This window comes from Amphibalanus amphitrite, unplaced genomic scaffold, assembly GCF_019059575.1.
Source record: "Amphibalanus amphitrite isolate SeventyFive unplaced genomic scaffold, NRLGWU_Aamphi_draft 000924F_arrow, whole genome shotgun sequence".
In the NCBI taxonomy this organism is placed as follows: Eukaryota; Metazoa; Arthropoda; class Thecostraca; order Balanomorpha; family Balanidae; genus Amphibalanus; species Amphibalanus amphitrite.
Window position 1 is genome coordinate 5,160 of NW_024882418.1, and position 144,179 is coordinate 149,338.

A 144,179-nucleotide genomic window follows, 5' to 3' on the forward strand; every position below is an offset into this window, starting at 1 on the left:
AGAAATATGTACATTGGCGGATCCAGGGTCCAATCTTATAATATGCCGTACTATTATATTTACGGCAGTTGGTAAGATTCACAGTGATACCAGTGCTGACAAAGATTAATCTGAGTCAACGAAATGATTCTTTAGACCGTCAAATTACGCGATGAACTGAAATGCGTGAAAACCATTTTGCATTTGTAGCGGGGTTTCGCGGCGTCGCGGGGCTAACCGGGCAGTATCTTTCGGTAGTGAGATGAGAGCTCCGTCGGCGCGCTCCATGGAAGCCCTTCTCTGTATGCCAGCCCATCGCGAACTCGTTCCGACTCAGACTCTACCTCGGGGCGATCAATCATCGGAAACACATAGGCCAGGGTTAGGGAATGGGAGATAATGATAAATGTTAATCAATTACCCTCGATCATATTGGTATAGAAAATCAACTCTATTTAACAAAAAGTCCCACTCTCAAACAACAGCGCCCTTCCTAGCTTGAGGGTCATCTCCCACCAGATATATGCATCAATCATTCGTCCATTTATCCATCCCCTTACAACCATGTCATTCGTCCACTTATACCTCGTAATTTACCAGAGTTGACCATCTCCGGTCCCTCCCCTTTTTCCTATAACTTCCCCCGGTGGTGCTAGGGCGCGCGCAAAGTCGTTATCGAGTCATTGGCCTTAAATGTCATTTAACCGTTATCCCTTCATAACCACAATGTTCCGTACATCAGACAAACGCTTCATAATGCTCACGCTACACAATTAGAGATACGACCCACCACATATTTCGGCACTCGACCTTCGCGTTACGTGACTTATTGCGGTCCGTCCCATCACCATGTCGAACTACCTACACAAAAAAAAAACATAAATGTCTTCGGCCAGCGGTTCCGAGACTACGGCTCACAGGGCACTGTGTAGTCCGGTTTCCGCGGGGGACTTATTTGAAATTTGAGACCGGGGCTGGGTAACTAAGGTCCGTCCGGGCTGCCTGCGTCGTCTCCGTATAGCCGCGGTTTTCGGGCCAGCCCCCGGCGACCGAAAGGGGTTAGTCGTTCGTCGGCTTTACACGAATCCATGACTACCAGTTTATGCCAAATTGCCTATAATAAAACGAAAACTAAGCGTACCACGGCCCGCAATGGGCTTATCTAAAATTTGAAACCGGGCTGGGTAACTAGGTCCGTCCGGGCTGCCTGCATCGTCTCCGTATAGCCACGGCTTTTGGAACAGCACCGGCGACCGAACGGGTAAGCCTCCGTTGGCTTCACACAATCCACGACTACCAGCGTTATAGGTGCCCGAAGCCCTATCTATCCGTTGCTGGTAGTTAAGCTGTCGTCACAGACCTAACCGAAATGACCGCTGCACGGCCGGAGTAAATCGACTGACAGCGGGGTGGCCAGTACCGACTTACCGCGATCACCCGACTCGCATGCTTTGGTATTTAATGTTCACCCCCGTCCTGCAGCATCACACGTTTCTTCGCGGGACATTACTTAACCGGCGGCATACGTCTCCTCGCTGGGACGCCTGGGGTCCTAACCATCTCCGAAACTACCTACGTCACTTATCGAATGTCATCCTGCGCTGATCACTCAATGGACCGATAGCGGACCTAACCTATCTTTTAAAACCGGGCGGGGTCACTAGGTCCCTCCGGGCTGCCTGCATCGTCTCCGTATAGCCACGGCTTTATGGGGCCCGCGCCGGCAACCGAACGGATTAGCCTTTGTCGGCTATGCACTCATCCTCAATAATCGATCCTCAACTCGCTCTCACCCTTTCTCTTCACTTCGCGACTTATTGCACGTATCCAGGGCTTACCCAAGCGAGGCCTACTATTTAAGTGGGGTCTACCCGAGCTGAGCTTCATTCAGGAAATCCGATTCCTCTACGTGTACAGTCTTCAATTCCATTTCACTCGCTTCTTATCTCCCTCCTAACCCATGGCCGCGTCGGTGGACTTTCCACGCACAGGGGCGTGACGTGCATCATCTATCTCCCCGGTTCCGTCCCTTGCAGTGTCCCCAGTGTCCATGTGGGGTAAAGTTACAAATATTTCGTGTGCGGCAAGGTCTATGTGTGCTCCTTATATTCGGACCGCTGGATAGGGTAGAGCGCCAGGAAATCCGCTGGCGAGGGCACTTGGGAGTCAACCGGAGAAGCTCCAGTATCGGTTGGGCTAGGGGTAGGGAGGTCCCGTATGTGTTGTGTATAATCGCTATCATTTGGACCGTGGGATAATTTGGGGAGGATGGAGTGCCAGGAAATCCACTGGCAAGGGCACTTAGGAGTCAACCGGAGAAGCTCCAGTATCGGTTAGGCTAGGGAGGTCCTGTATGTGTTGTGTGTAATCGCTATTGTTTGGACCGTGGGATAATTTGGGGAGGATGGAGTGCCAGGAAATCCACTGGCAAGGGCACTTAGGAGTCAACCGGAGAAGCTCCAGTATCGGTTAGGCTAGGGAGGTCCTGTGTGTATTGTGTGTAATCGCTATTGTTTGGACCGTGGGATAATTTGGGGAGGATGGAGTGCCAGGAAATCCACTGGCAAGGGCACTTAGGAGTCAACCGGAGAAGCTCCAGTATCGGCTAGGCTAGGGAGGTCCTGTGTGTGTTGTGTATAATCGCTATTGTTGGACCGTGGGATAATTTGGGGAGGATGGAGTGCCAGGAAATCCACTGGCAAGGGCACTTAGGAGTCAACCGGAGAAGCTCCAGTATCGGCTAGGCTAGGGAGGTCCTGTGGGTGTTGTGTGTAATCGCTATTGTTTGGACCGTGGGATAATTTGGGGAGGATGGAGTGCCAGGAAATCCACTGGCAAGGGCACTTAGGAGTCAACCGGAGAAGCTCCAGTATCGGCTAGGCTAGGGAGGCCCTGCATGTGTTGTGTATAATCGCTTTGTGCACTGTGTAAACTCAACAGATAAAGAGAACTGATCGTTGTAAATTACTCTGGCCGGACACCTTGGAAACGACCTCTTTCCTGACTGTGGGTTAGCATATGGCCTTTTATGCTCCATCCTCCGATCCCTGCCCCTTCAGCACTACTCACACTCGTATTTCAATATTTACAAGTCCCATTTATTTACATACTCCGACGCAACACCTTAAATTCCCTTACAAGTCAAATTTAAAGGAAACATTCTGGGCCCAGGCCGCCCATCAACTGAGCCCCACAAGCCGCGCGGTGCGGTACACAGTCGCCCGTCCCTTTCCCGACTCCCCACGGTGCATAATCCCCTCCGTCCGCTTAAATCACAACGGGGCGCCAGACGACTGAAGAGGGCCCACGTCGGCACGCGTGTCGCACTACGCGCACAGTTACATAATTGATCGAAATCGAATTGTGAAATTAAGCTACCTAGACTGAAAGTCCCAAGAATAAATTTAAATACCTAAGCTGAATGGCCTAAAATATTGCGGACGACACCTAAAAGGGGAATATAATGTGGCTCACATAGCAGTAACGAAAGGGGGGGGGGGGGTTACTTGGAGGATTTAGGGACTAGGTGCGCACCCGTGTTCACCGCGTGACCTTACTTGAGATGGAGTCGCTGACATGATGGTCGTGACCGTCCAGCGCCCGGCCAGGCGGCCGGAGCCGCCGCCGGCGCCGTGATGCCTGCCGCTGGTCTCTCGTGGGCTGTCCACGGTGTCAGATGTGAGCCGAGAGCGAAGAGCGGCGTGGGATCCGTCGTCCGAGAGAGAGCCAGAGAGCGCGGAATGCGTCGTCCGAGAGCTTTTCAGTTCCGTTTCATCAACTTATACTTCTGATGACGTCATACTTCAGAGGGCCGGGCAGCATCACCTTGTCCAATCTCCGTCCTCCATTCTCAGAAGCTGCACTCGGCTCCGCCCTCGAAAGTTCGTGATTTGCTGACAAAGTTCGGTTCCCCTCCGGCCATGGCAGTCGCACCCTTTCACGCAGCGACCGGGTGGAATTCGCCGCCGGCGCTCACGGCGCCTGAGGCGCCAGGTGGCGGGCCTGGCCCTCTGCTCCCCTTGTTTTGAAGTCAGGTCCGGCCAGATGTCCTATATTTTGTCGTTGGCGACCGAGTTCCATTTCATCCTGTTTTCGTACAACCCGGGTCGGTCTCCGCTCCCCTTTCTTGTTTTGGTTCAAATCAGGGCCGGTCTGCACTCCCCTCTCCTTGTTCTCTGGCGGGGTGCCGAGCGTGGGACAGAGTCTTGTTTTCCAAAGGCTAAACTGATTAATGGCTCGAGGCTGGCAGAATGGCGCGTTTCGGTATGCTATTTGTTGGCTTCAGATCCGGGTTCTCATGAAGTGGGGTGGTCATCTATAGAGGACCCCTGTTTGTCAGAGCCTACTGCGCCGTCTGTGTGGACGCCAGCTGGGACGGAGAGAGGGTATCACAGCCGATTTAGCCGGCTGACCGTGTCTGTGCGGCGCTCGCAGATGGCCGTGTTTCAGCTTGTGGCACAGCTTGCAGTTCAGCATGAAAGATCTTTCATCTATGAAAAAAATGTAACGCATCTGCGTTACACATTTGATAGTCGTTTTCTGCAGCTGAACTTCAGCCAGTGCTGCCATATCCATTCCACGGCGTTTATAAGATTGAGCCCAGGTGGGGGGGGGAGGGGTGCATTTGAGGCAAATGCCCCCCCCCCCCCCACAGCGCCCGAAGTCGACATGAATTTGAGTTTTTTTTTTAGATAAAACAAAAACCAAACTTTTATAAGGAAAAGTTTGTTATAAGCTGCACAGCAGTGCGCAATAAATCAAAATCCAATGAGTTTTTGGAATTAAGTGAATTTTTTGTAGGGTATAGGTACCCCCGCAGCATCCAAGACCGCCTTTCTTTCGATAAAAGAGACTTTACAAACCAGTAATAGTGCACACGTTTCCAAAACAGTGCAATCAATTTAGAAGATAGTGTGTTGAATTTCAGTGGATTGTAGGTAAATTTCGCCATAGTGCACGGTTTTGTCATGTGGTGTGCTATTCGACGTCCCGCAAAGCAATTTAGGCGATGTTCAAGTGAATTCGCTGTTAGATTGGGAAAATATTTTTGAAAGTCCCCTATCTGTGTGTCAAGAGTACCGTGAAACTTTGTCACAGAGCTGCTCAAATGTAACTTCACCCCTCAGGAATTAACTTATCTTTAGTCTCGCTCTAAGAACTCGTTGACACGGTCACGTGGCGGTCACGTGGCATTCGGGGCTTCTGAATCGGCTGCATAACTTCGTTCCTGGCTCAAAAAGATCAGGAGTGTTACATAATGTTTGTTATCGCCTTTCAACACTAATTCGATTGAATAAAGCCGAAAAATATTACGCCGAACTTGAAAGCGCCCAACGAATAATGCGCACTACACTTTTTATGGCCAAATATAGAAATAGTGCACACAGTTCAGTAATAGCGCTACCGATTTCGACAATTCAGCTTAGTGTACTGTTAAATCGGCCGAGTGCATGTCATTCAGTAATAGTGCACTTGTTTCCAAAACAGAGCAATCAGCTTAGAACATAGTGCGTTCAAATGCAGCAGACGTATGTCAATTGCGCCATAGTGCACGGTTTTGTCATGTGGTTTGCTATTCGGTGTCCTGCAAAGCAATTTATTAGATGCAAAAATATAGCATGCATGTTTATTGTCTATGCATAACCAAATAAGTGAGTGCAAACAACAGCTTCAACGCATACAACCACATCCAAGCTGTTGTCTCCACCTAAATGCACTGCGTGGTGATCCGAAGTACCCCGCTGCTTTTACCAGGGGACATTGAAGCGGTTGTGTGTCGATGTTTCAGCTGTGCGCGCCGATGGGGCTCTTTTACCTGAACAAGAACAGCGAGCTGCTGCCGGTGGCTATCCAGCTGTTCCAGCATAAAGGCGGCGACAACCTGGTGAGGCCACCTGTCAGGAGCCCACACCTGACCACACCGATCTGGCACGCTTCAAAACATCACCAACGAATTAGTCATATACATATTGTGTCAGGGGCTCAGGCACGCTTATGCTACAAAACTGTGATATCTTTGTTCTAATTGTGCAGTTTGTGAAACCGATTCAAAATTGACTCGCTGCTACTAAAGTAGCCGCGCGGGGCCCCACACTATGAATAAGCACAAATAATTGCGTAAATTTAGGCATAAAACAACTTTTGCTAACCATCAACATGGTAGAAGACTGGTAAGTAACTCGACATGATGCAAATCTAGGGTTATAATTACGCTCGTTCTAGAGAATTTCATGTAAGTACTAAAAAATGATGCCAGTAAAAAAAGGATACCTACAGCCGTCCTGATCGACTGCCAGACCTTATTGAGACCCCTCTCAGAAATATCCCTCGGGATATCTTCTCGCTGATCGCGATGCAGCGCGGCCCAAACAGAGCGGTTCAGCTACACAGTCGACTGACCTACGACAACAACGAGCTACAATATACATACATGCAATTTTTCGCCTACTATAAAATATACACCGCGAACGACCCACCAAACCTCCAACCGGCAGGTGTTCCTGCCGAGCGACCCGCCGAACTTGTGGCTGCTGGCCAAGATGTTCTTCAATAACGCCGAGGTGCAGCACCACGAGTCGCTGACGCACCTGGGCTTCACGCACTTGATGATGGAGGGCGTGGTCATCTGCTCGCACCGCCACCTCTCCGTGTCGCACCCACTCTTCAGGCTGATGGCGCCACACTTTTTGTTCCTCATTTCCATCAACGTGGTGGCGCTGCAGGACCTGATCGCTCCTGGAAAGTGGGTAGATCGCGTGATGACGGTGCGCGCTTCTGGCCTGCAGGAGATCGTCAAACGAGGGTGAGTCGCTGCCGCGGGCAGGCTCGATGGCAAACGAGGCAGGGTCCGAATGGCAGGCTTTGCAGAGCGAGCGCCCTCAGATGGTGTGTAGATGTGCACATGGATAAAATCACCCTCTAGGTGATCTGTTTTGTAATGATCATAGCGCCGATAACGTTTCTCGATGCTTGATGGTACGCTCTCGTCACACGTGTAGCTACCGCATGGATATCTTAGCCACTGATGTGAGTGAGACACGGGGTTGGATGGGCGGGCAGCTGCTGACGGCTGACGGGTGTCGTCCAGTCTGCAGGACTGGAGGCTGGACAGGGACGGCGTCATACCGCGTCAGGTAGCGGCCAGAGGCGTGGCCGACCCCTCGGTGCTGCCCTACTATCCGTATCGGGACGACGCCTGCGCTCTCTACTCTATCATCGAGCGCTACGTGCGGGCTGTGCTGGAGGCTGCCTACAGCCAGCCCGGAAGCCTGCAGGCTGACCACGAGCTGCAGCAGTGGCGCAAAGAGCTGACGATGGCGCGCCAGCACGGCGGCGTGGGCATGTGTGGAGTCGCCGGCGACAGCGAGCAAGGTAATCTCACTGTCCCCGGCTGGTGGTGAGACGAGCGGGGTGGGCTCACTGTCCCCGGCTGGTGGTAAGACGAGCAGGGTAATCTCACTGTCCCCGACTGGTGGTAAGACGAGCGGGGTGGGCTCACTGTCCCCGGCTGGTGGTGAGACGAGCGGGGTGGGCTCACTGTCCCCGACTGGTGGTAAGACGCGCGGGGTGGGCTCACTGTCCCCGGCTGGTGGTAAGACGAGCGGGGTGGGCTCACTGTGTGCCGGTGACCGGCAGAGCCCTCTCTTCCCGCCAGGGTTCACCAGCGTCGACCAGGTGGTGGAAGTGGTCACCGCGCTGGTCTCCATATGCAGCCAGGGCCACGCCGCTGCCAACTTTGGCCAGTTCGATGAGTACGGCTTCGTGCCCAACTACCCGCCTGTGCTGTACGGTCCCGTTCCGAGCAGCAAGGACGCCGTGCCCAGCGACAGAGACCTCCTCAACTATCTGCCAGGCCGCTTCGCCACGCGCGAGATCATGGTCATCACGAAGCTGCTTAGCTTCCGCGGCACCCGCGCGCTGGGCGACTTCGAGGTGCGCTACATCTACGACCCGGTGGGCTCGGCCGCCGCCGACCGGCTGCGCGGCGAACTCCGCGAGCTGGCGCGCCAAATCGACCGGCGCAACGCCACCGCCCAGTTCCCGTACAAGTGGCAGAGCCCCTCAGTGGTGCCTAACGCCATCAGCGTGTAAAAGTGGCCGCCAGACGGCCCCCACCCCTGGGCCGTCGAGAGGCGCGGGCCGCCGCCACACACCGCTGTGAATTGTGTCGTTCCGTCGCGATTGCCACTGTTGGATTAACCGGCTCGAGCGCGGGCGCGCGACAGACTCGTGCGCGCAGCACTGGGGCAAAGTGAGTGCGTGACTGCGTCTTGTTTACCACAGAGCGAAATAAAGTTGCTAGCATAAAAAAATCAGCGTGTAAAAGCCGCGCAGCGAAGCAGGTGCCTAGCGCCCTGCACGCAAAAGGGCTCATAGCTAGAATGCTATGCAGCACGGTGCCTTTCTAAATGCCTTAAACTCTCGCTTGTTAGAGCATCAAGTTGAACGCCATTGACTGAGGGGAACGCTATTTCGACTTTTAGTATGACAAATGATACATATTTTGAAGAAAAAAATCGCAGATAAGTCCATTCGAAAGCTCTTCGAAACTGTTTCGCAAAAGGGTTAGATTTGACCCGAGATCAACGGTTTGGTCTTCAGGGGCAAAACCGTCAAAACTATCGTTTTTGTTGACAATGTTGTATTGCAATGATCTTTTTCCATACTGCACTTGTGCGACACTGATGTACCTAATTGTAGTTGTCTAATCTAGATCAAGCTTCCTGTAGTGAAAATACGCTATTACCTATAGGAAGAAGTGGCTAACCAATTATATACCAATAGAAAGAAAATATCTTGTATCTTCTGCTTATCTGAGGCCTTTTGGACCAAAATACATGCCTAGGTAGATTGCAATTTTATCTATTACTCCAAACTAAAAAAAAAAAACTACTCGAAAACCACCATGAAAACGACTACAATCGAGTATGTAGAAATGACTTTCTACAATCAATGTAGAAAGTCAATCGAGCGAAATTTTTAAGTTTACTTGGTAGGCATGTACTATGTATGTATGTTGTCGATTCCACCCAACCAGGTATTTTGGTGCAAGAGGCTTCTGCTATGCGTATGTATTATGTATCGATCGGACAATACACAATTAAAATACTATAACGCATTTTCGGATCTCGACTAGTGAAAGCACCAGGGTGGACAAACCCTAGACGTGAAAAGTGTGATACCAAGTATCCTATATGCCTTTTCTAGCGAGTTCGCCTGTTGTGCCGTTACCGTAATCGTTTCCAATGCAAAGCTCAAAGATTACTCTATTGCCTTTATCCTTTCAACAAGAGCTCTTTTATCTCCGTTACAGCCTCACCGGTTTTCTCCTCTATGAATGCTTTGAGCTTTACCATGTAACCGAAACCACAGCACTTTTTTATTTATTTATTTTATTTATTTATTCAAGTGATCACCAACAGGGCGGACCCCCACTGACAGGCGAAGTCAAACTAACACTATACATGATAAACAATGACATACGGGCAAACAATGCAGAGTAAACAGTAGGTAAATATTACGATAAATATAGCTAAAAATATAATGCACAAAAAATATGTGGGTTAAGATGAATCTAAAAAAAAAACGAGCTTGTAAAAAGACTTTAAAAAGATGATATATACTTCAAAACATGCGATTTAAAAGTCCCAGTGGCATCGGTAAAAAATCTGTCCCTGGAACACTGCATAAAAACGAATTGACTATAGTTCGTTTTTTTTTTTCAAAAGGACGCTGGCTCCAAGTATGTTTTTCGAACAAGCACGTGTTTTTGCGAGCAAAACGAGCAAAAACTGAACCTGAGAAACTCGAACGTCGCCTTATTTTAACATGTGAATTATTCCCGATAAATTCCATGCCTGCGTTTTGGAACTAGACATGAGAACAGTGGTGACGTCATGCTGTGGAACTTGCACTGCAATGCAATGCATAACTATCATGGAAAGAACCGCTTACTCGATTCGGGTCTCGGTAAGAGCAAAAAACGAAGTTTTCCCAAAATTCGTTGGTAATGAATGCTTTCGTATGGACATTGGGTGCCAGCTGCCACCAGTGACGTCATCATAGTATGCTCATTTTTGAAGTCACAATTTCCATGCATTTACCGAGCACAATTTGAAATCGATGATTTTTTCGGCAGGGAATTCTTAGCCAGACGCTGAAGTTGGCAAAACTCACGTGAGAGGTTCGATAATGAACTTTGAGCCAGCGTCCTTTTGAAAAAAAAAAACGAACATAGACATGGTACCCTGTTGAATAAACCCCGCTTCACGGTGTTGACACGTGCACGGGGCTCATAAAACAGTTTCTGTGTGCGGGTCGACCGAGTGGGTATGTGCAGTGCAAAGCTGTTTAATATGTGGCAGCAGTCGTGTCTCCCATGAAACACGTTTCTGATGAAAATCAGATCATGCTGAATTCGACGTGAAGCCAATGACTGTATCCGGAAGTGATTTAGTAAAGCACTGTAATCCAGAGAAATGGAATGTCCGGAGTGCGTGTTTGATAAAAGCCATATTAGAAATTTGTGTTGCACTCGGTCGACCCGCACTGTGTGGGTGTCAGCCGCACCCGCCCATATCACACTGCCATATTCTAAAATCGAGCGTACACTGGAGAAGTAAGCACACAAAAGTGCCTTGCGATGAAATTTGCTTCCCTTCTCACCTGTTTGAAAGGATCGAAACAACAGGCCCAGGCTTCGGTTTGCTCTGCTAACAATGCTGTTCACATGAGCAGCAAATGTAAGCTTGGTGTCTAAAATGATACCCAGGACACGTATCTCTCCAACATGCTCGAGTTTAGTGGCGTTGATAAAATACTCTGTCCGGACGGGTGCGCGCCTGAGGGTGATCGTGAACGATTTGCATTTGCTGGGGTTTAGGGTGAGTCCCCATCTGACGGACCAGGCCGCCAGACGACCAAGGTCCTGCTGGAGCAGTAGTCCGTCAGATGGCGAGACAATTTGTCGAAAAATTTTGACGTCGTCGGCGTATTCGGAGGTGAGGTCACTTGTCGTGACCTGGTGACCTGACCTAAGGCGACCTGGGTCTGAAATTTTCACAACATGTGCGGAAAAGATGCACGAACAGGTGTGCCAAAAACGGCGCGATCCGCGGCGCTGCTTTTGAGACATCTGCGAAAAACCGCAGGGAGGGGGGTGTTCAAACACCCCCGGCCCGGCGCGGGTTAAAGAATTTAAAAATAACAGCACCACGGATAGGGAGTGGACGGGCACACGACCACAGGGGCGGATCCAGGAAAACTCCAAGGGGAGGGTCATGAATCGAAGTGGTGCCCCTACCTATACCCAAAATTAAAAACTCAACGGATTTCGTCCACTTCATTTTGGTGGTGCCCCCATTTTCAGTTTTTTTTTTCTTTTCATTTTTTATTTTTAGTCAGTATCTTAATTCTTACCCACAACTACATTTACCAATTGTAAGCAAATATATATGAATGTGCTATGTGTATATATGTTGTGGACGCTGAGTAGTGAGTACTTACCAAGAACGTTATCAGGTAAGCGAATCGTTGTCAGTCCGACGAACTTGACCCTGGCGTCTAAAGGGTCTGTCCTTGACACTTCAGGCTTGTCAGGGGCACCAAAGTCCTTCCAGGGACACCACAAACCTGTCAGGGGCACCTACGGCCTTGTATGGGCGCCACAGGCCCGCCAGGGGCACCACAGGCCTGCCAGGAAGCAGGGGCAACACAGGTCTAGCAAGTATATGTTGCAGGCACTTTAGAAAATCAGTCATTTTGTAAAATGCCTAGGCATTTTACAAAAAGACGGCTGTTTGAAAAATGACTGAACGCAACCAGGCTTTTTTCAAAATGGCTAGCCATTTTACAAAATGACTAGGCATTTTGCAAAATGCCTGACCAGCATGGAACGTAGATCCCACTACAGATACTATGGCCAACAGTTTTTGGACGTCTTCCTATACCCTATAATAGGTACGTGTTCAGCCTGTAGCTGATCGATTTGAAGCTCTGTGATGACGACAATGCTGAGTAACGACCAGCTTGAGTTGCAGACTCGGCTGTAGCATAAAGCATTGTTTAGTTAACGCTGTAAAAACTCCCAAGTACACATCAACGCCGTTCATGTTCTGCCTAAAACTAGACCTAACAAAACCAGCCGGAGACCGGCCCTAGTCAATAGGCAGGCCCGGTTGATGTACAATTACATGTAAACGAATGACTGTAGTCTTTGTTTGATTGTGTCTTTGTTTGACAGCTTTGACTACCTACTTGCATGGTCCCAGTTAAAAATATCAAGCTCCACATCGGGAGAATCATCAGGTCGCTTGGCGTAGGACGACAGCGTTGGTTTCAGAAGACACTAAAGGCGGCCGCACACTAGGCCATTCGGCGGGCGACATTCCGCAAAAACGCAATTCCGTGGCGACATTACGCTTTCGTGGACGCCGAATCAGCTGCCGAAACGACAAAATTATCAGCCGACCACTGCCAGCTAGCTGTCCGCGAGTAGAGTGCGCATGCGCGCGAACAGCCGCGGAGTTGCGGAAAAAGCTGGACCGGTTCAGCTTTTTCCGCGGCGACGCCGCGGACACCCGAAATTGTGGAACTTGAAACTCACCAACCATTGATGGAGCAGCCGAGAAATAGACTTCACTTGATAAAAAATCGTAGCGGCACTTCTTTCCCCATATTAAATGGTTTTTATACACTTCATTGGCTATTCCAATAATGGGTTACTATGTGCCTCTCCACAATTGTCTTTAGGTTACTTGCATTTGTCGACAAACACGGTTGTTTACATTAATCACGAGCTTTATTTTTTGCAACTTCCTCCAGAAATTATGTCAAATTAATAGATATTCAAAACTTTATTGTACAGAAATATAGCATAATCGCATTAAACTAGATGCCGGCAGCGCTCGTGCGTTGCCTTGGGCCAGAATTGGAGGAATGGAACTGAGTATGGACTGCAAAACCAACTGAAACATCCATGAAATGCTTGAAAGCACGTGAGATTCGTGTGGAGATCTACCTACAGTAAGATATGAATTAACTGCACGTGCATAGTTCATGTCCCAGGCACCACAGTGCAGGCATTTTCATAACATCCTGTAGCGTGTGTCTATGTAGTTCTATCAGTGTACCGACTTTTGTGTCGCTAGCTCGACGTTTCCCGGGATCAGAGGATCCATCGTCAAAACCGTTATCCGCCCCCCGCACGCGCAGCTTGCACCCCTCGGATATTATCTCGCCGGAATGTCGTGATAAATGTATTCTTCTTATGACCTGCAAGTTTTGAACCAGTTAGAGCTGCCGTTTACCCTGCAGGCGTGGCAACGTACGAAGGGGTGCAATCGGCTTGCACGTGCATAGCTCATGCACCACAGAGTTTAGCTCAACCAAATGTGCATTATTTTGGAGGCCTTGCCTGGGACTACCATTGAACCGATTTTGAGGTTGATAGCTTAAAATTTCTTTGAGCCAGAGGACCTCACGTCAAAACGGGTTTCCGACCCCAGCACGTGCAGCCTGCACCCCTCGCAGACGGTGACCCCCCTGGAAACTGGTTCAAGGTGTTACCGATGTGTCCCGCCAGTATGGCTTTGCCCGTGACCTCGGGTTGACCTGTAGCCTTGACAAAAAATTTCGTGTCACCGAAACTTTGAAGCAGAATAGCATGTGCCACGAAGCACCGAGCGAACCGAGGCCAGCACCAAAAGTTTACCTCGCCGGAGACGAATTAAACGGTCCCACTTTCGTCCCGATCGGTCCATCCATTTTGACTCCAGGTCAATAAAAGCTTGGACAAACTCACATACATACTCACTCACTGACAAACAGGTTCAGCCGAACTTTTTTTCAGCGACCCACCAATGGGAATTTCCGGATGCAAAAGCATGCTATCGCATGCTTTTGATCCTCCAATTCTGGATAAGCAAATATTGTATTTGCTTAAATGTATTTAGTTTGCATTCGTTTATATTTATCATAAAATGTTTCACATAAAGTTCCTGAAAATACTAAGTAGAAAATCGCACCGCCGAATGGTCCTGTAAACTGCTGAAAACAAGCGGAAAGCCGCTGTAGGAATGTCGCCCGCGACATTCCGCTTTTGCGGAATCTCGCCCGCCGAATGGCCCAGTGTGCGGCCGCCTTAACGCCTAAGTGTGTGGGATCGAATCCTCGCGACCTCTAATGGTTTTACAGATACAGGCCGGCAATAGGGCCAGTCGTTTGTTGACGCTCCAGATCGATCATTTTAAATCCAGCAGCGTCGCTGACGTGGGGGTTGGAAATGTCGCGGGCCTGCACTTCTCAAAATAGAGAGAGGTAGGTATGGACTTCCCACTGCTGGACTCCTCTGATCATAATGCTGGACTCCTCGGTCCACCTACATGCTACCAAAACGTATATAATTAGGTACTCGTATCTACAACACGCTGCTCAGTCATTTTGTAAAATGGCTAGGTATTTTGTAAAATGCCTAGGCATTTTGCAAAATGACTGGAGAGTCAGTCATTTTGTAAAATGCCTAGGCTTTTTGCAAAAAGCCTGGAAAATCAGGCATTTTGCAAAATGCCTAGGCATTTTACAAAATGACTGATTTTCTAAAGTGCCTGCAACATATACACGACAGGCCTGTCAGGGGCACAACGGGCCTGTTGGGCCCATGAGCACCCCTAGGGGCACGGGCACCACAGTCCTTCCAGGGGCACCGCAGGCCTGTGAGGGGCACCAGCGGCCTAGCAGGGGCACCAGTCAACACAGGCCTGCCAGGGGCACCACAGACCTGCCAGGGGCACCAGAGGCCTGTCAGGAGCACCACCGACCTCGCAGGTGTAACTTGGGCCTGTCAGGGGCACCACGGGCCTGTCGAGAGGCACTTCAGGCTTTTCAGGGGCACCATAGTCCTCTCCGGGCGCAGGGGTAGCAGGGGCACCAGAGGCCTGCTGGGGGCACTACAGGCCTAGCAAGGGCACCACTGGTCTATCAGGGGCACCACGAGCCTGTCATAGCCAGGCATCTCAGGCTTGTCAAGGCCCAGGGGCACCACAGGTCTGTGAGGGGCACCAGCGACCTAGCAGGGGCATCAGTCAACACAGGTCTGCCAGGGGCGCCACAGACCTGCCAGGGGCACCACAGACCTGCCAGGGACACCAGAGGCCTGCCAGGGGCACCACAGGCCTAACAAGGGCACCACGGGCCTGTCAGGGGCACCTCAGGCTTGTCAGGGCCCAGGGACACCACAGTCCTTCCAAGGGCACCGCAAGCCTGTCAGGGGCACCAGAGGCCTGCCAGGGGCACCACAGTCCTTCCAGGGGCATTACAAGCCTGTCAGGGGCAACAGAGGCCTAGCAAGGGCACCACCACAGGCCTGCTATGGACACCACAGGCCTTGCAGGGGCGCCTCAGGCCTGTCAGGGGCACCACGTGCCTGCCGGAGACACTTCAGGCTTGTCAGGGGCGTTACAGTCCTGTCAGGGCCCAGGGGCACCAGGCCCGTGGTGTCCCTGCTAGGCCTGTGGTGCCCCTGGCGGTCCTGTGGTGCCCCTGGCGGTCCTGTGGTGCCCCTGTCAGGACTGTGATACCCCTGATAGGCCGGTGGTGCCCCTGACAGGTCTTTGGGCCCCCGGGCCTCAAGGGGGGGGCCATGACCCATGTGACCCCCCCCCCCCTTGGATCCGCCACTGCACGACCAACAGCTGTAGCAACGTAATGCATCTTTCATAATCCTACCGATTTATCGGTATATGCATACCTAACTCGGTACACTGCTCGGTATATAGCATAGTATATCGTATAATATAGAGCCTTGGAATAAAGTTACTATGCAAGCACATTTTGCATTCGAAACAAGGATCTGCATAGTTTGAACTGAACCCGGTAGCCGGTACCGCTGAGCTGCGCCGTCGGAGCTGCGGCGGACGAGGGTGAGTTTGGTCGATATGGTGACGGGCGCCGCCGACCGTCGGAGCTCCTCGAGCTGTCCAAGGAGTCTCCGTCGGCCGAGCGGGCCTTCTCCTCCGTGTGTCAAGGCTCCCGACAGTAGATAGCAGTGCCGTCTCCGTATACAGACATCTCACGTCTTTGTGTGTTGGAATCTCCCATTTCTATGTGCTGGAATCATCTCCAATATCTCTGTACTGGAATCATCGAGTCTCCGTTGCTGGGAACTCGCCTAGGTTAAGTGCGACATTTGACTCGCATAACATCGCCTGAGATCCAGTCAAGTCGGAGCCGTTAGTGAACACGTTGCGAACGACAGCTGTGTGACACAGTCTCTGTGCAACACAGTCTCTGTGAGACTGTGTCACTGCCTAGCTACGAGCGATGAGCGAGGGCGCCTTCAGCCGGACGGGTCTGCTGGCGGGCCGGCTGAGGCCACGACTCCGTCCCCCGGAGCGGCCCCCGGTGCTGGTGTGTCCGAGCGGGCCGGCGCCGGCCGCCGCGCGCCCCTTCTCGCTGCTCTACAACCCGCACCGGTGGCCGTGCAGTCTGCTGTGCCGGCACCCGGCCCAGCCGGCCGCCGTGGCAGACTCTGCCTCGGACGAGGACCGTGCCGCCGTCACCCGTCCGCCGGCGCCGGCGCCGCTGGCGTACCGCTCTGACCCGGCGGGCGGCGCCACCTCCTCCGAGCTGTGCGCGCTGCTCTCCGAGGAGGTGCTGCGCCGGTACGCCGCCTCCGAGATCTCGCTGCTGGAGACCCGTCAGCTGGCGCCGCGGCTGCGCCGACCGGGCGGTCCGGCCGCCGGCCAGCGCGCCGTGGTCGTGCTCGACCTGCGCGGTGACCTGGAGGAGCTGCTCTCGCTGCCGCAGCCGGCCGGAAGTGGCACCGGCCGGTCCCGCGGCCTGATGCGGCCGGCGGCGCAGGGCGGCGCCGGGCGGCGGCTCCCCGCTCGCGGCGCCGCCCTGCTCACAGTGAGCTCCCTGCGGCCGCTGCCGCTCCGGTCCCGCTCCACATCGTCGGGGTCGACGCGGCGCTCGGGCGCCTCGGTGCTGCCGCGCCGGCGCCGGCGGCGGCGGCGCTCGCTCAGCCCGCGGCGGGCGCCCTCGGAGGATGACACGGAGACGCTGATGGGTCGGCGGCCCGGCCACCGCTGCCTGCCCGTCCCCGACCGGCTCTGCATCGCCGTGCCGGACATGCCCACAATGTCACCCACCAGTGACCAGCCCAAAGCTAAGAAGGGAAAGAAAGGAAAACGGGGGAAGAAGGGGAAAAGAAAAGGAAAGGGCAAAAGGAGAAACAAAGTGGACCCACGCCTGCAAAAGATGGAGGCGTTTTCCACAATGATGGATGCACTCCAGAGCAGCTTTTCTGAGAGCCGGGGACGCGCGCGGGCCACCACCGAGAAGCGCTTCAACCAGCAGCTGGAGCGGGCCATGGCCGAGTACGGCGCTCCGGACGAGCCGCGCCTCTTCTGGCTGCGGCTGCCGCGCAGCTTCGCCACCGGCAGCTGCCGGTTCGAGCTGCCGCCCGACCTCAGCCTGCTGGAGACGCTGTCGCCCCTGCAGTACCTGGCCGACTACACGGTGCTCTCGCGCCCCAGAGAGTTTGTGTACGCGGCCGCGTTCGACGCCCACCGGCGCGGCGCCGGGGTGCCGGCGGAGGCCGTCTGGGAGGCGCTGGAGGCGGCCGCCGGTGGCCGGCTGGAGCGGCGCCACCGGCAGCAGCTGCTGCGGCTGCTGGCCGAGCCGCTGCCGCCGCTGCTCAGCCGGCCGCAGCTCTCCGGGCTGGCGGCGCTCTGCGAGCGGCTGTTCGCCGCCGAGCTGAGCCCGGCCGCCGCCGAGACGGGCGGCGCCGGCCGCGAGCGGCTCGAACAGGTCGACTTTCAGCGGCTGGCCGTGCTGCTCGAGGGAGTCAAACGGCCGCGCGCAGACGTCGCCGCGCTGCTGTGGACGATCAGGGATCAGGATGGGACGGACTGAATGAGTACCGCATAGGGGAAATGTCCATTTGAGACTTAGAGTGAATGCTATATGTAATGTAAACTTGGTTTACGTTTTATGTGTTGATAAGTGTAGCAATGAATATGATTTGATGTGCTTATGCCTATTGTTATGTCGGAAATTGGAATGATAAAACTTTAGGTCTTTCTTGCGACCTATTGTTGTAACGGTCCATGAGCATTCTGTCGTGCTCTTGTCAACAATAAAAACTTTGTCCTATGGCCTTTGTCCCAAAGAACTATCTCTCCCAAGCAAAACATAAAGGCGCGAAAATGTGTGTGTGTGTGTGTGTGTGTGTGTGTGTGTGTGTGTGTGTGTGTGTGTGTGTGTGTGTGTGTGTGTGTGTGTGTGTGTGTGTGTGTGTGTGTGTGTGTGTGTGTGTGTGTGTGTGTGTGTGTGTGTGTGTGTGTGTGTGTGTGTGTGTGTGTGTGTGTGTGTGTGTGTGTGTGTGTGTGTGTGTGTGTGTGTGTGTGTGTGTGTGTGTGTGTGTGTGTGTGTGTGTGTGTGTGTGTGTGTGTGTGTGTGTGTGTGTGTGTGTGTGTGTGTGTGTGTGTGTGTGTGTGTGTGTGTGTGTGTGTGTGTGTGTGTGTGTGTGTGTGTGTGTGTGTGTGTGTGTGTGTGTGTGTGTGTGTGTGTGTGTGTGTGTGTGTGTGTGTGTGTGTGTGTGTGTGTGTGTGTGTGTGTGTGTGTGTGTGTGTGTGTGTGTGTGTGTGTGTGTGTGTGTGTGTGTGTGTGTGTGTGTGTGTGTGTGTGTGTGTGTGTGTGTGTGTGTGTGTGTGTGTGTGTGTGTGTGTGTGTGTGTGTGTGTGTGTGTGTGTGTGTGTGTGTGTGTGTGTGTGTGTGTGTGTGTGTGTGTGTGTGTGTGTGTGTGTGTGTGTGTGTGTGTGTGTGTGTGTGTGTGTGTGTGTGTGTGTGTGTGTGTGTGTGTGTGTGTGTGTGTGTGTGTCCGCCCACCCCACCCAGCCGTGTTTGTCGGGTCCCCCCCCCCTCCGGTCAGGACCGGCAGTGTTTGCCGTCTCTCACCTGCAGCGCACGGGGCGGACGCTGATTGGTCGTTTCCGGCGTCCGTATGAGGGCGAGCGGTGACGTCAGGCCGACTGCGCCGTGTGCCGTGCAGTGTCCGCCGCCGGCGGCGCCGGGCCGGCCCGCGCAGTGGTCGGGGCGGTCGAACGGGGGACGGGCGGTCAGCGGCGGCGCAGCGCGACTGCAGACATGAGGGGACTCAGCGCTACAGTGGCGATCCTGGCGGTAGTCGGCGTAGTTAACTCGCAAGGTGAGCAATCTTTTGACGTCTAAGTAATGAAAGCAATATTTTTAGAAGTAAATACAGCAAAAAAAAAGTTTTTAAACACATATAAGAAATGGCTGAAATTTGCTGACATGCAAGAAGGTGTTCATGGGGAGGGGTGGCGACCTTGAAGTTGCATGCAATGCTTGCCGCCTGTCAGTCTCAGCTGTGACTGTGCTCAGTGGGGACTGTTGAGTCACGCGGGAGGCAGTGGGTGTGTTGGTGGGGATCGCCGCTGTTACCCGACACCTGTGCAATATCTAGGTAAGTGAAGGGGCGGGTAAAGGCGAGAGCAGTGCAGGAACCCAAACAAACGACAAGGGGATCTAGTGGCTTGTCCTCCGTGCCCCCATTCATAAGCAGCGGAACGCGGGGGGCATCGGGGCACCGTGCCCCCCTTTGATTTTGGCATTTTAACATTAGGATTAGCCCTATGGGCGTTGCATGGAAAGAATGGGACCAAAAGTAGACAGTGCCCCCCCCCCTTAATTGAAGGTGTTCTGCCGCCACTGACACTGGACCTTGCATGCGGGTTGCGAGTTTGCGGGTTTTGAGTTTGCGGGCATAATACTAATTCATAAAGTGATTAGACAGTATAACCCATATGGTAACTTCATGAATACAGTGAAGCCGGTAGGGGAAAGTGGGGTAAGACGGACACCTTAACTTTGGAGCCATTTTTCGGCCGGTTAGAAACATCATAGAAACGGGAAACTGAGTGAAAACCTCTTTTAGACATTTTACTTCCATTTGCCAGAAGATGAGACTTAGACCTGATTCAACAAATAAACTGCAGCTATTTTTGCAAAACCTTGCAAAAACCCGTCTTACCCCACCCCATGGGGTAAGACGGTCACATGGGTAGGGCAAGACGGCCAGCTTCTTTCACCGACCAGTACAGCTCGCAACAAATGCCCGAAATTAGCTGCATTGATACAGTCGCTCGTTGGTCTCAAGTGCCTCGGAAATGGCAGTATACAAGATTTGTGCAGAAGGCGTATGCTCGTATATAGGCCCTAGATCAGAAGTCATGTAGAACCGTTTTTCACATTCATCATTCGAGAATAAACTGTGCCGAAGGAATATTGCTAACATGTCTGTGAGTATCGGAATCGAAGATATTCTTATAAGAAATGCTTCTTTTTTTCCTACAGCAACAAAAATATTTTCACCATTACAGACCCATTGGATTCATAGTTGCCCGTCTTACCCCTAACTCAATGTAAGAAGTTCAGCACAATTTTTCTCTGTGGACAATTTGATGCAGACAAAGCAAATCCGCGGTAAATGAACACTGGTGGCATATGAGTGTACCACAAGTGATTGCGAGTTTTTAGCTGTATAGTGCTGCACACAAAAACTTGCACAATACATTATGGATGTTTTCAATGAAATTAGTGTTTTAAAGAAATCAAAATAAAAGATTATCGACTGAACACAAAATCACCAAACTTCAATGGTGGTGTGTAGTGGGAAAGACAATTCTGGTCCTAATTTTTCTCGCTCGTAGCGCTATTGGTTTGGTCTGCAGAAGGGGTGCCCGTCTTACCTACCCTGACCGTCTTACCCCACTTTCCCCTACACCTTCAGAAAGTTACATATAGTCGCAATAGCAGCGCAACGAACCAAATTCGACTCCAACGAAACACCCGCAAACCTCGCAGAAATCGCAGACCTCGCAGCGAGGAAAATCGAAAGTTGACTGATAACTTTTGGAATACGATGCAAGGTGGCTCGCAAGCTAAAACATGGGCAGACTCGCTTGTTAGTTGGTAGCGTGGGTCACTCAGCTTAGATTGTATTGTATTATAAGATTTTGAAGAAACCTAAAAACTCGCAACTCGCATGCGAGGTTCAGTGTGGGGCGGCCTAAAAACAGCATAAGTTACGAAATCTGTCCAAAACGTCAATTTTTCCGATGAAAGTGCCATTACGGGTGCACGTTGCCCATGCTATCCTTTGCATCGCACACCATTCGATAGCCCCTTCAATTCTCTTCAAGGCGATGCTTTCCCCGTGCCGATCGGGCGCACGGTTAACGAGAATAGCACAGGGACCGGACCCGTGTCGGCCAAATTTAGCCATTTTCACCCGATTTCGCATGCCGATATACATGTAAGTCTATGACGCGAATTTGCACTTTTTGGGTACGCGCCACGCGCTTACTGTCAACCTGATCGAGCTGAGACCCTTCAAAGGCACCCTGCGTATCCCTGATTTATAAAATGTGCAAATTTCAGCACGCTAGGTGCAACAGTCTGGCCTGTACCCCGCGCTAAGTAACACCATGTCGGGACCTACAGACCAACAGACTGATGGTGTCAGAGTCCAGCCCAAATCCCGATCTGCTGGGCGCGGTGGGATCCGATTTGGGTGGAGCTGGCCCGGCGCAGCACGGAGGGCACTCCATCGCATTCATCCCGCTGTGTGTGTGTGGGAGGGGGGGGGGGGGCACTGGGGTGTCGGGAACACCATGCCGGTATTCAGGTCCTTTGACCCGTCCAAGGTCAGTCAGTACCGTGATATACGCCTCGGAAACCTTACGCGCCGTGGGGTGGGGGCTCAGCGACAGGTGGAAAATCCAAACCGGCCGGCTAAAACCGGGATGTCGTGTTTCTGCGTTTAAAGTGCTCCACTCAGCGCTCCCCGCCACCCGGTCTCACTTGGTCTTCATTGCACCGCCTGGCTTCCACGCCGCTCGGTATGCATATATGCCTATGCCATAGCAAATAACACCCATGACCCAGGACACTTTTGTATAGCTCATAACTGACTGATTCAGCAGACACTTCGTACGCATAGCCTACCGATCACGGTGGGCCGAGCGAAATGTATCGACCGCTCGCCATTGAACTGTTTACCGGCCGCCTGTCATTCACAGCCGCTGCGCTGTCCTGCAGCCAATAGCCATACAAAACAAGTTTTACAGTTGGCACATTTGTATTTCTAACCTTTGGTTATGCGCTTCTGTGTGGTTTGAATTATTCTATGTATCGTTGAAAAGCACATAAACAAATAATAGACATCTAATAGAATCAGTATAATGATAACTACCTACTCGCCGATGACCACTGTACTCCGGGCGCCCCCCCCCCCCCCCCGATTACTTCAACCTTCAACTATTCATGTCTTTTTAAGTTATTGATATAAAATGGGTTACTGTATCTATAAATTGTCTCCGTAGCTTATGTGACGCAATGTCTACTACATACATGGTCATCGTCACGACGCAAAGTAGGGACGTGTCGTGATAATAATTTAAATTGTTTTCATGAAGTACGTTACCTAATGGCACTGCGTGCATTTAAGCGATATATTTACGCATAATCGAAACAAAGTCAATAAAAAACGTTTGAAATTAAATTCCTTTAGTTATACACGCTTACAAACAAAACGTTGAAGACATGAGTAGGTAAGTGAACGTCGTACGTACCTATACTTATAAATGGCTAAATCTTGAAGGGAAGCCTGGTTTGCTGATATTTCTATTGTTTTTACTTACGCATAACTTTTCATTTACCGTTTGCGCAGTTGTTTATAATTTATATTTCGCAAAATATAGATTCCCTTTGAATAAATATATGCACAAAGAGAACAATGATAATGGCCATAGTTATGTAACAAAAAAAACTTATACAGTTGACTACAGAACAATGTTCCACTTTTCACAGGCAATCAAGTGCCTGAAGTGGTTGGCTGTGCCGCACCACACGGGTTGAGTGAGATTCAATTAACCGGCGCCCTGGTGGGGGGGGGGGACTATTGTTGCCCCCCCCCTCCAGACTTTTCGATATATCTCCAGAACCGCTGCGCTGATCGTCACCAAACTTGCAGTACCCTCCCGGGCATCAATTTTACACATAGTGACCAAAAATTATAGGTACAAAAGCTATGATCGACTGGCCGCAAATGGCGTCAGAGTGACGTCATGTTCTGCAGTTTTCGACAAAAAAAGGTTTCGCGGGAAGAGCTGTCAGGCCTATGGCTTTGAAGATACAAAAAACGTTTAACCCGCGCACCGACGGGGGTCTGCGCCAACTTCGCACCGACGGGGGGCGGATGACCGCCCCCCCCCCCTGAGATCTCGAGAACGAAGCAAGATAGCGGCAAGCGGTAAACGGCATCGGATACGCACGGCCAAGATCTACAATTTTTACTAAGGTCATTTTCAGGTCAGGTCAAAGATGACGTCACAGGGGTCAAAAAAGTCAAAATGGCGGCGCTAGATATGGAGAGAGTTTTTCTCGAATAACTTTCGAATTAGTCAAGATAGGAACAAACTAAGGGCATCATCGTGATCCTCTCGTCAATCCGCATCGAATGATATATATGTTGACCTCGAAAGGTCAAGGTCAAAGGTTGACCTCAGGTCACGTGACCTCGAGGTCATCATGTATATCAATCGATGCGTCTTGACGAGCATCCACGCGTCTGTATCTTGTTCCTGTACGGAGTTATTGGCCAAAAACCTTTGGTGACCTTTGATGACGTCACATGACCTCACAGCTGCCCAACAGCAAAACAGACCTCAAGGTAGTGAAGGTTGATCGTATATGAAGTCATGTATGGTATATGGGGCCATTCCGACCCGTTTTAGTGGTAAAAACAGGGAGCTGATTTTTCCCCCATTGACTTATAATGGGGAGGTCGCGAAATTGACCTGTCCTTAGGTCACCGATATCAAAATTCCGAGATATACAAATTGTAGCTACTAATGACCTAATAATATCCTGCGACTTTCAAAGGCCTCCGACATCTACTGTAGCTCTGGCACGGTGACAAAGTTGCAAAAAAGTGACTTGAGGCTGGGTCATTCAAAGTGACCTGGTGACCTGACCTTAACCCTCGCCGGACCTATTGGTTTTCTACATACGCGCCGGCCGAGGGGGGGGGGGCGGGTACGACCCCCCCTCGCCGTTTCGCCCCTGGTGGAGCTAGCGCGTCGCGGAAAAAACGAGCGTGTGCGCCGTTACGAGACGCAGAGATTGGTACCCGATTTTAAGGTCTTAGGTCAACCGGTGACCTCTGAGGTCAGGTCAAGTGCCCCAGGGTACGGTTCAGTTTTTGGTGAATAACTTCGCCAAAAACGGCCGCAGAGCCGCGATTTTGGCAGCATCGTGTTCGCCTCGCTCAGGCGCGTCGAATGATATACTTTTTGTTCGGGTCAGGTCAACTTAGGGTGTTGACCTCAGGTCAAGGTCAGGTCAGCACCCCCAGGTCACGAAGTTGGTCGAAAGAGGTCATGTCGCATATCATTCGATCCGGCAGGTCTTTCTGAGTCCATTGGTGGCTTTCTCGACTCGCTAGCTCAATTTGATCGGGAGTTATTGACGAAAAACTAATATGACCTTGATGACGTCATAAATGACGTCACGGAAGGTCAACATTGCAAAAGTGACGCATCTAACCTTGCAAGGAGTGCATCAAATCACGATTCTGTGTGCTTGAGATAGTTGGAGATCGTTCCCGGCGCCAGAATAGCAGTTTGAATTTTTCCCCATTGACTTATAATGGTGAGGTCACGAAAATGACCTGACCTCATATGACCTTTAGGAAAAATCCGAGATATACAAGTTGTGAGACTCATAATGGATACTAGATCCTGCAAGTTTCATTTCCCTGTGACATCTCCTCTGGCAGTGAGGGCGTTGCGAGGTTGCGACATCTGAAGACCGTGCAGAGGTTCACTTATGACGTCATAGGTCAGTGACCTGACCTGACCCAAAAATGCGGTTGGTGTCAAAAGATGCGGCTTGGATCAAAGGTCAGGTATGCCAAGTTTCAGCTCTCTATCGCCAGCGTGTTCGGAGCTATCGCGAAAAAACCCTATGGGGGGGGCGGCACCCGCCCCCCCCCTCGGCCGGCGAGGGTTAAAAGGTAGGAGGTTTAAACTTGCACACCATGTGTAAAATTGATGAGGTTATAGTCATACCAAATTTCGCGGCGCTACACGCCGCGGTTTTCCCGCTATTCGCGAGAAACCTCAGGGGGGGGGGGCGGATATCCGCCCCCCCGTCGGTGCGCGGGTTAAGACATAAAAGGTGTTGAATTACCAGGGCTACAAAATGGCAATCTCGAAATTTTAAATTTTTTGAATTTGACCCCAAAATCAAAACAATTTTTTTTTTAAATATAATTGCCTAAAAATCCAAGAAGTTTTTAAATTTTCGAGAAAAAAAACAGAATATTCCTTTAGATAGCCCTTATCGACTTCTATTCACCTACCAAATTTCAGATCGCTAGGTACCTCTTTTTTGGCCAAGTTATAGCGAAACAAAAAAACTGTTCAAAATTGATGACGTCAAATTTTCAAACTCCATTTCTAGCAATTCTAGACAACGCAGCGCAAAACAAAGACCACCAGTGTCCACTAGACTCGCAGTAACGAGCTGCATTGAAACGATACCCATTTTATGCAAAAATATCAACTTTGAAATTTAGACTGGCAGTAACGAGCTGCATTGAAACGTTACCCATTTTATGCAAAAATATCAACTTTGAAATTTGATCATTTTTTACCTGACCTCCACCAGGAAGTGACCTGAATCGTTCCTTAGGGGAAGTTGGGGGAACGCCGAATACTTTTTTCTGACGCCCGTAGCACGCAAGGTAGACAACATAAGCTATTCTTGTTGGCGTCATTCGAGAGGCCAGTCTTTTGCCTTTCAAACATACCAGGCGCATTTGATGAATTCGCATACCGATAAGCGCACAAACTAAAAATATCAAAGAAGTGACTTTTTCGGCGTTGCCCCGGACTGCGGGGAAAGCCGGAAATGGGAGAAATGATCTACGGGAATGCCGAAATTGATGTTTTGCTATTTTATCTCAAATTTTATCCAGAATTCGTCAAAGCTGACACGCGTTTTAAGAGCTTGAGGACGCTTGGTGCACACTGGAAGTTATAATTGTGTGATATAATAAGAAAAGGCCAGGTAAATCATTCCTTATGGTAACAGGCCGTTGTGTCGGTGAAAAGTGTAATTTGTGTGACTAAAAATACGCGTTGCTATTCTACAGCGGTAAAGTTCACGTAGCGTGCTTTAACGCGCGTAATTGCACGTTTTCGGCATTACCCCAGCCAGCCATACTTTCATTTGCAGGCCCATAACTTTTCAACGTGCTGTATAAATTTCAAATAGGCAGCACACTTATGCAAAGACGTGCTGAAGATTACTTGACCGAATTGGCCAGACAAACGGTAGCATAATGAGTAGGAAATGCAGCTTCGAAGACGCATGTAGTACAAAGGAAACGTACCTTGAAAACGCTCTTGGCGCCCTCACAGCCGAAGTATTCCGAATGACGACTGGTAACAAACATGCGATAATTGGTAGTCACTTAAGCTTCAGAGCATCACTGACAGGTGGCATCCATGTCGTACGGTTTTCGAAATATCTCGAATTTCGGCTTTGCCCCAACTCCGGCATTGCCCCAACTTCCCCTATGGTCTTATAACTAACACCATTGGGTTTAAAATGAAAAATTGGCGATAAAACATGCATCACACAGCCCTAGTAAAATTGGGTTAATGTGCTGACCCTTGGTGACCCGAGCTTTGACCTGACCTGGTACTATCAGTGACTTCTAATAGCAACATATGTACTAGGCAACTGACGCCCTTTTGCTGATTTTCGATAAAATGCGTTTTACTCGATGTTATAGCGCATTCCCTAGAAGACCCGTGACCCGCAAAACATTTTATCTTTGACCTGACCTGTGACGTCATCGGTGACCCCGAGGTCAATAAAATAGAAATTTCCCTCGACAAATTGACAGGGCCTTCGAACGCCGTTTGAATTTTGTGGATCTGTCCAGTAATTTCGGAGATACGAGGGGGGGGGGCAAAAATAGCCCCCCCCCCCACCAGGTTGCGCTATAAACAGACCCCACCAGGGCGCGGGTTAAATTCTGTGACCCAATGCTCACCAAAGACACCCTTCATTGCGTGATAACCGGAACAGCCTATAGCATTTCGGTCAACTGATTGCTTGTGAGGAGGGGATCATCATTTTGTAGTCAGCTATACCTACAAAAAGGGAAGCATTTAAAGGGACTATCCCACCTTCTAAAATGTTGTTAAAACCAGTTAAATTGTGCCCGACTTTATAGATTGGATGACCAGGAACACGGTTCTGCCATTTATTTTTCATTAAATATCTTAGGCTTCCCATATTCCAAACACAAACTTTCAAATATGTGACGTCACAGCCCAAAAGTACCTCCTTCCCCAGGCCACATTACTGTCATAAAGCTGATTCTTTTTACTCTGTAGGCACCACAACAAAGTTCAGACCAAGTTTAAAGCGATTTTTCAACGAACAAACCCATTTAAATCAGAATGACTAAACGAGGTGACGTCACACTACACTGAAAGAAAAACTACACCTGAAATTGGAATATTATTACGGTACACAAATCCCCACCCCTTTTAACTTCATTTTATGCCAGAGTAAAAGATGTTTGCATGGACAATTGGAGATTAATTCTGCCACCCGGTAGTAAGAAATATATCCTCGTAAGCTTAGAACTACACCCGTTGCGGAATAAAAGTACGGTACACAAATCTCCACCCCAAATCAATTCATTTTACACCCCTAGGTAAAGGGTGTAAAGGGGCGTTAGGAAGAATTAAGCATGTAATTTACGATAATAATTTTACGCCACAGTGCAATTTAAGCCAAAACAATTTCTACGCCTTGCGACATGGTGTAGAAATACCAGCCCAGCCAGCCTTCCCAAATGGGGCCCATATGGGCCCCAAGTGGGCAGCAAACTGGGGCCCATCTGGGCTGCCCACTTGGGGCCCAGATGTGTTTGTCATGGGCGTCCAACTGGGTCCCATATGGGCAGCCCAGATGGCCCCATATGGGGCCCAGCCGGGGCACATATGGGTCCCACATGGGCTTTCCCAGCCGGGACCCACATGGGTATAATTGAAGAATCCCACATGGGGCCCATGTGGGTTCGAAATGGGACCCATATGGGGCCCAGCCGGGGCACATATGGGTCCCACATGGGCTTTCCCAGCCGGGACCCACATGGGTATAATTGAAAAATCCCACATGGGGCCCATGTGGGTTCGAAATGGGACCCATATGGGTCCCAGCCGGGGCACATATGAGTCCCACATGGGCTTTCCCAGCCGGGACCCACATGGGTATAAGCGAAAAATCCCACATGGGGCTCATGTGGGTTCGAGATGGGACCCATATGGGGCCCAGCCGGGGCACATATGGGTCCCACATGGGCTTTCCCAGCCGGGACCCACATGGATATAAGCGAAAAATCCCACATGGGGCCCATGTGGGTTCGAAATGGGACCCTAATGGGGCCCAGCCGGGGCACATATGGGTCCCACATGGGCTTTCCCAGCCGGGACCCACATGGGTATAAGCGAAAAATCCCACATGGGGCCCATGTGCGTTCGACATGGGACCCATATGGGGCCCAGCCGGGTCCCATATGGGCTTTCCCAGCCGGGACCCAAATGGGTATAAGCGAAAAATCCCACCTGGAGCCTATGTGGGTTCGAAATGGGACCCAGCTGGGACCCATACCCAGCCAACATTATTACCTTGGCCCCACATGGGGCCCAGGTGGGCCACTTGGTGGGACCCATGTGGGCAGCCCATGTGGGGCCCACATAAATTTGTCCCTGGGTAAATGGTGGGGCCCACCTGGGCTGGCCCACGTGGGCTCAAAGTGGGTACCATATGGGGCCCACCTGGGCTGGCCCACATGGGCCCAAGATGGGCACCATATGTGGCCCACCTGGGCTGGCCCACATGGGCTCAAGGTGGGTACCATATGGGGTCCACGTGGGCCAGCAGATGTGGGCCCTAGGTGGGCCCCATGCTGGCTCACCTCCCTAGCATCGTTTGTATTAATCAATAAATATTCACCAAAGCCCATCTTAGTTCCCACCAGAACCTACAATTAATTTCAATATGATTATAATATAATCGATGTCTGCTATTTCAATCACTCCCCCTGACCATTGCTGAACGTTCGCCACCGCAACAAAACAAACTGTCAGTGATCAATATTTATATTATCGATAAACACAAAAATGCTGTTTAAACTCTCTCCTCTCTTCTGTTCATCTCTAGACTTCTTCTCTCATCTGCTCCTCCGCTTAAACTCCAGCTGGTGTCCTCTCCTGGCGGCCTCCGTCGCGGTTCCTGGCACCCGTAAACCACTTTCGTGGCGCCACCTCCAGCTGGCCGTTGTTGGTGTCCTGGGTAAGCCCGTTCCGCCGCACGGCTCCTGTAAAATAAGCACCAGCAATGTAAAAGGTGCAGACACATAAGCGAATTGTGTATTGCCCGTGCTGTGTTCTACCATGATTCTGTATTACCTGCATTAAAAGTAACTTCATCTGATTTGACTTGAATTAATTGAGAAATGAACTTAAGATATTTTTTTTTTGCAGGAAATAATCTGATGCAGAATGAACATACAAGGTCCGATTATGATGGACACAAAGGACATTAGTGCTTTATAAGTCGGCTGCTTGGAATTCGCTAATCGGACAGTAATTGACGACACCTGAAATAACATATGAATTGGAGTGCTGCTGTTATTCTGACAACCGCTATCAGGTGTCCAAGGGAGTTGGGCAATTAAATAAAGAGATAAAACCATTACTTACTGAACACGACATCAAAAAGCCGGGTACCGCCGAAAGCCCTTTTCCCGTGCCGTCCATTTACGCTAAGTCGCGTAGCGAGTGCGCTCGTCATGACGCCTTCTATCGTCCTTCGGACCGGTGTAAGCGGGGGCGCTTACACCGAGGTCGGCGACAAACAGCCACCCGGAGTATCTGTCCACTGCCGCGAGGTACCTACTTCCTGCCGGCGTGATCGGCAAAGTCGATGTGTAGTTCGAACGGCCTTTCCGCTGGCGGTCTCCTCATCATGGTCTCTTGCTGCTGAGCGAGTAGATCTCTCTGGCAGCTGGTACAGTAGCGGGTGACATTTTCCACATCCCGGTAGATCCCGGGCCAGTAGACGATCTGTCTTGCGCGGGCCTTCGTTTTCTCCTTCCCCAGGTGGCTGGCGTGGAGGGCTTCTAGAACAGTCCTTCGTAATCGCTGTGGTATGACGAGCCTGCAGCCGATCCGGCCTGACCGACTGGACATCTCCACCGACCGCAGTGACGCCTTCTACCTCTGGAAGGAGAGATGGGACGACTACGTCCTGATGTCACAGCTGCGACTCGACCAACTAGCGATACAGCTGGCGTCGCTGCGGGCGCGCCTCTCCGAAGAGACTCGAACGCGGTCGTGGTTGCGGCGCGGCCGCCACGGCTACGCATTCCTGCTTCCTTTCACTTTCGTTAATCGCACTTTGTACTCACTATGGGCGGGTTCGAGCTAATACCGACCGCGCCATGTGTCGGTTCCGCCCGAATTAAGGCTTTATTGGACACGCACACCACTCAGAGTCTCAACGCCAACTGGCCCGCCCAGACGCCGCAGCCCCGCCAGCCGGTCGGCCGGTCACCGCCCCGGGCGGTGCAGAGGCGGCCCCAGGCCCCGTCCGGTGGGCCGAGCTCCGCCGGCGGGTCGCCCGCGCAGGGGCGGGCTCAGGCGACACAATCATACGACACAATCACAACATTGACATTTGACTGTCCAATATCAGCCGTAGCTGGTCTCACAAACATCAACTATGCGACTTCCTCACGACGTCGAAGTGTATTTTGGAGGCATGAGACTAAACAGCGAGTTCTTTTTTTTCTTGTAATATCATACACATTGGACAGTGAAAAAATAAATAATGGGCTGCCCACATCCAGCCCACCTACACCCCACTACATGGGCTGCCCACGCAGTGCCCATGTTAAGCCCACCATACAGGAACACCGCGTGAATGCCTGTGTTCACCAAAATTCCTGGATATGCCCTCGTACATGTGCAAGCAATCTCATTATCAAGCATTATACCTGTCAAAAAATATGTGGGCAGCCCATGTGGGGCCCACATGCAGCCCACATATTTGCCCATCTCTAGCCCATGGCCCACCTAGCCCACCATGCCCATCAACTGCCCATGTGGGGCCCACATGGGCATGCTGGCTGGGGTTTGCCCATTTGGGCCCCACGTGGGCCCCGGATGGGTGTGCCCAGTTTGTTGGTGCCCAGTCTGCCCACATGCTGCCCGCATCCAGCCCAGATAGGTGTCGGGTCAGTTAACAAAGTTTTGTAGTAAGGTTTGCCCATTTGGGCCCCATGTGGGCCCTGGATGGGTGTGCCCAGCTTGTTGGTGCCCAGTCTGCCCACATGCTGCCCGCATCCAGCCCAGATAGGTGTCGGGTCAGTTAACAAAGTGTAGTAAAGTTTGCCCATTTGGGCCCCATGTGGGCCCCGGATGGGTGTGCCCAGCTTGTTGGTGCCCAGTTTGCCCACATGCTGCCCGCATCCAGCCCAGATAGGTGCCGGGTCAGTTAACAAAATTTTGTAATAAAGGAAATGTTTATTGCAGATTGGTGTTGGTGTCGGGTCAGTTAACAATTATTTTTGTAGTAACTTTTGCCCATGTGGGCCCTGGATGGGTGTGCCCACCTTGTTGGTGCCCAGTCTGCCCACATGCTGCCCGCATCCAGCCCAGATAGGTGTCGGGTCAGTTAACAAAGTTTTGTAGTAAATTTTGCCCATGTGGGCGGCTGGGCCCCATGTGGGCCCCGGCTGGGTGTGCCCAGCGTGTTGGTGTCCAGTTTGCCCACATGCTGCCCGCATCCAGCCCAGATACCTAGGTGTCGGGTCGGTTAACAAAGTTTTGTAGTAAATTTTGTCCATGTGGGCGGCCGGGCCCCATGTGGGCCCCGGCTGGGTGTGCCCAGCTTGTTGATGTCCAGTTTGCCCACATGCTGCCCGCATCCAGCCCAGATAGGTGTCGGGTCAGATACCAACATTTTGTAGTAAAGGAAATGTCCATATCCCAGCAAACATGCCCACATGGTTCCCATATGGGGCCCACATGGCCCCCCACCTCTTCCATATGGGCCCCACATGGGAATAGCAGTGGGTGGCACATGGGACCCATATGGGCAAGCGCACGTAGGCCCCATATGAGACCCACGCGGCCCCCACATCAGGGACCCATATGGGCCAGCCTACATTGACCCCATATGGCATCATGTATGAACGTGATGTACTTGGAGTCCAAAATTCACATGAACAACAGTCACCTTTTTTGCTTTTATGCTCTTGGAGTAACTTAAATGGGGCCTACATGGGTGATCCATATGGGACCCACATGGGATGCCCATCTCCAGCCCACATGCGTTTGGCCCACCTGGCCCATTTTTCCCATATGGGGCCCATATGGGTAGCCCATCTGTAGCCCATGTCCCACGTGGGCCCATCTGGCCCATGTTCACCCCATATGGGACCCACATGGGATGCCCATCTCCAGCCCACATGCGTTTGGCCCACATGGCCCATTTTCCCATATGGGGCCCATATGGGTAGCCCATCTGTAGCCCATGTCCCACGTGGGCCCATCTGGCCCATGTTCACCCCATATGGGACCCACATGGGATGCCCATCTCCAGCCCACATGCGTTTGGCCCACCTGGCCCATTTTTATCCCATATGGGGCCCATATGGGTAGCCCATCTGTAGCCCATGTCCCACGTGAGCCCATTTGGCCCATGTTTACCCTATATGGGACCCACATGGGATATCCATCTCCAGCCCACATGCGATTGGCCCACCTGGCCCATTTTTATCCCGTATGGGGCCCATATCGGTAGCCCATCTGTAGCCCATGTCCCACTGGGCCCATCTGGCCCATGTTTACCCCATATGGGACCCACATGGGATGCCCATCTCCAGCCCACATGCGTTTGGCCCACCTGGCCCATTTTTATCCCATATGGGGCCCATATGGGTAGCTCATCTGTAGCCCATGTCCCACGTGAGCCCATCTGGCCCATGTTCACCCCATATGGGACCCACATGGGATGCCCATCTCCAGCCCACATGCGTTTGGCCCACCTGGCCCAGTTTTATCCCATATGGGGCCATATGGATAGCCCATCTGTAGCCCATGTCCCAACTCCCACGTGGGCCCATCTGCCCCATGTTCACCGCATATGGGACCCACATGGGATGCCCATCTCCAGCCCACATGCGTTTGGCCCACCTGGCTCATTTTTATCCCTTATGGGGCCCATATGGGTAGCCCATCTGTAGCCCATGTCCCACGTGGGCCCATCTGGGACCCACATGGGATGCCTATCTCCAGCCCACATGCGTTTGGCCCACCTGGCCCATTTTTATCTCATATGGGGCCCATATGGGTAGCCCATCTGTAGCCCATGTCCCACTGGGCCCATCTTGCCCATGTTTACCCCATATGGGACCCACATGGGATGCCCATCTCCACCCCACATGCGTTTGGCCCACCTGGCCCATTTTTATCCCATATGGTGCCCATATGGGTAGCCCATCTGTAGCCCATGTCCCACGTGAGCCCATCTGGCCCATGTTCACCCCATATGGGACCCACATGGGATGCCCATCTCCAGCCCACATGCGTTTGGCCCACCTGGCCCATTTTTATCCCATATGGGCCCATATGGGTAGCCCATCTGTAGCCCATGTCCCACGTGGGCCCATCTGGCCCATGTTCACCGCATATGGGACCCACATGGGACGCCCATCTCCAGCCCACATGCGTTTGGCCCACCTGGCTCATTTTTATCCCTTATGGGGCCCATATGGGTAGCCCATCTATAGCCCATGTCCCACGTGGGCCCATCTGGGACCCACATGGGATGCCCATCTCCAGCCCACATGCGTTTGGCCCACCTGGCCCATTTTTATCTCACATGGGGCCCATATGGGTAGCCCATCTGTAGCCCATGTCCCACTGGGCCCATCTGGCCCATGTTTACCCCATATGGGACCCACATGGGATGCCCATCTCCAGCCCACATGCGTTTGGCCCACCTGGCCCATTTTTATCCCATATGGGGCCCATATGGGTTGCCCATCTGTAGCCCATGTCCCACGTGAGCCCATCTGGCCCATGTTCACCCCATATGGGACCCACATGGGATGCCCATCTCCAGCCCACATGCGTTTGGCCCACCTGGCCCATTTTTATCCCCTATGGGGCCCATATGGGTAGCCCATCTGTAGCCCATGTCCCACGTGGGCCCATCTGGCCCATGTTCACCCCACATGGGACCCACATGGGATGCCCATCTCCAGCCCACATGCGTTTTGCCCACCTGGCCCATTTTTATCCCATATGGGGCCCACGTGGGTAGCCCATCTGTAGCCCATGTCCCACGTGGGCCCATCTGGCCCATGTTCACCCCATATGGGACCCATGTGGGCATGTTTGCTGGGGCTCAGCCCATACGGGACCCAGATTTAGCCCAGATAATAGCCCACATGTAGCCCATGCCCACTTAAGCCCAGATGCCCCACTTTCAGCCCATATGGGCCCCATTTGGGAAGGCTGGCTGGGAGCGGGGTGCGAAGCTGAATGTGTACAATTTAAGTCAAGATGTAAAAATAGCTCACGTTATAATCCGCATACAAAACAAAAGTAAACGATAATAATTGTATGTTCTTTTCCAGAGGGAGTAAAAATACGACTGGGTAAATATACATCGCCAGCCATAACTATCCCCCAGCGTGATTGTATCTACTGTCGTCTTCTGAGCACTTTCGATAAAGTCAACTATGGTGCATCTCTCCAACGCGAACGTGTTGTTTATTTAACCCGCGCCCCAGTGGCGGTCTCAGCCAACTTCGCCCTAGTGGGGGGGGGGGGGCATATGTTACCACCCACCTCTAACTCAAAAACTAAGAGGGCTAGAAAGACGCGGTAAAAAGCAGTCGATAGCTCTCAATGCGTACGTTTGAAAGTATTTCGGTCATTTTTCACCTTAGAGCAATATTGGGGTCACCAGAGGTCATCAAAGGTCAAAATTTGCCAATGGTCATTATATTTTTCAGAAAACATGCCGCTATCTCAGGAACTATGGTAGCTAGAAAAACGCATGGAAGACCAAACGATAGCTTTTGAACTCTTCTTTTGAAAAGGTCATTATCAATATTGACCTCAGGTCAACGGTGTAGCCTCCAGAGGGCAAAAACTCCAAAAATAGCTGTTTTTACGGAAAGTGTTTTTCGACAATAACTTTCGACTCCAAAAAGCCACGACATTTCTATGGCCAGAATCGTGTTTCTCTCGCCCAGACGCGTCGAATGAACTATAATTTGACCTTGAAAGGTCAACTTGAAAATTTGACCTCAGGTCAAGGTCATGACCTGACCGGAAACGGTCATGTTGCATATCAATCGATGCGTCTCAACAAGACAAACACAATGAGACCATCCCCAGCGTTCTATCTCTTTCCAATCGCGAGTTATTGGCAAAAAACTGTTTGTAGCCTCAAGTGACCTCGGATGACCTGTCTAGAGGCTATCAGCAAAAATGACACCTTGGTCATCACGAGTGGACTAAATCATTGTGATTCTGAAATATTTGGACTGTTCCGATGCGTACACACGGATCTAGAGGCATTTTCATTTTTCTCCATTGACTTGTAATGGAAAGGTCACGCCACTGACCTGACCTTAGGTCACAGATATAAAAAATCCGAGATATACAAATTGTAGGCGCCCATAACAGCATGCAATCCACCAAGTTTCAAATCTTTCTGACAAACACTGTAGGCTGGACATGATTGCAAACTTTTTTTTAGGCTTGGTCAGTTAACTTGACCTGGTGACCTGACCTGACATGACCTGGGGTCAAAAATTTCACACATTGTCCGAAATTGATGTACCAAAAGCTACCCCAAGCGGCGCGGCGCTACGCGCCGCGGTTTTTTAGTCACACGCAAAAAACGCGACAGGGTGGTAACATATGCCCCCCCCCCCCACTGGGGCGAAGGTTAAAATAACTTGAAACGACAGATCACAGGTTGCTACAGATTGGTTCCTCCCAACACTGACTTCCCTGAGGAGATCACAAGCTGCACAGATCACATTTTATTCACGGCACAGGTCATCAGGTCACTAAGTCACGTTTCATCATGTACGGTTCTCCAGGGTATTAGTCGTTGGTCGCTCGGCGAGCGGGAGGGCAACCAGTTCCGCCCCTGTATCGCGTGACCCCTTGCTCCGCCCAGTTACGCACGAGCGTACTCCACGCCGCGTAGTAGCGTGGGGAGGGGAGAGTTAGAATGGTGGCATGTGTAGAGGCTAGAACCGGTTTCCACCGCCATGCCACCGCCCAGCGACATGGAGCGGGGTCAGTGACCAGGGCGCAGGGAAAGGTCAGAGCCAGAGGTCAGCTATAACGTAGAGCTTTGTGTCTCCCTCCCCTCCGCGTGTAACGACCGCACGACAGCGGCCGGCCGCCAATCAGGCTTGACATGTCAAGGTCACCCGCAGTCAACGGGCTCAGAGGGTTGGTCGAGTGCGTGTCCGTGGCTGACGACAGTCTCGACCATGTGCTATGGTGCCGATAGACTAGCGTGGGTAATAAGTTTTTGTTCAGTGCATATGGCTGCTGGGGTGTGTCATCTTGATATGATGCTTTGTAACGCGTATGATACGCTTAAAACCTCGCTGGCAGTGGCCAAGGAGAGGGGGGCGGGGAGGGGGGTGCCGCCTCCACATGTTTATTCTTGTTGATAGCTGCGAGAGCTGAAATTTGGCAAGCCTGACCTTTGATTCAAGCTGAACTTTTATGACAGCAGCTGTATTTTCACCCTCGCCCATATTGGTGTTTTGCCAGCGTCTATCGTAAGGGGGGGGGAGGGTCCGTTGGACCCCTTTGCCGTTCAGCCCCTGATCGAGCTAGAGCTTCGCGGAAAAACAGCGTGTTGCCCGTGACGAGAGGAGGCCGATGATACCCAATTTTAAGGTCCTAGGTCATTGGTTGACAGGTCAATATAACTCAAAAGTCGGGGAATCGGGACCTGTTAGAGCTTCGTTAAAGGGAGATAATGAGCTTTCTTTTTTCTTAAATAAAAATTACTCGACATCTATACTATTTCTACTGTAGTTTCTATAAAATATGAAAATTTCCTAGCACATTTTCGTATGTGAAAAAGGTTTTATTTTTGCAAAAAAGAAGCAGTACTTGCAGTACTTGTAACACCCACCGAAATGCGTTGTCCTTCTCTATAAAAAAGTCGCAGTATATGGCGCTTTTGTTTCAAACAGCGACGCTTGGGTTTTTGTTTATGTTATCGCCTTGTCGTTGCTTGGTTGTAAGGATTCTAATTTGAATTAGAGTTAATTCGGTTTAGAATTAATTAGATTCTAATTCGGGGGTACATAGTGCCTACTCTTCTTTGTTTCCAAGTATTATTTTGCGCCACAAATGAACGGCAAGCGCCAGAAACGCAGCCAAATCTTGCGATTGCGACTACGAAATTCATTATTTAGGCCTCAGAGCCTGAAGCGAAAAATACAAGCATATTTATTTCAAAAAGACTTCAGGTTTGTCGAACGGTGTTATGAGAATTTTGATAACAGTACTGCATAAGTTTTTCAGTGATGCCGCAAAAGTGTTGTATCTATCTTCTTTTATTGTGCAGTCGGCGGGACCGATTCAAAATTGAGTCGTTGCTACTAAAATAGCAGCATATGGCGACAGATGATGAACAGGAAAAATAGTTGCGTAAATTTAGACATAAACCACCCCCAAACCATGAATATCTTTTGAAGGCACTATAGACGACCATTAACTAACTAGATGTGATGAAGATCAAATGTAATGAATACGCTCATTTTACAAAATTACATGCAAGTACCAAAAAGTGATGTAAGTACTTATTCAACGGTCATTTTCAGCGCTCCCCGCTAACGTGACTTCAAGTTGAGATATTTGCGGCAAGGTACCGAATTGAGCAAAATGGTTTTAATTTACATTATACCTTGTTGTGTTTTGTCAGAAAATGGTCCTAACTCAGATTTTGTGGAAAAAGGTCATAATCTCCCTTTAAGTGAAGCTGTTACAAGGTTTTGCGGGGTGCTGATCACGAATTTCAATTTAGTTTTGATCACAGATGATGTTTTCGTGCATTTAGGCCAGGTCAGGTCAGGTCACATGTTACGAGGGAACCACAACTACTTCTTAAATGTTCAAACGGTTTCTAAATGCGAAATCAACTCCAAAATCTACCCTAGAAACATGTAGAACTCGAAAGAGTGAACAAAGGTCATCAAAGGTCAGTGACCTGGCTGACCTTCACCGGACCTTGATACCCACTAGAATCCATGGGATCAACATCCTTTCACATGTTTGATCGCTTGAAGCCACAAAAAGACAATAGAACGCGCTCTTCTCGAAATACACCAAACCGCGATTCCGGCCAAACATGGTCTCGGAAAACAGGTCACAAGTCAAAGGTCTTTTGAGTCAGGGTCATACAAATTATAGGGTAGGCGTAATATTGATTTACTCGAGGGTAATGGAAGTTTCGTCGCAATCTGTCGCTTTTTGCGCGAGTTATTTGCGAAAAACCGAGTGTAGGAGGTCTATTCGACATCCTCCTACAAGTGCGAAGGTTAGGGTCAGGCCGTTGACCAATGACGTCAAAAGCGAACCTCTGTAAGGTCCCAAAATGTCGCGACGTCGCAGCACCCTTCGTGCCAGGGGACTTTTCAACATGGAATGAAGCTTATATGATCTAGTACTATCTTCCAGAGGCCTCACAACTTGTATGTAGCTATCCCGTATTTTTCTCAAGAGTCACCTGAAGTCAGGTCGGTCACGCAACCTCACGATTATTAATCAATTGGGAAATATGAAAGCTGTTATTTTGGCGCCGGGAGCCATCTAAAGCTGTCTCAAGCGCATTAATTCGCAATTTTATACAATCTTTGCGAGCCCCAGCGGCCAGCATTCACTTTTCCATTCTTAAAGTTAAGCGACTTTATTTATAACGTCACTAGGGTCACGGGAGTTTTCACCAAAAAGTCCCGATCAAATTGAGCTAGCGAGTCGGGAAGCCACCAGTGGACTTGTGAGGACTTACCGAATCTAAGAAGCGATATGACCTCCTTGGGCCAGCTTCGTGGCCTGAGTGGCTCTGCCCTGACCATGCCCTGATGTGAACACCTTAAATTGACCTAAAAAAAACAAAGCGTATACTAGTCGACGCGCTTGAGCATGCAAAACTCGATGGTGCCATTATCTTGGCTCTGTAACCACTTATGGTGGTTGTTTACCAAAAACCGATCCCGCGATTTGGAGCACTTATACTGACCTCAGAGTTTATCGGTTGACCTGAGACATTCAACTCGGGTACCAGTTGCTGCATCTCATACGACGCTCGCGCTCAGTTTCATCCGCAAGGCGCTAGCTCAATTAGGGGCAAAAAGACGGAGAGGGGTCGTAATCGACCCCCTCCCCTCGGCCGGGGTATATGCAGAAAACCCAAAATTCCGTTGAGGGTTAAGCACTGAAGTGATATATTATGCACTGAAAACAAATCTACTCGTATATGGAGGGTAAAGGTCATTTTACCAGTCGCTAATGAGTTTCAATCGCTGGTTTACTCGTGTATGAAGCATTCCAAGCCCTGAGTTCTGGTTTACTCATTACAAAAACTCATACAAAGAAATCAATGACCTGCCATCCATGAGTAAGGCGACCCCGAACGCATGAAATAAGAGTTCCTTGACTCATGTATTGCGCGTAATTATCGTACTCACGAATTATGCATTCACTAAATCTGTAGAAAGCGAGTTCTGGAAGTGAGTTATGAGTAAATAAAATCACAAATCGTGCGTAAAAAGCGTACTCACAGCCGACCGGTTATCAAACTCGTTTTCGACGTGTTTCTTTACCGATGGATCATAGGCCGCCTCGCCGCCATTTTCGTTCCGGCCGGATCCGTGTGTGCAGGGGGAGTCGCGTGCTGCTAATAAGGTGAGTAAAATACCAGATATTTTGCTTTATTAAGTATATTGTGCGTGGAAAATACCGGAGAATTAAACGACAGCTCTCTTTGCTAGCCTACATGCATGCCTGGGACATAAATATACAGTAAAGGGGCCAGGAAGTTCACATGTGTGACCCCGCGTCCACGTCATACTGCAGTTTAGGTATCAGACTGCCTTTCAAGCAGCGTACAATGAATTTATAGACCTCTGTACATCCAGATCCAGGGTAACAGGCAGAATAGCTGATATTTTTAATATGCACATTGCCAGGATCATGCTTGTGGCAAAATTGCATGCCAAAAGCTTTAGTGCATGTCCAGCGTAACATCACATGCGCTGAGTTCGAAAATGCATCAGGTTTTCACAGCCTTAAAGTTCAGGGTAAAAAAAAAATGTTGACCTTTTTTGCTGTGCACTGCTGAAGACAAAAAAAAAACAGTACCATCCAAAAGCTACCTGTGACATGCCTATCAGAGGAATACCAAAATGTAAATGCAAACAAATGGCAGCATATGCAAGTTCACAGGTGCCCAGCTATGATAAAAAATTGATTTAGGTCGAAGGTGGGTAGGTTGGAATGCTGTGCTTGGTGTCTGGTGAAAAATGATTTTGAAACTGCTTTGAGCTGTTCTCAGATGAAATTTTACCACAAATATTCCTTGTGCACATGACTCGCAGGCTGGCCAGGCAGTGCCCATGCCACACTGCAGTTTCCCATGACGTTATGCTGTTAAGGTGATTGTTAACCTTCGCCCCAGTGGGGGGGGGGCATATGTTACCACCCTGTCGCGTTTTTTGCGTGTGAATAAAAAACCGCGGCGCGTAGCGCCGCGCCGCTTGGGGTAGCTTTTGGTACATCAATTTTGGATAATGTGTGAAATTTTTGACCCCAGGTCATGTCAGGTCAGGTCACCAGGTCAAGTTAACTGACCAGGCCTAAAAAAAAGTTTGCAATCATGTCCAGCCTGCAGTGTTTGTCAGAAAGGTTTCAAACTTGGTGGATTGCATGCTGTTATGGGCGCCTACAATTTGTATATCTCGGATTTTTTATATCCGTGACCTAAGGTCAGGTCAGTGGCGTGACCTTTCCATTACAAGTCAATGGAGAAAAACGAAAATGCCTCTAGATCCGTGTGTACGCATCGGAACAGTCCAAATATTTCAGAATCACAATGATTTAGACCACTCGTGATGACCAAGGTGTCATTTTTGCTGATAGCCTCTAAACAGGTCATCCGAGGTCACTTAAGGCTACAAACAGTTTTTTGCCAATAACTCGCGATTGGAAAGAGATAGAACGCTGGGGATGGTCTCATTGTGTTTGTCTTGTTGAGACGCATCGACTGATATGCAACATGACCTTTTCCGGTAAGGTCATGACCTTGACCTGAGGTCAAATTTTCAAGTTGACCTTTCAAGGTCAAATTATAGTTCATTCGACGCGTCTCGGCGAGGGGAACACGATTCTGGCAATAGAAATGTCGTGGCTTTTTGTAGTCGAAAGTTATTGTCGAAAACCACTTTTCGTAAAAACGGCTATTTTTGGAGTTTTTGCCCTCTGGAGGCTAAACCGTTGACCTGAGGTCAATATTGATAATGACTTTTTCAAAAGAAGAGTTCAAAAGCTATTGATTGCTTTTCCATGCGTTTTTCTAGCTATCATAGTTCATGAGATAGCGGCATGTTTTCTGAAAAATATAATGACAATTAGCAAATTTTGACCTTTGATGACCTCTGGTGACCCCAATATTGCTCTAAGGTGAAAAATGACCGAAATACTTTCAAACGGACGCATTGAGGGCTATCGACTGCTTTTTACCGCGTCTTTCTAGCCCTCTTAGTTTTTGAGTTAGAGGTGGGTGGTAACATATGCCCCCCCCCCCCTCACTAGGGCGAAGTTGGCCGAGACCGCCACTGGGGCGCGGGTTAAGGTGTTAATAGTGAAGAACAAATAGAAATAAACATGTCATATCATACCACCCAGTGCCGTTCTGTCTAATACCACCACGTTTTCCACGCCCCCAGTCTCTGGTTTCCTACAATCCTTCTCCTCCAGATCCTACCATGCTAATCACCCAAAATCCATCATCCCTTTCCTCTGTATTTACCGAGACAGCAGTGGTGTTGAGTTGCCAAAACAGACACCCTCCTATGTGTTTCCACACCCCTTCCTGAGCTACCTGTACTTTTGAAGTTTTCACAGCTACAAGATCAGCTCCACTTTTCTCATGCATCTTACTAACTACCTGAAATCCCCACTGTTGCTGCTCATGACATTGCTCTCCCTTTGTTCACTTCCTCAGGACCAATTCCTGGTCACGAGCCACTATCTTTAGCATCCCCACAAGTTCCTATTTTAACTCCATCTACCCTTTCCCCTCTACAAGGCACTTTGACAAAAGCTCCTCCAGCTCAGCAACCCTGGCCTGCAGTAGTTGAATCCTAGTCATATTCACGTCTAGGTCAGTACCTATAACTCAGCTAAAAACCTTTTTAACGATTCCTTATAACTAGGTATAAAGATTTGTTGTTCTTTTTTCTTTTTTGAAGGTGGATAACTAGCTAGGTATTAGGCCTGAAAAACTCCCTCAAAATTAGTGCACGGACTTAAGCTAACTCAATATCTGCCCTTTATCAATAACCTAAGAAACCTGCTTTGCTCTGAAAAAATTAGCCTCAAATTCACTTAATTTTCCCATATCCAACTCAACTAACCAGCAATCTAAATGTTCCGCAGTGTCCTTTGAACGTGACACCAAGACACATATTTTTGTATGTTCGGTAGACAAACATGCTTTAAATTTTAATGCCCGATTTTCAAACAAACTAGTTTAGAACGTATTGCAGCAAAACTAAACATTAAAAGTTACAAAATCAGATGACGTTTTCTCCCAGCACCGGTGCATTAGTTTTCTCTCAGGAAACTCTGTTCAAAAAAGACTGGCTGACCGTAACTGTGTATTGTTGTGGCGTACATTAATAACATCCATTGGTTTGTTATTCAGGGTCCCAGCACCTCTGTCGATGCGGAGGTCACGGCCGCCACCGCCGACCCCGGCGAGGGCACCAGCGCGAGCGGGCCGCCGGCGATGGACATTGAGGAGAGCTGGCTCGTTATCGGTGAGTATAGAGAGTGAATGCTCATTTGAATGACTACGGCTTCGCTCCGCTCAGCCTCCGTCTGAATAATATGTTGCCCTGCCCGTCGTCAAGGACGTTGTCCGGCCCTCTGCTAAATTTAATTTATTTAGCAGCATTTGTGGACTTTGTGAACATTTGTGAGCGTTGCATGTTTGGAAATAAACTTGCCCTAGGGCTGGCAATTTAATTAGCAAACCTCGTATTTTATCGAAATACCTCGGGTCTAATGACCCTCGGAACTTTGGCAAAAACTCAGTGACATAATTAAATTGTCCCAGCCCCGGGTATGTATATTTTTTTTGCTGCTCTCGAAGTTCCTGTTTTTTTTTTCACCTGACGGCTCGGGATAAAACCGTTACATCACTCGAGAGAAAAATATGCGTTAATCGACCCGAGGCAGCTTGCTCGGGATATAACCATTAATAATATCGGAAATATTTGTTCTCGTTGCAGACAATGCAGTCGACCACCTGCTGCACCACGCTGGCGAGCACGGAGCTGCTCTACGTGGAGAATGAGGCGGTTGTCGAGTTCAAAGAGCTAACCTCGGCGGTCGACTTAAGTGACCAGCTGCCGGGACAGAGACTGACCGGCAGAGTTCTGTTGGTGCCTCATACTTTTCTCTGTTTGTTTCTGTTTTCTGTTCCGCAAGTTTTTGTCATTATAACTAGTTGCAGTTTAAGTAGCTTGTTGCAGTTCGTTTATATTTTGTTGCAGGGTGTCCCGCCCTTAACCGTAAAGAGACGTGAAACGTTGGACGCTAATGAATGAGATACGAGATAGGATACGAAATAATATAATCGCACACAAAGCTGTGAAATAGAAAGCTGCTTGTATACAGGGGCGTAGGCAGGGGGGGGCCACTGGGCCATGGCCCCCCCCTTGGGCGCCGAATGCGCCCTTTGCGATTGGAGGGCGCCGAAGGCGCCCTCCAATCGCAAATGCAATTGTGATATAATCGTTTGTTAGTGATCGAATCGAAAAACAATCGCGACTGGAGGGCGCCCTCCAATCGCGAATGTGTTTACAGGGAAAATATGGATGGAGGGCGCCCTCGGAGGACGCCCATTCCAAATACGCCCTCCAAATACGGTTGGAGGGCTCCCTCGGGCGCCCTCCAACCACATTTGTAGGCTGTAGCTCTCTAAGCGTAACGGTGGTCGCCTATGTAAGCCGCTGTCCTGTAAATAAGCGCCCTCTCACCCGAAGGCGCCCTCCTGTAGGTCGCCACCCTGCTACACATTGCCGCCCTTCTGCTGATCGGCGTCCTCATAATTATTGGCGCTCTCCTACCTATTGCGCCCTCATGTGAAATTTTGAAGGCCGCCTTTCTCCCTTTTGGCACCCTCTTGTTCAGTGCCGCCCTCCTACCTATTGGTTCCCTAGTCCTTCCTGTTGAATGTTAATCGGGGTCCTTCTCCTATTGGCGCCCTCGTGTAGATCGCCGCCCTCCTAACCACTGGCACCCTCCTGTTGATCACCGCCCTCCTATCCACTGGCACCTTCCTGTTGACCAGCGCCCTCCGCACAGACGCCCTCCTGTTCGTGTCATCCTCTTGAGCAAAGGCGCCCTCCTCACCATTGCCACCCCCATTTTAATCGTCACCCTTCCGCTCATTGGCGACTTCCAGTTGATGACCGCCATCCCACCTATTGGCGACCTCTTGTTGATCGCCACCCTCCTATTGGTGCTCTCCTGTTCCTCGCCACCCTCTTACCTGGTGGCGCCCTCCTGTTGATTGTTGATCGGCGCCCTCCTACCTATTGGTGCCCTCCTGTTGATCGCTGCCCTTCTATCCATTGGCGCCCTCCTGCTACTCGCCAACATCCTACCTATCGGTGCCCTACTGTCGAAACTCGGGATGTTGATCGGGACTCTTCTACCTATTAGTGCCCTCCTGTGGATCGCAGCCCTTCTACCTATTGGCAACATCCGTTGATCGCTGCCCTCCTATCATTTATTTACTCCTTTGGCATGTTTTTCAACTTAGTCGTTCTATTGCACATAGTTGATGTCTTGCCTGTGAAAACTGCCACAAATGAACGTGCATTCAGCACAATGAATGAAGTATCTATGCCTACCAAAACTATCTACGCTCTACGATGCATAAAACACGTCTTTGGTCTTAACGGATTGATCCTACTTTACGTGCATCATGGCATCTATATGGATTACGATTAAGTATTGTCAACAGGTTCGGGCGCAACAGCAGGCATCTGAAGTTTCGGTGATTGAAACTGGTTATGTGGGTACACTGTATGCATCTGTGAGAAGGCTATGAAGGCTGGTCTGAGGTAATTTGGATGATGTTTACGCATCTCGCGCTCCGGTATCAATCCGATACGGTGATCTGGTGCGTAGATATGCCACCGCCAATAAACTTTTATACATCGACACCCATGAGCCAAGCTTTCTGTACAGTTTGTGTGGTAGCGGCCCGACCAAACCTTAGGTATTTTTTACACCTTCAAATTTGGTAAAAGAGCGAGAGGAGCTTTGAACAGTGATCGTATAAAAGGCGTGCCTAAAAAGCGGAGGAAAAGGTTGTTTTCAAAAATTTCGCGCGCCTTCGGCGCAGCATTTCAAGAACACTTGACCTTTTGTGACCTGGAGTATAAAGAATACACACGATGCAAAATCAATGCAGCACGACCTATACGAGGTTACGCAAAAAAAAAACTGGTGGCATGGTAAAAAACGCCTCCCAACCCCCCAACTCCCACTGAGCGATTTTTTATCTCGCGACCGTATGGCGCCCTCCTTGGGTGAGGTGGCGCCCTCCAAACCCTTGGCCCCCCCCTTCGCGATTTTCTAAATACGCCGCTGCTTGTATAATAGGTCCGTCTGCTCCTTATGATGGGTTCCTATAGCAGGTCTGGTCTTGCAACCAGCTGTGATCATTGAGCGTTACGCCCGTAATAGGTTGTCCAGTGCTTGTTCTTATGTGCATGAAATACAGGTTAACTTTGCTGTTCTCTTGACTTGTCATTCGTTTTAAACAGTACAAAATGCGCGCAGGGTTATCATTTTGTTAATTTTATGTCGCCCATGGCATGACAATAGGTATCCACGCACTTGTACAGAACAATCGATATCTTGTTGATTGTTCCTATAACACGACCACGTTTCTGTGTTCGGTGTCATTGCTCGGTGTTAGTATTACGGATAGTATATGGTCTTGTTGGATGTTCTTCCTTGTCTTGCATGCTATTTCGCACACGAAATAACACGCAAGATGGGAATGAAAATCTGATAAGTCGCGTTATCCGTAATATTAACAGCGGAAAATCCACTCATCTCCTGCCGGTCAACCTTACCTATGACTGATGAGTAGGTTGACTGGTAAGAGGTGAGTAGATTGACCGGTCGCTGGCGCAGTCAAATAGGTGGTGTCCATAAAACCGCCCATCCATTAGTAAATTAACTCACAGAATGAGAGTAACGGAAGTGAGTAACCAGCGATACATGAGTTTTCACAATGAGTAAGGTGAGTAGATTGACCGGTCGCTGGCGCAGTCAAATAGGTGGTGTCCATAAAACCGCCCATCCATGAGTAAATTAACTCACAGTATGAGAGTAACGGAAACGAGTAACCAACGATACATGAGTTTTCACAATGAGTTAACTCATCGAGCGTGGGTAAATATGCATGGGTAAACGCACGTTTCATCGGAAAGTTGACCGGCAAGTGGTGAGTTGATTAACCGGTCGCTGGGGCCGTCAAATAGGTGGTGTCCATATAACCGCTCTTCCGTGAGTTTACTCACGAGAGAAGAGTAGATTTGTTTTCAGTGTGATGCGAGAAGGTATAGGTCAAAACGAGTATGCACACGAGCGGGTGTGAATAAAACTCTGTTTGAGGTATGCCTTTTTTATTATACATTCGATTTGCTTTAGTTATTGGTAAGAACCGATACAACCGAGAAGAGCGCCGCTGAAGAAAAGGTGGCGCACTTGACGGGTGCGGTTTTAAGGTCTAAGGTCAGTCGGGGACCTCTAAGTTCGGATCAAGCGCTGCATGTTAGGGGCAAAAAAATGGGGACAAAAAAGCATCCCGATTTTGGCAGCATCGTCATGCTCTGTCACGGCACTCATCCACTCCCTCGGCCGAAATATTATTTCCTTTTTGTATGAGTTCTGGCATAATCCCGCCCATTATGCTGCGTGTTGTTTGCCATGAAAAAAAAAACAATGCATGTTCAGCTACGGCCTACGCAGTACGCACTAACCTAACCACCATCCCATCATCCATGGATGATGGGATGGTGGTTAGGTTAGTGCACCACTAGCCACCATCCCGTTCTGTGCACTGCTCCCTTCCACCCCACACGAATCAGCCGAGATACTAGTCAGTCGGGCTAGCGCTATCCTATCCTCCCTTCCTGACTGCACAGCGCTAAAACCCAGAGCCGAGACTTCCCGAGCGCGACCTCTGACCCCACGCGGTCCGAAGGGTCGGCCGATGCCTAAGGGCGCGCCGCGCGCCGGCCACCCGGATAGCCTCTGCCGAGTCTCCCTTTCATACACCGTTTACTACGCGCTCGATTCATTCATGATTCTGTGTTTCCGTGTTCCTGTCGTTAGATGGCTCTACTGATGTCATAGGCGATCCCAGGAAGATTGCGGCCAGAATACCCCAAACGGCAGAAAATGAGGTTTTTGGTGAATATCTCGGAAAGTATTTGGCATACAACGATGCAATTTCACAGTCTCGTGGCAAATGTGCATACACATAATTCGGATTGAGACTTATGCATTTGAACATTATATAGGACCAGATATGTCCGAAAAAGCAAAACCAACAAGACTTTTACTGGAGAGCCGTACGTACTCTAAAAACAACTGAGCATTTCTTCGTGTAACGAGTATCGACACCAAACGTACGGTCTCTGAAATCAAAGCACAGGTGTACGAACTAGGAAAGCACTGACAACAAAAACTCCGTAAAAAAAAACTGACTGAGGCCTTCTCAACTCACATCATCTTCAGTGCCTATAGGTACTGAAGATGTTTCACGGCACGACACTACAGTGCGTTACGTGTATCGCGGTGCTGAGTTCCTATTGGAAACATCCACATACTCGAACGCTCTCAATGTTGGAGCGTCCAAGTTTGTAGATGTTTCTATGGAAACTCAATACCGCGATACTATTAGCGCACAGTAGTGCCGTGCCGTGAAACAGGGCCCTGCTCGGTCACCCGACCACTGCACTGGTGCCTCTGAATCGGCAACAGTGGATTATACGAAGGATGGCCTTCTCGGCCGCACTGAGAGGAATCGCGAACTTCATAACCCGTGCATATATGACCTCAAAAAGGATCATGCTGGGCCCACTAAAAGGCAAATATAGCACAGCGTGCGCCGCAGCGAAGGCAGCCAGCATCTTCATCTCACTGTTTGGGAGGCGATATTTCACATAGCTGACCAGGCACTGGGTTTCTGGGTGAACGGACACAGAGTTGCGCCCATCCTGCAGCTCCGAAATCGTCGTGCCGCCACCGATCACCAAGGTGGCCGCCAGGTCGTCATCTATACCAAGATTGAAAGATCAAAAGAACTATTAACCACTGTAATCTTTAAGTTAAGAAAGACTTTGTATGTCAGGCCGTCCATCCGTCCGTCCATCCGCCCATCCATGTAAATTGAAGGATGTAAAGAAATATTAAGCACTGTAATCTTTAAGAAAATAGCAATTTTGAATGTCGATCCTTAAAAATTGACAGATGAATCTATTAACCCGCGCACCGAAGAGGTTCTGAGCCAACTTAGAACCGACGAGAGGGTGGATGACCGCCCCCCCCCCCCCAAAGATCTCAAGAACTAAGTAACGTCGCGAGAAGCGTCAAACGACATTCGAAAGCTCGTAAGAAGGTCTATGAAAAAAGTACTTCGGTCATTTTTCTCTAGGGTTCAAAATGACGTCATCAGAGGTCATCGAAGGTCAAATTATGCGAGTAACCGTAAAAATACCGACAACATTTAACAAACGACTCCGTAGCTCAAGAACAAAAGAGATAAAAAGTCGTATAAAAAAGGAATCTGATGGAAATAAGAATGACTTGAAATTTATTCCATTGACTTATAATGGGCAGGTAAAAAATGACCTATTCGTAGGTCATCGATATGCAATTCTGAGATATACGAGTTGTAGGTGCTCATCACCAAAATTATTTCTGTGAGTTTCAAGATCTGCTTTCAACAACGAGATAGCAAACTTCGAAGATTGTGTTTCGAGGTGAGGTCACTTAACGTGGCCTGGTAACCTGACTTTTTTAAGATATGAGCTAAAAATTTCCAGAGGGTGTGCGAAATGGATGTATCAACAGTCGTGCCAAATCTGGCGGCGCTATGCGCCGCCGTTTTTATGCTATCTGACAAAACCTGAGGGGGGGGGCTCCCCCGTCGGTGCGCGGGTTAAACACTGTAATCTTAACCCGCGCCCTGCTGTGTCCTTTTTCATAAAGCCTGGAATTGTAGAATTGTAGTTGTAGTTTGTAGGTTTGTACTTTCGATTGTACAAATCTGTTTCATAAAGGAAAAAGTACAATCCGAAAGTACAAACTACAATTCCACAAACCTACAACTCACATTCCGCAATTATCAGCCAAAAAACTAGCAATCTGTTTCATAAAAAGAACGGTTCCTCTGATTTTGGGATTTCCTTGACGGAAAATACAATCGAAATCTACAACGCCCTAACCGTGTGTAGAATTTCGGAGATGAAGCATAGGAATCAGCTTAACGTTGCTAATAATTTAATTCAATAATAACCAATGCTCAGATACACGATATATATTATTACTGAGCGAGAGAGCGCAGCGAGCGAAGCGAGGTCTTTTCAATATAACGAAAAAATCTCAGTATTGAGCCGCCCGGTCCGGCCCGGCCAGTAACACTTTTGCCGTGCTAATATCTCAGCAACCGCTGCACACTGGTCGGAAACGCCCTCACGAGAGGCCACGGGCGATTCCGGAGTTTCGGATTATTTTTTATATAGATCGATTTGAAATTGATCAAATTATTATACTTAGCCCAAGAAAACTAATCCGGGTGACCAAAAATAACTGTAATCAGCCCCCAAAGATGGGGTATCCCAGAACTCGGAAACTGACGCGGAGCAAGAGGTTTCTTGAGCCGGATATTCAGAGTCTTATTGCTGATAGACACCAAATTGAAATCCCACATATTATGCATCAAAATGTTCGTTATGAAGTTGCCGACTGGTCAGTGCAAAATTTTTGGTATACTTTTTACCTAACTATGATTTACTGTAGTTTTTTTATGAAGGCTCTCCTACAGTGATTCTGGAATATAACTGCAAAGTTTAGGCAAGGAAACAACAGGTAGTCCCATCTAGTCCCACTCTGATTTTTTGTGAGCTGAAGCAGGATTTAAATTTACACCAGGGCAACATAAAAGCTAACTGCGCATATTTGCGCAAAATTTGCAGGAGCCGCTCTTCCTACCCAAGTACCGCCCGCCTCGCCCCAGTTTCGGCTCGGCCGCCGCGCCCGGCTTACGCTGACCTGTGTGGCCTGCACGCATCCATGCGTAGTTGACTGGTCATTAAAAACAGATGCGCTTGAGTTTATGAATTTTGTGAAAAGCGCGTTTTATGTATGCATTTATGTATGCATTGACATCAAAAGCCTTCCACATATTGCGTGGCGATTACGGCTTGCATTTAGAGAGCCTTGCTATTGACAGCCATCACTCGGCTGAAGAAAGTGGAAATTGAAACCTTCGTGAATATAAGACGCTGCAAATATAGGACACCTGTCACTGACGTCGGGTTACCTTGGGCAGTCTTTTTACATTAGATCACAATTCCGGTATTTAACCCTGGCCGGACCGATTGGTTTTCTATATTGACCGGGGAGGGTTGGTACAACTCCCTCGCCGTTTCGCCTCTAATTGAGCTAGAGCCTCGCGGAAAAAACGAGCTTGTGTGCCGTTATAAGACGCAACAATTAGGTACTACCCGATTTTAAGGTCTTAGGTCAGCCAGTGGCCTCTTAGGTCAGGTAAGTGCCACAAGGCACGGGCTCGGTTTTAGGTTAATTACTTTGCCAAAAATTGTCGCACTGCCGCGATTTTGGCATCATCGTGTTTGTCTAGCTCAGGCGCGTTGAATGCTATACTTGGTGTTCGGGTGAAGTCAACTTAAGGTGTTAACCTCGGGTCAAGGTCAGGTCGGAGCCCCTTAGGTCACGAAAATGGTTGAAGGAGGTCATATCGTATATCATTCGATTCGGCAGGTCTTCCTGAGTCCAATGGTGGCTTTCCCGACTCTCTAGCTCCATCTGATCAGGAGTTATTGACGAAAAACTTATATGGCCTTAGTGACGTCATAAATGACGTCACGCAAAGTCAACAATGCTAAAGTGAAGCACTGGACCTTGCAAGGAGTGCATGAAACCATTCCCGGTGCCCGAATAGCAGCTCCCAATTTCCCTTGTTGACTTAAAGTGGTGCTAGATCCTGTATTATACTCAATTATGACGTCATAACTTAACAGATTCACGTCATATATTTAGTGCTTGACATCCAAATGATAGCTCACATATGACAGAGAAGGTATGCAAAGTTTTATGAAGTTTGCTTCACTAGTTGTGGAATAACAAGCAAAAAACTTTTGCGGAAAGGCCGCTGGCCTCTCGCTGGAGCGTTTCCGACCAGTGTGCGCTGGACCGATTGGCCTTCGGTCTTTTTTGTTGGGTAGTCCTATTCCTTCTACCCCGTAATTGACTACTCCTAATGCATTTCAGAAACCCTCAGTGGCACGTACCACCATTGGCGATGGAACGGGTGGGGGGCACCGGGGCACCGTACCCCCCTTTGATTTTGCTATTTTATCATTAGCCCTATGGACGTTGCATGGAAAGAATGGGACCAAAAGTCGGCAGTCGGCAGACCCCTTAATTGAAGGTGTTCCGCCGCTACTGCGTGCCACGTGAAAAGTCAAGGGTGTTCATTTTCAAGCTGTTTTGCAAAAGTAGTGATTTTGAGAGGCTCATATCTCAGCAGCCGCTAGGACGATTGTCTTGTGGTAATTGTTGTAGGGTAGCTGCATCCCTTCTACCAAAGGTCGCATACTCTTGACCTATGTGAGTGGCCCCCACTGCATGTGCAAAAAGCAAAAAGAAGAGGTGTTAACTTTGTTCCCGCTCGTTTTTCGCCCAAAAGGCACTTAACTGGTTATTTTCATCATTTTCCTGTTTATATATAACTTCATGTGTGCCGCATTTCCGAAAAAAATGCCGGCATTGAACGGCTCGACCCGACCCCCCTCGATCCGGCTGACCCACGCCAATGGCGTTTTTGAACGGAAGGAACTAAACCGCTGAAACTCGTAGCATCGTTCGGGCCTATTCATTGTTTATAATTCGACAAAAAGACGGTATTTTATCAACAATTTATTTTCCTTATTCATACGAACCTTTTTGTCAGTAGGTAGTCATAATAAGTTCACGAATAATACCTAAAAGTGAAGGATAAATATATACCTAGCTATTATTGATATCAATATCTGAATACATTATGCTAGGTACTATACCTACCATCGATCGACTCATGTAACATTTTTTTTTAACATAGGTAGCTCATAATCTTACATTAACATAACAGTTTTTTTGCGGATAAAGTTCTCTGGGAAAAAAGAGCAGCCTACGCTCATGTCCTATTCGTTTCCGGCTCAGTTTCTTCAACCAACACAATGGAATGACCATGCATCTTCTCTTCAAGACTTGTAGCCCATTTCCTTTCACGCAGTAGGAAAGCTTGTATTTTTATCAGTTTTCATCCCGTCTCCTGGGTGGCTCCAGCCTCCATCTATTTGCTTCTCGCTTCGTCACAATGCTCTTGCATTTTGATTTTGGCATTTGATTCGCTGGCTTTCTTGTTGCTTCATGTTTCACAAGGCTGCATTACTTATCAAAACGGGTAATTCAAGGCTCAAAGCAATTTGAGGTCACATAGCTCGTCGCTAGGTAATATGACGGTCAACAATATCCATAATAACCACTCTATAACCCGGATAGGCTTAACCTAAACATTTTTCAGCCATTTTTGCATTATTGTCTGAACAATTCATGAATAATTCTTTCAAGAAACTAATGACTTGTTGGACTTACCCAGATACCAAATCTCGAAACAAGTACATCTTGAAATGATTGCAATGTTGAAAATGTTAATACTTTCAGCATAAAAGTTCTAGCTATGCATGTGCAAAGCGATGGCTGATCCCTAAAAGCAATTCAAGTTATTTATCAATAATTATTTCTTTTAAAAATTGCAAGAAACTGTCAGCACACCATACGCAATTTGCAACACAACATCGAAAACTGTTGCAGAAGTTTTTGTTTACTCCGTTGCCATGGAGACGAAGCCCCACAAAACTACGCTCCCGGATCGAAAGTACAATTCTATTGACGCCGCATGTCCAGGCTTTATGAAAAGTAGTAGTTTGTAAAATTGTACTTTGAAAACTACAAATGTACAAACTACAATCGGATTGTAGAATCTTTATGAAAAAGGACACTGGGGGGGTGTTTGAACACCCCCCTTGTGGTTTTTCGCGAATATCTCAAAAACGGCGGCGCGGAGCGCCGCCGTTTTTGGTACACCTTATCATACATCAATTCTACACATGTTGTCAAAATTTCAGACCAAGGTCATTCAAGGTCAGGTCACCAGGTCACTTGAAGTGACCTCAACTCATAAAAACTTTCAATGTTTGTCATAGCTACACCGAGTGACCGATCGCTTTGAAACTTTCAGCGATTGCTAAGAGCAATAGCATGTACAAAATGTATATATCAGAATTTTGATATCTATGACCTAAGGTCAGGTCAATTTTGCGACCTCCCCATTATAAGTCAATGGGAGAAAATTGAAATGCGCCTCTTTTGGACGAAAGACATTATAAACACTCCCAAACACCGCATTACAAGTGATTTAGACACACTGAACATGAAAATGGTGTCCGTGACCCTTGTTTATGCCCTGAGGTCATCTTAGGTCACGAATGGTATATCTAACAGTTTTTCGCAAGTAACTTTTGATAGAGGCATGCTAGAGCGATGAAAACGCCTTAGATGTGTTCAGCTCGACGATACGGATCGACTGATATGCAACATGACCCTTTCCGGTCAGGTCATGACCTTGACCTGAGGTCAAATTTTCAAGTTGACCTTTCAAGGTCAAGTTATAGTTCATTCGATGCGTCTTGACGAGAGGAACACGATGCCGGTAAAAGTAAGCTCGTACAAGGCTTGGGTCAAAAGTTATTGCAGAAAAACTGTTTTCGAAAAAATCGGTTATTTTTGCAGTTTTTGCCCCCTGCAGGCAAAACCGTTGACGTTAGGTCAAATCTGAGAGAATTACTCAGAAAGGGCGTTGATAGGGCTATCGAATGCGCTTTTCCGCGGCGCTGTAGCTCTATTGGTTCCCGAGGTATGCGTTGGCTTCTTGGAAATTTTCGACATTCGACCTAGAAATCGGCGAAATTTTGCCTTCAATGACCTCTGGTGACCTGACCTTTGACCTGACCAAAAAATTGACCGAAGTGATTTCGTCATTATTTTTGACACTCTTTCGAACGCCGCCTTCCGCGTATCGCTACGTGGCCCAGGAGCCGAGTTACAAGGGGGGGGGTGTTCAAACACCCCCCCCCCAGCAGGGCGTGGAAATCCAGGACCCCCAGCCGGGCGCGGGATAAGGCAAAGAACGATATTGTATGTCTGTCCGTGAAAACTGAAAGATATAACTAGTAAGCACATTTAAGTACAGAACGATATTGTATGTCACGGACGGACGGACCGACAGACGAGACAGACGAAACAGACAAATGTAAAATATTGGGGGACACGTCCCCCGTCCCTCCCCCCTCCCACCGGTGGCGGAGCCCATGGATGTGACAGGCGAGACGGACGGACGGACGGACGGACGGACGGACGGACAGACGGACGGACGGACGGACAGACGGACGGACGGACAGACGGACAGACGGACAGACGGACAGACGGACAATTGTCGTCAGTCATCATTAACGGTCTAGTTTAAAACTCACCTTCAACGGGTGTGGCGCCCTCCGGAGGCAGGAGTTGTGCGGTGTAGCACGCCTGTCGCGTCATTGAGGTGACTTTGTCCTAATGCATTGCCATTCTCGCCGGCGTGACCCACGACGAGAGCCAGGTCACCCCAAACCTGAAAGTAATACACAAAATGAATTAGCAACTTTTTCAGGCCAAGATTCTAGTACTTTTGTAAAACGTAGAGAAATAAAATTACTAAACATACCTAAACATATATTGATCAATCGACACATTGAACATTTGATGAAGTTACAGTTAACAACCACAGTAGGTACTTAACTGATTTCTCAATTTGCCCTTGAGAACAAACTGAGAGGGTCAATTTGAGCTTCTGGAATCACTAATCAGAATGCCACGTATTGACACAAACAGCTAAGTGAGTGACGTGCATACTGCATACAGACAGCAGCAAATCAATTTCATCAACTGCTACATCGAAACATTATCAAGTCAACTTACCCTCAAAGTTATTCGGAAATGGGTCCAGCACTAGTCAGTCATCACCACACCGAACGCACCAGCACACTCGCACCTATCTCACTGTTTCAAGCGCCAGAAGATCACTTGCAAGCGCCAGAAGTCTCCGTGGCTCCGGAGCAGACACAAAAATGAAAATGGCGGAAACGGAAGGCTCACGAGCCGCACGTGGACGCTATCGTAAAATAATGAGCATATGGGTGCAGAACTATCATGTCTAGGGTATTTTAATTCCTTGTCATAAAATAACACCATCCTCATCGAAACACACTTTACCAAGGATGCATATTTACACCATGATGAGGGTTGAATTATCAGCTGACAAATCAGAGTGCAAATTTATGTTATCAGATGGGTATTCTTATCCCACTTGAAGAAAATACACTAAAGTAGTAATTTTACCATCCATCAATTAGAGGGGTAAACATCTTAAAAGTTAGAATTGCACCATGAGTGTTAAACTGGATTGAATTAACCCCCAAGAATACGCTCATGATAGAGTACATTCGCACCGGAGCATTATTTTATTCCCCATATACGTCGAACAAGGGTATAAATATTCTTGATTTCGGTGTAATGGCGGTGTATAATAATCAAATTCAAATTACCAAGGTGTACTTTTCTTTCAGTGTAACGGTCGCTCCATGTTGAAGATAGGACCTTGTACAAGGCCCATTTTCAAATGAAGGGAACGAATTTCTTCAACACCAAGAGGCCGCGGGGGTTGCAACCTAGATAAATAGTGGTTTCTGAACCTCGCCGCAAACTTGGCTATCTCAACTCAAACCCCATGTTAACCCGGCAGGCGGTGGGCCTACCAGCCACCTTCCACGCGGTGGGGGGGGGGGCACTTTTTTGCCCCCCCCCCCCCGTATCTCCGAAACTACTGGACGGATCCGGAAAATTCAAACGGCGTTCGATAGCCCTGTCAAATTTGTCGAAGGAAACCAAATTTCATTGACCTCGGGGTCACCGATGACGTCACAGGTCAGGTCAAAGATAAAATGTTTCACCGTTCACAGGGCTTCTAGTGAAAGCGCTATAACACCGAGTAAAACGCATTTTGTCGAAAATCAGCGATAGGGCGTCAGTTGTCTAGTACATATGTTGCTATTAGAGGTCACTGGTCATACCAGGTCAGGTCACAGGTCAGGTCACCAAAGGTCACCAAGGGTCACCACATGAGCCCAACTTTACTAAGGTTATGTGATGCATGTTTTATGGCCAGTTTTTCATTTCCAACTCAATGGTGTTGGTTATAAGACCATCAGGTACGGTTTAGGTCACTTTCTGGTGGAGGTCAGGTCAAGGTCAGGTCAAAAAAGGTCAAATTTCAAAGTTGATATTTTTGCATAAAATGGTATTGATTCGATGCAGCTCGTCACGGGGAGTCTAATGGTGGTCTTTGTTTTGCGCTACGAGGTCTAGAATTGCTAAAAATTGAGTTTGAAAATTTGACGTCATCAATTTTGAACAGTTTTTTCGCTATAACTTGGCCAAAAAAAGAGGTATCGATCTCAAATTTGGTATGTAGATAGAAGGCGGTAGGGACTATCACATATATTCCGTTTTTTTCGAAATTCAAAAAACTTTTTGGATTTTTTGGCTATTATATTCAAAAAAATCTATTTTTTAATTTTTGGGGGTCAAAATCCAAAAAATTCGAAAAACCGAAATAGCAGTTTTGTAGCCCTTTTGATTCCACACCTTTTATGTCAAAAACATTTTTCTGTATCTCTAAAGCTGTAGGCCTGACAGCTCTTCCCGCGAAACCTTTTTTTGGGTCGAAAATGGCAAAAATGACGTCACTCTTACGTCATTAGCGGCCAACCTATCATCGCCTTTGGAAAAATTTTTGGTCACCATGTGCGCTAGCTACTCCCGGGAGGGTACTGAAAGTTTGGTGACGATCGGCGCAGCGGTTCTCGAGATATATCGAAAAAAGTAAAGGGGGGGCAAAAAAATGCCCCCCCACCGCCTGGAAGGTTAAAGGTGGGATAGTCCTGTGGATGCACCCATCGGCACGCGCTGTTTCATGCTTATCAATTTGACTGTTAGTGAGTTGGTACTAATGGTATGACACATACGAGCATCCGTCTTGGTTTTGTGACCGTTCCGCTTCCGTCAGACCTGCCCTTCCTGACTGAAAAGTCACAGAGTTGGCACTTGACAGTCACATCCGGGCTGGACGTTATCGGTCATCGATAAGCACCTGTCCTATCGACGCTCACGCTTTCACGAAACTACGCTGCATCATGATGCAGTACTCCCGGAAGATGTTAAAGGGACTATCCCACCTTCTAAAATGTTGTTAAAACCAGTTAAATTGTGCCCGACTTTATAGATTGGATGACCAGGAACACGGTTCAGGCATTTATTTTTCATTAAACATCTTAGGCTTCTTATATTCCAAACACAAACTTTCAAATATGTGACGTCACAGCCCAAAATTACCTCCTTCCCCAGGCCACATTACTGCCATAAAGCTGATTCTTTTTACTCTGTAGGCACCAAAACAAAGTTCAGACCAAGTTTTAACCCTCGCCCTGGCAGGGCATTTTTCATAACACGGCCTGGCAGGGGGGGGGGTCGATGCGACCCCCCCCCCTCGCGATTGGCTCCTATAGCACCTAGAAACACCAAATTTGGTAGGTAGGTGGGCCCCCTGGAGTTCTCGCCCCTGTGCAAATTTGGTTGCTCTAGGTCAATATTTAGGGGGGTTTTGGGGGGTATAAATGTAAAAATTTCGCTAAAAACAGGTCAACAGTTTTTCGCTTATAACTTTTGATCTAATTAAGATAGAGCAAAAAGAAAAGCACCAGTAAACTCAGCACGTCAAGGCGCGTCGAATGATATACTTTTTAGCTTGCTTAAGTGTACTTAAAGTTTTTCTTAAATTTTAAGTAAACTTAAATTAATAAATTAAGTTCAAGTTAGCCAAATTGCATCATATCGCATATCATTCGATTCTGCTGATCACGAGGAACACAATGATACCATTTTTTAAGCTCTAGCGTCATTATGTGCCAAGTTATTGGCAAAAACGTCATTTGACCTCAGTTGACCTCATTTGACCTGACCCATGGATAAGTACACCAAACAAAGAAGCACCAAGTGACCTGCTGTTAAGTACTGTGGTTTCAAAGCACAAAAGTGATAGAACGAAGCGGATATCTCCAGTATTTTCCGAATTTAGTATTTTCCCATAGGCTTAACATTACGACGTAATGACCTCTAACTGACCTCAGGTCAGTGACCTCAAAAAACCCGGAATATATGTTATACAACTCGGTGAACTTAGCACATCCTGAAAGTTTGAAGGAAATCAGTCGAAAACTGTGAGTTGGACAGGTGCAAAAAGAAAATTGAAATTTGACCATGACCTTGTACCGGTTTTTCTGACCTGGTGACCTGACCCAAGGTCACCCGGACCTGAAATTTTCAGGTCATATGTAGAAAGGTTGCCCCATAGGCTGTGCCAAATTTGGCGGCGCTGCGCGCCGCCGTTTTTGCGCTATCTTCGAAAAACCTTAGGGGGGGTCGCATCGACCCCCCCCCCCCTGCCAGGGCGAGGGTTAAACGATTTTTCAACGAACAAACCCATTTAAATCAGAATGACTAAACGAGGTGACGTCACACTAACGGTCGCTCCATGTTGAAGATAGGGCCTTGCACAAGGCCCATTTTCAAATGAAGGGAACGAATTTCTTCAACACCAAGAGGCCGCGGGGGTTGCAACCTAGATAGATAGTGGTTTCTGAACCTCGCCGCAAACTTGGCTATCTCAACTCAAACCCCATGTTAAAGGTGGGATAGTCCCTTTAACCCGCGCCCCACTGGGGGGGGGCTATTTATAGCCCCCCCTCCCGTTTTTCTGCAATAACTTCCAAACCGCTTGACGAATCGACGCCAAACTTTCAGTACCTTCGGCTGCATCAATTTGACACCTTGTGTCAAAATTTGAACTTCGTAGCTACCATAGGTCGGCCGGAAATGACGTCAGAGTGACGTCATGTTCGTCCGATTTCGACGCAAAACATTGAACCACGGCAATCGCTCCCAAGAGCTCAGTTTTTAAGCTAGATCCAATTTCTTTGCATGAAAGAACTCAGAATTGACCGCGCTATCAAACTGCTATCTCGGATTTTCAAAATTTTGAAAATTTCGAAAATTTTATATAATAATATTCAAAATTTATATTTTTATATTTTTTTCAAAAAGTTTTTGACTTTTCGAAAAAACCGGAATATATGTGACAGAACGCTTGATTATGACTAACTCTAGCAAGTTTTAGCTAAATATCTTCAAAAATGGCCAAGTTATACGCATTATTGCAAAAAATTCACAATTATTAATTTTTCAAATCAATTTTTCAGTACGTATTTGGCATCGTACACCAATATAAATGGCACCATCGTGTTCCTGAGCTCAAACTGCATCCAATAGACACCTTTTTTGTTGAAAAATTTCAACTTCAAAATTTGACCTTTTTTGACCTGAAAGTGACCTGACCTAAGCTAATTTCGACTCAAAATGACCTTGAATGACACAGACGACATCAAATTCGAAATCTATGGCCTAAATGGACCATAAAACATGTGTCACGTGACCGACGCATGATGTAATATTTTCGTGACCTGTGATGACCTGACCCTGACCTGAAAATCAAAGTACAAGTTTGGTACCCTCAAGGTATCTAGAGCATCTGTTCACGAGTGTGGAAACCAAAAATGAGCCTGATCTGACTTGTAAGACGGCGGCCAGAGCCCAAAATGTGAACAAGCCAAAGTGCTAATAATTTTTACTTTGACCTGACCTGTGACGTCATCGGTGACCTCGAGGTCAATGAAATTAGGTTTCGCTCGACAGTTTTTCCGGGGCTATCAGACGCCGTTTGAATTTTGACGATCGGCCCAGTAGTTTCGGAGTTAGGAGGGGGGGCTATGAATAGCCCCCCCCCCCCCAGTAGGGCGTGTTATACACAGACCCCAGTGGGGCGCGGGTTAATCATGGCTATGACGCGTCGAGTAAATAGATACCGCCTGACTGCATCTCAGGATTGTGGCGCACCTGGGGCTGGACCGAACTGAATTCAACCAGCACATACCTACCATATACCATATAAGTACCATAGGTAAATTGTTGTGATACGGTAGGAGCCGATGGTAATACATCGGTTTGACTCACAACCATGTTGAAGTCTGCTGCGATCCGTAGCAGCATAGCAGGCCGTTAGTAACAGTAAATGGAGTGGGCTTTTCCATATTTGCTTATTATTCCATTAAACTGCATGAGATGCCAATTTTCGCGTGACAAAGGCGCTATATCAGACTCATCCCTCCCGGAAGCGTTCGCAGTGAGCTCCCGGCCCCGCTCGGCGTTGGGTATAATACCGATTGTTGTAGTTGAGTGCGCTGGCGTGTGCTCCGACACCCCCACCGCCGCACAAAAGGTTTTGCCACCGTGCCGCGGCATGTCACGCGTGCGGCCCGCCTTTGTCATGCCGATCGCGGCGCCCCGATGACGCGCCGGCGGTGCCGGCACGCGCCGTCGTCACCCCGTATCGCCGTGCTGGCAGTGCTGGTGCGTCACCGACCGGCGACATCGCTGCGAGCTATTCGAGCGGACCTGTCGGCTCGACAGAGTGCACTGCAAAGGTCAAATTCGCCGTGACAGCTAGCTGGTGGGGTGAGGATGACGTCAGGACAGACCTAGAATGTACGACCTCTGGGTTAACCCTATTCCTGGCGGGGGGGGGGGCTCAGGAGCCCCCCCCCCCCCCTGAGGTTTTTTGGTTACCTATATCTCCCAAACGCTTTGAGCTAGGAAGTTCAAATTTTCTGACTTTTTCTAAAAGGCTTTTACGCAACATTTCTGAAAATTTTGAGTTGATCTGATCTCAGGTCAGGTCACCAGAGGCGGTTTGGTGACCCTACCTCAGAAAAGTTTGCAATCACGCCAGAGCTAGAGTTTTTGACCGATCAATTTCTTCTCTTCAGGCTTTAGTTAGGGTACCAGTATGTGCACTTTGTATATCTCAGAATTTTCATATCTGTGACCTGAGGTCAGGCCAGACTCGTGACCTTTACATTGCAAGCCTATGGGAAAATATTGAAACGCCTCCTGCTTCGTGTAAACGAGTCAAAACCACCCAGTTCTTTCAGTATTACGGAAGATTATCTCATCGGTGATGATCCTGGTGCCGCTAATTGACCGGGGTACCGGCAAAGGTCATCTGAGGTCATGTGACGTCATAAATCGTTTTTCTGTCAATAAATCACGACATGATGGTGCTAAAGACTTGTAAGTGGTACCAAACTGCTCGCCTGGTCAAGGCGCGTCGTTTGGTATGCAGCATGACCATACCCCACAACCTCATTGATGAATGACCTGACCTTGACTTCAGGTCAAATTTTAAATTGACCTGTGAAGGTCATCACATACTTATTTCGCATCGCCTCGGCGAGAGCAACAAAAAATGTATTGGTTTTATGTCTCTATGTTTCTTAGTTTAAAAGTTATATAGGTAACTAATTCCAAAACATTTTATCGTTGATGACCTCTGGTGACCTCAATATTGACCTGACCTGAAAATGTTTTATGTAAAAGTTGTAGATCTTTAAACGACCTATCAAACGCCGTTCGCCGTTTGTCGTTGCGATGTGTAGTTTTTGAGATCTGAAGGGGGGGCCGAATCGCCCCCCCCCCGCCAGTTTCTTGTCCCGGTGGAGCCCGCCAGGAATAGGGTTAAACCAAAGCTGCATTTATCCTACCCGCAAACGGAGAAGGAGGTGTCACAGCACATATCTAATATGGTGGGGTGGGGGTCATGGGGATTACTTTAGGGATGCACTGAGCTTTTTGTGCTGTGTTTTGAACTGAATTTTGAAGTGGCGTCTGGATTTCCTTTTCCAGCAGATAACATGTACGGCACGGGCGGTTCGAGCTGGAGCACCTCCACGGGCGGCAGCTCCAGCTCCAGCAGCTCCAGCTCCAGCTCCAGCGGCGGCGGCAGCATCAGCAACTCGGCCATCAGCCAGTCGCAGGCCGGGGGACGGGTGGAGATGCAGTGCGGCGGCGTCGGCGACCGGGTCTGGTTCAGGGAAGGTGAGACTCGGTGGGGTATCGGGTGCCGACCATGCCGGGTCTGGTGCAGAGACTCAGTGGGGTGTCGGGTGCCGGGCCTGGTTCAGGGAAGGTGAGACTCAGTCAGGGCCTAGTACAGAAACTAAATGGGGTATCCATGGGGACAGGATCCGGTACAGATTCAAATGAGATCCCGGTGAAAGGAAGGTAAGAACAGCCGAGGAACTACGGGGTCTGGTAAAGGCAAGGGCTGACCAAAAGTGGCTCATTCTTTGCGGGGAATGCGAGTTGGGATGATTATAACTGTAAAAAAGATATGAAACGAGGGTGGCTGATGACCATTATGTACTTATTTCGGATCAATTTGTTATTCATATCTCTACTGCCTTTGCTCCTGCCCGCTCACAGTGGTCGTGTCTGACAGGTCTTTCGCCCCTGTTTCAGACGGCGGCGGTCGCCGGGAGCTGGCTCGGAACGGTCAGCTCGGCTCGGCACCCGCCCGGTACCGTCTGCAGTCCTCCGCCGGCTACGACACTCTCACGGTCAGTTGCGTTTCTATGTGGAGTCACGTCATTTCGGTGTGCGGCGATTTACGCTCATGGTAGTGACCGGACGTTCTTAGGCTCAGGTGGCGGTCTCGTGGTAGCCTTCTTGCATGGTGAGTGGTGGTCATTGGTGAGTGGCGTCCTTTTTGTCAGTAATGTTATGCAGCTCGAGTGACGTCTTTTTTAGTGTCGTCCTTTCGGTAGGAGACGTCTTTTGGTGATTGGCGTTCTTAGGGTAAATTACGTTTTTGGTGAACTGAATAATATGATTTATTTTACGTAGAGCGACGCTGTTACAGATGCTTACGTTTTTGGTGAACTGAATAACATAATTTCTTTTGCGTAGAACGACGCTCTTAAGGACCCTCCCACCTTCAAAAAAGTTAATGAATTGGCATGAAAGTGATGTCGCTCGGTTCAGAAAGAGCAAAAACGAATATCTACCAAATTTCATCGAAAAATATTCACCGGTTTTCAAGATATTATACTTTTACTTTTGTTTACTTTTTGGGATCTTCGCTGTTCCTAGCGACTTTATTTGAAAGTGCGGCATTTGTTGCGCGCAAAGCAGCATATACCACCGCGTGCTACAAAACGTTTTAGTCAAACATTTAACGGACGTTCGAAAGCCTGATGACGTCATCAGATTCCCGTAATGGTTAAGAGATAGGGACCACGCTGGTCCCACCCTGCAAGTAAAGGGAAGAAATTTCTTGAACACCATAAAGCTGCGGGGGTTGCGACCAGGATAAATGGTGGTTTCTGAGCCTGGCCGCAAACTTGGCTATCTCAACTCAAAACTAATGTTAAGGTGGGAGGGTCCCTTTAAAGATACGACACGCATCTACTTCCACCGATTGACGTCCGTTCTTCAACGGAAAGTGTTTTTATCTATAATATTACGCTCTTTTGACGGAAGACTTACCTTATGATAACTGACGCTCTTTTGGTGAGTGGTTATTTTCGTGAGTGACGTTTTTCCAGTGAGTGCCGTCTTTTTTAATGAGTGCCGTCAATCTTTTAATCTGGGTGATTTTCTTACAGCGAGCGCCGTTTTTTGCCCCCACCACCAGCAGCCTAAAGATCTTCCGTGTGACTTGTCAATGTTAGAAATGCCACAATTGAGGTACGAATGTAGCGCTGCGCCAAACAGTTAATATTTGACGTCGCGGGTGACTTTGCCCTCAGATCAACCCCACGGAAACTTCCGACACCGGGAAGTTCATTTGTGAGACGAGAAGCAGCAATGGACTGACATCGACACACACTTATACGGTACGTAGGGGAGAGCGGGGCCAGTTGAACCACTTTTTATATATTGACATGCACAGCGAGATCTAGTTGTCATATCGAAAAATGCACAATGCCATGAAAAAATATGCTCTTTTGGCCTTATTTCAAGATATGTAAAATTATGTTTCAAACATATTTTGCTGCCAAACGCATGCTTATAAAACAGCTCTACGCCCGTTTCAAATGACCCCGATGCGAGGGTCAATTGAACCAGCCCATGGGGTCAATTGCACCTATCCTTAACAATGGGATGTTTTCCTCTTTAAGGCCACTTTCTTAAGGAGATATTTTGTCCAGTTTACTTTTCCAAATGCTACATTCAATAGGTCGTTGGAAAGCTAAAAGTGCAAAGTTCCTCATAATAGGTGACATAAAGTACATAGACTATGGTAAAATGGGCGGATGAGAAAAATGAGAAATATCTCAGGCTATAGGATGCTTTCAAGCAAAAGGCTGGAGAAAAAGGGGTCAAAAATTGAGCTCTATTAAACTACTATTTTAGTTTAAAAGCTCATTTCAAAGGTGGACTATTTCCTTTAATGTTTACAGCCCCTGAACAATAACCATTGCAAAGGTCACCGGGGTCCAGTGAAACGGCCTGTGGCCCTGTTTCAACTGACCCTCAGAGAAGCGTTTCAATTGACCCCATCCGCTCCCGCCATCTCGCACGCGCCGTAAAGCACATGTCAAACGAGCTGGAGGGACGGCATCATGCTGAATGAAGGGCCAAATAAGGTGTAATTCCGGAGCCAGGAGTTCTTCTTTCAGCAAACAAAGGTATATGAGATATCACAAAATATTCATAAGAACGATTTCTCCCAAACGCCCCTCAAAAACACAAAAACAAGTGTCAAATCAAAATTACCGTCCGTTTGCCGCCCAAACGCCGTTTACAAAGGAAGTGGTCAAGCGCGGATGCGCAGTGGTGTCGGCAACGCCATATGTTGCATACTGTTGAAAATAAAGCCATGTTTCATCTGACCCCGTGTTTCAACTGGCCCCGCTCTCCCCTATTACCCAGCAACTGATCAGTCAAAAGAGAAACCGGCAAAAGAGCTGCCGCAGAGCGACGGCAGATTTATGCACACACACAGTACGGTACCTATATAACGATACGCCGACTCTCATTTTATCGGAAATCCACATAGCAAACAAATATCAATTTTACCTATACGAAAGCATGGCTATTACCTAGATCTTATTTATGGTAATGAAGTTTTTTTTAAAGCATCTATAGTTATATTTGAATATTTTTTTGTACGACACATAAACAGCGCCTGTAGAAGTTGATTACCGCTGAGTTGACGGTTGTATTCTGTGCCGCTGCAGCTGACCATTGGCAGCGGAGGCAGCGGAGGCGGCGGTAATGGCGCCGCGGGGCCGCGGACGACCACCGGCGCCGCCGCCGGCCTCATGGGGGCCATGATGCTGCTGCTGTAGCTCCGGCGCCCCAGCTGCTGCAGGACGCCCCCGACGGACGCCCTGCTCATGGGCTGTGTGCCAGCGATCTGGCGTCACTATCTGCCCGGATGGGTCGGCGCCTGTTTTGGTTGGCATTAGGAGTGTCTTGGCGTGGCTGCTTGTTGGCGTGACTCTTTCACGGATTCCCAGTCCTGTATCTTGTTTGGAGTGTCGCTGCTGCCTTGTTCGGAGGCCGTTGCTGTTGATGTGGGACGACTAGTCGGATGTTTGATAGTGCATAAAAAAATAGATGAGGTTTATTGAACGGATGTGCCGTCTAGCTTTAGGCTGTTCCGGTGTACGCGACTAAGGGAAAGGATAAACTATTGGATGTTTTTTAGAGAAGGGATGCTTTAACTGAGATCATCTGGGTAAATATTGTTATTGGTTCTTGGCATTCGCACCCCATCCTTGAGCCATTGGTGTACAGGGTATCTGCTATGGAGGTGTGTGAGGCATTCCACAGCCATTTAACGGCGAATGTTGAACATTCGTTACGAGAAGACGCGTTGTTGCATTATTACTAAGTTTTGCCTTGTACTTATATTACGGCCTACATATAACGACGCCATGAATAATGCGAAAAGGCATGAGACAATGTTAGGCAGGGTTCGGCATCTATCTCCTTAGCGATTTAAAAACGTTGTGATGGTTGTGACTTTTTGAATACATGTGTTTTCGATGCATTTGAGGTGTATTTGTTTGCTTGGCTCCTAGCTTGTCCTAGAACGTCAACACAGCATATTAGATGCGAGCAAATGTTAGGTGCTTTACCTTTGATAGCCAACGCGAAATTGCCAGCATTCAGTCGCTAAATTGTATTTGACCAGGTACAGCATCATCAGTAGAAACAGTGGACAATAAGAGTGCATTGGACATTGCAGATGCAGCAAATGCATACATTGATCTCGAAGACTGACTGCATAGTCTTTCCTAAATACTAGTAACTAATCTATACTACGGGAATATTGTTCGACGGTTACACTATCCTCGTATCACAAATATGCCTGAATAAAATATACCATTAAATGCAGGTACTACATAAACTCGCGCATCAGCCTACGCTTGACGTCTCACATTTGGCCACCAACAATATATGATATTCATAAATAATCTGCTTTGGTTAACACAACAGCTGCGCTCACAAACGCGCTAGGTCTCTGTACTGGCACGTCTGGCTGACAGCAGGCCGCGGCGACGGAGTACACTGGGCGGTATCGGGCTCCCTCAGTCGGGTGGCGCCGGGACGTTCCCAGCCTCACACTCTGGTGACAGGACTTCCCGAGCTATCTACAGCCGGGATATCCCGCCGTCTGGCGACTGGAAGTCCCTGCTGTCTCGGGTCCGCCACATTCCAATCAGAGCCGAGAGTTCCATCCCCTTACTAGACTCAGGGCATGTTTTCTGGATTCAGGCATATGACGCGCGCGACAGTCATCACGCGTAACTTGGCAAGCATTGCCTTCGATGGGGGAGACAGTCAGATTGCCCGAGCACTGACACGGCTACGCCGCAAACCACTGGGGAGCAGACGCCAGCTGCCGGCCAGTGGCGGACTGGTGACTGGTGACCGAGTGGTGACCGGCGAGCTCACAGGTAGGTGGTGCGGGAGGCCTGCACCAGGTCCTCAGATGAGGTGGTGACCGCCGCCTCTGGACAGATCTGAACCATCTCCCCGTCTGACCATCATCCGGTGGTGCTGCTCCGGACCGACCGCATCACCTGCGCCGCGGGAGGGACGCGGGTCAGATAGTGACACACGGGAGGGACGCGGGTCAGATGGTGAGGCGGGAGGGACGCGGGTCAGATAGTGACACACGGGGAGGGACGCGGGTCAGATAGTGACACGGGGGAGGGACGCGGGTCAGATAGTGACACACGGGAGGGACGCGGGTCAGACAGTGACACTGGGGAGGGACGCGGGTCAGATAGTGACACGGGGGAGGGACGCGGGTCAGATAGTGACACACGGGAGGGACGCGGGTCAGATAGTGACACACGGGAGGGAAGCGGGTCAGATAGTGACACACGGGAGGGACGCGGGTCAGATAGTGACATACGGGAGGGACGCGAGTCAGATAGTGAGGCGGGAGGGACGCGAGTCAGATAGTGAGGTGGGAGGGAAGCGGGTCAGATAGTGACACACGGGAGGGACGCGGGTCAGATAGTGGTATAGACTGATAAACGTGTCAGGGATGGATACAGGAGCAGCACGAGCGACAAATGAAATGTACCTATAATTTGGGACATTATGCTATCACACCGATATGGATACAGCTATTAAATGGATTACTTTTCGAGGAATCACAAGTTCAAAACCAACTGGCCTCAAGATGTCCGAATATTTTCAAAATACCTACTTTATTTTTTTAGGTGATTTACAAAATAGCTTCAGTCGTTTGTGGTTGCCTACCAGTCTTCTTGACATTTAAATGAAATCGATCGTAAAATGCCGACCCTGGCCAGGACTGGGTAGCCAACCACTGCCAACCAGTACGGCGACGGTGAAACGAAACAGAGCAGGATAGGATCACTCGTCCCTTATAGCATGACCTCACCGGTGACCGAAATGTTTACCCCACATATCCACACATTCGCCAATCAAGCTGCGCCGCCAAGCTCCCGTCATCACCCACTGACGTCATTACCTTACTGATGACGTCGTCGCTGTCGTAGCCGTCCTTCCGGCCACGGGCGACGCAGACGGCGACGGCGGCCGCCAGGGCGACCGCCAGCAGCAGGCAGAGCGCCAGCAGCGTCCACGTGGCCACCTGGAAGGCGTACGACCTCCCCGCCTCCTCCTCCACCAGGGGCAGGGAGTCCAGCCAGAACGCCGCCTCCTGAGACCGGACAGAGACGTCAGGGAGTCCACCCCGCCTCCTGAGACCGGACAGAGGTGTCAGGGAGTCCACCCCGCCTCCTCCTCCACCAGGGGCAGGGAGTCCAGCCAGAAGGCCGCCTCCTGAGACCGGACAGAGGTGTCAGAGAGTCCACCCCGCCTCCTGAGACCGGGCAGAGGTGTCAAAGAGTCCACCCCGCCTCCTGAGACCGGACAGAGATGTCAGGGAGTCCACCCCGCCTCCTGAGACCGGACAGAGATGTCAGAGAGTCCACCCCGCCTCCTCCTCCACCAGGGGCAGGGAGTCCAGCCAGAAGGCCGCCTCCTGAGACCGGACAGAGGTGTCAGAGAGTCCACCCCGCCTCCTGAGACCGGACAGAGGTGTCAGAGAGTCCACCCCGCCTCCTGAGACCGGACAGAGGTGTCAGAGAGTCCACCCCGCCTCCTGAGACCGGACAGAGGTGTCAGAGAGTCCACCCCGCCTCCTGAGACCGGACAGAGGTGTCAGGGAGTCCACCCCGCCTCCTGAGACCGGACAGAGGTGTCAGGGAGTCCACCCCGCCTCCTGAGACCGGACAAAGGTATTATTTATCAGGCCAAATAGCCGGTGAGAAATAAACGTACCACAGGCACCAGGTGAGATATTGTATACGCTAAGTGTAAAAGGTGTTAGTCAAGTCGTACGGCGCGGCCAACGATTATCTCTTTTCAAACAGCATTTTTTGGTGTAATGTCGTGATCAACACGATGTGGTGAGGTCTGCTCGAGTTCGGTCATTGTATGAGGATGCGGCCAACTTTGAAAGTTGCTGTTGGGAGATGCCTTACTTCTTAGATACGCTCATAGGTAAATGACGAGCCGACTCACCCTTGCCCTGTAACCAGGCAGCATGGGCAGTGGCGATACCGACAAGTTGTAGTATGCCACCTGCTCACTAGATGACACTGTCCAGGCTGGTCGGCCCGACGGGTCCACGCCAGCCACCGTCGGCGCCCTGTCACATGAGATAACGTCAGAGAGCTTAATCAGAGGCAGGTGCGCTATGAGACAAGATCGTCAACATGACATAACCTGGCTTACAGTATAAGCGATTGGCATTCATTCCTGAGGGAGCCATCCGTAGTCTGGTTCAGGGAGTGCATGGGGGGGGGGCTGGTTGGCCTGCCCATTCGGACTGGCTCAGCCCCTGGGGTTCCCGCCCAGACCAATGTCTCCCCCTAATTCATAAAATCCTTCCGGCACTGAAATGGCCTTGTCAGACCGAAAGGGCCTAAGCCAACAAAACAAACAAACTCCGTGCGGCGTACCCAGTGCGCGCGAAGTTGGCCCAGTAGGTGGTGAGCACCTCCGACATCAGATTGTCCGAGGCCGAGTGCTGGCCGAACGAGATTGGAGACCGGAACAGGTAGAGCAGGTCGTCACCGTGGCTCACACCTGCGGCCAGTGGCACAGTCACAATATCAGGACGCCGGGCGGCAATGACACCGTGGTAAACAAACACTTAACAGCACATCTGCACTCACTGCAGGGAAGCACTGATGTGCGGCCTGATAGGGAACATATACGAATAAACCTACATGAGGATGTGTATTCCTCCTCATTGCTCCACGTTTCAGCATGGCATCGACATCCAAATGATTCGCGATAGCTACACCACCTCTGCGCCTGTATGCACACATCGCTGACACATTCTCTGTTCTCTGGAGCCGCTGTGTACCAGTGTCCCCCGCCCTACCTGAGTCGAGGAGCGCCGAGTCTAGCCCGCGGCTGCGCAGCCGCTGCGCCAGCGGCCGCACGCGGCTCGGCCCGCCCGGGACGCGGTGCGCCATCAGGTAGCTGAAGACGGGACCGGCGGCCGCGTGCAGACGCACCGTCAGGTCGTGGCAGGTTGTGTACCAGGCGTCCGTCAGTAGCTGTACAGGGGTCGGCAGGGGCACACGGCAGCACAGAGCAGGTCAGCGTCGGTATTGGTCACACTCGTCCGAAAGACTGCAAGTGACCCAGATAACCACATAGCTCGCACGAGTTAAAAAGCGATGAGTAGGTATGTCTATTGGTGAAATTGACAACTATCTTCCAGACTCGTATATTCCCAGTCTATGTCTTTTGTACCTCAGTGAGCCTGGGGATGACCTCTGCTGGCCGGCTGTAGTCGAGGTCGGTCAGGTAGAGTCGTTTGACGGCCGTCACCAGCGCCGACTGGTGGCTGAAGTTGTAACTAAACAGCTGCTCCAGTGTCCAGTCGACCACACTGTGCTCCATGTAGTAGCCGTCGGTCGGCCGCTCCGCCTCCAAATACTGGTCTGTAGAAAGCAGTCAGATGGATATTGGAGCACGCGCCAGTGGTAAAAAATGGTTACGATATCAATAATAAACATCTGACAAGAGTTCAATCTGTAATCAACATTCATTTGCGCGATCTGCAATATAATTTTGATAAGTTTTAGACATAAAACGTTGCACACATAAACTTCAAAAGTGGTTAAGTACATAATAAAGAAGTGAATGTCACAGCTGATGATAGAGCGAGGTATACGCACAGAGGACGGTCTGTAGAGCCTCGTCCCGCACCAGGCCGGCCATAAGCGGCAGCTGGGTGAAGTCGCGCGCCTCCAGCAGCGAGCGGGGCTCAGCGGGCAGCACCGGCGCCGACCGGAGAGCGGCGTCCACCACCGGCCGCATGTGGCCGGCAAAACTGACAAACCTCTGCAACCGACAAACACACACCGGCAAAACTGACAAACCTCTGCAGCCGACAAACACAGACCTAATGAAGCTAACATGTGTCAAACGCACAGACAGGCGCGACTCGGGCAAACTGACACACCTCTGCAACCGACAAACACAGACCGGCGAAACTAGCAAACACATACCCAATGCAGTTAACTGACAAACATATGTCAAACGAACAAACAGGCACGACTAGAGGATAGCGGCTAAACCGGTCACAGAACAATACCTCTGCGGCGCAAAAACAGGCGTTATTAGGGCGCAAAGTAACAAAACCACTTGCCGATGATAAGGCGCTGCACCAGCGGAACGTATGAATCACTTGCTTTTTCGTATCACCACACTAAAAAGTTGTGCTTCTTTCTAGGTAAAATCATTCACCAATCGAAGTTACGCATAACTTTACCGATTACTGAATGAAAAGAGGACGTCATGCACTACGAAGCAAACGATACCAAAACGTCACTGACGCAACAGGTTAGCATATTTAGTGAAGCAGCCTTGGGTACACTGACGCCAGGTGACACGAACGGCCGTCTCCCGAGCCGAGCCTACCTCACCATTGACACTCCCAAACCACGGACCCAGGGCCGAGCCCCTCACCATGCGCCGGTGCGCTGCGCTGACCAGCTGCTGTGCGGACCGGGAGAGCAGACAGTCGCGGTCGCCCCGTCCGCAGTCCAGGTCGTCGGAGAGCAGGGCGGCGGCGTCGAACGGCTCCGGCTCGACGGCCCACGGGCAGAGACTGCTGCCGCTCTGCAGGACGACGCGCTGGAACAGACCTGTCCACACACAAACACTGTCTAAAGAAACACGTATTCGGTTGTAACTAGATGAACACTTGTGAAAAGTGACAGGCTGGGTCTTCCTTTTCACTGTCATTATACGCTCTCTGGTCTTAGCGTGAGTATATAAAATTATAAACGGAGACACGTCTCACCATCTGTGCTCCTAATTACCTTTAGCGCGCGGTGAGAGCATCAGGATGTGCGCCATGGCGGCGCCGGCGCCGTGGCCCACGAGGGTGACCCGTGACGGGTCGCCGGCAAAGTCTCGCGCCGCGTCCCGGACCCAGGAGAGCGCCTGGATGACATCCAGCAGGCCGTAGTTTCCGGCCAGCTCCGGGTAGCCGCTGCTCAGGAACCCTGCCGGCCCCAACAGATACTGGTGGTCACCGGTGGTATAAACGGCGGTTCGTACCGACGCCTGCATATTTATGTGCAAACGTTGGTGTGTACGGTAAAATACTGGTGTACCAGCGTGCATCGCTCAAAACGAAGCATTGATACCTCCAGTAATCTCGAGACTCTGGTCCCACAAATACCCAGCCCAGCACCCTCTGCCTTCCCCTTGTCCACCGGTAGCGGTTGGGCGGCATCGCGTCCCCACTTACCGAGCACGCCGAGCCGGTAGTTGAGCGTCACCAGCACGACGTCCTCCCTCATCAGTCGCTGGGGGCCCAGCAGGCTGGCGGCGCCGCGCACAAAGTCGCCGCCGTGCACCACTACCAGCACCGGCAGCAGGCCGCCGCCGGGCGCACCGCCGCCGCCGCTGCCGGCCGACAGCTGGCCTGCGACAGAGCGGACAGGACGGTACGGTCACAGGACGGTAGGGTCACATAAAGAACAGGCCAGATGTCGTAAGTAATGGATATGGGATCATTCATGACAGTAAGATTATTTATCGAATGGCTGCGTCGACACTTCAAGATACTTGGTTCAATTTCCCTTGCTAACTATTACGTTTAGACCTTCAACGTTGACGTTACAAACCAAGAAGCTTCATAAAAGGTGCATGCTAATTGCTAATTGACATAGCTTTAATTGCAGCAAGGCAGGTCAGTGGCGTCGGCGCCAATGTCCAAACATCTGTCTGTCGATGCCGTACTTTGTTCAACCGTTCATTTTGCGTAATTTGCGGGAGAATAAAAGCTCAAAGGTTTAAGGATAATTGGACGTTTACAGCGGGGGTATCTACCTGGCAGGAAGGGCGTGAAGACGTTAAGGTAGAGGCAGTCTTCTTGTCCCTCCACCGTGCCCGTGTTGACGTCATATTGCGGACAAAAGTCGCGGAACGAGCGGGCGTCCAGGGTGCCCGACCAGCTCTCTGCCGGCCGCGGCTCCTGAGGGGGCAAAAACACGCATAGCGTCATAAAGCGGCGTCACTAGCAGACCGTCACATAACTCTGGAGTGACAGCCATGCCGTCACATATAGCAGTGGAGAGCAACCATACCGTCACATAGGGCGGTAAGGCATACCGTCAGACCGTGTAACATTACGATCATAGCGTCACACAGTAGTGTTAAGCATACAGGCGCATCGCGACGCAAATATATATTGTAAAATAGTAAAGAAAAGACGTTGTCTTTTTGTAGTAGTCATAGGATTCTTCTACACTAGCGTTACAAATTCTTGAAGTACAGACCTCAAATCACTGTTATGCAAACATACGTCACGTCCGCCTCACGGTACTTCTTACAAACTATGCTTCATTTCCAGCCTCCCAGTATTTCCCTCCTACCACATTCTTGGGTTCGGAGTTCGAATAATGCTGCCGAACGGTAAACGGGCGAGACCGCCATTCATTACCGGAGGCAGCAGTCCGGGTCGGGTGGTTAGCGGCCCATTATAAGACTCCACGCTCCGTGGTTAGGCATTATGCACGTGTAACCACCCGGCAGTCAGGGCGGTCAGCAGGGCGTGCAAAAACGGCCACTTCCCCGCGGATCCGTTCCACATAGGCGAGGATTCTCCCTATTCACCTACCGGAAGGAAGTCACCCACAGGCAGGCCCTGAGAATATAGGCCTTACTTTGCATACTCAGTCACATGAGTGAGCCTCTCACAGTGACCGCATTCCACCCCACGACAGACGTAATGAAGGCAACAGAGCGGACGGGCAGCGCTCGCTGATGGGAGTCGGGCAGCCTGTCGCGCATTCCATTACCGGAGCTCTGCCTGTCTCGGAGACGAGCTGAGCGGCGGCCCGGACTATCTGAGACCGTTACAGCTCGTGACGGCCGGAGGAGAGCGCCGTCCGGCCGCCCGGGTGGTATATAGGTACCGCGCGCCACGCACCGCCCACCGGTCACCCACGGGTCAGCGGGCCGGATCGGTCGGACACCCACCGGGTCGGCCGGCACGACTCCTCTGCCCGGTCAGCGGCCGTCTGCCTCCAGAGCGCCCTAACCGCTCGGTCAGGGGCCGCCTGCCTCCAGAGCGCCCTAACCGCCCAGCCAGCAGCCGCCCGCCCGGTCAGGGACCGCCTGCCGAGGAGCGCCCTCATCACCCCGCCGACCGGGGAGAGCACAGCGGGTGGCTCACATCCACCGGAATATCGCTACATTGGATCATATCACCACAGACATCAGATGAGATAGCCACGCTTAGGGAGATCTAGTGAATTCATTTTCTGTGTTCATTCCAACGCCATGTGGAGAAAGGAATGCCGACTAAAACGGCTGCTTCCTTTTTCTACAACGCTCGTGCTGCTTTCCCACAATTATATTACATGTACAGTAGGTCTATTAAAAAAGTCCCCAGCACCAGTGGGCGCTGCCTTCGCTGAGCCGAACCCCCGTCTGCCCGTCCCATATCGCGCCGGGCTCAGGTCAGGTAGGGCCAGCGGGATCGCTCGGTCCGGCCCGCGGGCGGTGGACGGGCGGCCGGTAACGCTTTCCGCCAGCCAGCTGTAGAATCCAACAAACGAGACGGCCACCGCTCAGCGCAGCGAAACCGGTGTTAACCCGCGCACCGACGGGGGGGGGCGGATATCCGCCCCCCCCCCCCTGAGGTTTTTCGCGGATAGCGGGAAAACCGCGGCGCGTAGCGCCGCGAAATTTGGTATGACTATTCTCTCATCAATTTTACACATGGTGTGCAAGTTTGAACCTCTTAACTTTTAAGGTCAGGTCACCAGGTCACTTTGAATGACCCAACCTCAAGTCACTTTTTTGCAACTTTGTCACCGTGCCAGAGCTACAGTAGATGTCGGAGGCCTTTGAAAGTCGCAGGATGTTATTAGGTCATTAGTAGCTACAATTTGTTTATCTCGGAATTTTGATGTCGGTGACCTAAGGTCAGGTCAATTTCGCGACCTCCCCATTATAAGTCAATGGGGGAAAAATCAACTCCCTGTTTTTACCACTAAAACGGGTCGGAATGGCCCCATATACCATACATGACTTCACATACGATCAACCTTCACTACCTTGAGGTCTGTTTTGCTGTTGGGCAGCTGTAAGGTCATGTGACGTCATCAAAGGTCACCAAAGGTTTTTTTGCCAATAACTCCTTACAGGAACAAGATACAGCCGCGCGGATGGTCTCATTGTGTTCAGCTCGTCAAGACGCATCGAATGATATACATGATGACCTCGAGGTCACGTGACCTGAGGTCAACCTTTGACCTTGACCTTTCCAGGTCAACATATATATCATTCGATGCGGATCGACGAGAGGATCACGATGATACCCTTAGTTTGTTCCTATCTTGACTACTTCGAAAGTTATTCGAGAAAAACCCTCTCCATATCTAGCGCCGCCATTTTGACTTTTTCGACCCCTGTGACGTCATCTTTGACCTGACCTGAAAATGACCTTAGTAAAAATTGTAGACCTTGTCCGTGCGTATCCGATGCCGTTTACCGCTTGTCGCTATCTTGCTTCGTTCTCGAGATCTCAGGGGGGGCGGTCATCCGCCCCCCCCGTCGGTACTAAGTTGGCGCAGACCCCCGTCGGTGCGCGGGTTAAAGAATGGCAGTAGATGTTCATGACCACAATGATTATGAGATAGTCATTGTTAGCCCGTGCCCCACAGGAATGCCTAGACTCTCATGCCCTGTTGGAGGGGAAATGGGGATTGAGCATCATTCTTATAACTCAGCTTTGGGCATTAGTTTTTCTCACAGACAATGACAATACAAAAACAATGTAATAAGACCAGACGTTTCGACAACAAAGTGCCTTCGTCAGTGGAAAACAAGATATAGGCTTTACATCGATAAAAAATATAGAAGATAAAGAATATATACAAAATATATATTTTTTATCGATGTAAAGCCTATATCTTGTTTTCCGCTGACGAAGGCACTTTGTTGTCGAAACGTCTGGTCATATTACATTATTTTTGTATTGTCATTGTCTGTGAGAAAAACAAAATGTCTGACTCTACTAATTTGGGCATTTAAGTGGTATTCGAAGTAGCGTCGAAAGTAGCAAAAAGAAGAAAAAAATACTTCAGCCAATTTTAGATCGGTTCGGAGCAAAAGGTCATGTCACCAGAGGTCATCGATGGTAAAATTTTGCTTGGACAGGGTGCGTTGTGCGCACCGGTGCATTGGGTTTCCAATTTCCATGGAAACATCAACAGACTCAGAAGCTCGTAACGCTAGCGTGGAGCCGAATTCATATCAACCGCCGCTACAATGCATGGCAGCGCAGCGCAGCGTGCTGCAGCGCGGGGCCGTGAAACACCGCCCAGGGCTATCCATGTGTCAGGGCAATCCAATCCACGTGATGGGCTCGGCCCCAGCGGAGCATGAGGCTCAGGACTCCCGCCCAGGCCCCCTGTCTCCCCCTAATTCCTGTCATCCTTCCCACTCTGAAATCGACCGTAAGAGTCTAACCTAACACAACAAGCAGCTCGTTTACCGCTATGTCTGAATAATATTGTCAGATTTAATTAAGGTCAACGGCTTAGCACGTAAATAACAGCAACTGCCACCATCGGTATTATGAGAAAACCAATTGCTTTTCCACAAACACTAGAAGTTTTAAGCTAAACTTGCATGAAATTAATTTTACCAGCCTCGTGTTCCTCTTATCAAAACGCCTAGAATGAATCAAAAGTGATCTTCAACCCTCGCCGGCACAGGCTATTTTGCATCCTTCGACGGCACAGGGGGGGGCACGACCCCCCCCCCTCGCGCTTCCCCTGATTGAGCTAGAGCTTCGCGGAAAAAACGAGCGTGTTGCCCGTCACGAGAGGAAGCCGATGATACCCAATTTTAAGGTCCTAGGTCATCGGGTGACCTTCCAGGTCAGGTCAATGACCCGAAAATCGGGAAAATGGGGACCTGTTAGAAAGTCGTAAAGTGTGGCTGCTATGGGGTTTTCCGGGGTGCTGATCACGAATATCGTGTAGTTTTGATCAGAGATGATGTCTTAAAGCATTTAGACCAGGTCGGGTCAGGTCAGGTCAGGTCAACCGGTAGGGGTCACGACGGGTATTCGTAATAGCTGTCATCCGCCCCTGACAGCTTCGTAACATGTTACGAAGGCACCAAAACTACTTCGTAAATGTTCAAATGGTTGCTAAATTCGAATTCAGCTCCAAAATCTAGCGTAGAAACATGTAAAACTCGAAAAAGTGAACCGAGGTCACCAAAGGTCAATGACCTGACCTGACCTTCAGGTGATTCAGATGGTCAAAGGTCATTTGGGTCAGGGTCATGAAATTTTCAGGGTAGGTGTAAAATTTATCAATGCGAGGGTACTGAAAGTTTCGTCGCGATCGGCCGCTTTTTACGCGAGTTATTCGCGAAAAACCTTAGGGAGGGGGGGGGGTTTGCATCAACCCTCCCTCCCTTTGCCGGCGAGGGAGGCCATTTGAAGAATTTGGCCTATGTTCAAAGACATGACCTGACCAGAAATGGTCATGATGGATAGCAGGATATTAGATCCGTATCGTGAAACTTTACAAACACTTTAGATGATTTCATAACTTAAGCATGTCTATCAAAAATATTTATCACATGGCTCATGTGTAAGCTGGGGGTGTGATCATGCTTACGAGTATGTTGAACGCAACTGATAATGTTCTGTTGGCCACAATTTCTATATTTAATTTATCCTCCCGGATTTCATATTTTTATTAATGACACCTTGACGATGTCGAGAAAAAAAAAACGCTTAGGAGATTTAACAGCCTGAGATACATTCAGAATAAGGAAGGGTCAAGGGTGCTAGATTCCTTCCGTCCTCGCTATCCTCAGGAAAAACCAATCCGCATCGCCCCTTGTCTTCATGCTTCCCTCTCTGGACTGGAGGTCACCCCACCAGCCAACCTGTAGTTGATGTCGGTTCCATTCCAAGACACATAACCCTCTTCGGGTTACCGTTGGGGAGACGGCTGGACCGCCCGACAGGGCAATCGTCCCACGGGAACAGTCACGCTTCCGGAGTCCGCAGATCACTGTCGCTGGCTCGCACAACCAAATTACTACACCAGAGCATAGTTATGTCATAGCTCTGCAAGGGGCTTCTCAGACCGAAAAAGATGGCTCCCAACAAAACAAACAATTTTCTCATTCAGTATTGTATCTCATCAGGCACCACATGTTTTCAGAGTGTTTATTATGCGTTCCGTCAAAAAAAGCGCAGTTCAACTTTCTCCCATTGACTTTAGCGATCTCAAAATTGACCCGACCTTTCTGTCAGCAATGCCAAACTTGCAAAGTAAACGTTTCAAATACATATACTGTTGCCCATTGAAATCGCTGAAGGTTCTAAAGCGATCGGTTAGTCGATGTATTTATATATGATGAGCACAGGAACTTTCCTTGAGGTAAGGTCACTTGACGTGACCTGGTGTTATGACCTTGAATTGAAAGACTTAGGCGGGAAAAATGGATCATTTGAAATCTTAAAATAATATCAGTGACCAAGGGCCCCAAGGCATTGGATCGGTTTTTGGTGAATAACTTCGCAAAAAAGGTCGCATTCTCGTCATTTCGATACAATCGTGTTTTCTGTTCTCAGACGCGTCGATTTATATGCCTTTTTGCTTAGGTGAAGCAATTTAGGAATTAGGATGTTTAGGTCAATGTCATGTTAGGGCAACACAGGTAACGAAGCTGTTGAAAGGAGGACATGCTGCATAACATTTGATTCGACCAGTCTTGCAGAGTCCATTGATGGCTGTCCATACTGGCTAGCTCATTTTGATCGGGAGTTATTGACAAGCACTCCTATTGACGAGCACTCCGTCACGCAAGGTGAACAATGCAAAAGCGAAGCATTAAACCTTGCCAAGAATGTATGAAGTCACGATTTCATGTGCGTGAGGGTGAGGTATAGTTTTAGCTCATTTCCGACGCCAAATTAGCAGATTCCATATTTTCCCATTATGCTTATATGACACTAAGTGCATTACGGATTTGCATCATTTTATAACCGACAACCGTGCAGTCTGCAGAGGTTTACTTAAGACGTCATAGTTAAGTGACCTGACATGAAAACGTGGTTGATTTCAAATGATCCGGCTTGAATCAAATGTAAGGCATATGAAATGTCAGCCTTCTATCATCAGTGTGCTTTGAGCTACCGCAAAAGAAAAAAATACATGGTGGCGGCACCCACCCCTTCTTCTCAGCCGGCGAGGGTTAAACCTCGCTTCGAATTATTGCAGATAATGATGCGACCGAAAACAAAGCATTTATCTGTGTCTAGAACGGCCGCTGACTTGTTGGACAAGATCCCCAATCTTAATTTGCTAGATGGGAATAAAATACTCGGCATATGATACATATATACCCCTCGATTTGCCTTCGCGCAAAGTCAATTCTAATCATCACTGTCGCTTTTTTATCCGAGATGATGTCGCCACTAAACGGGTTGTTTTGTTTGCTTGCTTGCGTTGAATGGTCATTAAGGATTATTGAAGGATTATGATATAATAGGAATGGGGCAATGGAGGATATGCACTGCAGTGCAGGTGTTTAATTTAGATCACAAAGGCATCGTTTCCGGCATCGTTTCCGGCATCGTGCAGAGTCACTATCTTCCCCGGCTCTGCACTGCGGCATCTCTGCGCCCCACACACGGCGTCCTCACTCCATGGCCGGCCGCCGCCAACTGACCCACTCGCCGGGCGCCGCGACCTGACCCGTGTCACTGCCGCGGCCTGCGCAATAGAGTCGGGGCTGGAATCCGGGGGTTCGGCCGGCCGGCCGCCTCTGGAGCGGGGGACTTTTTTAGTAGACCTACTGTACGTTAGCTCGTTTTAAACGTACCACATAGGGATGCCCACGATGCGACAAAATGCGTCTCACGCCAAACTTTCTGCATAGTACAGCCAACCGCTAAAGTAATGTAGGGTTTTACCAATCTCAACGGTTGGCTTTGACTGGCGATTGTTTAATGCGGAGTGATCGAAAAGAAGATGTCAATAGCTAAAGTTGCAGCTGCAAAGGTGACAATACATATAAGCTACATTCAAAGTTTCATTGTAGTCTGGTTAATCGTTCCTAAGCTTCAGAAGCAGAACATACCCATGACTGAAACCCCACATTACTTCTGCTGTGGACTGTACCTATTGTGGGGCATGTTTGGTCACGGAATGACGAGCAAGCCTCCTATAGACTATGTCAAGCGTGACGAGGTGCTCTAAATATGTCAAGGCGACAAAATGTATCCAACTGTGACATTGCGTTTTTATCATTGAGGGTTAGGAGAAAATCATCGAGACTAAGTGTAGATAACTGGTTCAGCGTGACACAGAAAGGTCACGATGGTCGATGTGATTATTCCATTCGCAAGCTTATTTCAGCATTACGTAGCCCACGTCGTCTGGTCTCTCTCTCTCTCTCTCTCTCTCTCTCTCTCTCTCTCTCTCTCTCTCTCTCTCTCTCTCTCTCCCTCGAAAAACGGGCTGTTAAATGTTGTACATTTAAAACATGATCGTTTCCACAAATGCGCAAGCCTGAAGCCATCTTGTCATCCTGGAATGTCTTTCTGATCGCCCTGGCATGAACAAATTAACGCAATAAGGCATAACAAAAAAGAAAAGAAAAAAGCATCTGCATGTGAATTGTGAAACTAGAGAACATGAGAAGAAGCATACATAACCTACGATGCCCACGATGTGGGTGTACCCACAGTCGCTATGAAAAAGCCACACTGACCCAGCGTGATCCCCTGATATCCGCGGTGACCCGGTGTGACCCGGAGATACCCAAAGTGACCCGTTGTGGCCCGGAGATGTCCAGTGTGACCCGGTGTGGCCCGGAGATACCCAAAAAGTGACCTGCAGAGTCCGGAGCTACCCGCAGTGACTCTCCATCAGTGGGCCGGCCGGCTGTTCCGGCGCCGTTAGTGACCCGGTGATACCCACAGTCTGACCCGGTGATACCAGTGTGACCCGTTGTGACCCGGTGATGCCAGTGTGACGCTGACTCTCCGTCAGTCAGTGGCGGATCCAAGGGGGGGGGTCACATGGGTCATGGCCCCCCCTTGAGGCCCGGGGGCCCAAAGACCTGCCAGGGGCACCACCGGCCTATCAGGGGTATCACAGTCCTGACAGGGGCACCACAGGACCTCCAGGGGCACCACAGGCCTAGCAGGGACACCACGGTCCTGCTGCCCCTGGGCCCTGACAGGACTGTAACGCCCCTGACAAGCCTGAAGTGTCCCCGGCAGGCACGTGGTGCCCCTGACAGGCCTGAGGCGCCCCTGCAAGGCCGGTGGTGCCCCTGGCAGGCCTGTGGTGTCCATGGCAGGCCTGTGGTGCCCTTGCTAGGCCTCTGGTGCCCCTGACAGGCTTGTAATGCCCCTGGAAGGACTGTGGTGCCCCTGGGCCCTGACAAGCCTGAGGTGCCCGGTCATGACATGCTCGTGGTGCTCCTGACAGGCCAGTGGTGCCTTGCTAGGCCTGTGGCGCCCCTGGCAGGCCTGTGGTGCCCCTGACAGGCCCAATGTGCCCCTGCGAGGCCGGTGGTGCCCCTGGCAGACCTCTGGTGCCCCTGGCAGGTCTGTGGCGCCCCTGGCAGACCTGTGTTGACTGGTGCCCCTCACAGACCTGTGGTGCCCCTGGGCCTTGACAAGCCTGAGATGCCTGGCTATGACAGGCTCGTGGTGCCCCTGATAGACCAGTGGTGCCCTTGCTAGGCCTGTAGTGCCCCTGGCAGGCCTGTGGTGCCCTTGCTAAGCCTCTGGTGCCCCTGACAGGCTTGTGGTGCCCCTGGAAGGACTGTGGTGTCCCTGGGCCATGACAGGCCTGAGGTGCCCATGACAGGCCCGTGGTGCCCTTGCTAGGCCTCTGGTGCCCCTGCTACCCCTGCGCCCGGAGAGGACTATGGTGCCCCTGAAAAGCCTGAAGTGCCTCTCGACAGGCCCGTGGTGCCCCTGACAGGCCCAAGTTACCCCTGCGAGGTCGGTGGTGCTCCTGGCAGGCCTCTGGTGCCCCTGGCAGGCCTGTGTTGACTGGTGCCCCTGCTAGGCCGCTGGTGCCCCTCACAGGCCTGCGGTGCCCCTGGAAGGACTGTGGTGCCCCTGCCCCTAGGGGTGCTCATGGCCCATGGGCCCAACAGGCCCGTTGTGCCCCTGACAGGCCTGTCGTGTATACTTGCTAGACCTGTGGTGCCCCTGCTTCCTGGCAGGCCTGTGGTGCCCCTGGCGGGCCTGTGGCGCCCCTACAAGGCCGTAGGTGCCCCTGACAGGTTTGTGGTGTCCCTGGAAGGACTTTGGTGCCCCTGACAAGCCTGAAGTGTCAAGGACAGACCCTTTAGACGCCAGGGTCAAGTTCGTCGGACTGACAACGATTCGCTTACCTGATAACGTTTCTGGTAAGTACTCACTACTCAGCGTCCACAACATATACACACATAGCACATTCATATATACTTGCTTACAATTGGTAAATGTGGTTGTGGCTAAGAGTTAAGATACTGACTAAAAATAAAAATAAAAAGAAAAAAAAACTGATAATGGGGGCACCACCAAAATGAAGTGGACGAAATCCGTTGAGTTTTTAATTTTGGGTATAGGTAGGGGCACCACTTCGATTCATGACCCTCCCCTTGGAGTTTTCCTGGATCCGCCCCTGCCGTCAGTGGGCCGGCCGGCTGTTCCGGCGCCGTTTGTGACTCGGTGATACCCACAGTCTGACCCGGTGATACCAGTGTGACCCGTTGTGACCCGGTGATGCCAGTGTGACGCTGACTCTCCGTCAGTGGGCCGGCCGGCTGTTCCGGCGCCGTTTGTGACCCGGTTCCGACGAGGCCTTGGCGTCGGTATGTGGGCTGAGGCCCGCTCTCTGCCCGCTGCTACCGCTGCTGGTAGTGGTAATGCTGGTGGGTCGGGTAGGGTGCACAATCCACATTATCAGCTGACCTGGATGGGGCTAAAGCGGGTGGCGGTTCGCCAACATTGCAGGGCAAGGGTAAGGGACAGACCGTGTCGGGCCTCTGCCTTCTGCATATACAGGGTGACAAAAAAAAACGGTCATCACCAAAATTCGAATAACTTCGGAAGTATTATTCAGATCATCACCAAACTTCGGCCACTTTAGGTCACACCTATGTAGCAGACATCCACCAAGTTTCAAGTCTTCACTACGAATACTTTTAGTACAGTGTGTGTTTTACGGACGCTCCACAATGTGCTCCAGGTGAGCGCCCCGGCGCTGCAGGGCGTAGGCACACCTGCATCCGGCGGGCAAAGTTGTCGATAACCCGATAAGAATAACGTTTCAGGGGTAGCACACCCCCTAAGCACTGTCTCCAGAGGCCATTGCACTCTGTAAAGTGCACAGCCATCGGGTTATCGACAACTTTGCCCGCCGGATGCAAGTGTGCCTACGCCCTGCAGCGCCGTGGCGCTCACTTGGAGCACATTGTGGAGCGTCAGTAAAACACACACTGTACTAAAAGTATTCGTAGTGAAGACTTGAAACTTGGTGGATGTATGCTACATAGGCGTGACCTTAAGTGGCCGAAGTTTGGTGATGATCTGAATAAAACTTCCGAAGTTATTCGAAATTTGGTGATGACCGTTTTTTTTTGTGTCACCCTGTATTACATAATATAACTTTGAGTGACACAGGCACTCCACTAAAATGATTTACTAGAAATGAGAAGACGTTTCGTGCGGACACTTCGGCAATGTTTGTGAACAGCCTATTGCAGCCTGTAGACGTGTTCGTCAATGTATTTACTAAACGATTATTGTTACAACACGCCACGTAATGCTGTGAGAGCTGCAATGTGTTCCCATTCATCAAGACGTAATAACCGTGTGACCCGGCTTGTTATTTGAAGTCCCGGCAAACAGCGCTGAATGGATGTGAGCTCTGTAGGTACTGCAGAGATAAGGAAATTCACACGCGTCGCTCTGACGCTGAAATCGCTGAAATCGGACGCATCCAGAAAAACCACACACGCCGTAAAGCAGCCCGGTAAAAGGAAGATGTCACGACAGAATCTTCCCGGAGCAGTGCACAGATCATGCACTGAAATGCCGCTCCTTTTGTTCCATGCAGTCAAAATATCTTAACCGAATATAGACAAGCGTAACGATACTATGTATAGGTATGCGGGCATAATGCCAGGTCAGGTCCAACATAACAAACTCACTGTTTAAATATCATGGAGCTGACGCAACGCACAGGAAGGAACCCCAAATAAAACAGCTTTTGTGTATGAATCACGCTAAGTATGCAACAACAAATTATTATTCCCAAGGGATGCTGTCATTCATTGGACGTCCTAAACACGAGCAAGACATGAAACGGCTGACTCCAGCAAACTTGTTTTGCCTTTTACGACGAAAGCTATCCATTGCATAGGTATTGAGAACGCTGCCGACGATCAATATATTTACAACCAATACCCACGAATTGTTCGCTAAATCGATACCAGTGAGCAGCCAATTACAGGTAGCAGATCATTTTGCCACTCATCATTTGGTGGATGATTTATATTTTATTGTTCAAAAGTCAAAATATTATTATTGAACCTTCGCGACGTGAATTAGCAGCCGCATTAAACCGATGGTTCATTCGGAACGGAATCAATAAATGGGAAAAAAAAAAAAACAGATCAGTCAGCGATGCGAGTTGCCATCCCCCTGGCCCAGGTCAGTGCTGAGAAGACGGCCCCGCGGCCCACGGGGGGATGACGCCGCGCCGGGTCGGCCCACTCGCCCGTCATGACATTCCACGAGGAAAACGGCCCCTACTTACTGCGCCTCAGCGAGCCAAGGTGACGGTGCCGTGGGTGGGGGCATACCATGCTGACTAGGTATGGACTATGGCGCAGCGCTTTCGTGTGAGATAATCACGACCAGCACCATTGCATCACTACCTTTCTACATTGGTGTAATGGGTTCGATATTGACTTGCATCCCCGTAGTAAGATGCATGTGAGAAAATAGGCCGCGTGATGCTAAAGAAAATGAATGCGGCTGGTGATCTCGTGGAAAATGGAGTTTTGACATTCTGGAATATATAACGATTGTGTGAAAAGCATTTTACATGACTATGATAATTTAACGAACGATTAAGCATAAATACCGACTCGAGACGAACCCACTTCAGTGGTGGCAGCGGTGGGATACTCTCTCAAGATGTCCGAGCTCCCGACGATTCCACCGTTCAGCTTTGGGACTGTCCAGCAGTGGAAAAACTGGCTGGAAGACTACTGCGTATATGGACGCCTGAAGAAATGGAATGCCGAGAAACTTGTAACGAATTTACGCTTCTTCGTATCTGGTGAGGTGAAGGATTGTGTGCGCCAAGCCGCCGCCATCTCCGCGCCCGTCACACTCGAATCCGTTTCCGATGACGTCGTGAAACTGTTAGGAGGGACACCGGACCCTCTGGTAGCGACACGCCAGCTCGAGGCTGTGTGCTACAATGGTAATGTGGGACGTACCCTGTTAGCCCTCGGGGAGCTGATCCCGCTGGCTTACCCCACCATCACCGACAAGGTGCACAAGGACCAGATGACCTGGATTCACCTCCAGCGGCTTCTCCCCGCTGTGTACCAGCGTGACCTCATCAAGGACGGTGCTGACAATCTGGAGAAAGCTGTGGAACGCATCCGAGCCTTCGAACGAGCCGACCTGTCGGTGAGGCCAGAGCCGCTCGGGGTGCATCGAGCCCAGAGCAGCACCGCCGACACATCTGCACGACAGGAAACCGCAAGCCCGTCTGTCACCTGCTACGTCTGTGGTCTGACGGGTCACACACGCAACGTCTGCTCATTCCGCAGCGATATTTGCGGCCGGTGTGAGAAGCGAGGCCATCTCAGCACGGTTTGCCGAGGACCGGCCATGCAACCCCGTGTCCGCGGCCGTCTTCGTGGGCGCTTGGGAAACGGCCGTCAGTCTGTCCCGAGGGGCCCGAGGCAGACTGCAACCAGATCAGCGACCGTGGCCCCTCTGTCATGGCCCGATGTCGGCGACAGGACGCCAATGTCGATGCAGCAGCAGCTTCAGCAGCAGCAGCGGCTGCTGCAGCCGTCACCGCCGCAGTGGATGCCGCCTCCGCCGCAACTCGCACCGCCGCCGCGGCCAGAGCCGCTGCCGACTCAGCAGCCGCAGCCGCCGCCGCCGCCGCAACAGCAGCAGTAAGGCACACCACGACAACAGCTCCGGAGGCGAAAACACCGTTACCAGGTCGGTACATTCACATATCCGTCAATGGTCGAGATTGTCTCTCCTTGTGCGATACCGGTGCCGATAATACCGTAATTCGACGAGAGCTGTTGGCCGATGACGCTCATCTTTTGCCCCCGGAACGACCAGTGAAGCTGGCTAATAATGAACTCTGCCCCGGGATAATCGGCCGTGCATATGTGGACATTCAGCTGGGATTGTTTACACAACGCACATGTGTGTATGTGGCCACGACCCTGTGCGAGCCCTGTCTGCTCGGTGCAGATATCCTGACAGCTTCTCGGGCCGTTATAGACGTTTATAACGGGACAATGACCGTACAGGGGCAGACGGTACCTATGGTGGCTCGACCACGATCCGGGGACCAGGGACATCTCCAGTGGCGGCGAACAGGGGCTGTGATAATTGGTCGCACGATTGTGGTGCCGGCCAGCAGCGAGATGATTTGTCCGCTAACGTATCTGTACAAAAATGCGACCGAGTTACCGAGCCTACTCACACACTGTGCTGTAAAGGTGAGTGTGACAGTGAGCGGGGGCTGACCGGTATGGTGGAGCGTGCCGCAGAATTCGCGGACACAACGGATCTGTGTGTGGCACGTTTAGCCGTCACTGTGAAACAGAATACTGTACCCGTCAGGCTCAGCAATCTGTCAGACAAACCCGTCACGCTGTACAAGGGAACAAAAATCGCAGATTTTGAGTCACTGGACGAGAGCGAGTTCTGTGATGGGGCAGTCGCCGAATCAGAGTTTCGTCCGGACCAAGCTGTGGCACACCTGGAGGAGCCATCAAAGTCAGAGTTCTCGGCCCTGCTCACAAAGTACCGGGAGGTCTTCACCGGACTGGGACGCACCCATGTCGCCGAACACAAAATTCTGACCGGCGACCACCCACCCGTTTTTCAGGGTCCTCGACCTGTACCAGGTCATCTAGCTGGGGAGGTCAAATCACAGCTCGACGATTTGGTGGCTAAAGGGGTGCTGGAGCCAGTATCTGAGTCCGAGTGGGCTTCTCCGCTGGTTCTGGTTAAACGCGCGAATGGGGGTCAAATCCGAATTTGTGGAGACTTCCGACGATTGAACAGCATAACAATCCCCTCGGTCCAGGTTATACCCCGTATGGACACGTGTCTACAAAGACTCGCCGGCGCAGTATAGGTACTTTACATCACTGGATTTGAAAAGTGCCTATCACCAGCTTCCAGTGGCTGATCAGGACCGAGCTAAAACCACTATCGCGACGGAGTTTGGCCTTTTTCGGTATACCACAGCTCCGTACGGAATTCAGGGCATTCCACATTCCTTCAATCGGGCGCTCAGGCTAGTGCTGTCTGATGTACCTCCGGAGACGGCCATTCAGTATTTTGATGACGTCATGATTGTGGCAAAATCCTTGGATGAGATGCACACCAATTTGGAAGCGGTCCTCGCAGCACTGCAGAGGTCCGGCCTGACGGTGTCGCTGAAGAAGCTACAGCTGTGCCAGAAAGAGGTCAGTTTTCTGGGTTTCAGGGTCAGTGCGGCTGGAGTGCAATGTGATCCTGAGAAGATCAGGGACATTCAGCAGTGGCCCGCTCCGACCAATCCTAAACAGGTCAGAGTGTTTCTGGGCTTGTGCGGCTACTTGCGTCATCACATCTGTGGATACGCAGCACTGGCTAAGCCACTGACGAAACTGACAGAGAAACACCGCCGCTTTAGCTGGGGACCAGAGGAGCAGGCGGCGTTTGATCGGCTGAAAGCAGCGCTGGTGTCTCCTCCAGTCCTCGCACTGCCGGTGTTCAGTGACGAGTCGCCCCCATTCACCCTCGATGTGGATGCCAGCGGGTCTGCCCTCGGAGGATGCCTGATGCAGGGTGACAGAGTGATTGCCTATGCCAGCCGTGCTCTGACGAAAGCTGAGCGGCAATATAGCGTCACTAAACGCGAGCTACTGGCCGTAGTCTGGGCAACCAGCCACTTCCGCCAATACCTTCTCGGCCGTCGGTTCCTTTTGCGAACTGACCATTCCGCCTTACAATGGCTGTTCAACATGAAGGACCCCACGGGACAGCTGGCTCGCTGGGTGCTGCAGCTGTCAGAGATGGAGTTCGATATCGTGCACCGCCGTGGCGCTCTGCACAATGACGCCGACGCGCTGTCGCGGTATCCGCACACAGCGGCCGATCCAGAGCAGCGCTATCGGTGGGTCTGTGTCCCGGTCGCAGATGACCAACTGAATGACGACACACTTGAATCTGCGGCTACAGCGCAAGCTGGCAGCGATGACAGTCATTCCCAGGTGCGGGAGGTGCCAGCCCCGGTTTCCACAGCGGCTGCTGTGTCCACGGCAGGCACAAGTGCCAGTGTGACCCCTGTCACCATGTCCGAATTCCAGAGAGAACAAGACCGAGATGAGGGCATTCGAGAGATGCTGGTGTGGAAAAAACGAAAGCAAAAGCCGAGGACCGGCCAGCTGCGCTCGCCGCAAGCTGTTCAGCTTCTGAGAGAGTGGAAGCGTCTGGTAGTTAAAGGTCCGGTTCTCTACAGGCGGGTGCAGCCTCTCAGAGACGCGCCTTTGTGCTTGCAGATCGTCGTGCCGCAGCATTTACGACACGATCTGATGGAGTCCCAGCACAGCGGTCTCGGAGGTGGACACCAGGGAGCCGCGAAGCTGGAAAGCGCGCTCCGTCGCCAGTTCTTTTGGCCCGGCATGCAAGCTGACGTGAAGACGTTCTGTCAGCAGTGTGTCATCTGTGCGCGCCGAAAGGACCCTCCGCACCCACCGAAGGCTCCGCTCGGGTCTCTGCAGGCGGCAGAGTTCTTCGACCGGCTGGATATTGACATAATCTCAGGACTGCCTACCAGTGAACCACACGGGTACAAATACGTATTGACGTGCATCGATGCCTTCACACGTTTTGTTTGGGCGTTTCCACTGAAAACGCAGGAGGCGTCAGAGATAGTCGAGGTGCTGATGGATCGAGTCGTGGGATCTTTTGGTGTGCCCAAAACAATCCATTCTGATCAGGGTAAGAACCTGGTAGGAAATGTCACAAAAATGTTCTATGAACGACTGGGCATGTCACAAAGCACCACGACGGCCTACCATCCTCAAGGAAACGGCTACTGTGAGCGCAGCCATCGATTTCTGATGGATACGGTGGCTAAGCTGACCGCAGAGGAACAACGGCAGTGGTCTCGCTTCCTCAGCGCCGCGGTGCTGGCTTTCAACGCCAATACCAACGCCGCCACTGGCCTATCGCCGTACGAGTGTGTGTTTGGCCGACCTGCGCCACTGCCAACCGCACTGCGTTATCGCGCGGTCATTGATGGTGGTGGCGACTCGCAAGGCCAGCGAGTACCCCGAGACACTCTGGAGTATGTGATGGGTCTACAGCGTACCCTCACGCGCACAGATCAGCAGCTGCACGCAGCTAGCGTTGCCGCGCACGATAAAAATAAGATCAAACACGACGCTCGCCTCGTCGAGCATACGTACGCCCCGGGTGACCTCGTATGGCTGCGTCAGAATTCAGTTAAGGCAGGAGAAGCGAGAAAGCTCTCTTCCCGATGGACCGGACCGTACAGAGTGGTGGAAAAACGACGGAACTGGACGTACAGGATAGTGCGTGAGGAGGGCGTGACGCAAATGACGGTGCACCATAATCGACTTAAGCCGTGCCATGCGCGCCGTCCAGAGCATCCCCACGGGGCTACCCCGGTTTACCCAACCCGGGTGTTTTGCCGCAGTCAGCCTCCGGTTACTCAGCGACAGGATCCAGCACCCCAGTGTCACCTCAGAGGGAACGGCCGTGCCTTGACTGGCGACCAGACCGTGAACGATCCCGCGTCCCATGAGGGACCTACTAGTGAGCACGGCCGACATATAAACCCATCCCGGCAGCAGACAATTGGGAGGCCAACTCCAGGGGTGTCACATCTGTCACGAACTCGGTCAGGCCGCTTGATTCGGCAACCAGACAGGCTTTAGTGGCCACTTGTGCCTGTCATACGCCGCACAGACAAGTGATGGCCCTATACCACGTTAGTTTGCCTCTGTTTGTGTACGAGTATGCTATGTGTGTTCTGTGTATGCCATTTTTCTTGTCTCAAGCCATTTTTGTTTCCGGGACGGAAACTTTTGTCCGTGGGGGATAATGTAATGGGTTCGATATTGACTTGCATCCCCGTAGTAAGATGCATGTGAGAAAATAGGCCGCGTGATGCTAAAGAAAATGAATGCGGCTGGTGATCTCGTGGAAAATGGAGTTTTGACATTCTGGAATATATAACGATTGTGTGAAAAGCATTTTACATGACTATGATAATTTAACGAACGATTAAGCATAAATACCGACTCGAGACGAACCCACTTCATTGGGAAAGGACATTGGCTAAATATGGAATGGCAAACATCTCTATGCACGTTCACCGTCAATAAGGCACATAATTTGAGCGTCTCTCTAAATATTAAATAGAAAAACAAGCAGGTCCTTCTGAACATCCATTGTCCGGTACGTTTCCCCTCCCTGCACACTCACCGCCCAGCGCAGGTCGCCGATCGGGGGCCGGGCGTAGGGGATCCCTCGGAAGGCGTAGTAGTAGCGGCTGCCGCCGACGCTGTTGAACGTCTCGGCATACTCGAGCCTGCCCTGGAGGCGGCCCAGTCGGGTGCCGATCACTATCTCCCTGCGGGCCACCTGCTGCGCGCCGAGTCTTCCCGCAGCCAGCAGCAGCAGCAGCGGCAGCGCCGGCGGCACCGCCCGCCCCCGGCTCATGTCTGCCGGCGCCGGCCGCCGCCGCCGCGCGCACACCCCCGCCGCATCAGCCCGATTATTCGCCGCGGCGCGCCCGGCCTGGAAACCGGAGCGCCGGCGGAGGCGGGCGGCGCGGGCCCGCTCCAGCGGCCGCTGCGTATTTAGTGTCCGGCGGCGGGCCCAGCAGCCGTCACGCCGTCGAGACCGTCAGGTGACACGACACGCGAGGGCCGGCTCGGATATAGGGGAAGTTGGGGCAATGCCGGAGTTGGGGCAAAGCCGAAATTCGAGATATTTCTAAAACCGTACGACATGGATGCCACGTCTCAGTGATGGTCTGAAGCTTAAGTGACTACAATTATCGCATGTTTGTTACGAGTCGTCATTTGGAATACTTCGGCTGTGAGGGCGCCAAAAGCGTTTTCAAGGTACGTTTCCCTTGTACTACATGCGCCTTTGAAGCTGCATTTCTTACTCATTATGCTACCGTTTGTCTGGCCAATTCGGTCAAGTAATCTTCAGCATGTCTTTGCATAAGTGTGCTGCCTATTTGAAATTTATACAGCACGTTTAAAAGTTATGGGCCTGCAAATGAAAGTATGGCTGGCTGGGGTAATGCCGAAAACGTGCAATTACGCACGTTAAAGCACGCTACGTGGACTTTACTGCTGTAGAATAGCAACGCGTATTTTTAGTCAAACAAAATACACTTTCAGCCGGCACAACGGCCTGTTACCTATAAGGAATGATTTACCTGGCATTTTCTTATTATATCACACAATTATAACTTCCACTGTGCACCAAGCGTCCTCAAGCTCTTAAAACGCGTGTCAGCTTTGATGAATTTTGGATAAAGTTTGAGATAAATTGGCAAAACATCAATGTCGGCATTCCTCGTAGATCATTTATCCCATTTTCGGCTTTCCCCGCAGTCCGGGGCAACGCCGAAAAAGTCAGTTCTTTGATATTTTTAGTTTTTGCGCTTAACGGTATGCGAATTCATCAAATGCGCCTGGTATGTTTGAAAGACAAAAGACTGGCCTCTCGAATGACGCCAACAAGAATAGCTTATGTTGTCTACCTTGCGTGCTACGGGCGTCAGAAAAAAAGTATTCGGCGTTCCCCCAACTTCCCCTACCGGGCGATAAGCGCCGCCCGTCTCCAGGGCGGTCTTCCGGGTTCAGCGCACAGCACTTCCGAGCCCTCCGCGCCACAGCACACACACTCCGGCGGGCACACGCACAGTGCGCACACACTGCCGCCGCGTCAACGCACTCGACGCACGCTACAAGTCACACAACACACCCCAAACGCACTGAAGCACAAGACCAAACACGTCGAAATCGCTGGAACCACGAGCTGCGCCACGAGGTGCGCCGTGTGCGGTGTGACACGGTGCTCCGCCCATGCCGCTGTGTCCAGGCTGCGATGCGCCCGGTCCGGCCGCTCGGTGCCGCCGCTCGGCCACGTCTGCGGACACTCTGCCGACCACACTGGGTCACAGCCGTTCCCGTTTCCGTCCCGGGATGGGCGAGAGTGGAGCGCGGCCCGCAGAGGCCACTGCTGGGTGCACGCGCGGCCACTTTCCACGGCGCCGCCGACCGAATACCGCTGGCGATCCGGAACTGCAGGAAACGACGCAACAGCATGCAATGATAATGACGTCGTATCGACTATAACAAAACACTTGCGGCCCACCCTTCTCTCGCACAAGGTCGTTAATTCCTGATATCTAGACGCTTCTGTAGTGTTCCACATTCATTCAAAAATATGCATCTACAATGCATACATCAACATGTAACATTTTGTATGCGTATAGGGCTATACGATTAGTTCCAGTTTGGTTCCGACTTTGATAAGACTGTTTTCGAACTTATTAGCTCACCTGAGCTGGGTATCGGCTCCGAGACACTAGCTGTTAGTGACGCTAAATGCTGACAGTCGAACTAGCACTCCTCACTGGCTCCGACTAGACGGCAACTACGCAGGAGTGGGCAGCCGGCTGCGCGCCTCCACCGGGGTCGGTCTCTGCCCCCCCCCCCCCCCCGCCGAGTCGGAGCGGCCGGCCGGCCGTAACGGTGTCGGAAGCGCGACTGTGTCCGTCAGCGAACAACAGCCGGGGATGGCTGTCCGTGTCCGGTGCCGATCGGAGATAAGGCCGCACTGACGGCCGCGCTCACATACCTGATAATGCACGTCGCTACCGTAAAGAGAAACGGCTTCACAGCCGCTACTGTGGAGAGGAATGGCTCCAGAGCCGCTACTGTGCAGACGAACGGTCCATGGTGATCCATGGTGGTTGCTCCAGAGCCACCACCATGGATATGAAAAGCCGCTCCAGAGCCGCTACTGTGCAGACGGACGGTTGCTCCAGAGCCACCACCATGGAAAGAAACGCTACTGTGGAGACGAATGGCTCCAGAGCCGATATTTTGGCGAAAAATGGCTCCAAGAGACGGAGCCCGTTCTAGGTCGATCAATAGATCTACAGCGGTAAATTCCGAAACTCATTGCAGTTGATGGGCTGAAGCGTTCGGGTACACAATGTCGGGTACACGGCTGGATGATGTAAACAGCAGTGTAGTCTAACGAATGCCTTCGCGAGAAGGACCCGGCAAAACACGTGGTCTCTTATGTGAGATGAATAGCAAACTAAATGAAGTGTAAAAATATCGCGAAATAGTAATCTCAAGCGTAATAGCCTCATTTTGCATTTTGGCGACACGATATCAGGCGTCCTTTCAGAATTATAACCTTTTACCTCCGAGTTGCATACATCTCATCTCATCATCAGACTTCCCTCCCAACCCAATGTCTATCTATAGACATTGGGTTGGGAGGGAAGTCTGCGTCCCACACGACCCAGCAGCAGGATGCAGGCACACGCGCAGTAGGAAGTAGTTAGTCACTGTTTTACGTGGCTTCTCGATGGCTTCTGTTAGGCGTTAATCCTCCCCTGAAAGTGTGCTTACCGTACCTTGGCCTGCTCGTAATCTCATTACTGCGCATTTTAGGGACAACTTTAGAACTACTGCATACCTATCTACGAGTACCTGTTCTGCCGACTACACAGAACGATAATAGAATAGAACAGTGTAGTGTTTGATAATGCATCTCTTCAGCTTTTGAAGCGTATTTTCAACCGACAAAGCAAATTGTTGAGGAAATGCGACCTAACAGTTTAATGTCCGAAACGTTTTAGGTATGTAGGGGAAGGTGGGGTAAGACGGCCCAGCGGGGCAAGACGGACCACCAGCCCTCCCGGCTGAACCGCTGCTGGTATCTACTGCTTTATGCACTCACTATGTTTGTTTTCCTTCGTAACAATGGCCACCTTGAGCTCATGCTGCTAGGATGTATAGCTTTTGAGTTATTGAGAAAAATGTTGTTTTTCGTCAAACCGATCTAATATAAGAGGTCTACGGGCAGGGGCGGATCCAGAAAATCTCCAAGGGAGGGGCCATTAGAAACCAGGAGGCCCCCCCCATAATCCCACCTGTTGGAGGCCCCATCTTCCCACTTGTTGGCCCCCCCAAAAAAAACTGCGTCTATTGAGCTTATCTAGCTGTTCAGGCAACATCTCAACATCTGTGCAGGCTTGGAGGCCCTCTGTGCGGGTTAGGAGGCCCTGTAAAAGTGGTCATCTCTGTGAGTATAAGAGACCTCCAAGTTATGAAAAGCTTTACCAATCTTCTAACAAAGAAGTCTTCTCAGCTAGTCTTCTAAGAAATAACTAAGTGGGTAGGTTTAAAAAAACTCATCGGATTTCGGCCACTTTATTTTCAGGAGGCCCCCTTTTCAGCTTTTTAACTTTTTAACTTTTTTTTTTAAATCGGCCAAGGGGGGGGCCATGGCCCCCATGGCCCCCCCCCCTTGTATCCGCGCCTGTCTACGGGTGATTCAATTACGGCGCCTTTCTTGCATGGTTAGTTTCTATTTTGCACTTAACTGTGAAGAACAAAGTTATAAACTTAGTTATAGTCACACTTTAGGAAAGGCAAGGTTTTGCAATGTTGGGCTATTTGACATATACGTCATGATAATGACAGAATTTAGATCTGGGGCAAGACGGACCACTGTGGTCCATCTTACCCTGTGGTGGTCCATTGTACCCTGCATATGAAAAGTTCTTTTCCAAAACATTGACACAAGTTTAAGTAAGCTAATTTTTCAGGAAGGAGTCTTTGTTACATGTGAGCCATGCATGCAAGTGCTCAGTTAGCAATTAGCATGCATTCATGCCAAACGACAATCAACACACATGTTCCCAGCTTTTAGCTGCACTTCCATCACACATGAGTAAAGGATAAAGGCTCATTTTGTTATTTTACCATTCTGGTTACTTTTTCTTACAAGAGTACAGAGCAGAAGTGTAACACACATGAACGGATAGCAGGCACTGCTGGGTGGTCCGTCTTACCCCACGTTTTTTCTTGTCTGAGTTTTTGACATGTCCCTCTTTAAGAGCATCCACCACCTAGATGTCTTTAATTTGAAATTTAGTCTTTACACATATCAACAGAGGAAGGATTGAGCATTCCGAAGACTATAAATAATATGAATTACGAGAGCAGTGTAGCAAGATATGCGGCCTCAAGCCTTAGCTGGTCCGTCTTACCCCACCTTCCCCTATTTACCGTTAGGCATGGATAGGTACACATTCGCTTGATTTTAAAATTGGCCCCATCCGTTGATGATGGGTCGATATTTAATTTAAAAAACTATACCCCAGGCCCCAGGCAAAAAAGAATGGAAAAAGGGAAACCTATAACACTGCTTCACCTAAAAAAAAATAAATTATCATGACGCAAAGCAGGATCTAACAAAGCCGACGATAGGATAGGTAGGTACTAAAATGATGGGTAACAAAAAAGTACCTAATAAGAAAATTTAACAGCTTGTTATGAAGGAAGAACGAAACACTGTTGCATGATATCATGTCCTGTCCCTCAAACCACAATTTCCGGCATTCAAACGGTGACTTGAACGAGGGATTGACCCAGTTATTTACACCCAGCCCAATGCACAGTAGGCGATTTCGCTATCCTAGCACTTCATGAGCTATATCTTAAGTTAGACTCAAAACCAGTCATCCTTAAACCCCTTATTTTGTGCCTAGTTTCATTGCGCTTCAACTGATATAAGTGTTTGCATCAGAAGTAATCAGGTTTTCTTTGCAACGTGCAAGAAAGCGAGCAATGCCTTTTCCCCATAGGCTTAACACAGGACAGAAGAGGCTTAACAAAAACATATACAGTGTTGTCTGTGTTATGAGTGACTTACTTCTCAACTAGCGTCAGTTACGGATGAACCACTTGATCGCAAACCACGGGTGCTGGTTTTGCAAAGAAAACATTGTTGCAAACATAGAGATCTCTGTGGTTGCAAAGGCGCTTTCAGACTGGTCTGTTTGGGGGAAAATAGTACCAACAGACTACCACATTTCAGGAGATCGCAAGTTATCGTGTTATAGGAAGAAGGTAATTATCGGTGAAATGAAAATGGTTTAGCGCTGAAATTGCATGTAAGCAAAGCTAAGATGCAATTGCAAAGCAAAAAAGAGGAGACCATGACTTGCGAAAAATTGTGGTTGTTTGAACGTTCCGATCACATGTTCTACAAATAAATAGCTTTAGCTAGTGCCTAGTATCGTGTCTACCTACAACGTAAGTGTAACGCTTATGTTTGGTGGTTGGGATTCAAAGTTGCGAAATGAATGTACGCTAACGGAGTTAAAGGAAGGAGTAGGAATTTCGTTTTCCGTTTGGCCTCTAAATGAGTTAGAACTTCGGTGCCACGTGGGCATGCTGCTCTCCCCGAACGGAAGCCATTTCTACCTACCCGATTGTAAGTTTTTTAGGTCAGAGTTCCCAGGTCACGAAAATGGTCGAAGGAGGTCAAATTGCATACCATTTGATTCGGCAGATCTTCCTGAGTTCATTAGTGGCTTGCCTGAATCGCTAGCTCAATTTGTTGGGGAGTTATGGACCAAAAACTATAATGACCAGATCATAGTGACGTCATAAATGACGTCACGCAAGTTCAACAATGCAAAAGTAAAGCATCGGACCTTGCAACAGTAAAGCTTGAACTAGTTTGATATCGTTCCCGGCGCCAAAATAGCAGCGTTCATTTTACAACATTGACTCACAATGGTGAGGTCATGTGATCGACCTGACCTCATGTGACCTTTAGGGAAAAACCGAGACATACAAACTGTGAATCCTCTGGAGGATACTAGGTTCTGTAAGTTTCATCTCCATGTGAAAGCTGCTCTGGCATTGAGGGCTTTGCGAAATTGCGACATCTGAGGATCGTGCAGAGGTTCACTTATGACGTCATTGGTCCGTGAACTGACCTGACCTAAAAATGTAGTTGGTGTCACAAGATTCGACTTGAATCAAAGGTCAGGTATGCCAAGTTTCAGCTTCCTATCGCTGGTGAGTTCGGAGCTGTCGCGAACAGAATCTTCGGTTGGGCGGCGGTACTTCGCTCTCCCCTCGGCCCTGCCCCCACCTTATACGGTAAGGGTTGAGCAAAACGCCCATAACTCCGTGAATCGCAAAAAGTCGCAGACAATTTTAACAGGGTATTGAGAACAAACATTAGGCTACTAAATAATGGTGTTTTTGTGGCCGGATCTCGCGGACAGTAAAACATGCGCATTGCCAAACGTTGTACACAGTCTTGAACTGATGCAGTCAAAAAGGTGTAATGCAAAATATTATGGAAAATATAGAGAAGCTTCAAAAGTTGAAAGTATGGCATGCATATTACTTCGCAAGGAATGAGGTTTCAATCAAAATTAGAGTTTTAAATATATTCAACTTTTGTCTTGATTTACAGCTCTAAATATAACTAGGATCAAATCACGACCAGGCACCAGAGCTCAGCCTCTCCAAAAAAGGTCGTGTTTGGACGTGTGTGGTTTGAAAGTGTTTGGCTTGATGTTACAAATAGTGTCACATTTCGGGTGCTGGGATATTTAGCTACAAAATACGCCAGTATTTATTCATATTTGCCATCATTTTTTTCGGGCCCCTGAAGCGCTAGAATGCATGGATCGCCTACAGTGCAATGTTCACCTCTGGCTGAACGAGAGGTCAGCCGTAAAGGTCAGGGGGCACCCAGAGGTCGGCCGGGCTGGCGGTGGCGGCGCGGTGTGCGATCTGAAGCGGCGCCGCCGGGCATTGTTGGTCGGCGGACAATGGCGCGGCGCGGCGTGCGGCGGCGCACCGCTCGGCCGCCCCAGTTGCGCGCACGGCGCTCAGTTCTGAGGCGGTATGTTTGGTGTTCGTGGCCGGTCATCTCTGCCATGTCGGATGGAACCACCCAGCGACTCAGACTAAGAGTCGCCGCGGTCGGCCACGTGCCTTTCCATAATAGAGGAGGCCGATTTTCACTGGACGTACGTATACTTCTCTGATCCGTGTTACACAATGCGATACGAATTAATTCATGGGTTACAGAGTGAGCGTAGGTACGAAACATTTAGAAATGTGGATTTTTATAAATAAAATCATTAAAGTAGAATTATTCTGGCCAGGTCGGGGGGGGGGGTAATACAAAACACCGGAGCCCGGGGAGCGTTGCCCCCCTCCCTCCCCCCGTCAACAAGAAGAAGCTACGGAAACAAAAGCAGCATCAAACGAACGGTCTGAATGGGACGATTCTAAAGGATTAAAAAATTGACCTCAGGTTAATTTACAAGGTCAGGTAAGAAGAAGCCATGGATAATTACGGAGCGAGCGAAGCGAGCGGAGTCTTTCCTTAGACTTTCCTTCCGGAAATTTCTGAGTATGAGCGGCCGGCCGGCCGGCCGGCCGTGCGAACGCTTTTGCGAGGCTTGTATCTCAGCAACCACTTGACCGATTTACACGCGATAATTTTTGTAGGGTAGCTTCATTCCTTCTACCAAGTATTGGACTATTACCGATGCATGTGGGTGACCCCTTATGCACGTGCCACGTGCAAAACGAAGAGGTGTCACATTTGTAATTGTTGCAATATCTCGGTAACTACTTGGCCGATTGCGCTGAAAGTTGGCATGTAGGTAGGCACCCACTAGGCACTGCATATCCATGTGCGAGAGTTGGGGTGCTGCTGCACGTGCGCACGTGCGCACGTGCAGGGGTCGTTTCCAGATCTCGAGAACGGCTGGACCGATGGCGCTCAAATTTGGTACACGGTTAGGGACCAGTTAGTAGAGTGCCGTGCACAAGTCAGTTGGAACCCATTTTGCACGTGCGCACGTGCAGGGTGCCGCTTCCAGATCTCGAGAACGGCTGGGCCGATTGTGCTCAAATTTGGCACATCGTTAGAGACTGGTTAGTAGGGTGCCGTGCACAAGTCAGTTGGAGGTACCCCCTCGAAATTTCGCACGTGCAAGACTCACCCTCTCGCTCGCTCCGTTAGTCGCCCCAAAAGGCGCTATACTGGTAACTACATGGGACAAACGGCATTTCACATGCTAGCAGTTAGCACGTTTCTAATCACAAAAAGTACCTGGATATGCACGGATAATGTGCGCCGGCATAGCCAACTAGCAATTCCGGCCTGAAACAGACCACAGGTCAAACGTAATCCAGGCCAGGGTCACCAGGTTTTCAGGGTAGGTAGGAAAGAACCGTGTAAAACGCCCAGGGTGGGTAAAACTGGGTAAAACGCCCCATGCCCTTATTTTTGACACAATTGTTTCCTTCCTTTTATAAACATTACAGGTGAAACAGGTGCTGTGGAAGCAAAATGCTGATGAAGTTTGGTGGGCGCCATTATCATTTGGCTGATTTTATAGCCAAAAACATGATTTTATGAGATTTCTTAAAGGGACCCTCCCACCTTCATAAAGTTAATGAATTGGCATGAAAGTGATGTCGCTCGGTTCAGAAAGAGCAAAAACGAATATCTACCAAATTTCACCGAAAAATATTCACCGGTTTTCAAGATATTAGGCTTTTACTTTTGTTTACTTTTTGGGATCTCCGCTGTTCCTAGCTACTTCATTTTGGAAGTGCAGCGTTTGCGGCAGATGTTGCGCGCAAATAGCGTATACTTGGCGTATACCGCCACTGCTTCACAAAGATGTTAGTATAAGGTTTTAAAATCGTTAGATCACCGCTGACGTCACAAATTATAAGGGGGCATTTCAATGCATTAGCCCCTTAGAATCCGAAAACTGCAAGTTTGAAATTCCATATCTCCGAATTAAAGCATTTTTCGATGTTGTTAGTGCCCACACCGGTATTTGCAGGCCATGGCCACCAATTTGGCTATCTCAACTCAAAACTAATGTTAACTCTCGCATGTGTGCGGCGTTTGCCAACTGGCAGCTTCTAATGTGCAGGGGGGGGGGGGGTCGGCTGGACCCCCCCTTGACGTTTGGCCCCTGATTGAGCTAGAGCTAGGTACGTGGAAAAAACGAGCGTGTTGCCCGTCACGAGAGGAAGCCAATGATACCCAATTTTAAGGTCCTAGGTCATTGGTTGACCTTCCAGGTCAGGTCAATGACCCAAAGTCGGGAAAATCGGGACCTGATAGAAAGTCGTAAAGTGTGGCTGCTAAGGGTTTTTTCGGGGTGCTGCTCACGAATATCGTGTTGGTTTTGATCACAGATGATGTTTTTAAGCATTGAGACCAGGCCGGGTCAGGTCAGGTCAGGTCAACCATGACGGGCATTCGTAGTACGTAACAACCACCTCTAGCAGCTTCGTAACACGTTACGAAGGCACCAAAACTACTTCGTAAATGTTCAAATAGTTTCTTAATTCGAATTCAGCTCCAAAAACTAGCCTAGAAACATGTAGGAAGCTCGAAAAATTGAACCGAGGTCACCAAAGGTCAATGACCTGACCTGACCTTCAAGTGACCTTGACATCCACCCAAATGCATGGGAGCAACATCAAATCACATGTATGAACGTTTGAAACCACGAGAAGCTTGCAAACGCGTGGCTTATGTGAGCCGACATACGCCGAATCGCGATTCCGGCCAAACATGGGTTCGAGAAACAGGTCACAGGTCAAAGGTCACTTGGGTCAGGGTCATGAAATTTTTCAGAGTAGGTGTAAAATTGATCAACTCGAGGGTACTGAAAGTTTCGTCGCGATCGGCTGCTTTTTACGCGAGTTATTCGCGAAAAACCATGGGGGGTCCATCCGATCCCCCCCCCCTACACATGCGAGGGTTGAGGTGAGATGGTCACTTTAAATAAATATCTGTCATAAAAACGAGATTAATTCACTGTTCAGTTGTCACTTTGATCTGAGATGCTTCGGTAAGCAAGACTAGTTCATTGTCTACCAAAAGCATTGCGAAATGACTGTTCCATGTTTGCTGATTTATCAGATATGTCGCCATACAGAGGCATGGTAAAATTCGCAAACCGCCCCGGCACCTCGTTTCACGCCCATACCTACCATTTTTTTTTTACATGTAAAAATGTCTTACGTTCCAAAAGTGGCTTAATTGCGATGATTTGTTGCCGTCGGGTAAAGAGGTGACAAAAATATTGGAAACAGTGATTTTTTGCAACGGGTCAGTATATTGAGCGAGATAACTTTGCTTGCAAATGCTGAAGTGTCGTTTGTTTTCGAAACGGTACTCCATCTAATCTCCGAACACCATGCTACTGACCTTGCTACGTTTCTACTTAGCTAAACAGTAGAATAGCACGCACGGCTGAAAACGAAATATTAAATGCCATATTTATGCAAACGAAATTCATCAACAGGTGACAACCAAAGTGGGACGTTTTACAACACCCATAATGTAAAACGCCCCGTTTGCAAAGGTCTTGCAAAAGCTCATTCTTGCCGGAAAGCAACATCCGAGTGTCTTGACTCTTGCGTATTATTTTGGTCAATAGTCGGAAGATAAGACTTTAAGGTGCGTGTCAAGGTCACTTGAAATTCAGGTCAAGGTCATTGACCTTTGGTGACCTTGGGTGACTTTTCGAATCACCCGAGTTTTCGAGTACCTACGACTTTTCAGAGTAGTTTTTCAAGCCTTTGAAACTTTCTGCGAAAGCACGTAAAAATAGGTACTTGCGCTTCATATTTTAGATAACAAAGACGTTGCAAACTTAATACAGTTTTTTAACAAAACTTTCGATAAACTAGGTTTGTGTTGCATTTATTTACAGTAACTCAGAAAATAAGAATTGGCTAGTCAAACGCTATTTTCAGTTCTGCTTTCCCAATTGAACGGGGGGCAGCAGCAGCTGTTGACCAAAGTGACATTCCATCTTATGTCGGGACTCTTCACTAAAACAACGTTGACAACGTCGTCAGTGTTCACATTTCAGAGAAATCGTACATAAATAACATAAATAACGAAGTTATGGATTTTTTATCTTATTTACTATTTATAGCTACCCGTATACTGGAGGTACATGTGTAAGGTATGATCAGGTAGCGACTGTACGGTGAGAGGTCTGTCGGGCGCGGGATCAGCGTGCGACTCGCCCGGTGCGCCCGCGTATCGATCTGAACTGCGCTGCGCCCGTACCGACTGCCGGGACGCCGGCGGCCCTGGCGCGGTGAACGGCCTTGACACACGCTACGGGGTGCAAGGCCGACCGACGTGACCCAAAACGCAAATATGAATATTGACAAATGTCGCCGAGGTGAGCTGACGTCACAGTCGGTGAGGCAACACGTGGTAATCTAATGCTGGAGTGGTAATCAATGCTGTACCTACAATAATCCGAATGTCAGTTGGGTGGATCTCGCTTTATTTAGACGACCGACATGCATCAAGACTCTCAACCATCGTTTACCAGGTAAATATCGAACTAGGACATGTAGGTTCTAGGTACAATTGCATCAGTGACCGTAGGTATATCCATGCATAATATTATTTTGGGTAAAAAAAGGTCCCTAGAAGTTTAACGTCAACATTTCATAGCGGACATTTGAGCGCATTTGTCAGCAGCATTAGACCACCGTCCACTATATATCTATACATAGTGGTATAGTGGTATATCTATCATAGATATATAGTGGATATATAGTGGTCTATGCCTTAACCTTAGTCCTTTGGCCAGCTTAGAGTTGATCTTTTAACTTCTTAACCCGCGCCGGGCCGGGGGTGTTTGAACACCCCCCCCCTGCGGTTTTTTGCAGATATCTCAAAACCGGCGGCGCGGAGCGCCGCCGTTTTTGGCACACCTGTTCGGGCATCTTTTCCGCACATGTTGTGAAAATTTCAGACCTAGGTCGCCTTAGGTCAGGTCACCAGGTCACGCCAAGTGACCTCACCTCAGAAAAAAGAATGCTCGTCATAGCTACACCGATTGATCGATTGCCTTGAAACTTTCAGCGACTGATAGGAGCAACACTATATATAAAATGTATATCTCGGAATTTTGATATCGGTGACCTAAGGTCAGGTCAATTTTGCGGCCTCTCCATTATAGGTAAGTCAATAAGAGAAAATTGAAAAGCGTCTGTTTTGCACGAACGCTATTCTAGACACTCTCAAACATCGAGATGTAGGTTAGGGGAAGCCGGGGGAAGCCCGGGCGCGGGGGAAGCCCGGCCACCCCGTTTCCGGCTAAATTATTCACAATAAAATGCTCAACTGTTTGTCCTTTCAGCGTGGCAGCTAAGGTGACGCCAGCAAAAAAGTTAAGGCTGACAAAAATTGCATATTGTTAAACTTATAGCGCAAAAATGATATTTTAAGGGTTTTTAGCTAAAAAGTGAGATACGTCACTTTTTACGTCTAACACGTATGTTGCACTGTTAATGTTATACCATACAGTACTAATATTTATGTTACAGTTAGTATGCGAAATCCGTTAGTTTGCAACGCAACTAGTTTCGTTGCAAACTACCTGACCGGCCAGGTAGTTTGCAACGAAACTAGTTCCGTTGCAAACTAACTGACCGTCCAGTTAGTTTGCAAACTAACTAGTTAGGATGCAAACTACCTAGTTACTTTGCAACGGAACTAGGTGTGTTGCAACGGAACTAGTTGTAATGCGAAATCGACGAGGCAGTGACTCTATTTGTCGTTTATATTCATCTTTTATGTAAATTTTAGCAACGGTTGTTAAAACAAAGCTGTGTTTTTCTAACGGGTGAGGGTGACACTACACATACGTGTGGGACGGGTGGTCACATTTATGGATGAAAATTGAAGCAGTTTCGACTACATAATGTGACGATCACTGGCGGATCCAGAGGAGGGGCAGTTCCGGGGGTCATTTTACGATTTTGATTTTTTTAGACACCCACTAACACCAGTCACCACCGCCGCCGCACAGAACAGAACTGAACTGTATTGTCCCATATTGTCCCGTGATCCGGGGTAAGCGTGCGATCAAGAATCTGTCTCACCGGCCGACTCCTACTGCGACTTGCCTAGCCAGGTGACCTAGCGGTGCCGGGTCATTCGGTAACAGCCAATGATCAAAGGGCAGGTTGCGTCACAGACTGATCGGTTGTGGAGGTAGGAGCTCGTCAGCGACTCGGTTCTGGAATATTCCGAAATCGGCAGCAGAACCTTTACTTTCCGCTTATCCCGCTCCCCACTGGGGTCTGTGTATAACACGCCCTACTGGGGGGGGGGGGCTATTCATAGACCCCCCTCTTTACTCTGTAACTACTGGGCCGATCGTCAAAATTCAAACGGCATCTGATAGCCCCGGAAAAACTGTCGAGCGAAACTAAATCTCATTGACCTTGAGGTCACCGATATCGTCAGAGGTCAGGTCAAAGTAAAAATTATCGATATTTGGCTTGTTCACCTTTTGGGCTCTGGCTGCCATCTTACAAGTCAGATCAGGCTGATGTTTGTTTTACACACTCGTAAACAGATTCTTTAGATACTCTGAGGGTACCAAACTTGTACTTTGATTTTCAGGTCAGGGTCAGGTCATCATAGGTCACGGAAATCTTGTCATAAGTCGGTCACGTGACACATGTTTTTTTGGTCCATTTAGGCCATAGATTTCGAATTCAGTGTCGCCTGTGTCAGTTGAGGCTATTTTCATCTGAATATAGCTGAGGTCAGGTCACTTTCAGGTCAAAAAAGGTCAAATTTTTAAAGTTGTATTTTTCAACAAAAAACATGTCTATCGGATGCAGTTTGAGCTCAGGAACACGATGGTGCTGTTTATATTGGTGTACGATGTCAAATTGGTACAGAAAATTGATTTGAAAATTTAAAATTGTGAAATTTTTGCTATAATGTGTATAACTTGGCCATTTTTGAAGATATCTGGCTAAAACTTGCTAGAGTAAGTCATAAAAGCATGTGTTCTATCATATTTATTCCGTTTTTTTTTCGAAAAGTCCAAAAGTTTTTGAAAAAAGATAAGAATACAAATTTTGAATTTTAATATGTATAATTTTCAAAGTTAACAACATTTTGAAAATTTTGAAAAATTTGAAAATCGAACATGACATCACTCTGACGTCATTTCCGGCCGACCTATGACAGATACGAAGTTCAAATTTTGACACAAGGTGTCAAATTGATGCAGCCGAAGGTATGTACCTAAAAGTTTGGCGGCGATACGTCAAGCGGTTTAGAAGTTATTGCAGAAAAACGGGAGGGAGGGGGGGGGGGCTATGAATCCAGTGGGGCGTGGGTTATGTCTACACATTTATGGTGATCACTGGCGATTCCAGAAAGATTGTCTTAACCCGCGCCGTGCTGGGGGGGGGCGTTTTTACGCCCCCCCCTCAGGTTTTTCGCGAATATCTCAAAAACGGCGGCGCGCAGCGCCGCCGTTTTTGGTACACGTGTTCCTACATCATTTCCGCACATGTTGTGAAAATTTCAGACCTAGGCCGTTCAAGGTCAGGTCACCAGGTCACGTCAAGTGACCTTACCTCAGAAAAAGTTCAAAGGCTCGCTATAGCTACACCGACTGAACGATCACTTTGAAACTTTCAGCGATTGATATGAGTAACAGTATGTATAAAATGTATATCTCGGATTTTTGATATCTGTGACCTAAGGTCAGGTCAATTTTGCGACCTCTCCATTATAAGTCAATGGGAGAAAATTGAAATGCGCCTCTTTTGGACGAATATCGTTCAAAACGCTCTCAAACATCGGTTCATAGGTAAACATGACACACTGAATAGGAAAAATGCACCTGTGACCCCTCTGTGTGCCCCTGAGGTCATCTCAGGTCATGAACGGTCGCCAGCAGTTTTTTGGCTATAACTTTTGATAGAGACGTGCTAGAGCGGTGAAAACACGTCAGATGTGTTCAGCTCGACGATACGGATCGACTGATATGCAACATGACCCTTTTCGGTCAGGTCATGACCTTGACCTGAGGTCAAATTTTCAAAATGACCTTTCAAGGTCAACGAATAGTTCATTCGACGCGTCTCGACGAGAGGAACACGATGCTGGCAAAAGTAATGTCATGGCGCTTATGAGTCAAAAGTTATTGACGAAAAAACGTTTTTCGTAAAAACGGCTATTTTTGGAGTTTTTGCCCTCTGGAGGCTAAACCGTTGACCTGAGGTCAAATCTGAGAACATTACTCAGAAAGGTCTGTAAAAGGGCTATCGAATGCGCTTTTCCGCGGCGCTGTAGCTCTATCGGTTCCCGAGATAGCCGTTGGCAGTTTCCAAAATGTTGAAATAGTCAACATTTTACCTTTGGTGACCTCTGGTGACCTGACCTTTGACCTGACCCAAAAAATGACCGAAGTGTTTTCGTCTTTATTTTTGACGCTCTTTCGATTGCCGCTTACCGCGTGTCGCTACGTGGCCCAGGAGCCGAGTTAGACGGGGGGGCGTGAAAACGCCCCCCCCCAGCACTCGGCGGAAAGTTCAGGCCACCAGCACGGCGCGGGTTAAACGTTGCGGGAGACATAATCCCAAAAAAGTTTTCCAAAAACCTTTCGGATTTTGATTCCAATCCTTACACACGGCTGTGCAATTTAAAACAAGTATTTGATTATAAAAGTTGTTCAGTTTTCGTTTCGTTCTCAAAATAAGTAAATATTTGTCGCTTTCGGGCGCTGCGTGGATGGCGGAGCGATTTTGGGCGCCACCCCCTCTGGATCCGCCAGTGATCGTAACGTTATGTAGTCGAATCCGGTTAATTCACTGTTTCTATCCTAAATGTGACCACCCGTCTTATATGTCTAGTGTCACCCGTTAGAAAAACACAGCTTTGCTTTAACAACCGTTGCTAAAATTTACATAAAAGTTGAATATAAACGACAAATAAAGCCACTGCCTCGTCGATTTCGCATTACAACTAGTTCCGTTGCAACACACCTAGTTCCGTTGCAAAGTAACTAGGTAGTTTGCATCCTAACTAGTTAGTTTGCAAACTAACTGGACGGTCAGTTAGTTTGCAACGGAACTAGTTTCGTTGCAAACTACCTGGCCGGTCAGGTAGTTTGCAACGAAACTAGTTGCGTTGCAAACTAACGGATTTCGCATACTAACTGTAACATTTATACGAATGTTATGTAAGGACCGTTTAAGTGTTTGTAGTGAGGGTTGACTAGGCAGGCTGGCTTAAGTATGACATTTTTTTCGAATATCGCTGTTCTAAAATAAAAATTAGCACATTGGGGTAACCCCGGGCGAGTGGCCAAGCTTACCCCCAACCGAGAGCAATGCCACTAAACCACTGTTTTCCATGAGATAATAGGTACTGAGCAGGTTTGGTTTACACCTAGATCAAAGATAAATTTCGAAAATAAACATGTTATGATAGACAAAGCCAGTCATGTCACTTAAGGTCAACTAGGGTCAAACTACGTTTTTGCAGATAACACGACAGACAATGAAGCTAGAGCTTCAAAAATGGTGTCGTTGTGTTCTTCTTCATCAGCCGAGTCGAATGATATGCAATATGATGCATTAAGGTAAAAAGAAAAATAAATTTTAAGGAATTTTGAAACACACATTTTTTGTCAATTTTGCATCACGATTTTCATCGACCTGTACTGTATATGTAGTAGACGCTAGCTAAAATACCAGTAGTGACATAAACTCTAAGATGTCCAGAGCTAATCAGTACCTTAATATTTCACTTTCCGTTAATATTTGGAAAACACATGTGATGTTGCCCCCTGGGGGTCCGGAAGCGGTGGGGAGTATGTTTTCAAAAAAAATTTGTTTAATAATAAAATTTTTTCATCGGGGGTGTTTTTCTTGCCGAGATGGTTGCCGACCTGCGCCGTGCTCTGGAACAACCTCAGGTGAGTGTTTTAGGCTGGTAGATCCACAAATTGTTGATTAACTCGTTGACTCTCTTGCTGTTTGATTTTTCTCTTGTTCAAACGTAATTACACACCCATTTCCAAGTGATGATCGGTCCGTTGGTTTCAAGCTGATCGATTCCCTTCCGCCACCGTTCCTTGTGCCTGGGCTTCGTCACAAACAATATTTATAATGAGGCTGGCTTGTCGCTTGTCAACATATAGTCTTCCTGCCTGGGATGGTGTCTGCATCGTAAGGAATTTTGGGATGTGGAAGTCTCCCCCTATCAACAAATTTTGATGCCTCCCGTTTAAGGGTCAGCCCTTAGCCACCGTCTGATTAGGATAAAAATACGAATCAATCCTTCTGTTTTTCCTCCTTTGTCTCGAAAGAACAATAGATTATGCCCCAGTTTAAGGTCACCTTTATGCTGAGGGTCAAATCTCCCGCTGGTCCTTATTCTACCGACGCGTACATCAATCTTTCACCGACGCACACTTCCTTTCATACAACACCCATCCCGCTACGATGAATTTCCTTCCGAGTTGACCTCTCGGTCCCTCCCAACGATAAATCTACTCCCTCCAGCGGTGCATAGAAGTGCCATAAACGTAAGTGTTTTTTTTTTTTGGATTCCGTGTTAAATGTAAGGGGGATTAAAAAAAAATAATTCTTGTCTCAATCACACCTCACAACGACTTATTGCGCCCCACTGTAACCCTGGATCTCTTGGTGCCCGTCCTAGCACCCTCCTTTGGCCCCTCTCGGCCATTTAGCCTAGAACCTTACATCACTCGACCCGGATTACTTGTCTAAAGGTACGACGCGGTGTAGCGACTGGTTATTAGCGTTCGTCGACGGGTGTGATTGGTTCTCTCTCTCTCTCCTGCCGCTCACGGCACGTCTCAGTTTCCCTACTAAAATCCCGCGGCCGGACGTTGGTTACTGACCCTTGCAGCCCTTCTGTGAGAGACCGTCTTACACGTTTTCACCTAACGAACCGGTGGACACAACCCCTGCCGCCCCGACGACCGCAGTCTCACTGGGCTCATAGACAGGTACCTACTCAGTACTCTCATGCAGTCATGGCACCCGCAAGTGGCGCCTTTGAATCATTGACCGGTGTGACTCGAAGACTCCATGACTGAATCTATCCTGCAATTTTATCCGACGCCGTGGAATTCTATCCTGCAGATGTGTGTTCAAACGCGTTAGCGTCATGAATGATACATGCTGCCATCCTTCCGACGGTGGACTCACCTCATCCCGGCGGTATTGCTTCCTTCGCCTTATCCTCTATCATCTTCGTATTTACCACTCACCTTCAGCGGGGTGCTCCCTCGCCCCTGTCTGACTCTCTGTCTTCTGAACGAACTCACCTCTCTGTTGGGCGTCTTATGGCGTTCTATTTGCTCAACTACCATAAATTATTTCCTTTCAACGAGGGACTATCCCAGTCCAAGCAGGTTCCGACGTATCAGAGAGTTAGAAGCACATAGAAGTGCTGCAACATACCTCCTCTCCGGCTAGCATCAATCTTATACTTCCTTGCATATCCTTGGTCTCCATGGTTAGGGATACCTAAGCATTCCACGGAAATCAGTTGGGTATCTCCTTACCTGTCTAGTTCATGAAGGTGTATGTCGGTGTCTATCAGTCATCTCATCGAGATTCGTCCAAATTGCAGTTGTGACTTATACGTATCGAATAACGAGGAACAGTCACGTAACTTTTATTTCCGCGACAATTGTTACGCCCGTCAGTACGCCCATAATTTGGTAAGCATCATGGACTTCCACCAGTGACGTCATTTATTTCTTATGATTGCTCAGTGTTGACCTTGGCAAGGGAGTTGACTCGTGACGTCTTTTAAATCGTGGCCCTTGGAGAACGGCATCAAGATAATTACCACAGATAGGTCGGATTAATTTGGGGGAGCCCTGGACGGAGTTCCAAGACGGAGTACTGCGACGGCAGCGAAATAGGGCCCAGGCTAACCCATATAATTTTTGCTGGAGGGGGAAAAAATTCTACACACAAAAATTTGTACATCAGGGAACGATTCGCGATTCCTCAATTTAATCAAGGAACCCATATAGACAAAGATTTAAACCCTTCAAGCGTTTGTTCCAACCCCCACTATATCTTCGGTCACGTGATCGCCTTGGTAAATCCTTTTGTTTGCAATGTTGTGACTTTAACAAAACAAAAAAAAATGTGTTATACCCTTTGAACCGTAATCGTGTAACCGCATTTCAAAATTTTGTATAACTTAACTTAACAAATAAACAAAAGAACGTGATATTTCGGGGTCTGTGTTTTGGCCAGTCCCTTTGCGACTCAGATTCTTTACCTACCTTATGGCCTGATAAGCAGATGGGCTTATGTAAACGAATCATTGAACCTACGGGGGCTGAAACTTTATCCCTCTTTCACTCCCGGATTATGATATCCTGGCAGGAACTTTGGCAGTTTGCGCAACAACTGTGTGGTGAAGGAAAAGCTTTACGCCCGGCCGACACCGCAGATCTCGGCTACCAAATGCGTTCGGTTGGCATATCTTGCTCGCGCAATCCCCTAACCATGGATTAGGTATTCCTGGATTGGACACTCCGCCGATTTTCCGACCACCCGGCGGCGGCGGCGGATTTCCCGACGGCGAGGGCGCTGGCGTTATTTTAGCATTGCGGGCTATGGGCGGAGCGTGTCTTTTTGTATACTTTTGTCGTTTATTACTTACCTGTAACCGATTTTGATGAAAATTTTTGTGAACCTGGTAGAACAGGTGTTGAGGAATGTCATGGAAATATTCTTTTCCCAGTTTTGATATAAGAAGTTGCTTAAATTCTGCTGACAAGTGAGGGTTCGTGATTACAGCCGAAGAGCCAATGTTAGAATAAAGTGAAGTTTTATGCGATAACATGAAAATAAGTTGATATTTGTATTAAATCATCAATAGGAACTTGTTTGACTGCCGAGGAACGATGATATTTGATGATAAATTGCATCGGCAAGTCAAGAATACCGGCTCAGTTTATGGGCATCAGGTAATGATTCCGTATGTGATAGTGACTAAATGGAGCCATAATAATTATAAGAAAGAACTTAAAATATGTGTGAAGTCTCTTAAATCGTGTCTTATGAGCTAAAGTTCGCTAATTTCGCCATCCATTACCGCGTTTTTAGCACGCACGCCAATGCGGCGGCCGCCGGCGCACTCGCCGCCGATGTTTCGGAGCTCCGCCACCAGGGCGGCCGCTTGGTCGCCGGCGCTAGTGTTGGGGAATAGGGAGTGTCCTATCCAGGAATACTTCATCCATGCCCTAACCTTGAACCCACGCTGGTTTTCAAATGTTGGGTTTTGCCGCGGCGTGGACTCGGTGATAATTGTGGAAATTTATTAGTTTCGCTGTAAATTGGGTGGGGTTATCGATAAATTTTGATATTAGACCTAGATCTTTACCGCAATTCCTCTTGGTTCGTAAGTATTTATGGCGAACTGGTAAGTGAGGTGTGCGCAAAAAATTTACCTCAATTTGATTCTCCGGACTCAGCTCAATTTCAAATGATATATTGACTGCCCTTTTTTTTGAATTTCGTGAGATATGTCATATAATTCACTTGTTTTGCCCTGCTAGACCCACGTGTGAGGCTCAAGTTTGAATTCACTGCACAATATGAATGGGTTCTTGTAGGTACTATCTGTTGGGCAGAATTTAGTTCAGGTCGGATATGATTGCAAACAATCAAAAAAAATACAAGTCATTCAGCGTATATTACTTGATATAATGAGTGGTTACTTTTGCCATGAACAAATAATTAAAACATCAAATAATTTAAACAATACAGAGATTCCGAAATGCGGGTGAGTTGCTCAGGTCTCGCAGGGTGGACCCTTTTGAATCCGGATTGAACTGATAGCCTTACTTCTTGGCTGCTATTAAAAAACTGGATAAGCCAAAATTTGATGCCTTCCTGACATAACATATTCAGTAGCTTTCCATGTTGCACATGAGATCGGGGTGGAGGTCATCTGGGGCTCGGCGCGGCAAGGTCATATGGTTGTTCCTGCTCATCAGTCATCGGCTGTGTCAATAGCAACGGGACAGGTGATCCTTGATGTTTACCAGGCCAGCTATAGGGAGTGCTTGTGGCAAAACAAAACAAAAGTTAACTCACCTTGGTGTACGTTAATTGAGCTATCATGTAATCCTTCTAATTTAAATATCTGAATGATTTAACAAATGTTTGTATAAGGGGTGTAATCAAAGTACCTTCTATGGAGATGTTGCTCTCATGCTGGGAGTAGGGCTGGGGTTCAAATTCCCGTTAGTTTGTGTCTGGCTGTTAAGTCCTTGATGCGGTGTGATGGAGCATGTCTGACTAATTTTTGTTCAGGTGCGATTTCCAAACACAAACGCAATCGGTTGCCCAGATTTGAGTGGGATCACGCCTACGTCCTGTTCATTGTACCAAATTTATCTTTGTGTGGGGATCAATCGCTCACATAATTGCCATCAATCAGTGAAAAGATTCAATATCATGCGCTTACATGAAATGATGCTTAGAATATTTCACCTATGGCTATCACCTATGGCAGATGGCCTCACAAATTTTATCTAAATTATGGTACATGGAAGTTGAACTTATAGCCAATTGAAACCATCAAACATTTTAAAAATTCACTCGAACTAGACTGATACAACGAGCAAATGACACCGAAAGTAGACCAGGCGCTGTCCGAACCTCACAGCCGCTCCCCTGACTCCTAATGTTACTGGAATCTGACAGTCTGCAATTCAGTGAGCGTTACCGCAGTAGTCCCCTCAGTTCTCGTTCATTGAAGATGCACCCTGCTAGTTGACACAATGAGGCATTTCAATCCCTACTTTAGTTAAGTACTGTTTGCCATGTTTGACTTGAGTAACGCACCCGTTTCATAATTCAGGGTTCAACTTTGACACACAGTATCCCACCTCTCTCGGATTTTTGACCAATATTGGGGATAAGTGTAAGGATTTCCTAGGTAGCCCGCACCGTTTGACGGACTAGTGACCATGTTAATGATTCACCCCTTCAGCGACCAGCGATTTGCCATTACGTTCTCCGATGTGAATATGATTCTTCAGATGAATGGAATCGGACGTTGCCATTTGGTAATTGGTAGATTTGACCTGACTCGAATTATCATTTCTTCCCAGTCAGGATGACCAAACGGCGTGCCGGATTGATCGCGTCGGGGGCACAACTGAGAGCTGTGTAAATCGCCACGCTTCTCCGGTCGGCGGTGGTATCAGCTGCATCCATGGCGTGAGATTCAACGACTTCCTTGATCGATCTGCGTCGTTAAGAATAAGATTAGATCGATCTGGTTCTCAAAGAGATAGTGTAATTTATCCGGCTGCTAGAACCTTGAGGTATTCTTATGCTTACAAGGGCTAATTTTGGTTAATTCAGGTTAATTCAAAGTTGTTAATGTATTAAGATACCGGAATAATACGGAGCTTTGCGTCGTTATCACGATTTTTCTGACTTATTGGTAAGATTATACGCACAACTGCGATCTCTCACGGCAGGGCTGGAAACTAAAGCTTGGTATACCGGACGCTAGGTGGCGAGCGCGTGCTTAGCTTGTCTGCGTGGTGGCACTGACAACGGAACGCACCGGCCGACGTTAGAGATGTAGGTGGCGTTGGCAGCGTGTCGTTCTGACCAGGGGTCACACCGCAAGTGGAATTGACGCTTGTGCATGCCAAAGTGGCCCTTCCCTTTCGTGCTGGTGGGATGGGTTTTGCAGTAAGCCAGGAATGTAAGGCTTCGCGCGGAACCGTGAAAGATTACCGAAAACCCGAGCTAACCGCATCGAACTGAGGTCCAATTATGAACGTTACTGAGTTCGTTGCACGAACCCCTTTGTCGTTGTTGAATAATTTTAAGGTCGTGCAGCGCGTTCAGGGGTCTGGGAAGGCGATACTTAAACTTGATAAGACAAACACGATTTAGAATGCTGATTACTACGGAGTGGGAAACCCCCTTATCAGTTGTCCTGTAACCTATTCTTGTTAGAGAAATCCTGTATTAACACGTATTGAACGGTTTGTAATACGTATTGAACGGTTCGATTGGGACGATTTCAAGAAACAAAAAGTTCTTACTCAGATTTTGGGCTTCTGAAATCTTTCTACACCAACTCTAGGCACACCACCAATGGACCACTGGCATACGAAGTAATTGTGACCTCTTTGCGTTCCTCGAGGTAACGTAAGGCGTCTATCATGGGTATGACAAAATGCGTAAAAGTAAGCTATGACTGGTTTGGGTTCTCAATGCAAGGATAAATGTAACCGGTCGCTGAAGATATCCTTGCCCAGGGATCAAGCGCTGATTTACAGGAATTTACATGATGATATGCCATGAGCTGCGCCTCTTGTTTCACCTTACTTTAAAGGTTGGTTTTATTGACTCCTTGAGACATTTCATTAATAGACGGCATTATATTAGGCATCAAGTTACTACTGGCGGCGATCTGACGTTAAATTTCAATTCAAGTCTGGGGTGCGTGGGTTCGTCACATCTTTATGAACGCTGATGGTAATTAGGCGGAACAAGGCACGATTTGGTAGGCTGACGGTTGGTGAGGCGGATAAAAAAAGGGAGAACACTTTAAGGAATTCCGCATAAACATATAACATTGCGTGCAGGTGACTGGAATTAGCACCAAATGACAGTTCATTTCGTGAAAATCTGGACGACATTAATCTTCTCTGCTTTCGGTGTGCCGGATTGACTGCGAAATGAGGTGTTGCTGACTCAATTCTGTGTTATACGCCCAGACAGGCGCTCATAGCTCCGTCGTGGTGACAGTTGACCCCCTGGCCCGACCGACCGCTCCGCTGCGTGTGGTACTCAACCTCGGTCGCTGTGTGTGCAGTGCGGGGTGTCATATTTCCACCATGTGACTACTGATCGTAAGTGGATGGTTCTGGCATCAATGACCTCCTTGATACTCGTCTCGCAACGCAATACAGCTACCCATTCCCTTTCCCAGACAGGTTGTTTAATTTTTCACGCTTTATTTTACACTACACGGACAATTTATGACAAAACTACCCAATGTGCTATTGCTAAATCGTACTCGAGATTGTCAACTTGTCAATCCCGTTGTTTACTTAAACCTAACCCCAACAAACGCGGCCTGCCTTATTCTTAATTCTAGACTTAATTAGTGACAGCATCGCGGCGCCTCAAGTGACACGTTACCAGATGGTTTTGACCATTTGCGGCGCGCTGGCCCGACGGACGGGGACCGATGCCGCATGACGTCACTTAATGATGTCAGAACTTTCACCCCTCCTATCCCGTCCTCACACCTACCCCCGGCCCTGGCGGTCGCGTACAAAGGAGCGTAAATGGTCGGCAAATGGTCCCGGCTCCGACGCAAATGTAAATGAACCATTGCCGCACTGCCGCCCCCGATTCCCATCATTCAACCCCGCAGCTGTCCCTATCTGCTAATGGTGGCAAGGCCTGACCCTACGGGACGGTAGGTCTAGACTGGGGTAGACGCCCGGTAGATATGGGGGAAGGGGGAGAGAATGCGTGTGTGGTGGGCATGGCTGGAGGGCTGGGAGTGGCAGGCAGCCTTCTGCTGATGACTCACTTGATTTTGGCGGCGTCGAAGATTGGTCTTGTTCTTGATGAGTGTTGCACCAGAGAGTCAGAGGAAGAGAGCACTCGTCCAGCCGGCAGAGACTCCCCGGGTGTTCTGTCCCTCTCCTCTTCTGCGGTCCGATTTTATTCCTTTGGTTATCCGGTTCCGGCGGGGGGTCGATTTCTGTGACCGGGACAGTTAATCGGTCCTTTCCTGGCTGATCTCCGGCGGCAGCCCCCTGACCGGGGCTTCGAGAGGAAGCACGTCCGGCGTGGCCGAAGCTTCGGATTTCTCCCCTCCTCCGCTGTTTCCGCTGGAGTCGGCCCCCGTTGCCGGTGTCGGATGTGACGTTTTCACACTCGATTTCCGCCGGGTGTCGGTTCTGGGCTGCGCCGGATGCGACGTTTCCTTTACACCAGCCTGCACCGGATGCCCTTCCTGCCCTGGCTCTAGCGATGGTGGGGGCGGCTGGCCCATACAGCTGCTGCGAACGGATGTCATGGCGCCGGAGTGTCTCGGACTGGCTCGGCGCCGGATGGTTTGTGTGTACTCCACCCGTCGGCGAACGTTTGATCTCGGGGCGTCAGCCGCCTTAATGGCAGCAGCTGCTCGGGCGTGTGACCCGGTCTCCTCCTTGGCTCCGGCGTCCCGGCAGACAGGGTACTATGTGAGGCAGTTTATATGTATGAAAAAGGTGAGATTTTGATGAAAAAAAATGTCACAGCATTCAGCTGTTACATTTTCAGGCTTCTTCTTTTAATTGTGCCCTCACAATTGAAGTGGAGTGTCTTGTACGAAGGTCCGGAGGCCTTGTGACTGGCAGATCCGCGTGTTCCCTCGATGTCTAGGGCGGCGACGCCTGCTTCTGTGACCATTAAGAGCGGGATGGGTGGGTTTTTGGTTTTGGACGATAGGGTGAGTGGCTCTGGGGTCTTCTAGTGACTGGACGTTGTGACTGGACTGGATGTGAGTTTCCCTTGAGGCCAGACCCTTGCCACCCCTTACCTTAACCTAGCTTACATGATATACGCCCCCGCCCCTTTTCCCCGAACGTTTCCCCACATTTCTAGGGTAGAGTCCCGACAGGTCGGCCGGTCGGTACACACTACACACCTGTTGCCTTCTCAGGTGGTAGGCGCCCTTCACTACTTAAACCTATCACACACACCGCGCGCGCATCATCACATCTGTACATCACCCCCACACATTTGCCCGAAGTCCAGCGTGGCTCGCCTGTGGCAACTTGGGTGCGGAGTCCTGGGCCTTGCCTCCAGTTCGTCGCCTGGCGAGGCCCTTCGGTCGGTTGGGTCCATTCCGGTTCAGCTGGCGTAGTCGTGTAGCTCGAGCCCTTTGACGCTGGGCCCTGGGCGCTTTACGGCAGCGCCCTTGCCTCCTCCTCCTCCTCCTTGGTGGCGACGTTGTTCATCTGGTTCCTGAAAAAACGTGGGGTTTTGGGAATCGCTGGGGGAAAGGAAAGGATCACTTGGGTCCTGTGCATGACCCTTGGAATGGGTAGGATGGCTGAAAGGAAGTTACCTTTTGAGGATTGGTCCTTTGGGTAGGATATTTCGTTCTTGCCGATTACAGCAGCTCTTCGCACTTTTCTTGTAGCTCCCGAATTTGTTTCTGTACCGTAGCGACCCTTGAGGCTTCTTCTTTTGTTTCGGCCATTGCCCGTTCCAGGGAACTCATTCGTGTCTGCAGCGAAATCATGGCTGAGTTCGGGCTTTCGGAATTGATTGGGGCGGATACTGCCGGAGGGCTTTGGATGACGTGTGTGCTGTTGGGTGTGACATTTCTGCGGCATAGGAAGATGGCGAGGATCACCACTCCAATCACTCCCAGAGTTCCAATGGAGATTGAAGTGTGGCCAATCACTGAGACTTCGCGGACGTCACTGGTCGGCTTCTGGTCCCACTCGGCCATTTTCCTTTTCAACTCGGACAGTTTAGGAGCCTCTTCGTCGGACGCTGGCATGGTGTCAATTATCTGTTCCAGGACAGTTTGGTCGAGATCCTTTGTAGCCGAAAGACGCTTGAAGATTGCTGAGACGTTCAGGTTCAACTTGAAGTGTGTCAGGTCATCTAGGTCAAAGTCCCTGGCTTGTGCCTCTCCTCTCAGATGGGCCGGTATGATATACTGGTCTCCTATCGCCGCACATCCGGGTGGCAGGGAGAAAACTCCGGTGCCCTGAAGTCTGAATCCTTTGGAAGGCTCATTGTCTTTGGCGCATTGCATGGCGAAAAGTTCCTCTTGAGGGAGGGCGTAGAGCCACTGGTGGTCTGACAGCGAGTAAACTTGGGGTTTCGTCCGGACGATCCTCCGGGTACAGTCTTGGTCAGCTGCTGCACGGTCGTCTCTGAATGCATGGTATAGGCATCCCTTGCGTGTTTCTCTGATGAGGGGTGCGAATCGCTGGCAAATTGTCTTCTTGGTGGTCGTTTTGCATTGTTCGACGTCTTCTTGGGTGATTTCAATGTGAAGTCGCTGGTCGTTTGAAATGGCGAAAAACTCCGCGCCAACATCCGTCTGCAGAGCTATTGTCGAGTTCATGAAGTGAGTCGGTATGGATGTGACATGGTACATGAAAAAGTCACCGTAGTTCTGGCTTTTCAGGGGAATTTGGACGTGTACCTCCCATCCATCGCTAGAAGCAATCGCCGCAATGTCGAGTACGTTGTAGATTTCCGTTGGTGTGTCTGTAAGAGTCACTGCGGTGGTCCATCCGGTCGGAAGGTGTTGTTTGATGTCTATCAGAATGGCCCTCAAGCTCTTGGGGTGTAGTATGGTTGGGGTGACTTTTCCTTGTTGGGTGTGCGCCATGGCTAGTACGATTTTCTGTACCTCATGGCGGAAGGCCATCACTGCTGCGCCGGCCGTTCTAATCGCTGAAGAAACAAGCTGTGTGAGGTCGATCTCGTTCCGGATGTTATGTCTGGCTTCTCGGGCTGCAACTAACGTGACTTCCAGGGTCGCGGTTTTCTCTGCCAGTCGAGCAATATTCTGCCTGTTCGTCTTTTGGTCTTTTGACAGTGTACCGATCAGAGTTGTTTGTAGCCCAACGATGTGATGTAACTGTCCCACCTTGGCTTCTACCTTCTTCACTTCTTGATGAATCCTTTGGGTGTCTTTCTCCGTGGATGTACCAAAAAGCCACTTCAGACCATCTCCAAGGAATGGTATCAGGGCTCGCTCCCTCCGGCTGAGTCTCAGTTCGCTGCGAAGTTCCAGGATTTCCTGCTCGGCGGCTTCTACCTCGGCTTCCATCCATATCTTCTCGTGTTTCCAGGTTTCCATTACTCCTTTAAGGAATTCGGTCTTTCGTATTTCTTCTTCGCGCGTCCCGTGCGGATTAGGGAAATTTGCGGCTTGATCGAGTAAGTCTGTTAGGGTTTTGGTGATGTCTTGAAATTGTTTCCGCAGATATGTGGCCTGGTCGTGTACATCTTTGTGGTGGAACCTCACCACTGCCGTCCAGACACCGGTGGCCAGCAACAGAGGTCCCCTTGGTTGGAACAGCAGCCCGCTGTGCAGGCCCGGAATAACCCTTTCGCGTTCTTCGGTGCCGTCTCCCGGCTCCTGCAGCGAGTTGGAGGTGTCGAGACACATCCAGATGATGAGCAGCCAAGTTCCTATGTTGATGATCTGTCGTGGCTTCATCTTGTCGATCCTGCAACAATGGAGAGGTTGTTAAGCACTCTCATCTTCGTTTCGTCGCGCGTTTCTTTCTCTGATCCGTTCCGAGCGTCGAATTATGGGGATTTCCCGAGGTCTGGTTGTCCGGCCCCGTCGTGTTCTGGGTTGGTAGGTTGATGAGGCTCCCCGGTTTTCATCTAATGTGGCGCGGAGGCTGGCCCTTCCCTGCCGTGGTGTCCCCATCCGAGGTGTACCGCTATCAGAGCTGTCCTCGAGATTGTGAGTGGGGTCGACCCTGAGCTGTGGTGGTGGATTGGGTTCGGTTGTGGCATGGGCATTGTGGGTGTGGTCAGCCACCATCCCTCCACTGGCTCCTCCTTGCTCGTCTCTGGCCTCCTCGTCCATTCGGTGTTCGTCACGAGCTCGAATCCTTTCAGATCTTCTAAGCGCTGGTTGGTCAGGTGGCTCATCTCGTAGGGTCTCTGGCTGGGGAGGTCTAGGAGCGTTGTGGTCCTCCTCTAGCGAGATGGGATGGCGCGCCGTGTTGACCAGTGGAACCTCGTCTTGCGGTGTTGTCGGGCCGCGCTCTGTTCTTTGGGCGGGGCTGCGACTGACTGTTTCTTGGGATGATCGAGAGGTTGGAGGACCCTGGTGGGTTCTCTCACTTGGCTCGCCTGTACTCTCCCGGGCTGGTGGTGCTAGATCGACGTCTGGTGCAGCTGGAGAGATAGTTGTTGGTGACGCGGGAGGAGTTTGGAAGGCTTCTGCTCCTTCGTCGTTCTCGTCTTGCTCTTCCGTCTCGGTATCTTCTAGACCAGACCAGTGTTCCGGGAATGGTCGGTAGCCCTTCTTCTCCCGCCGCCAGATTTCCAGAGGGGAGGGGCCTGTTGCTGTGGCTTGTGAGGCCTGGCCTCTGGGTGTATCTTCGTCTTCACACGGCCAAATGTGAACTGGCTTTTGCAGCTTCAATCGGTCGAGGTGGACTCTCAGAATCTTCCCACGTCGATTGGGGTGTTCGATTTTGTAGTTGAGGGGCCCGACTTTCTCCAGAATTCTGTATCCGGGCTTCCAGGGTGGGTGTAGTTTCTTGGTTTGTCCAACCGGAACTCTCTCGTCCAACAGCATCACCTCGTCCCCGACGTCGAAGTTCCGGTCCTTGCAGCCGCGGTCATGATACTGCTTCTGTCTCGTGTGAGCTTCTTGTAGCTGTGCTTGGACCCGTTCAAAAGCAGCGTGCATCCTGACCACCATTGCCGGTTTGCTCGTCAGTGCTAAACGGTCTGGATCCTCTTCTGATCGGAGGAGCAGATCTAGCGGTTCCCGTGATTGTCGTCCGAACATGAGGAAGAATGGTGTTTCCTTGGTGCTCTCCTGCACCGCCGTTCGGTATGCGTACATGACGTAGGGCAGGTGGACGTCCCAGTCTCGCTGATGCTCTTGTACGAATGCCCGAAGCATCGATGCCAACGTTCGGTTGAACCTCTCACAGAGACCGTCGAACTGTGGGTGGTACGGGGTGGTGAAGAGGTGGGTGATCTCCAGGAGCGAGCATAGCTGCTGCATCAGCTTTGCTCTAAAGTTTGGCCCGTTGTCGGTGATCAGTTTCGCCGGAAAACCGTACTCGAGGAATTTCTGCATGAGCGCTTCCGCTGTGGTCTCTGCTGTTTGGTCCTTCACAGCTAAGGCGAGAACGTACCGGGTGAGGTAGTCGGTGACGATGATCACGTACTTGTTTCCGGCCCTTGTCTGGGGCAGGGGTCCGAGGACGTCCACGGCGATGGTGTGCCAGGCTCCCCAGGGCTTTGGGAGCATACCCAACGGGGCTTTGATCTTCCTGCCTCGGTCTTTCTCTTGGCATGTTTGACATCCGGCAATGTACTTGGTACATTGGGCGTGCATGTGCTTGAAATGATACTTTTCCCTCAATTTGGCGAGCGTTTTCGTAAGCTTGAGATGCCCGGCGTGAGCATCTGCTACCGCTGTCTTTGCGAGACGGGCCGGGAGTAGGGGCTTGTATGTTTCTGTTCCGATTGCATCTCTGTCGATCTTTTCCAGCACTCCGTCGGTGGCGATTCGAATTGTGTCCTTTTCCACCCATTTCGGTAGGGGTCGTTGGTTGTTGATGGCGTCCCTGAGTTCGGAACAGTCGGGGTCTTGCTGTTGCTCTTGTTTCAGCAGTTGTCTCCCGAGGCTTTCCGATGCTGTTTTGTTGTTAGTCGCTTCTCTTCCCGAGGTTTGTTCGGTCTGTATGCTGTTGATGTCTCGGTCCCGGACGAGGCTGCTCCTGCTCATCTCAGATCTTCTGAGGGTCTGGATGTCGCCTCCTGGTGTTGCGCGTGATGTTTCTTCGCCTTCCGTCCCCATTGTTGGCCTTGATGGCGTGTCTTCTTGGATTTCCACCGGCCTGTGGTCACTCTCTGAGACTACTCTTCTGCTCTTGGGTGCACTTAGGTCCTGATCCCTTGAGGGCGTTGTCCTGTCGTCCTTGGCAGAGTGTGTTTCAGCCGCTGCGTTTGAATAGAGCTCTTCTTGTTTTTCTTCGGTCTCTTCCTGGTACATTCTGGACAGGAAATCGACATTCCGATGCATGCTCCCTGGCTTGTGGATGATGTCCAAGTCGTACTCCTGGAGAGCCATTTTCCATCGCTGAAGACGTGGGTTCCCGTTCTTCATATCCAGCAACCATTTGAGTGCCCAGTGATCGGTGGCCACCGTGGTCTTTCTCCCGAGGATGTAGGTTCGGAAGTGCTGGACAGCCCATACGAGAGCCAGGCACTCGAGTTCACAGGCCGAGAACTTTTCTTCGTTGGCGGTGGTGCGCCGAGATGCGTACCCGATGACCCTCTCTTTCTTCTCACTCTCCTTCTTTTGGCCTAGGATCGCCCCCAGTCCGGTCGAGCTCCCGTCGGTCATCAAGATGAATGGCTGTGAGAAGTCTGGGAGGGCGAGCACTGGTTCTTGGGTGAGAACTTGCTTCAGGTCGGCGAAGGCGTCCTCCTGTTTCTTTCCCCATTCGAAGGGCACAGTTGTTTTTGTGAGGTCCGTGAGTGGTTTCGCCCTCCTGCTGAAGTCTGGGACGAAGCAGCGGTAGTAGGAAGCCATCCCGATGAAGGAGCGTACCTCTCGGCGTGTTGTTGGAGGCGGCAGGTTGCGGATCTTTTCCACATTGTCAAGGTCGGGGCGGAGCTCTCCTACGGAGATCCGGTGGCCCAAGTAGGTGACGCTGTCTTTGGCGAAGGCGCACTTGGAGGGCTTCAGTTTGATGCCAGCTTCGCTCAGTCTGCCGAAGATCAGCTTCAGGTGCTCTAGGTGTTCTTCAAAGTTCTTCGAATAGCAAATAATGTCGTCGATGAAGCAGTGGCAGAACTTTCCTGTGTAGCCCGACAGGACGTGGGACATCAGGCGCTGGTACGTCGCAGGTGCTCCCTTGAGGCCGAACGGCAATTTAAGGAACTGGAACAAGCCCAGGAAGCATCGGAATGCTGTCTTCGGTCGGTCCTCGGCCGCCACTTTCACTTGCCAGTACCCTTGTTGGCAGTCCAGGCAACTGAAAATAGTTGCTTCTCCCAGCGTGTCGAAGATCTCGTTGTGTGCTACCGGGAGTGGGTAGTGGTCGGGTTTTGTGACCTCATTCAACCCTCGATAGTCGACGCAGAACCGTAGTTCACCTGTTTTCTTGGGTACCAGCACCACTCCGGCTGCGTAGGGTGAAACCGATGGCTCAATTACCCCCTTTTCCAGCATGTCCCGAACTTCTGTTTCCATGAACTCTCTTTGTGTTTGTGCTACTTGGTAGGCCGGTCTTCGAATTGGTTTGTTAGAGGTCAGCTCGATCCGGTGCTCGATGAGTTCACAGGTCCCCAGTTCTCCGTTCCAGGAAAAGCATTCCGAATGTTCTTCGACCAAGTTTTGAAGTTGTTTTCTTTGCTCCGGGTTCAGCGTTCCGGTATCGAGGATCTCCAGATCTCTTTTTTCTTCTTTCCTTCCTGCTGTGGCAGACGTTGGGGTGTTTCCTTCGCTGATGTGTTGACTGCTTGAGCTCTTTGATGTTGGCAGTTTTTGCTCGTGGCCTTCAACGTTTTCCTCTTGGGTGGTGGATTGCCTGGGTAGTTGGTCCGCTTGTTGGCGATTTTTCCTGGGCTGATCCTGACCCCGTTGCTGACGGCTCTGCTCACCTGCTGGCTTTCTTGTGGCACGGCTTGATTTTCCCCGGTCACTGGTTGCTCGAGTTGTATCCTTGGGGCGTTCCTTTTTCGTCTGGGACCGTTCAACTTGGTCCACTGTGTCTCCGATGCTGGTTAGGTAGAGGCCCACGCTCTCTTCTGGGGTGTTATCTTTCCCGTTCTCCAGTTTGATTTTGTTGGTTGGAGAGAGCCAGAGTGTTCTGTTGGCTGCGTCGATGACGATGTTGTTCTTTTGGATAAAGTCAAATCCGATTATGGCGTCATAGTGAAGCTCAGTACACATAAAAGCGTCGTGTTTCTTCCTTTCTCCTCCTAACTCGAATTCCACTGCTGCTTCTTGGGTGACCGGTATTACATGACCTGAGGCGGACCGAAGGACCACGCCCACTGCTTGGGAGGCTTGCTGTTCATGATGTCCGATGAGTGAGGATCTCACGATGGTGACCATAGATCCAGTGTCCACTAGAACCAGTGCCGGTTTTCCCTGGATCCTCGCTCGACAGGTACACGTTTTGATGTGTTGGTTAGCATCTCGTGATGTTGACGGCGCTATGTAGTTGGTCTCGATGACGTGATCGGTCGTCACCTCCTCCTCTAGGTGGATCGAAGGGGCGTTTCGTCCATTCGTCGCCGGCTGGTCCCCTAATACAGCCGGCGGTACCCGTTTCCCTGCTGGCGTTGGCTGGTAGGGCACTCGAAGGCCCGGTGTCCCGGACGGTGGCAGTTGAAGCACAGGCTCAGAGTCAAGTCCCTCTCCCGCCTGGCCTGGTTGTCGTAGCCGCCGAACCTCCTGCCATTCTGGGGCTCGGCGCGCCGCCATTCCCGTGCGGTGTTTGGGCCGTTCTGGAATCGGGCTGGCCTTGGGAGGGGCAGTTGTTCCCGGTATTGAGGCCTGGCATCAGAAGAGTTACCGTTGGGACGGGGCATCGCTCGGTTGGGATAGTATTTTCGGCGCGCTCCCCCCTGTTCGTCTTCGTCTCCCTCGTATTCGTCTTCTGATCTTTCAGTTGCACCAGCGGACCCGGTCTTTTGTTTCTTTGTCCTAGATGCTTCTGATCCCTTTTCTTTCTTCTCCTTCCGTTCTTCATCTCGCATCTCCAGCGCGGCTACGATTTTCTCCACCAGTCCGGTCGTTGTAGGCTCGGGAAATCCTTTCACATAGCAGCTTAGGACTTCCTCCTCCCGGTGGCTGGCCTCCACTGCCTCTTCTTCCGCTGCGGTTTTAACTGCATCGTCGAACGTCTTACATTTCCTCCTCCATACCATCTGGCGTAGATTGCTCCTTAATCCCCTGACGAAGTTGGTCCTTCTCATGAAGTCCAGGAGATTTTTTCTTGCTTCCTTCTGGGCAGTCTCGGCGATCAGCTTCTGTTCTGCAGTCATTGGTTCCTCTCCTTCTTCCTTTATGCCCAAGGGCTCCGATCCCAGAGCCCTCAGCGACAGCATGCGCACCGTTTGGGCCCATTCCTGGACGGTTTTTGAGCCTTGGGTGCCCGTGTTGAGGAGGAATTGGTGCCACTGCTCCTTTCCTGCTGTCTCAAACCGATCCTTCAGTGCCACCTGAAGCTCCGGCCATGATGTGATCTTCCCTTCGGATTTTAGCTGCTCTGCATGTTCACCGGCCTCACCCCGCAGACGGAACATGGCTGCCTTGAACGTCGCGTCGTCGGTCCAGCCGGCGAACTCCGCTGCCCTGTTGACCATCTGGATCCATTCTTGTAAGTTCTGCTGACCGTCGAAGTTGTCCACCGATCCGATCATCCTGGATCGCTCCATGATCCTGGAATACACAGAAGGGTTTCTTTTAGTGACCTTCTTCTTGGTATCGACGCAACATATGCATTTATCTCTTCCATCTTTGACCCTGCTCTTGTGGTAGTGTGGGTTCAATAAATACATATGCGTGCATGAATGCGTTAAATTGTTTTGTAAATGACCAAATTGTAGCCTTTGTTTCTGTTTTTGCTCTCTGGATTCATTCCTGCATGTGTTTCATTTTGACTTCGGCTCCTGTTCAATTTCTCCTGTCTTCGATCTTGTTCCTTTCTGGGCTCTGGTCTGTGCAATAATACTTCATGCTGGTTGTGCGTAATGGGTTGCAATTCTTCGCATAGTCAAACCAATTGTGCTCACTTGGCCGTCACCCTCTTGAATGATGTATTGTAGCACTTCCGCGTTCTATCCATCGTTAGCCTCCTCCTCTCTTAGGTTTGGGTTGATGCAGCTTTTAATGCGTGTTGCATGCAACAAGGCTGCAATATTCCTGAACATTGGGCTCCGACAATCTCCCTAGCTGTAATATCTTACTCCTTCGCAGCGTCTCAAGTCTTCGATCTTGTTTTCTTTCTTTCTTGCTTCTGGTATATGGAACTCTGTTGATTGCATGTTGCATGCAACTGGATTGCAACTCCTCTGGGTCGTAGCGTCTCAGGACTTGTTGGATGATATCCTGTCTTCACAGATAGTGCATACAACGTGTTTCCTCTCCATAGCTCCTCCAGTCTTCGAACTTGAATTTTTTCCTTTGGGTTCGGGTATGTGCAACTCTGCTGATTTCATGTTGCATGCAACAAAGCCATTGCCCCACGTTGGGCGCCACGAATGTGATGTTGCCCCCTGGGGGTCCGGAAGCGGTGGGGAGTATGTTTTCAAAAAAAATTTGTTTAATAATAAAATTTTTTCATCGGGGGTGTTTTTCTTGCCGAGATGGTTGCCGACCTGCGCCGTGCTCTGGAACAACCTCAGGTGAGTGTTTTAGGCTGGTAGATCCACAAATTGTTGATTAACTCGTTGACTCTCTTGCTGTTTGATTTTTCTCTTGTTCAAACGTAATTACACACCCATTTCCAAGTGATGATCGGTCCGTTGGTTTCAAGCTGATCGATTCCCTTCCGCCACCGTTCCTTGTGCCTGGGCTTCGTCACAAACAATATTTATAATGAGGCTGGCTTGTCGCTTGTCAACATATAGTCTTCCTGCCTGGGATGGTGTCTGCATCGTAAGGAATTTTGGGATGTGGAAGTCTCCCCCTATCAACAAATTTTGATGCCTCCCGTTTAAGGGTCAGCCCTTAGCCACCGTCTGATTAGGATAAAAATACGAATCAATCCTTCTGTTTTTCCTCCTTTGTCTCGAAAGAACAATAGATTATGCCCCAGTTTAAGGTCACCTTTATGCTGAGGGTCAAATCTCCCGCTGGTCCTTATTCTACCGACGCGTACATCAATCTTTCACCGACGCACACTTCCTTTCATACAACACCCATCCCGCTACGATGAATTTCCTTCCGAGTTGACCTCTCGGTCCCTCCCAACGATAAATCTACTCCCTCCAGCGGTGCATAGAAGTGCCATAAACGTAAGTGTTTTTTTTTTTGGATTCCGTGTTAAATGTAAGGGGGATTAAAAAAAAATAATTCTTGTCTCAATCACACCTCACAACGACTTATTGCGCCCCACTGTAACCCTGGATCTCTTGGTGCCCGTCCTAGCACCCTCCTTTGGCCCCTCTCGGCCATTTAGCCTAGAACCTTACATCACTCGACCCGGATTACTTGTCTAAAGGTACGACGCGGTGTAGCGACTGGTTATTAGCGTTCGTCGACGGGTGTGATTGGTTCTCTCTCTCTCTCCTGCCGCTCACGGCACGTCTCAGTTTCCCTACTAAAATCCCGCGGCCGGACGTTGGTTACTGACCCTTGCAGCCCTTCTGTGAGAGACCGTCTTACACGTTTTCACCTAACGAACCGGTGGACACAACCCCTGCCGCCCCGACGACCGCAGTCTCACTGGGCTCATAGACAGGTACCTACTCAGTACTCTCATGCAGTCATGGCACCCGCAAGTGGCGCCTTTGAATCATTGACCGGTGTGACTCGAAGACTCCATGACTGAATCTATCCTGCAATTTTATCCGACGCCGTGGAATTCTATCCTGCAGATGTGTGTTCAAACGCGTTAGCGTCATGAATGATACATGCTGCCATCCTTCCGACGGTGGACTCACCTCATCCCGGCGGTATTGCTTCCTTCGCCTTATCCTCTATCATCTTCGTATTTACCACTCACCTTCAGCGGGGTGCTCCCTCGCCCCTGTCTGACTCTCTGTCTTCTGAACGAACTCACCTCTCTGTTGGGCGTCTTATGGCGTTCTATTTGCTCAACTACCATAAATTATTTCCTTTCAACGAGGGACTATCCCAGTCCAAGCAGGTTCCGACGTATCAGAGAGTTAGAAGCACATAGAAGTGCTGCAACATACCTCCTCTCCGGCTAGCATCAATCTTATACTTCCTTGCATATCCTTGGTCTCCATGGTTAGGGATACCTAAGCATTCCACGGAAATCAGTTGGGTATCTCCTTACCTGTCTAGTTCATGAAGGTGTATGTCGGTGTCTATCAGTCATCTCATCGAGATTCGTCCAAATTGCAGTTGTGACTTGTACGTATCGAATAACGAGGAACAGTCACGTAACTTTTATTTCCGCGACAATTGTTACGCCCGTCAGTACGCCCATAATTTGGTAAGCATCATGGACTTCCACCAGTGACGTCATTTATTTCTTATGATTGCTCAGTGTTGACCTTGGCAAGGGAGTTGACTCGTGACGTCTTTTAAATCGTGGCCCTTGGAGAACGGCATCAAGATAATTACCACAGATAGGTCGGATTAATTTGGGGGAGCCCTGGACGGAGTTCCAAGACGGAGTACTGCGACGGCAGCGAAATAGGGCCCAGGCTAACCCATATAATTTTTGCTGGAGGGGGAAAAAATTCTACACACAAAAATTTGTACATCAGGGAACGATTCGCGATTCCTCAATTTAATCAAGGAACCCATATAGACAAAGATTTAAACCCTTCAAGCGTTTGTTCCAACCCCCACTATATCTTCGGTCACGTGATCGCCTTGGTAAATCCTTTTGTTTGCAATGTTGTGACTTTAACAAAACAAAAAAAAAATGTGTTATACCCTTTGAACCGTAATCGTGTAACCGCATTTCAAAATTTTGTATAACTTAACTTAACAAATAAACAAAAGAACGTGATATTTCGGGGTCTGTGTTTTGGCCAGTCCCTTTGCGACTCAGATTCTTTACCTACCTTATGGCCTGATAAGCAGATGGGCTTATGTAAACGAATCATTGAACCTACGGGGGCTGAAACTTTATCCCTCTTTCACTCCCGGATTATGATATCCTGGCAGGAACTTTGGCAGTTTGCGCAACAACTGTGTGGTGAAGGAAAAGCTTTACGCCCGGCCGACACCGCAGATCTCGGCTACCAAATGCGTTCGGTTGGCATATCTTGCTCGCGCAATCCCCTAACCTTGAACCCACGCTGGTTTTCAAATGTTGGGTTTTGCCGCGGCGTGGACTCGGTGATAATTGTGGAAATTTATTAGTTTCGCTGTAAATTGGGTGGGGTTATCGATAAATTTTGATATTAGACCTAGATCTTTACCGCAATTCCTCTTGGTTCGTAAGTATTTATGGCGAACTGGTAAGTGAGGTGTGCGCAAAAAATTTACCTCAATTTGATTCTCCGGACTCAGCTCAATTTCAAATGATATATTGACTGCCCTTTTTTTTGAATTTCGTGAGATATGTCATATAATTCACTTGTTTTGCCCTGCTAGACCCACGTGTGAGGCTCAAGTTTGAATTCACTGCACAATATGAATGGGTTCTTGTAGGTACTATCTGTTGGGCAGAATTTAGTTCAGGTCGGATATGATTGCAAACAATCAAAAAAAATACAAGTCATTCAGCGTATATTACTTGATATAATGAGTGGTTACTTTTGCCATGAACAAATAATTAAAACATCAAATAATTTAAACAATACAGAGATTCCGAAATGCGGGTGAGTTGCTCAGGTCTCGCAGGGTGGACCCTTTTGAATCCGGATTGAACTGATAGCCTTACTTCTTGGCTGCTATTAAAAAACTGGATAAGCCAAAATTTGATGCCTTCCTGACATAACATATTCAGTAGCTTTCCATGTTGCACATGAGATCGGGGTGGAGGTCATCTGGGGCTCGGCGCGGCAAGGTCATATGGTTGTTCCTGCTCATCAGTCATCGGCTGTGTCAATAGCAACGGGACAGGTGATCCTTGATGTTTACCAGGCCAGCTATAGGGAGTGCTTGTGGCAAAACAAAACAAAAGTTAACTCACCTTGGTGTACGTTAATTGAGCTATCATGTAATCCTTCTAATTTAAATATCTGAATGATTTAACAAATGTTTGTATAAGGGGTGTAATCAAAGTACCTTCTATGGAGATGTTGCTCTCATGCTGGGAGTAGGGCTGGGGTTCAAATTCCCGTTAGTTTGTGTCTGGCTGTTAAGTCCTTGATGCGGTGTGATGGAGCATGTCTGACTAATTTTTGTTCAGGTGCGATTTCCAAACACAAACGCAATCGGTTGCCCAGATTTGAGTGGGATCACGCCTACGTCCTGTTCATTGTACCAAATTTATCTTTGTGTGGGGATCAATCGCTCACATAATTGCCATCAATCAGTGAAAAGATTCAATATCATGCGCTTACATGAAATGATGCTTAGAATATTTCACCTATGGCTATCACCTATGGCAGATGGCCTCACAAATTTTATCTAAATTATGGTACATGGAAGTTGAACTTATAGCCAATTGAAACCATCAAACATTTTAAAAATTCACTCGAACTAGACTGATACAACGAGCAAATGACACCGAAAGTAGACCAGGCGCTGTCCGAACCTCACAGCCGCTCCCCTGACTCCTAATGTTACTGGAATCTGACAGTCTGCAATTCAGTGAGCGTTACCGCAGTAGTCCCCTCAGTTCTCGTTCATTGAAGATGCACCCTGCTAGTTGACACAATGAGGCATTTCAATCCCTACTTTAGTTAAGTACTGTTTGCCATGTTTGACTTGAGTAACGCACCCGTTTCATAATTCAGGGTTCAACTTTGACACACAGTATCCCACCTCTCTCGGATTTTTGACCAATATTGGGGATAAGTGTAAGGATTTCCTAGGTAGCCCGCACCGTTTGACGGACTAGTGACCATGTTAATGATTCACCCCTTCAGCGACCAGCGATTTGCCATTACGTTCTCCGATGTGAATATGATTCTTCAGATGAATGGAATCGGACGTTGCCATTTGGTAATTGGTAGATTTGACCTGACTCGAATTATCATTTCTTCCCAGTCAGGATGACCAAACGGCGTGCCGGATTGATCGCGTCGGGGGCACAACTGAGAGCTGTGTAAATCGCCACGCTTCTCCGGTCGGCGGTGGTATCAGCTGCATCCATGGCGTGAGATTCAACGACTTCCTTGATCGATCTGCGTCGTTAAGAATAAGATTAGATCGATCTGGTTCTCAAAGAGATAGTGTAATTTATCCGGCTGCTAGAACCTTGAGGTATTCTTATGCTTACAAGGGCTAATTTTGGTTAATTCAGGTTAATTCAAAGTTGTTAATGTATTAAGATACCGGAATAATACGGAGCTTTGCGTCGTTATCACGATTTTTCTGACTTATTGGTAAGATTATACGCACAACTGCGATCTCTCACGGCAGGGCTGGAAACTAAAGCTTGGTATACCGGACGCTAGGTGGCGAGCGCGTGCTTAGCTTGTCTGCGTGGTGGCACTGACAACGGAACGCACCGGCCGACGTTAGAGATGTAGGTGGCGTTGGCAGCGTGTCGTTCTGACCAGGGGTCACACCGCAAGTGGAATTGACGCTTGTGCATGCCAAAGTGGCCCTTCCCTTTCGTGCTGGTGGGATGGGTTTTGCAGTAAGCCAGGAATGTAAGGCTTCGCGCGGAACCGTGAAAGATTACCGAAAACCCGAGCTAACCGCATCGAACTGAGGTCCAATTATGAACGTTACTGAGTTCGTTGCACGAACCCCTTTGTCGTTGTTGAATAATTTTAAGGTCGTGCAGCGCGTTCAGGGGTCTGGGAAGGCGATACTTAAACTTGATAAGACAAACACGATTTAGAATGCTGATTACTACGGAGTGGGAAACCCCCTTATCAGTTGTCCTGTAACCTATTCTTGTTAGAGAAATCCTGTATTAACACGTATTGAACGGTTTGTAATACGTATTGAACGGTTCGATTGGGACGATTTCAAGAAACAAAAAGTTCTTACTCAGATTTTGGGCTTCTGAAATCTTTCTACACCAACTCTAGGCACACCACCAATGGACCACTGGCATACGAAGTAATTGTGACCTCTTTGCGTTCCTCGAGGTAACGTAAGGCGTCTATCATGGGTATGACAAAATGCGTAAAAGTAAGCTATGACTGGTTTGGGTTCTCAATGCAAGGATAAATGTAACCGGTCGCTGAAGATATCCTTGCCCAGGGATCAAGCGCTGATTTACAGGAATTTACATGATGATATGCCATGAGCTGCGCCTCTTGTTTCACCTTACTTTAAAGGTTGGTTTTATTGACTCCTTGAGACATTTCATTAATAGACGGCATTATATTAGGCATCAAGTTACTACTGGCGGCGATCTGACGTTAAATTTCAATTCAAGTCTGGGGTGCGTGGGTTCGTCACATCTTTATGAACGCTGATGGTAATTAGGCGGAACAAGGCACGATTTGGTAGGCTGACGGTTGGTGAGGCGGATAAAAAAAGGGAGAACACTTTAAGGAATTCCGCATAAACATATAACATTGCGTGCAGGTGACTGGAATTAGCACCAAATGACAGTTCATTTCGTGAAAATCTGGACGACATTAATCTTCTCTGCTTTCGGTGTGCCGGATTGACTGCGAAATGAGGTGTTGCTGACTCAATTCTGTGTTATACGCCCAGACAGGCGCTCATAGCTCCGTCGTGGTGACAGTTGACCCCCTGGCCCGACCGACCGCTCCGCTGCGTGTGGTACTCAACCTCGGTCGCTGTGTGTGCAGTGCGGGGTGTCATATTTCCACCATGTGACTACTGATCGTAAGTGGATGGTTCTGGCATCAATGACCTCCTTGATACTCGTCTCGCAACGCAATACAGCTACCCATTCCCTTTCCCAGACAGGTTGTTTAATTTTTCACGCTTTATTTTACACTACACGGACAATTTATGACAAAACTACCCAATGTGCTATTGCTAAATCGTACTCGAGATTGTCAACTTGTCAATCCCGTTGTTTACTTAAACCTAACCCCAACAAACGCGGCCTGCCTTATTCTTAATTCTAGACTTAATTAGTGACAGCATCGCGGCGCCTCAAGTGACACGTTACCAGATGGTTTTGACCATTTGCGGCGCGCTGGCCCGACGGACGGGGACCGATGCCGCATGACGTCACTTAATGATGTCAGAACTTTCACCCCTCCTATCCCGTCCTCACACCTACCCCCGGCCCTGGCGGTCGCGTACAAAGGAGCGTAAATGGTCGGCAAATGGTCCCGGCTCCGACGCAAATGTAAATGAACCATTGCCGCACTGCCGCCCCCGATTCCCATCATTCAACCCCGCAGCTGTCCCTATCTGCTAATGGTGGCAAGGCCTGACCCTACGGGACGGTAGGTCTAGACTGGGGTAGACGCCCGGTAGATATGGGGGAAGGGGGAGAGAATGCGTGTGTGGTGGGCATGGCTGGAGGGCTGGGAGTGGCAGGCAGCCTTCTGCTGATGACTCACTTGATTTTGGCGGCGTCGAAGATTGGTCTTGTTCTTGATGAGTGTTGCACCAGAGAGTCAGAGGAAGAGAGCACTCGTCCAGCCGGCAGAGACTCCCCGGGTGTTCTGTCCCTCTCCTCTTCTGCGGTCCGATTTTATTCCTTTGGTTATCCGGTTCCGGCGGGGGGTCGATTTCTGTGACCGGGACAGTTAATCGGTCCTTTCCTGGCTGATCTCCGGCGGCAGCCCCCTGACCGGGGCTTCGAGAGGAAGCACGTCCGGCGTGGCCGAAGCTTCGGATTTCTCCCCTCCTCCGCTGTTTCCGCTGGAGTCGGCCCCCGTTGCCGGTGTCGGATGTGACGTTTTCACACTCGATTTCCGCCGGGTGTCGGTTCTGGGCTGCGCCGGATGCGACGTTTCCTTTACACCAGCCTGCACCGGATGCCCTTCCTGCCCTGGCTCTAGCGATGGTGGGGGCGGCTGGCCCATACAGCTGCTGCGAACGGATGTCATGGCGCCGGAGTGTCTCGGACTGGCTCGGCGCCGGATGGTTTGTGTGTACTCCACCCGTCGGCGAACGTTTGATCTCGGGGCGTCAGCCGCCTTAATGGCAGCAGCTGCTCGGGCGTGTGACCCGGTCTCCTCCTTGGCTCCGGCGTCCCGGCAGACAGGGTACTATGTGAGGCAGTTTATATGTATGAAAAAGGTGAGATTTTGATGAAAAAAAATGTCACAGCATTCAGCTGTTACACACATAATGGTTTCATCAACTCGCTGTAAAGCGCTGGGGAGGTGGCCGGCGTTACCCCTATGCCGGGCTTACCCCAGAAAAATCAACACTTTTTTAAAACTCGATTTTCTCAACCTTATACTTATTCCAAGAAACCGAATTTTTGGGAAAACACGGCCAATGAACTTAGCTAGCTAGCAGGATATCAACATTTTATACAGCACGTATGGTATGTAATAAAAATGAAAAAGAGCTTACTATGCCGGGCTTCCCCCGGCTTCCCCTAAATTGACACACTGAGCCGGAAAATGGCAACTGTGACCCCTCGTTATGTCCCCGAGGTCATCTCAGGTCACGAACAGAATCTAACAGTTTTTCGCTAATAACTTCTGATAGAGACGTGCTAGAGCGCTGAAAACGCCTTAGATGTGTTCGGCTCGACGTTGCAGATCGATTGATATGCAACATGACCTTTTCCGGTCAGGTCATGACATTGACCTGAGGTCAAATTTTAAAGTGGACCTTTCAAGGTCAAATTATACCTAGTTCATCCGACACGTCTCGACGAGAGGAACACGATGCTGGCAAAAGTTTTGTCATGGCTCTTTTGAGTCAAAAGTTATAGCCGAAAAACCGCTTTCGTAAAAACGGCTATTTTTGGAGTTTTTGCCCTCTGGAGGCTAAACCGTTGACCTGAGGTCAAATCTGATAACATTATTCAGAAAGGTCTGTAAAAGGGCTATCGAATGCGCTTTTCCGCGGCGCTGTAGCTCTATCGGTTCCCGAGATAGCCGTTGGCAGTTTCCAAAATGTTGAAATAGTCAACATTTTACCTTTGGTGACCTCTGGTGACCTGACCTTTCACCTGACCCAAAAAATTACCGTGTGTTATCGTCCTTATTTTGGACGTTCTTTCGATTGCCGCTTACCGCGTGTCGCTACGTGGCCCAGGAGCCGAGTTAGAAGGGGGGGGGTGTTCAGACACCCCCCCGGCCCGGCGCGGAATCTCAGAGCACCGGCCCGGCGCGGGTTAACCCTCGCCCGCACATGCCATTTCCCATCCTAGAACGCACATGGGGGGGGGGGGTGTTGCCACCCCCCGCGCCATTTCGTTCCTGTTGGAGATAGAGCTTCGCGGTAAAGACCAAAAAGATTCTTTGGGAAGAGACGAATCCAATGATAACCAGTTCTACCTTCTCAGGTCAGTCCTTCCACCTGGACCTTCCACCTGGACGGTCAGGTCAAACTAAAAAATGTTGCTATTTTGGGTCACCGTTGGTTACCTATCAAGTGCGCTGCTTATCATTTACCGATGACGATGCCGTTTTCTGGTGCCAAGCCAGCTAGAACCTCTTTGTCACACTACCCGACCAGGTTTTTGCTGCTGAGGTCATTTCAGGTCAAGTTAGGTCAAGGTCAATTATATGTGTTTGTATGTCTGTGTGTGTCTGTGTGTATACTGATGTGTGCACCGATTGTTTTTGGACGCCATTTAATTGCGTCCCAGAAAAGCTATTTCTGGCACCTAAAAGCTGACTCGCCCCAAAATTAGTCCTCAGCACCTATTTGGTGGATACCAGCACCAATCATGGAAAATGACCTTAATTAGCTGTTTCTGGCACCTATTCATCGGTACGCCTTACTCTTTTTTCTGAATCTGGCACCTAAATGCTGAGCGTAGCACCAATCTAGTAGAAAAATGCACTACTGGCTGGTAGAATCATGTTGTTCTGGTATAATGACCCCTGGAGTCTAGCCTAAAGGTTGCCAGTGCAGCTACACTCTAAGACAGCCCCGTAGTGATCTCAGCATTGTATATGACGTTTAAGTAAGCAAATAATATTGATTTGTTTGAAAAAAAACAATGTCATTTAAATATTTAAAAGTATTTATTTGTAATGCTTAAAGGGAAACATTTTTGTGAGTAATTGTCTCGATTTTGACCATTAAAACGGGTATTGTATTTTTTGACGTCATCAAATAGCTCCAAAAAAGAAATGTACTGTTTTCATTCCGTTCAAGGCCGCTGAAGAAACGCGGGATCTTGCGTGGGACATTGTCCGTTGTTTGCCGCGCAGAGTTGTGCCGTGGTTGTGCCTTTTTCATCCGTTGACCGTTTCTTACTTATGTCATATGTGTGCATGAAGCTTTGATTTTGTTTTTGGTTATTGTGTGGCCGGTCAGTCAAACGCCCCTGTAGAAACCGGATTCTGCGTTTGATCGAGATGGAGTCAGACGATGATTGCAGGCCAGAAAGCTAATAATATTGAAAAGAGGGCCGGTTGCGTGGCATGTCTGTTCAGAGTTGACATTTTGCTTAACTCCAGTTTATGACCTGAGAGCCTGGCTGGAAGTGACGGATCCAAACTTTTCACGTTAAAATGGCTGAGGGTGCAATAATCTCTAGTCTCTACATAGCGGGCTGGTATAGGAGCGTCTTGCTATGCTGCACCATAGCTGGCTAGTGATTCTCTTTTGGCTAGAAATGGCATTAATCCAGGGGCGCGGGAACTACTTTCCGACTGGGGGGGGGCACACCATAATAGAGATCAACCTAGGGTACCCCCAAATCTAGTTTTCTCACCGGTTTTAGGCCACTTATTTTTCACCCCTCGGCTTTTTCAACAAAAAAGAAAACATTTGCAAAAAAAAGTGTGGTATTCCGTCTCAAAGCTGTGGGGGCACCGCCCCCACGGCCCCAGAGTTGGGGGGGCAAGCTGCCCCCACTGCCCCCCCGGCTCCCGCGCCTATGCATTAATCATTATCTCCACTGGCGAAAGTGGCACTTGACATCACCGAATGCAACGTTCATGTTGTTAGGATACATAAAATCAGGAAGATTACGCGAATTAGGTAGGCAAACGTGGAATAAAATAGGTGCTGGATGTTTTGGTTTTGGTGCTGAATCAGCAAACAGCAAATACGGAGTTCAACTAGACGATCTGGCAACTTTAGGCTGTGTGCAAGCAATTAGGTGCCAGATTCAGATATTAGGGTCGAATAAGCATTTTGGGGCTGATCAGCAATTAGGTGCCAGAAACAGCTTTTTAGGGACCAGAAACAAATATTCCCCATTGTTTTTGGGTCCATATTACATGAAATCATGATCTGAGAAGCTTTTACCAAAAATGCAGTCAAAAAACTCCACGAAAAGTAAATTGAGCTTGCCTAAAACGCAATTATCTTAGATGACCTAGGTTGACCTTCACCCTGACCTTGACATCTGTACATCGTCGAACAACATGTTCCATGATAGGTGGGAGGTAAGACTGGCAAAAAAGGCCGAAATCAAGGTGTCAAAAGCTCACAAGGCCCATAGCCAACGCAAGATGTTGAGAATTGGTCATTTGGGTCATGACATGACCTGAAAAACAAGGTCATATCTCCAAAACCAAAAACCACAGAAACTTGAAATTTTCAGTGGACACTGAACATCAAGAAAGGATAGAGGAGCAGCTATACGAAAAAATCAGGCTTCTAGCTTTAAAAATGTTGAGTGCAGAGCAGAAAGACAGAAAGGGGGTCTATGCCTGAGGTCTGGGGGTGCCGGGGGTCTGAGCAGAGCAGAAAGGGGGTGGCAACCATCCACCCCCCCCCCACCCCCATGTGCGGGCGAAGGTTAAGGCCAAGTAACAGTTAATTTGAATTTCAACGCGTCTCGACGGGAGAAACACAATGCTGGAAAATAATTGTCCTGCCTATCAGTTATTTGTCAAATGTTATTAGGTACGGAAAACAGTTACTTGATAAACAAAAAGGTCAATATTGATTTTTGGTGGTAGCTGCCATCTGAATATAAAGCTGTTGAAACGCGAGGACACAAAAGTAGGTAATAAAAAAAAAAAACGATAAGAATCACCGTAAATTTATCTTGACGGTGTTCTCATTATTATAGGCCTGTAGGGGAGAGCGGGGTGAGTTGTATCATGTCCAAGTTGTATCAGGGCGAATTGTGCCAAACTTATCCAATAGATAGCGCTCGTGACACGACCAGTCGACGAGGTTTTCCGGGCGCCATCTTTCCCTGTTCTGTCGTGTGGCTGGGTGGACGCGTCTCGAGGTGAGAGCCGATTTTATGTTTTTTTAATGGCATTCTAAAAAAATAGGTTGCAGGAAAATGTGTGTTTTGGGCATTTAGATGTGCACGAATTTGAAAGATCTCCGTAGCGGTGGTGAGGGTAGGTTCTAAGGCTGCGTGAGTGAAAATGGATTTCTCCAGCTGTCCGCTGTTTTTGAGCACGAAGATGTTTTTTCCAAGATGGCGGCGAGGTACATGTTGTATCAGAGCCGGGTGGGGTATGTTGTAACATGTATGTATGTATGTATGTATGGGTATGTTGCTTTTGATCGCGAAAGCTAAGCCCTGGCTCGCGTTTGTAGGTAGCTAGTCAATACTCGTTCCTTTTCGGCACAATGTGTTGGCTGCTTTGCTCTTAACGGGTCACTTTTGCGTCTAGTCTGTTGATGTTTCGTTCGTTTCGATGTTTCGTTCGGATTGACCAAGTTTGGTCTAATAAAAGTGAAGCCTTTGAGCAAATACATTGTATTAACCCCATTTAATGTTGTTGTTATGTTCAAAACCAGTAGCAAACACACTCCCTGAAACGTGAAATAGTGATACAAATTACCCCACCATGTGATACAACTCACCCAAGCCATGGGGCAAGTTGTATCAAAAACATTGCTCTCTTCGGCAGACCGTAAAAGAAAAACTAGTAGAGGTAACGGAAAAGTTACCTAGCACAAAAAAGCAGAAGAATCAAGGAAGGAGATAGTATGGAAATAATGAGTTTATCACGGATAGTTACGAGGTTATGGGTCTCGGAGTAAAAACTGATACAACCCACCCCACTCTCCCCTACAGTATTCAGCTGTTGTGCTGTTGTCAGCTGAAATAGGCTCCGCCCACCGCTTCTGGCTGACGGAACTGTATACATTTGGCTGATGAGAAATGTCAGCACTGGTGGCTGACTGTTTACAAATATGGCGTTGTAAACAAATATTTCGTCTCATCTTCATGTTCTTTATTAATACAATACTTAAGCAGTTAGATATATTATCAAAATATTTACTGACAATGTGCGAAAGTAATAAGTATTTTTCTTGTATCGACAATTAATTATGAAACCAAATATATGTGAATAGCGCCAACATGGTACCCAAATTTCATTTATCTGCAGTGCTCAATAAAAATATGGCACGTGATTTGCTTTCATGCGCCACTACCAGTGTCTAAATGCGTCATTTATGGCTTTTGCTGACGGCTCGGCATCTCAGAGTGCTGTTCGGCTCCGCGCAAAATATTTTGCAGCGTGTGACGGCACACTTGGATGACGTCAGCCACTGGCTCCGCCCATTCTCCGCCGGGCCGTCAGAGCCGAGGGCCGCGGCGGCCGCGGCAGCCATTATTCGACGCGTGACGAACCGTGGCGCGGATGGACTGGTGGTTTTCGTTCAAAAGCTGAATAAATCATCATCATCATCAATTTATTATGCGTCTTTTTCAGACAATACACATACACATTTCACTTTCCAATAAACACACCAGCAGTACAGATACTGCATGTAGGACGATGAACACAACACTAAAACGCAATTGCAAAGCACATTAACAAGTCAACACATTTGTGAAAAAAAAAAACCTATGAGCACAGAAGCCTCACGAGACGACGGGACATCACTGTCTGGCTGGAATTTAAAAGGAATCTGAGCGAATCTACTACACCGTCGCTGTCGATCGCGCTGCCTATGAAGCTATGGTCCACATGACCTCTCACAGCATCAAGCACGTTTTGAAAAGAACAGTTTAACAGTTTGTATGCCAGGTCCAGAAATGTTCCGTGCAATTGTATAGGCTCGGTAGCTAAAACAGCCAGCTCTCGTAGCATAATGTGTTTCAGTCGGTGTTGGTGGCTTCGGAATATACCCGATAAGGCTAGCAGCACCGCTCGTCTGAGCCGTTCATGTATTCTCGGGATACCTAAAGCTACAAGCAAAGCAGAATGATGAGCGTATTTAGATAATCCGAGGGCAGCTTTTATGCACCGAGATTGCAGGCCATCCAGATCGTCAACATCACACGAGCGAAGGGGGACTGTTTGACATCCGAAAGTTAGGGCAGGGATGACCACAGTTTTCTAAAGAAAGACTTTATCTGAAGGCGACAGGCAGTCACTGAGCATTCCAGCAGGAGGCAGTCCGTAGAATGCTCCACGAGCCCGACTAACACGGTGCTGTACATGAAGTGACCCGGCTAGATCCGCTGACAATGTGACACCTAGATGTTCGGTCACTGCTCGTACAGCAAGCTGCTGACCAGATAGGTGCCAGACGGGGAGCGCAGACAAAAGTTCAGCACCAAATACAATACAGTGACTTTTGGTTTTTATCGGATCTACATGAACGAATTCAAGCCTCCAAAACCCTGCGAATTGATCAACTATTTCCAAAAGTTTACTTAGGTTTCCCGCATTGGTAGCGAGCAGCATCAAATCATCTGCGTAGCACACGGCAGGAACATGGTAGCCAAACATGAAGGATCCGCACAAGCTAACATCAAGTAGACTTAAGAGAGGCTGAAAGAAAACATTTGCAAACGCTGGCGATAAAATGACCCCCTGTCTCGTTCCTCGCTTGATGTCAAAACAACTCGACATATGGTCAGCATAAGTTACGAAAGCTTTTAGACGTCTATACCACACTGTGACCAAATGCCAGGACCGGGGGCTCAGGAACTTCTCTAGGCGAAAAAGTAGACCATCATGCCAAATTTTATCGAAACATTTCCTCGCATCTAAATTGGCTGCAAACACTGGAGAACCTCTCTGACTGTGCCACTGCGCGGTTTCAGTAACAAGCATCGTTGCCTCGATAGTACTACGGTTCTCCAAAAACCCAAATTGTAGATCACTGGGAGAGAAAGATTCGGTCAGCTCACTTAGCAAAAGACACTCTAGTAACTTCGACATAGTAGTAGTGAGAGATATCGGCCTGTAATTGTCCAAGCAATCTCGATTCAAACCTGACTTCTTTAGGATGGGTCTCACAACACTAACAGAAAAGGCGTCAGGGACCGATAAAGTGGCGTAACATGCAGTGAGGAGACGGCCAATCGCAACCAACAAAGCTTGTGATCTACCATACAATAGATGCTCTACTGTTACGTGGTCTATCCCCGGAGCAGCACCTCGCTTTAACTGCTGGAAAATGCGTTCAAATGTGGTTAATAGCAATGTGCCACTGCAAAAAGTGATAATGATACCCAAAATACGGCATTCAAACCGCTTACAATAAGAAATACCTATAGGACGGTAAACTTTAATTCGCGCCACTTTCGCCTCCTGCAGCTACTATTTTCTTGTTGCGCAAAACTGAAAGATTTTGCGCGTGCCAACGTCACATATGTGACGTCATATGTCGAAGGGTGGAGCCTGGCACCCGAGAGACCCCTACTGCGCATGCGTGATGCAAAATTTTGCAGTAGGATGCGCTGCCCGAACAGGGCTCTGGCACTTGCTTTCTCGTAGCAGCACAGCCCGTCAGCCCATGCTGCCGGCAGCAGAGAGGTGACGTCATGTTGCATGTGCAACATAACGTCATCAATTTTTCAGCCAATAGTGTGAGTGATTCTCGGCTGACAACAGCACAGCGGCTGAATGTGTACAGGCCTTATATGTTAAAGGAAATAGTTCACTTTTTAACATGGGTTTTGAACTGGAATAGCAGTTCCGTAGCCTGGGCTGAGACGAGCATAAATCAGGAGCTTTTACAGCCCAACGATCACCCTAGGCAAAGATATTCTATTTCTCGTCCCGAAAAAGGTGTCTTGCGTTGAGGATGTGTGCCTTGCATATATTCGCATCCAGTATGAAAAGAGCATGGGTACCGAAAATTCTTCAGAAACTAGAGAAATTATCTACGAGAACTCTAGAGAAATTCTCATACTGATCAATAAGGACATTCAGCAGCAGCAGATCACCCAAATGCCGGTGGCCGCGATCATTTCTCTAGTTTCTGAAGAATTTTCGGGACCCATGCTCTTTTCATACTGGATCGCCTGTGCCTTACAGAAACTGAAAAGTCCTTCCTATATCAAAATATAGAAAATAATCTTTTGTTATAAATAGGTTTTATTTTCTTTGCTGATCATTTTGAACATAAAAAATCATAAATCCATTGCAAAAAAAATAATTTCGTGAAAGTGAACTATTTCCTTTAAAGGAACTATCCCACCTTCTAAAATGTTGTTAAAACCAGTTAAATTGTGCCCGACTTTATAGATTGGATGACCAGGAACACGGTTCTGGCATTTATTTTTCATTAAACATCTTAGGCTTCCCAAATTCCAAACACAAACTTTCAAATATGTGACGTCACAGCCCAAAATTACCTCTTTCCCCAGGCCACATTATTGTCATAAAGCTGATTCTTTTTACTCTGTAGGCACCACAACAAAGTTCAGACCAAGTTTCAAGCGATTTTTCAACGAATAAACCCATTTAAATCAGAATGACTAAACGAGGTGACGTCACACTAACGGTCGCTCCATGTTGAAGATAGGGCCTTGCGCAAGGCCCATTTTCAAATGAAGGGAACGAATTTCTTCAACACCAAGAGGCCGCGGGGGTTGCAACCTAGATAGATAGTGGTTTCTGAACCTCGCCGCAAACTTGGCTATCTCAACTCAAACCCCATGTTAAAGGTGGGGTGGGATAGTCCCTTTAATTATCAAGCTAAGCTGATTCTCCCAAAACCGTCAAATACGGAAAACTTACCTTGGATGTCTTCCGGTGACTTGAGGCCTGAGCTTTGATCTGACCTACAAAAGACACAAAGGCTATTTCATTATTACGACAGACGGCGACACTTTTTTAAACGCGGCACAGTCAATTGCTGCTACATGGCATAGGAGTCGAGTACATAAGAGGAGGAGGGGAGGGGGGGGCTACAAAGCTATTTAGGCATGTATGTATGGATGTATGCATGTGTATGTATGTATGTATGTATATATGTATGAATGTATGTAGGTATGTATGTATGTATGTATGCATGCATGTATGTATGTATATATGTATGCATGTATGTATGTATGCTTTTACATCATGCAATCGGTCCATGAACACATGGCTATTATGATTGACATGTCATAAAAACGGAGCATCGGGATCACTCACGCACACATTCACGCACACACGCTATGTCATGGACTG

The 144,179-nt window shown here is 49.2% G+C and overlaps 3 protein-coding genes and 3 long non-coding RNA genes across 9 annotated transcripts in view; 4 read left to right on the forward strand and 2 right to left on the reverse strand.

Annotated features, from left to right (window-relative positions):
• Window positions 1-9,090, forward strand: part of LOC122368110 (polyunsaturated fatty acid lipoxygenase ALOX15B-like) — a 10,997-nt gene extending 1,907 nt beyond the window's left edge. Inside the window, exons 3-6 of the mRNA XM_043341755.1 lie at window positions 5,768-5,863; window positions 6,474-6,781; window positions 7,067-7,350; window positions 7,634-9,090. Of these exons, the coding sequence (XP_043197690.1) occupies window positions 5,768-5,863; window positions 6,474-6,781; window positions 7,067-7,350; window positions 7,634-8,070 (1,125 nt within the window). The 3' untranslated portion in view covers window positions 8,071-9,090. The remainder of the gene's footprint in view (window positions 1-5,767; window positions 5,864-6,473; window positions 6,782-7,066; window positions 7,351-7,633) is intronic.
• Window positions 9,091-18,966: 9,876 nt separating this feature from the next.
• LOC122368112 (putative lysozyme-like protein) lies at window positions 18,967-66,921 on the forward strand. Of its 3 annotated transcripts, none has more exons than XM_043341760.1 (5): window positions 18,967-19,186; window positions 62,769-62,957; window positions 63,381-63,478; window positions 64,670-64,756; window positions 66,104-66,921. In XM_043341760.1, exons 1-5 carry the CDS (start codon window positions 19,126-19,128, stop codon window positions 66,212-66,214), a joined length of 546 nt encoding a protein of 181 aa, XP_043197695.1. In that variant the 5' UTR covers window positions 18,967-19,125; the 3' UTR covers window positions 66,215-66,921. The 3 variants fall into 3 exon arrangements, with proteins under 3 accessions (XP_043197695.1, XP_043197694.1, XP_043197696.1); XM_043341759.1 differs by having other exon boundaries at window positions 18,997-19,186; window positions 62,766-62,957; XM_043341761.1 differs by lacking the exon at window positions 18,967-19,186 and adding an exon at window positions 19,345-19,465 and having other exon boundaries at window positions 62,766-62,957.
• On the reverse strand, window positions 29,237-30,045 carry LOC122368113. The gene is made up of 2 exons (XR_006254186.1): window positions 29,856-30,045; window positions 29,237-29,470 (listed from the first exon to the last, which is right to left on the reverse strand). It is a non-coding gene; the product is annotated as an uncharacterized LOC122368113 (long non-coding RNA).
• Window positions 39,910-46,252, forward strand: LOC122368114. The gene is made up of 3 exons (XR_006254187.1): window positions 39,910-40,121; window positions 43,141-43,255; window positions 43,730-46,252. It is a non-coding gene; the product is annotated as an uncharacterized LOC122368114 (long non-coding RNA).
• Window positions 66,922-67,038: 117 nt separating the features above from the next.
• Window positions 67,039-93,547, reverse strand: LOC122368111 (acetylcholinesterase-like). 2 transcript variants are annotated; one of them, XM_043341757.1, is made up of 12 exons: window positions 91,726-93,547; window positions 73,782-73,926; window positions 73,198-73,374; window positions 72,764-72,949; window positions 72,408-72,586; window positions 71,615-71,780; window positions 71,187-71,377; window positions 70,810-70,987; window positions 70,382-70,508; window positions 69,942-70,068; window positions 68,884-69,075; window positions 67,039-67,957 (listed from the first exon to the last, which is right to left on the reverse strand). In XM_043341757.1, exons 1-12 carry the CDS (start codon window positions 91,960-91,962, stop codon window positions 67,922-67,924), a joined length of 1,941 nt encoding a protein of 646 aa, XP_043197692.1. In that variant the 5' UTR covers window positions 91,963-93,547; the 3' UTR covers window positions 67,039-67,921. The 2 variants fall into 2 exon arrangements, with proteins under 2 accessions (XP_043197692.1, XP_043197693.1); XM_043341758.1 differs by lacking the exons at window positions 67,039-67,957; window positions 68,884-69,075 and adding an exon at window positions 69,118-69,399 and having other exon boundaries at window positions 91,726-91,997.
• A 19,767-nt stretch (window positions 93,548-113,314) lies between these two features.
• LOC122368115 lies at window positions 113,315-133,705 on the forward strand. Its single transcript, XR_006254188.1, has 3 exons — window positions 113,315-114,440; window positions 131,803-131,911; window positions 132,178-133,705. It is a non-coding gene; the product is annotated as an uncharacterized LOC122368115 (long non-coding RNA).
• Window positions 133,706-144,179: the final 10,474 nt, after the last annotated feature.

Bases quoted from the DNA above. Each gene is read 5' to 3' on its own strand.
- LOC122368111 (XM_043341757.1), bottom strand. From the start codon at position 91,962: ATGAGCCGGGGGCGGGCGGTGCCGCCGGCGCTGCCGCTGCTGCTGCTG. The intron at 72,950-73,197 runs GTAAGTGGGGAC...TGGGGCCGGCAG, and splicing joins CTACCGGCTCGGCGTGCTCG to GGTTCCTGAGCAGCGGCTAC. The intron at 70,988-71,186 runs GTACAAAAGACA...ACCCCTGTACAG, and splicing joins TCATCCCCAGGCTCACTGAG to CTACTGACGGACGCCTGGTA.
- LOC122368112 (XM_043341759.1), top strand. From the start codon at position 19,126: ATGAGGGGACTCAGCGCTACAGTGGCGATCCTGGCGGTAGTCGGCGTA. The intron at 62,958-63,380 runs GTGAGACTCGGT...CCCCTGTTTCAG, and splicing joins CCGGGTCTGGTTCAGGGAAG to ACGGCGGCGGTCGCCGGGAG. The intron at 63,479-64,669 runs GTCAGTTGCGTT...CTTTGCCCTCAG, and splicing joins CCGGCTACGACACTCTCACG to ATCAACCCCACGGAAACTTC.